This window comes from Dromaius novaehollandiae, chromosome 1 (assembly GCF_036370855.1).
Source record: "Dromaius novaehollandiae isolate bDroNov1 chromosome 1, bDroNov1.hap1, whole genome shotgun sequence".
NCBI classification, from domain to species: Eukaryota; Metazoa; Chordata; class Aves; order Casuariiformes; family Dromaiidae; genus Dromaius; species Dromaius novaehollandiae.
In genome coordinates, this window is record NC_088098.1 from 154,304,831 (window position 1) to 154,448,121 (window position 143,291).

General features: G+C 44.0%; 2 protein-coding genes and 1 long non-coding RNA gene across 6 annotated transcripts; 2 read left to right on the forward strand and 1 right to left on the reverse strand.

Annotated features, from left to right (window-relative positions):
- Positions 1 to 22,722: 22,722 nt before the first annotated feature.
- On the forward strand, positions 22,723 to 91,012 carry TUBGCP3 (tubulin gamma complex component 3). Of its 4 annotated transcripts, XM_064503866.1 has the most exons (23): positions 22,723 to 22,854; positions 23,018 to 23,094; positions 34,526 to 34,633; positions 36,489 to 36,556; positions 42,376 to 42,453; positions 43,091 to 43,308; positions 50,800 to 50,972; positions 53,432 to 53,550; positions 57,902 to 58,027; positions 61,560 to 61,628; positions 66,439 to 66,571; positions 67,900 to 68,066; positions 69,401 to 69,511; positions 69,907 to 70,015; positions 74,599 to 74,788; positions 76,085 to 76,220; positions 77,108 to 77,176; positions 80,418 to 80,553; positions 85,852 to 85,940; positions 86,075 to 86,206; positions 86,584 to 86,724; positions 87,383 to 87,499; positions 89,847 to 91,012. In XM_064503866.1, exons 2-23 carry the CDS (start codon positions 23,019 to 23,021, stop codon positions 90,003 to 90,005), a joined length of 2,724 nt encoding a protein of 907 aa, XP_064359936.1. In that variant the 5' UTR covers positions 22,723 to 22,854; position 23,018; the 3' UTR covers positions 90,006 to 91,012. The 4 variants fall into 4 exon arrangements, with proteins under 4 accessions (XP_064359936.1, XP_064359935.1, XP_064359938.1 ...); XM_064503865.1 differs by having other exon boundaries at positions 22,723 to 23,094; XM_064503868.1 differs by having other exon boundaries at positions 22,723 to 23,094; positions 74,617 to 74,788.
- A 3,909-nt stretch (positions 91,013 to 94,921) lies between these two features.
- Positions 94,922 to 99,953, reverse strand: LOC135327487 (uncharacterized). The gene is made up of 14 exons (XM_064506433.1): positions 99,545 to 99,953; positions 99,414 to 99,452; positions 99,141 to 99,212; positions 98,561 to 98,632; positions 98,038 to 98,109; positions 97,834 to 97,932; positions 97,481 to 97,552; positions 97,350 to 97,388; positions 97,074 to 97,133; positions 96,479 to 96,645; positions 96,311 to 96,368; positions 95,732 to 95,803; positions 95,196 to 95,267; positions 94,922 to 95,001 (listed from the first exon to the last, which is right to left on the reverse strand). The coding sequence occupies exons 1-14, from the start codon at positions 99,702 to 99,704 to the stop codon at positions 94,922 to 94,924; spliced, it is 1,134 nt and encodes a 377-aa protein (XP_064362503.1). The 5' UTR covers positions 99,705 to 99,953.
- Positions 99,954 to 110,680: 10,727 nt separating this feature from the next.
- On the forward strand, positions 110,681 to 111,316 carry LOC135329952 (uncharacterized). The gene is made up of 2 exons (XR_010391661.1): positions 110,681 to 110,740; positions 110,935 to 111,316. It is a non-coding gene; the product is annotated as an uncharacterized LOC135329952 (long non-coding RNA).
- Positions 111,317 to 143,291: the final 31,975 nt, after the last annotated feature.

Here is a 143,291-nt window from a genome sequence, read left to right on the forward strand (position 1 = left end):
GTACTTTTCTCCTTGCTTACCAAAGTAAATGAAGAACAAACATCCATGGCGTATTTCAAATATGGTTCCAAGTTTCAATTTTAGCCCAGACCACCATGTGTACACCATGGCATGAAATCTATGGGTTTAATCTAACTTTAGTGTCTACAGAGTAAGAATCTGCACCTGAACAAAGTGTCTGAACCCCTACAATAGTCAATGGAGAGCTAGTCAGTACAGACAGGGGACTCGGGGAGGCATTCAGTTGACCAAATGTGGGTGTTTTCTTTAGGATGAGATAAATTCACCTTTGCATGCATTTGGCTGTATCAGCTCTGTTGATTTAATGGAACTGTAGACACTTGGTCATATGCAGAAATTTCCACTGTAGACACTTAAAGTTAGATCAAGCTGAATCCTGCCCTAGATAAGCTGTAGGGCGCATTGGAGAATCACAATAGAACGAGGCTCGGCCTTAATGCAACCCCAAATGCACTTGGATATGCTGGCATTGCTGCATCTGGTTGAGTCCATCACCATGTTCTGCAGCAGCCCTTTTCAGTGAGTCGTGGCTGATAGAGGGTGGACACATCAGCCACTAAGTCTGTGGCTACCATGGTAGTTGCAGTGGCCCCCCATCACATGTGCCAAAGGCAGATGGATTTTGCAGGCAGCTGGAGCTCAGGCTTTCTCATCCTTTGAATAAGGTCATCACAGGCAAAGATAGATAGGCTGGATAGATAAAGGAATGAAGCTCTGTCAGGAAGTATTCTGGCCTTTAGCCCACTCTGTCCTGTGCTCCTGTGGGATATTGTAGATACAGACAGTGTGACTCAGACCAGATTCCATGGGAGGTAGGCCCCAAAATCTCTTTGGGATGTGGAGCTAAAAGACAATCAAGAGTAGAGACAAGACTAACTTCATTGTTTTACTAATTGCTATCTTAAGATAAAGCAGAGAAAGAAACCTTGAGCTTTATATGAAATCCTGAAAGTCCTGCCTGGCTTGCCAAGGACTCAAACTAGATAAAAGTTGCAGAGTTTGCTGGTGAAGAACTTCCATTCTCTTTGTTCTCTGCCTTGTATATATGTATGTACATATATGCATATGTATATATGTGTGTATATATGTATAGTATGTATATAGTAATATATAATCAAGAGAGTGTTAGATAGTAACCATACCAACCAAGAAATGTATATAAGTCGTTTACTTATGCTAATCAGGGAAGCCTCTGTCTAGTCTGTGCATCGGACATGCTTCCCCTGCAGCTTTGTGTGTGTGTGTGTGTGTGTGTGAGAATAAAGGCTCTCTCTGAACTAAACTACAAGTAGAGTTTTCTATGACAACGATTTTGTATCCATATGAATAATTACAGGTTATGTAGGAAGTCTTTGAAACAGAGTGTGAAAAAACCCTGGCATTTCAAATCTTAGGCCAATGTTTTGACACCTGAATGATCTAGGTTGAACTGTCTTATAAATAATTTTTATTTTTCTGAAGTACATTAATTTAATGTACTAACATGATATTAAGAAACAAAACTTGAAGCAGCTCTTAACTCTTTTCCCTTATTTTCACTGAACCAGGAATCATTTTGAATGCTGTCATTTTTTTGAGGAGCATCAATCTGTCACAAAAGGAAAGTACTGGGTGAGGGAGCTGGAAGAGAGATGATATGGTTGCCAGTTTCGATTTAATTTCTGCTGAAAAAATACCTTTTATATTGTGTCTAAACAGCAGTCTATTAGAATATATGTGAAACTTTAGAAGAGATTAAGAGAGGTGAGATTATTGATTTGTTCTACTGCAAAGTACTCAGAGATGCTTGTACCTTTTCCTACTTATCTGGTCAAATCAGGAGGAATTTAACAGTTTAAACATTAACATTTAGTCTGAATACTCCATGAATTTCTGATTCCCTCATCTCAAAAAGTTCTAGTGGAATTAGAAAGGCTGATCAAAGATATGGGAAACATTCTCTTGAAAACAGATTAGGAGACTTCACCTTGGACAACAGATGACTGGGTTGTAAGAATTTTTTAAAAATATGCATCACAGTAGTGATTTCTTATTCTCCTTCTCATGATACAAGAAGTAGGGGACAGCAAATGACAGAACTATAACGTTCAAAGTATGCCTTTTCACAAGGTGTATAATTTAACTGTGGAATTCATTATCACAGACTGATGTAGAAACCAAAAATTTAGATTCAAAAGGTGGTTCAAGAAGGATTTAAAAAGTGGATAGAAAAGTAATGGAAGGAAAATCCATTGAGATCTATTAGAAAAAAAAAAAGAGAAAATCTCTGGCTTAAGAGGTCCCTAAGACTCAGAGAAGAGGAAATATATGGGAAGAAGTGTTGCCGTATGTTTGCTCTATGTGAAATGTTGACATGATATTGCTTGAGTTTAAGTGGTGTACAAAATTGCATAGTTGTTTCGAGGTTTCTGGGAACATATAATTAGATGATGGACAAGTGTTAGATCTCCTAATATCAATACCTCAGAGGAAAGGTGCTAAGTTTGCTCAAGCTATGAAAAAAAGCTGTATGTTGTGGCTTCCTGATCATAGGATAGACAAGTAGAAAAAGAGTGTGCTTCTCGCTTAGGCAGGGCAGGGAGTGGAAAGATGACTGCATTTGGAACTTGTGAATTAAGTGCAGTAGAGGATGGCATTCATAGGTGGATATTGGTGGTTTATGAGGAACTCATATGCTGTATGTAATGTAAGACAGATATATGTAAAAAAGGTTTTTGTTCATAGCCTTAGAAAGTGCAGACACATGGAGAAAGACTTTGGAAGTGACTTGCATTATTTTACATAAACTGTGCTCCCGTGTGTTGTGCAGTGGCTTAAGTGCCTTGTTTATACTGCTAAGGATTCACTGTTGTGCAGCCTGCCTTTCTTTCCCAGCTCTGTACTCCTGCCCCCATGTCACCACAGAAGTTTTTCCCACAGCCTCTGGGGCAGTATTTTTCCCTTGGTGCCCTCACGCTGTCATTCTCATTTTGTTTTTCTCATGGCCTTGCCCTTGCTAACCCCACTGCTGCCCCACGGCAGGTCCTGCTGCACTGGAGAGGGAGCGTAAGGGAGGATGCTCATCTGTGGACCCACCAACACTTCTTTGCCCAGCTGTGCAATGGGGGCAGTTTTTTTCCCTCTCCCTCCCCATCCTCCTCCCCTGTCATCCCTTCCCCAAAACTAACTTTCAGCATTAGAGCTGATGTATGCCATCAGCTACAGCCCCCACTATTAAATCTTTTTGCACGTGAACCTGCCTCAGCACCTTTTACGCAGCAAACTGTTAATCTTTGTCAATTTAAGTGCATTTTAGGTCCACACTCTTACAGTTTTTAGCTTCATCTTTGGTAAAAACATTTAGTGCTGTATTGAAACCTTAACTATTAAGAGAGAAGAGTATTGCTTTTAAACAATCTATCATATTTAATATTTTTTCTTCTGTACCTTTACATGAATGTATCCCTACTCTCATAATGAAGTATAACAGACATCTGATTTTTGTACAGGAGGAAATATTTTCTTGACTTACCATTAGGAGCATCAAGTTTCCCATCTTCAACTATGGAAGAAGGAGAGAGGTAAAAGCTGTTATTTCCTCATTTGCTTGTCTGCCTGGGATTAGAAGACCAAGTCTTTCATATTTGCTCTGGCACTGCCTTGGAAGAAGTTAAATCCCGTAGAGGTATAAACCTACAGGGTACGTACAGGTTAAATCCTTTTTCACAGTTCATGCTGTCAGAACTGATTTTTCTATTTCGTTAAGAAGTAAATAGATATTAAGATCATTGGGGACTGATTTAAAATCAGTTTCACATGATAGAAGCTCTACAACGTGCATAAGAGGTTATTAGAATAATCTTGGTCCAAGGCATCTTGATTTTATTTGCTGTGTTTATTATAAATTTTTTTAAAGAAAGCACTTATATTATTGCTATAGAAAAGTGTAAATCAGTCAATAATTAGGGCTGAAGCCAGCCATATTTCAGATAGCTAAGTTACTTTCCTAATATTTCCAAAGAATTATACTTTAAAAGCTTTAATATTTGATAGAATAGGAAATGATTGTAACTATTGTTATGTATTGTGCAATTAGTTTTATATCAAATACTGAAGATAATTCTTCACTAATGACAGGTCAGTCCTGTACTATCAAATATAAGTTGACATTTGATAGAGTAGTGGTTTTTTAAGGACAAGTAGACATGGTTATTATGAATATTGCTTTTAACAGGCTAAAAATATTGAATTTCTCATCCATGAGAGAACGCTGATTTTATTTTTCCTTTATTACATATATTTAAAAAAACTAGTCATACTCATTAAAAAGACTTGTATCTTGAAATCCAATACAATGGCAAATGCAACAAAACAATTAATTCATTTTATTACTTTTATTTTAATATGGTCTAATTCTGTAAGTTATTTGTCCTGTACACTATGCAGCTGCCTAGCCTGAATAATATTCCATGGACATCTGTGGCAGTTAAAAAATCTAGGGACTGGGAAAGCTATGCCAAGATAGTGAAACTAATATAGCTTGCTAATTCATTTTATATAATAGCACAATGACAAGTGGCAATTTGACCGTGCATTTTAATTGAGTACTCATTTTTATTTGTAAGTTTATATGAATTTCCATTCAAGTGTTTAAAGAAGAGAACTATAATAGAGCTGTCTTTAAAATATTTGTTCTGTTGTAGCTATATTTTAAGGAGAAATTTTTATCTTGCATTTTACTTTATGCTAAATGTCAGTCTGTTTCACGAAGTTTTAGCTGATATTTGCAAGTTTAGCTTTTTTCCTAACACACAGCTTATTTTTCCTATTTATCATAAGGGTGTATTATATATATACATATATCACTGAGCTGATCATACAGATTTATGATGATCTATATATACCTGTATGTCACATACATAAAAGTCATTTTATAGTTCAAACAACTCCAAGTATACTGATTTCATCATCTTGATTTAAGACACTCCACTTATGACACAATCACTGTCTAAGTTACTGCTCCTCTCTGACATACCAGTGCAACTTTTATTTCTTGGCACTGGGAAACTCTTCAAATCCTGGTTAACACTAACACTAACCCAAGAAGAATTACTATAAATCCTTATAGCTCCTAGAAGTAAGACTGAGCCATCCTGGAATGCTAATAGCTGTGATAAAGTTATTGAAATTTTGATTAATGATAGAATATTAACAATGTTAGAGTTACAATAACGTATACATTTTATAGACAACATGTCAAAGAAGTATCTCAATTGACCCTTGCAATGCCTTTGTGTGGAGGAGGTTAGGGAATTATAAATGTAATACAGTAGAAAAAGTTACGTGTATGAAACAAAATACCTCTGCTTAGAAATATTTAATATGTACCACTAGTGATAGTCACCAATAACTTAAGAGGTGAATCTTAATATAATTTAATACTAACGTGATTTTGTTCTTTCTTCCCCTTCTCACATTTTCCCTGCTTTTATTTACAGCACATAACCACTGTTATCTTTTCTTAAGATAAGTCACAATTCCGCAAAGATTTATGCACGAGTTTAGTAGATGAATAGATCAAATTAATGTAATTTAAGAAGTCAGATAACACTTTGCAGGATCAGAAGCCCTTTGCAAATAGATTTTGACTTTCTATAGGTACAGGGCCAAAAAAGGGGTACTTGCCCTTGATAGAACCTTTAGGCACAGCAGTTAGGACAGTAACAATTATGGTCACTTTTTATTAATCATTAGACATCAATAAATTCAGTGACATATTCAGTTTACTGATACTGAACTATGGAACTATCAGGACTATAAAATAATCCCATATATTGAATGTGTGGATTTTCTTCTTTGAAATACAAATACTTTGTCACTGGTTTATTAGCAGTTAGATCTAGTATGAAGGACTGAATCCTAAGATAATGTCAACAGCTAACTGGCCAGGAATTATAGAATTGACTCAGTCTAGTTTTTCAAAGTCCAAATTAACAACTTGAAATAGTCTGCATTTGGGAAAAATACGTGTCATGGGAGTATGGTATTAAAGGAGAGAAAGAATGTTTCACCTTGTTCCTGGTACACAGTGAAGGATGGTCTAGAAAATTAGCATGTGCTACATTTGCTGCATTGTTTTTCCTTTGATACCTTTTTCATGCGGGGAACTCTTTAAAGGGAAGCAGTCATGCAGGTATCTGTAGTGGGCAGTTGGTACAGCTAGCTGTGTTCCTAGGAAGGAGTAGAAGAGCTATGTGTAGGCTTATACTTCTTATAAAAGAGCAGGGTCTCCATGGAATTTCCTCCTATGGAAACTGAGAGCTGTGAGCTACAGCCCTGTGTTCTTATCGACAGAGCTGCTCTTCCTTCATAAAAGATTGTAAAGTATTTCACCTGGGGGAACTCCTGTAGGTACTGCCTTCTATAACAGAATTTTTCTTTGAGTGGAAAAGAACAACATGGTCCTTCGGTGAATTTGCACTTTGTCTTGCATGTTATCTGTACTGAGTTACATCTAGTTTCACCACATTTACAGTGAAGTTAAATAAGGTCATTCAGAAAATATAATTGTGCTCGTATTAAGGGATGTTAATCCTGATGTATTACAATATTAAGGCATTCCAAATTTAAGAATTGTTGTACTTACATCTTTAAATTTAAGAACAGAAAACTAAACTCTACCAGATCCTCATACAGGAAAAACTGTGTAAGACATTTCATTTTTCTTCAAGATTTTAACCATAAAATACAATTACTCTAATCAATAGGTTTTGTTCTATGTATTTTCAGACACCAAGGGAAGTATCTCTGAGTAATGTCATTGACTTAGAACAGTGTGTATGGTGGGGGGGGAGAATATGTATTTCGAAAGAGCATTTATCATATGTTCTTCTAAAATATATAAAATAGATATATGTTCTTTTAAAATCCTATTGCCATAGTCATAGAAATATGTTCACAATTAATTTAAAGCAAAATCTTTCTTACTAGTTTCAGACTTCTAGCAGCTGGAGCAAGATATGTTCATTTTATATGAGCAGTTCTAATTCTAAATGAATGGAATGTGGATCAGTGTTTCCATATTAAGAGCTGGTTCTGCTACAGCTCATCTTTTCCATCAATAATAGATGGCTGTCACTCCTGGGAGGTAAGAAATCCTAGCTGTTACTGACTGTTTTCAGATGTGTTTCAGAATGAGATTTAAGCAAAGGTTCTTTGTTGGCAGTTTGAGTCACTATTTGACTTCACTTGCTCTCAAGATGCAAGCAGGGTATCATATAAACACACAAGCCATATTTACAATGTACCTTCTTGATTCTTTAAGTTAGAGACCAGATGTTCATCATCTGTCAGAGGCAGATTTGTTGGGATGTGCTAAACAAGTGGTAGGTCTTCTCTCCCCACAGCCTACCTTATTAGCATTATCAGCTTTCATCCTGATGGTGAAATATCTGTACAGCAATGCTTCCCCTGTATCCACATCATGGCTGTTGAAGACTATCAGTAAGAATGCCTTGATTTACTTAAAATGCTTCTGATTGTCTGTTAAAGCCCTACGATAACTCTCCCTGTCGTTTTTTAGCTCCTACAAGACACAGAGTATGACTATAACATAACTTTATCATCTGACTAGTTTATAGGACACCCAGTAATACACTGCCTTATATTTGGTTGACATTGTGTGATGCTGCTTTCATAACTCTTGGGGTGTCTTTCTGAATGCTTTGAGGTTGCTTGTTTTCTAAAGGATTTCCAGCAAATACAAGCATCCATATCATTCAGAATCAGTTTTGGAAGTATTTTTGCTGACCTGGAAGTAACCATGATGTTGTTCTACCAGGGACTGGTCTCTGTTCAGTGAGTCAGGGAGCAGTAAGGACAAGTTGCTCCCTGAGGGACAGGGAGCCAAGGGCAAAAACACGGCCCTCAGGGTAGGGCCCTTGCCAGCTAGAGCCCTATTGCACAATCCCTGAGCGAAATGAGCAAGCAGGCGTGGGGGTGGCATCCAGGGTCAGCCCAGAGTCCAGATGGTCAGACAAGTTTGTGGCAATGAGGCAAGTCTAAGGTCAAGCTGAGAAGTCAGTCTATAGTTCAGGGGCTGACTCAGGCTTGGTGAGGGTAACCAGGGTCAGACACAGCCCCATGATCGCTGGACAGGTCCATAGTGACAAGGCAGGTCCAATGTCAGGGCAGTAAGTCAGTCTGCAGGTCAGAGTCCAGACCAACAGGGACCATAGCCAGGTACAGGCATGGCTGAGACGGAGCTGGAAACTAGCACAGCTGCAACATACCTTCAGCCAAGACTGAAGGCCTCAGGCTTACAGGCCCATGGGTGGGGGGAGTGGGTGGAGGACCCAGGTGAGTCTGATCAGGGCCATTAAGGCCTATTTGTGCCCTGCTGGCCCTGGCATAATGTGCTGCAGAGGAGCAGCATCTATAAAGGCCAGAAAGGAAGTGGAGGTTTCAGCACATGTATATTTATTTCTTCAGAGGCATTTCTTAGGGGATGACTGGGTCACAGCACAATTTTAGTCAAACAGAATAAACCATATTCATCCTTTGCATGAGTGAGAAAAGTTAAACTGAAATCCATGGACTTGCATCAGGATGAAATGTAGACTATGAAACAAAATGAGGTAGATTCTCAGTGCAATAAAGAGTTAAAATAGAATTGTGTGGTACATACCTAGAGTCTTTATGACAATAGCTGTATACTCCCAGGAAAATGGCTGAGGATTTTATAAAGACAGCTTTTAGCTATGCAAAGTGGATGAGAACCTCATCTTAGCAGTAAATTTCATCTGTATCCAAGTCATCATCAAAATTTGTCTGTCAGTGACCTCAAGTTAAAGGTCTTTTAAATCTTTGCCCTTATTCTCCACTACTTTTCCTGTTTGTGAAGCCCACCATGTATATATAAATCATTAAAGTAATAAAATAATTCGTATCTAGAAAAACATGTACCTATTTTTGTAGGGCTGATCTGTCGAATACTTTCTGAGCTTTTATCTGCAATGATATTGTCAGCGTTTTGTCAGTCAGCCTTTTTGTTCTTTCTCATGTGTGCACACAGCTGCTCTTCACGGCACGATCATTTCAGATCTTAAAATAACATTTCACCTCTTTTGTTCAACACAGCAGTCTGAAAATTCACTTGATGAAGTACATTTCTAGTGATTTGAATGCTGACATCAGCATGAGATAAGCTATGGGTTAGTAGTCATGAAAAGAGAGGTTTGGAAAGATAGAAAGCTTCTGTTTTGCTTCTGAAATCCGATATTTAAAATTATTTCTGAAAATTTAAATTATTTTTAACCTATCCACCATTCTTATATATTGCTGTATGTAAAAGGATAACACTGTTTCAAGTGTAGAGAATAAGGGGAAAAGGGATGTATCTTGTGATGGAGAAACTGATGACAGTCTAAAAAGGACATATTTTCTAAAACCCCTGCAGATCTCAAAACTAACACATGGACATAATATGGTATTAAAAGGCACTAAAATGTTCCTCTTCTTCTTGCCTTCCTCTCCAATAAGAAGCCAGCTAGGTTTGTCAGCCAGATAGTTCTTGTCTTCAGGGGACTGTACCATTATGAATCTGTTTTGTCAAGAAAAGCCTATGGGAAAACATCTTCGCTAAAAGTTCTGAAAATGTGGGTAGTGGACTATCATAACTGTTTATTTAATTTTTTGTCCTGATCAGATATCATGAATACTATAATGTTGCAGCAGGAATCTATACATGATAGATTGTCCAGATATAAGGCAGTCTTACCGGATGTAAAGGAAGTTTGTTGTCAGAGTCTTAGACCATATTAACACAGTTTGGGGTGTCTATGACTACTGCTTAGCCTGTGTGAAGTGTCAGTGTTGCCCCTGAAGCTTGCTGTCTGTGATCATGCCTGTGCTGTCTAGATACAGAGCAGTTACATGTCTTTGTGATCTCTATGCATTAGCCAGATGTAGCTGTTCTCAAACATTTGGATAAAAGGAAGATATCCTCTGTAGACTCATTGCATTGAAGAGCAGTCAGTTTTATTCTTTGCTATCTTCACACACAGCATTAAAGCTGAAGAAAATGAAGGAATTGTTCTCTCTTTCTTTTTTGTATTTACAAATAGTTTTGTGTAATTTAGTGAGAAAGTTACTCGCAGCTTCCCAGTAACAGTGCATCCTGTCCCTTGCACAGTTCTTTTCTCACAGATCTCATCCTGGTGTGATTGCTATGGAGACTTCTCTGGCTAGGACTCCTGGCAAGAATTTTAAGGAAGGGTTTACTCACAATTAACTGACAGAAGGATATAATCAATTATTACTTGCAGCCAAGAGCACAGTAGTCCATTGTCAAATTGTTCTAACGGTGAAAAAGATGGTCTTTTTGAAGAGAAACTGTAAATATTATATTGTGGTTGTTCTTCAGTCACAAATGTTTATAACGTTTAGGTATCGTTGAACACAGGCAGATTATGGTAAAATGGCTAAATAGTTATCACCCCTACCTCTCTGTTCTACCTCTTTCCTAAAAGACTGTGCTTCCATTGTAAGGGGAGGTAAAGATCCTAAAAGTACCTTTAAAACTGCATGGGCTGAAGGTAGAGGAGAAGGCTAAGGTTTATAGAGTCTCCTTTGTGAACTGTGTCACTAGACTAAAGGGAGGAAGCAACTGAAAACCAAATGAAGTCTGAAGTTCTGCACATCCTTAGTTTTCCCTCTTGTACAGGCCAGATAGATCCTATTTCAGTTATTACTAAAACTCCTGCTGAACTTTTGGAAATTGATATCAGGGAAGAAGCTATTTTCTGTGGAAAAGTGCAGTAGATTACCAGTGAGGAGCATGTGGCTACAAATGATAGTGAGAGTGCTTTTATTCTGTCTAAGTTTGAAATAGGAGAACAGGATAGACTTGAAAGCAACTCTAGCAATGCAATATCCAGTATCGGGAGAACAAAATCCTTTTGTTTCCTGACCTCAGCCTCATCAAACAAACCAAGAGAAAAGTGTTATTGAGCTGGAGGAATTTGTTTACTGGAACAAATACTGAGGCTCTGCAATGGGATTTTACAAGACTAGAGATTTTAGAACAGAATAGACTTTATTCTGGATAAGAGAAGCAGCAATGATGCACAGATGACAGTGAGGTCAATGGAAAATGAACTTTTGTGAACTATAAAGTAAACATTGTCAATAATTTTGATTCCTTTATTTAGTTGACAGCTGTACCTAAAAGTGATCTCAATGATACTGATGTAAGGTGTTTGAAAGACCATTTAGTTAACACATGTATTTAATTCTATGTGAAATGAATGCTGCAGTTAAATACACTTAAGCCTTCAAAAATGCAATATGTGGCTTAGTGCAGAATGGTGAAAAATATCTATCCAAAATTAATCTCATTTTTCTGTATTGAAGGGTTAATTTCATTAACTGTTTCTGAGTTCTTTCCTGCAATGTGCCCTGGAAGCTGTTGCTCATCTTGCTGTAATACCAAAGAACTTCTTTAGTATTTGTGCCTTGTGTTTCCCATATCAAAAATTTCTGACCGAATGATGCAATTTCCATATAGGAAAAGTATAATGAACCATAAATAATTATTCCATATTAAGATCTTCTATAAATTTATCATTTGTATTATTAAGCCTTATGATTTTTTGGAATTTGTGACTATTTTTGAATACTTATAGATTACTGTAAATAACAGCAGCCAACTGAAGTCCCTGCTTTTATTCAAACTCACTTTTATTACTAACAAAAATATAAATATAGTAATTTAAGCATGTTCATACCAATTGTATTCCAATATATTATCAAAACTTTTCCACAACTTCATTCATGTTTCTAAGAAGCATGTATAAAAGACATATTTGTGAATAATAGCCCAAAAGTTTAAAAACAAAACCCAAAAAACTTCTGACTTACATCTTCAGGTTTAATAAATACAAATTGCTCTAAATTGCAAGATGGAACACATCATCTGAAAGAAATGATACATTTTGACTTTACGTAGATCCATTTCATCCTGGAGGTGAGCTACACACAACAACAACCAGCTTCAACAAAACACATGCAATAAATCCTAAGACCCTTCCTCACACCTGCAGAAAAGAGTTGGGTAAGCAGCTGAATCTTGCAGAATGTCCTGAAGGTCATCATCTCAACCTCAGGCTCTCATGCACAAAATCAATGAAAGCAGATGTCCTGCATACTTTGTCTTATTCACCCTAGTGTGATGTTTGTGCCTTTTTGATTTGATATATTTCCTTTGGTATGCATGACAGCATCATGTCCTCCTTTATGCACTGTGGGGAATTTGTTGATCTGGGGGAAAAAATGATCAATTACCTACCTGCAGATCCCCTGTAGATTCCTAAAGATCTGAGACATGATGCTTTGGCAGGCGTTAGGACTTAACCCAGTCTAAGAGGTGTGTCACTTTATCAGGCATCTGAGGAAATGGATGCTGAAGATGTACAGTTTAGTATTTTCTGTAGTCAGATCTGACTTCTGCAAACACTGGATTAGTATCTAAAACTGAACATCCTCTTGAAATTTAAATACTAAATGTCATCATCTCTCCTGACCAAGGCTTATGTCACAAGCTCATATCACAAGATATATGTCTCATATATCTACTGAAACAGCATGGGCAATCCATTTGATTCTGAACAAATCTTAATTCTTCAAAATTTTCTCTATGCTTACTCTCTGTCCACAGCCTGTTCTCCTCCCCCACTGCTACAGAGTCCTTTTATTGTGGATTATATATGTCAAAAGAACAGAATGACAGATGGGACTGCTCCATATTTAATGCCTTTGGGTGAGAAGAAGAATACAAGGGCATGCAAAGCACATATGTGATCCAGCAACAATCTGAGTCAAACCCTCATAAATGTGGGAAGCTAGTGCCCCAAGAATGAGAGCCACCTAAAACAAACAGCTCAAAGAGCCATACTTCTGATGTAAGAATATTCACTATTCTGTTACAAATTTAAAAGCCTTCAATCAAGAATATTTTGTAAATCAGTATTCACCATCAAAGATTTTGTTCTGAAGGCAGGGAAAGATTTGCAAAGGAAGGCATGTGGAGATAGCTACTCTCATCTCCTAATGCTTCTTGTTATGACCCCTCCCCCCCATGCTAGGGGTCATGCAGTGAGAGGGCACTAACAGTACATAAACTAAATCATGGATATATTGAATCTTAGAAGCTGCACTTTAATGTGGTTTATGTATTCATTTACACGGATTTACTGAGAGCAAGAGACATCATGTAATGATCTGCTTTTCAGTGTGTTCATGCATCCTTTGTCCCTGGGCATCATTGTATTGGTTTGTGATCAGTTACAAAATCTGTCTTTTGCCTTAAAAATGGTTATTTGGCTGTTAAGACATGGTATTGTGGAACCTAAACAAGCTATACAAATTTCCCTCCAGTACAGTCTCATTGGAGACAGAGCTCTTGGTCTTCAGTCCACTCTATTTGGCTGGCTTCACTTGTTGGGAGAAAAGAAAGGAACTTGTCTTTTGAGCCTGTTTTGAGGGGATGACACGTATTCCTCCCTTAGCTGAACAACAGTAGAAAGGAAAGAAATGCATCTGCAGCTGCCCCACCATTAACAATGGTGATGGTAATGTGTGAGTTTGGAGAGCTAAACTGCTGCTGGGTTGTTTGCCTGAGAAGAAGAGGAAAAACTTTGGGAAGACCCTTGCCCAGAGAGGGGGTGTCTGAAATGTCTCTGGGGTCTGCACAAACATCTCACATGGTGGGCAGAAATAGTGATCCAGGAATATGCGGTGGGAAGTTAATGGGTTCTGTAAACAGAAAAGCAGAACTGAGCAGCCCTATTCTTCCAAATGAGAGATGCAGTCTGGAAAAGAAAAGAGAAAAGAAAAGAAAAAAAAGAGAAAGAAAAGAGAAAAGAAAAGAAAGAGAAAAAGAAAAAAGAATAGAAGCCCTTTATTAGTAGATGGTATGTGCTCTTCTCTCCATCTTTTTAGACCCTGTTCTGCAGAAGCCACTTGAGATAAATGATAATATAATTGCGAACGTAACACCACCAACATCACAGTGCCCCTGAATTTGGCAGAGGGTCCCTGTGGTGCGGGCGCAGGTTGCCCGAGTGAGCACTATTTGCTGTTTTACAATGGCTACATTTTCTTTAGCTTCTGTACTGCCACCTGGCGTCGGTTCTTTGAATGGGGATGAATTTCATCCAGAGATTATGATTATTTTTAAAGGTCATCTGTAGCTTTCTGCCTGATGTGTGCAAGCATCTTTCCCCTCTGTTTTTGCAGACATACCACAAGTGGTCTCCAATGCTTGGGGGAAAAAACTTATGGGGAGCAAACTGAAGCTCCCCACCTTTCTACTCGCCGAATAGATTCAGCTGGAGATTTCCAAATAAACTTATGTTCTTACATACATTCTTCTTATTTATGTTCTTCTTATGGTCTTTATAACAATAATCCATCCTCTTTATAACAATATTAGTATTAACATAATCAATTTCAGAGTTTCATGCTGATAAGCAACAACAGGTTTGTAACAGCTTGCCAGTAAGTTGCCATAACAAACAGAATAATTTTCTGTGTGATCAAACATGAGGTTTTAGGGTTGTTCTGCTTTCTACAACAGGAGAATATTGGAGTCAGATCCTGGTGCTTGTTTTACCAAAAGTTATGTCTCAGAGTTTGTGTTTTACTTGTCCCACTTCTCCCACTGCTCTGGTACGCTTACGTTCTCATGTTCCATTAGTTCAGCTGCATCTTCTGAAGCTAGCCTGTATAGAAATGTAATCTGGTGAGTTTATCAGGCCAGCTCTTTCCCAATAGACTATAGTGTGTTCTTATCATTCAGCCAAATGGCCTCATGTTTTCATTAAATTACATTATAAAAGACCAACTCTGTTTTAGACATCAGAAATCCAGAGTTTGCTAAATGTTTGCTCCTTCCATCATTTCTAGCTGAGAATTTTGGTTTCAGAAATGTTTGCTTTCTCTGGAAAAATGTGGTCTGCTTCCTTTATTCCAAGCAATGATTAGTTTATTCTCAAAATGTAATAGGTGATTAAAATGAGAAAAAAATTATGATTAGCAGATGCCCACAATAGATTAGCTGAGTCAGTGCTTATTAACATACATTACTTCCTTATTAAATAAATTACCTCAAACAAGCCTCTCAGAACATCTTTCCTCTAGTATCTTCATGAATACATGTAGAAACTGTCATTTGAAATTATGGCTACATTTGTATATAAGACTCAGAGTCACTTCTCACTTCCCAGTTCAAGAGGTAAGAGGTAATAAGCATCTTAGTTCCCTACTCTATAGTAGAATAAGTCTCAGGTGTTCCATAGCCTCCTCCCTGCACCCTGGTTTCTGTGTAAATGTAGCCCAGGTTCATGGCCCAGATGTGAGCAATATCGCACTTCTAAATAACCAGCAGCAGCAGGTCTACTGGCAGTAGGCTCTGTGAGTGTGGTGCAGCACGCATTAATGGATAAGCACAGATAAGCTTGCAATGCTGTAGTATGTCATGTGGAAACACGCATTTCTTTTACCTACCTGACTTTTCACAGAGTCAACACGGGTGCAACATAGATACCAGGTACGGGCTAGATAAATGCAGTGGTGTATCATCTTTGTTGAAGAATTGCTATAACTCTCTGTAACAGTGCCCTACATTGTAACAGCAAATGAAAACTGAAAATTCTAAGCTGAGATTGAATGCATGGCATTACTCCTGCCTCACATATGCAGGGTAGTCTGTAATAACACAGCCACAGACTTTCTTAAATAGCATCGTTTCCTAGAACTGTAGATACTACAAAGTCCTCCCATCAAAAACATGACTCTTTGTCTTGGGCAAATGTAACTAGGCACCTAGAACTTGAAGGTGCCCATAACTGAATGTAGATACCTCATATTATATTAGTCAGTACAAGAAAAGTAGCCTGGTTTTCAAGTGTTAGCTCATACAAGGTTTGTTGTTGAAATTCTTCCTTCATTCAGTAAAGTAAACTATGAAGGTATTATTCTGTGTGATGTTTTCCATCTTAACTAATAAACAATTTTGTCCTGTTTTCTGTTCTGTTTCTGTCCAGCAGAGGAAACAACAGGGAAATGAAATGAAACTGCACAGTATCATGGACTGGACTCTGCTTTGTTTGACAATTTGATCACATATTTAATTGTGTCACAGTGTCTGTATAAGGTGGGATGATCATCCTTGCTATTCAGATTTGTAAGAAATATAAAACAACTGAGGGCAAAGCTAATTTATTCACATACCCGTAACTCATTTTGGAGAAAAGATATTCCAAAACAACATTACCAGAAGAGTTTTATACAAGGATAGATATCCATTATTATACTTTCTCCTCTATAAAGCAATAGTGGTAACTGTAATCATAGTTCAGTGAATTCCAATTAATGTGGAAAAACATCCCTTTTAAATTATTTGGAATATAGTGTTCAGTGTGCTTTCTTATGCTGAGAAGAAGAGGGTCTTCTGACTTTTGAAATGCTTTTGACATTAGTAAGAAAATAATTTCTTTCTTTCTTCAGGTTTAGGAAACCTGAACTGTTTATTATGAATGTATGCTGTCAGTGTGCCTTCTAGAGTACATATTCCTATCTTTAAAAAGAAAGCAGTAAAAGGATAATTGTAACATTTAAAAATACTGAAAGCATTCTAAATAGGAAGGAAAGATGGTTCTGTGGTTAATATATAAGAAAAAGAGAAGATCAGCATTATATTCTTGGGCTGACCAGATATTTCCTGTATAACCTTGGGTAAAATGTTTCATTTGTGCCTGACAATTTTTGCATATTTCATTCTCTGTAAAATGGAGATTCTAACACTTGTCTGCCACAAGGAATGCTAAAGATGTTTGTGTAGGGCCAGACATTTTGAGATGTAAGGTGTTATCTGGCTATTATCATAACTGGAGACATAGGATATGTCTATGTAGATCAGTTAAAAGCTGGTCTAATTACATAGAGGCATACAAACATAACTCCAAGAAATGGAGTTAACAAACCTCATTTTCAAAGGCTCCAGTTGCTATCTGAATGTATCTGCTCATGTGTATTTGTGTCTGTCTCTGACAGCCTGACTCCTTGGAATATGCTTTTAACTGCTTTATCCCCACTTCAGCCTCAGGTTTTCAGGAGGGAAGAAATATTGAGATTAGTTTCTAACCCACCAGCTATAAGTTCCTTTAACAAAACTTTGACTAGTATAACACAGCGAAAGTTACCTGCAGAAGAACTACCCTGCCACAGGAAAAGGACATGTCCCTGCACAATTAGGAACCAATTGTGGTTCTGCTGATCACACACTTAAGCATCACCAGGTCTTTGTAGCTCTGACACTGCTCTTCCTGACTACAGCCCCTGTATTGCTACAGGTTTAACAGTGGTGATAATAAGTAGTACTTTGAAATTCTATAGCATCATCCTTTAATCTGAGCATCTGAAAGCATGTAATTTTGGAGACTTTTACAAGCCTAAATCCCACTGCTGTTGTAACAGCAATGGGGACATGGATTCCTACATGCCTTTGTAAATTTTGGCCTTAAAAGACACTTTGTCAGACTAATATATTGCAAATATTAACTTGGTAGAATATGGAGTGTTTCTAACCAAGAAGCAGAGAAAAATACCCTAATTCACTAATTTAGATACACAGGATATTAATCATCAGGCTAAAATGTGGCAGGAACAATAGGAATTATTCTTGCTCTAGTAAGAAGGCTATGGATTGAAGTCTGTTCTTACCTTTCATTCCAAATATACAGCAATATATACAGACTCCTCCTAATACTGTGATTGAAGTCAGTAATCTTCAAGAATGGAAATGGAAAAAAGCTAAGATTGGTATGAGACAAGCGGCCACAAACAATTTTAATTGAAGTCATTCTATAATTCCTTTAAATATAAATAACTAACTTTTAAAATGGTCTGCTGATAAGCTTTACAAGCTTAAATGCAGTCTCATGCCATCCAGAGGTATGCACTAGACCCATTTTGCAGATGAGATGTCAAAGGTACTTTCCTAGCATCCCATAGAAATACACATCTCAGAAATCAAGGTTAGTTGGCTTTCTAAAGTAGAAGACCATGGTCAGCTTCATGAATACGAATAGTCTGCTAAGGTGTATAGTTGGTTTTTTTTTTTCCCCCCAACTTTTATAGGAAGATTAAGTTCAGGATGCATTCTGCAGGGGATATTGCTACCGTGACAATCATTTCTGTCTGGAAATATGGTACATATTATTACAAAGTGACTAATTGCTATACTAGAAATAAACCTGCAAGAAAAAAAAAAAGAAAATGGATTCCTCTATTTTTCAAACTGTTTGCCCTGTACTTTAATACAAGCATACCTATAGTCAGTTTCATCATTTTCCTGACTAATTAATTGCAAAGACAAAAAATGAGTAGCAGTAAAACCCTCCAAACACTGAAGAGAGAGCAGAAAAAACAATAAATATTTTTAAAATCATTACAGAGTGAAATTCCCAGACAGACTCCTTACAGAGTACACTATCAGAAAATGGCCTAAATAAAGCTAGTTCAGGTACAATCAGAAGACAGTTGCTTATCATTTTATAAATAATTTTGACATTTAAAACAAAAACACTGGAAGAATCTGTTCCTCCCCAGCAAACTAGTTGTTGTCTTTTCTCCTCTGTGACATGAGGAACACCCAAAACTTGAACTCGAGGCTTTCAGCTCTGACAGATATGAGAGTTGCTATTGACCTGAGAAATGTGTAAAATGTGACCAGGGAAATGTGTAAACAAAGTAAGGTTAATAAAATACAAAAACTATTTCTGACCCTGTTGCTTTACAGTAAAATTAACTATAAAAAATAGTTTGATCTTTAAAAAGTCCAATTGCCTTGTTATTCCTTCTTGTGAAGTACTGTAGTCCTTCATAGAGCTTTGTTACTGCCTTATGCTATATTTAATGAGTTATTTTTGCCTAGTGATACTATCACATTTATAGAAATATCTTATTGCAAATACACTATTACATATTTTATGATTGTTCTGCTACACAGCATTTTTGTATTCAGCATCTCTGAAACTTTGGAAGTTTCCTCCCTTTGTCTAGGGCTAAGAAAGATTGAAAGCTTTTGCTATAAAATATTGGAGCCAGGTATGTTCAGAATTCATATTGAATAGCTGATGTTTTAAACAAAATTAAATACATATTTGGAAATATTAACTCAGTCTTATTACAGAGCTTCATTCTCCAGGCTCCAAAACTATTTTTCTGCCTTTTTAAAAAATGAAATAGTGGTTGCAGAGTAGCTTTAACTTCTAAATATGAAATATTTCAATAACATTTTTTCAGATTCGGCAAAAACAGAAATGTTCTTGCAGAACATATTCACAGAATCACTTTATGATGGAAGATGATGTCATGCGAAATTTTTTCTGCAGCTCCATGAATGTAACATGACCATGGGCAGCACAGAAGAATGCCAGTGAGTAGTTTTACTGAGCTTGCTGGAATGTCTTTTTGCTGTTATACTATAGTTACACTATTCATTAGAATGATACATAATGTTGTTCACTTCTGTGTAATCAATAACACTTAATATTGAGTGGGCTTCAGTGTGTGTGTATGTGTGTGTGTCTATATAGCTTCATGTTGGAAGGGAATTCTGTTTATGGGTAAGTAGTCCTGGATATAGACAAACATGCAACTTATCAGATATTGGTGGCCACCAGAAGACACTCAACTGTGCCCAGAAGCAAAATATTAATACTACTTCTGGCTTATATAATAGCCAATAATAGTCATCTAACATTGTTATCTTACTATAAATACTGAAAAAAGGCGTTCCAAAAGAAAAGAAAAGAAAATATTGTCCTTAATTTTGTCCTTATATAGCTTACATCATAGTCTCTGGTATCTCTTAAGTATTTTAAAACACAGGTTTCATTCTGGGTGTATATGTGAATTCAGTGGATGTAGGTATATGGCATATATATATGTGTGTGTGTGTGTGTGTGTATATGTATATGGAACACATTTCAGGCTTCTCAATCAACTGAAGAACATGCTAAATGAAGAGTTTTGAAACTAGAGAGGTGGTAGTAATATTGCTGAAGTTACAACATGTAGGCTACAAGGCAAAGCTAATACTCAAGAGAGTTAAACTGTTTGGATCAAATTTTCTTTTAATCTGAGCCTTGCTTATGCACAGGGAGAGCATCCATCTGAAATCAAGTCACATCAATGGAGCTAAGGAAGCTTTGTTTCCTGTATTTCCTGGGAACTTGCATTCTTCCTGCCTCTTTCTAACTACTGCTAACATTATTTCCAGAGCTCTCTGTGCCTTATACTTTCAGCTCCTGAATCCTCTATCTGTCCGGATGGACAAGAAGCAGCTGGTGCTTTGGCTGGTTCAGAGATAGGTATGTGCTGTCCAGGATATGCATACCAATCAGCTGGTTTGATAATAGCAAACAGAAGAACTAACTTCTCCTTACCCTTTTTTTCATGAGGGCACTAACTTGGATATTGGTACTCTCTTAACCACTGGATTGTATAAAATATTTATTAATATCTTTAAGGACTCTATCCCTCTACTAAATTTGTTTGAAATTGGCAACAGACTCAACAGTTAGGAGAACATGCTGATGTACAGAACAACTGTATAAGCCTCATTACCTTAGCAAAAATGGGCTAGAAATGAAAGAATACATTCCCAATAATCTAACCGAACTGACTGCTATTACAGTATTTCAGAAGCATAATTTAGGGTGCGGATTTGATGAAGTTGAAAAACTTAAGTTAGTCATTGTGCTTTTGCTTGCAGACACACGAGTAAGCCTACTTTAATAGCATGCTCCGTATTGTGCTGTTCCATAATGTGTTCTGTTTTCAGAACTGACACAATTGCCATAGGTAAAATGACCAGCATGAACAGAAGTATTAGATTTAATAGATCCATTTAAAAGCAGTAACAGGATATTTGTCAATGACTGGATTTCCTTGGAATCTGAAGATTTTGTATAGCACCACCACTTCCTGGTATTACTGCCGAAACTTTTTTTTCTATGTGAGCATATATACTCCATATATACTGCTTGATAAATTAACACCTTCCATGATGAAAATAAAATGTTAAGTGACAGTCAGCAGTAATGAGTCACCTGCTCTTTATAGAACAACTGATGTGTTTCCTTTGGGTGGAGAAAGGAACAGAGATTATTCTGCTACTTGGTAGGGAAAAAAACCACAGTCTTTGAAGTCTTTCAGAATCAGCTTACAGCTTTACAGACCTCTTGTTCACACAGGGTCAAATTCTGATAACTTTATTAACGTTGAGTTGTCTGAACTTTAATTTGAGAGTCTAAACAAAGCATCGCTAGGATTGAAAGGGTCGCAATGTGAATGGTGAGATTATGATATTCCTACTACAATATCCCGAATAACAGAAAGCCAGATATCCTCAGCCAATTTCAGCTCTTGGCTTGCCATCAGGATTAGTTCCTACTAGTAATGCTAGTAATGAGGCAGGAAGGAGTCAAATTCATTGTTCCCATAAAGAAGCATGTGAAGTTATATGTCCATAAAAGGTATACACACAAAATCATGGCTACGGAGAGATGATGTAGCTGGGTGCCAACACAGACTGCCAGAAAGAAGTGTTGCATAGCAGGAGTTGTTCACAGCCAGCAGTGCACTAAGTCCACCTGGCTGCTGCAGCATTTCAAAGCACCTTTACTAGAGAAGCAGGAGCTGGGTTATACAGAGCTCCAGCAGCACAGGGAGAATAATTATTCCCCAGTTATAGTAGTGATAGAATTTGACCTGGACCTCATGTGAGTTGACTGAATAAGAAAGATGGGTGAGAGGCATCCTCAAAAGTCAGTATCTGTTTTAGAGGGGTGATAAATCTGAGGAGCAGGTTTGTCAAAGGCCTAGATCCCGGTTACGAGCATGTTGCCTGAAACAGCCTAAGAGCTGGCTTGATAAGGCAGTCTGCTGGCTGGAAAACACCCGAAGCACATTGATTTTAAAGTTATGTTATTGTTTGATGACAAACTCTGTATCCAAATGATAGTAACCAATTTGCAAAGCTGTAAGTCTTAGTAAAATAAAAACATTATACTATTTACAATGAGATTTCTTTAGTGATTTCAGGGTAGTTGGCAGATGACACCCCATCCTTCAGGAATGGCAAACAGCTTGGGGGTACGGCTTTACTCTACAATGCCAACCACAACAGGAGATCAGGGACCTCGATGGGAAACACAGGCTGCACATCCACAAGGCAGCGCAATATAGAGAAGATGAGGATTTGGAATAGTGATTATTTTCCAGATCTGCACTGATTTGTAACAATTTGATGTGGAAAGGTTATCAACATGCATTGATATTTTTCCAGGCATAAAAAATGTAAATTATAATTACACTTCACTGGCAATTATAGCGTTATATAATGACAGCAAGGCCGTGAGTGACTTGGTCTTCTGGGTGCAGAAACGAGAGCATTAGATCTCTTTCGGTTTGGCGGGGGGTGGTGGTGGTGAAAGGACACTTTCAACAAGTGGAAAGTTGCCGCAGGGTGGGAATATTCAGTGTTCGGGGCATCTTTGGCCGCGGCTGGCTTGCGCTGCAGGCCTCCGGAGGTGACTCGGGCCCGGCCCCAGGGAGGCGGGCCGCGGGCGAGTGCGCGCCCGGAACCTCGGCGCTGCGACTGCGGGAGACGCGGGGGAGCGTGTTCGGCGCGGCGCGCTCCGGCGCCGCCCGGCGCGCAGGGGCATTGTGGGCGCTCGGCTGCCGCCGCTGCGGCTTTCGGCGGGTTCTGTTAAAATGGCGCCTTAGGTAACGGGCGGGCGGCGGAGGAGGTAGTGGTCGGGATCACGCGCCGGTTGGAGGCGGGGAGTCGCTTTTCGCGTCCCTCTCCTGTCATCCCGCCGCGTCTCTCCTCGCTCCCGCCTCAGCCTCCTTCTCCTCCCCCCCCCGCTGCCTCCCTCCCCCGGACAAGGATGGCGAGTCCGGACCAGAAGTCCCCCAATGTCTTGCTGCAGAGCCTCTGCTGCCGCATCCTGGGCAAGAGCGAAGGTAACGGCTCCCCTCGGCGGCCGCTGGGGCGGCGGAGCGGCGCCCTCTCCCCCTCCCCGAGCGCGGAGCAGGGCGGGGGCGGTGCGGGCGCGGCGGTAACGGCCAGCGGAGGGGGGTCGGGCTCTCATCGCGGCGGTAACGGCGGGGGGGGGTGGGGTCGGGCTGTCATCGCGGCGGCGGGCGGGGGGGGCGGCGCTGGCCGGGCGGCCCCCTCGGCGGGGAGCGCCGCGGCCTCCCCGGCCCGGGCTGGGGGCCGCTTGGGCGCCGTGCGGCGGGGAGGCGGGCTCGCGGCGCCCCCGCGCCCTCCCCCGTCCCGGCTGCGGGCGGCGCCCGCCTCCCCCGTGGCGTGGGGCGCCGCTCCCTGGGCGGCGGGGGCAAGAGGCGGCTCGCGTGCGTGCTCGTGCACCTCCATCTTCCTGCGATACCTCCTCGAGTCAAGCAGTTGCTCTGGCAGTTGGGTGAAATCTCCCCGATCCTCTACATCTTGCTGCTGCTGTGCTGTTGCAGCAAGGGGTTGAGTCTCAGTGTTTGCTTAAGTTCTGTCTGTTGTGAGCGAGGCAAAGCTTCTGTTTTTAGCAGGCGGTTGGAGGGTGGGAAGGAGAAGGCGCATCTGCTATGACTGCTTTCTAAGTGCCATTGGAAAAAAAAGTAGCAATGTTGCTCTGTTTATAAGCATTGCTCATCAGAGAAATGTATGACCTAGCTTATGTTCTGTCCATTTTCTTATACGAAGGGTGGCTTTCTTCCACGTTCTTAGTAGCTGTGAAGTCTTCTATGTGCTTTCTCTTGCCATTCTTTTTCCGAAAAATCACTCTAGATTACCTTTACATATTTGATGACAGTAACCGTAGTAATTTTGAGTACTGACCTCTTGTGAAGATTTTAGTTCAACCTGACTAGAATATGGTCTATAAATGAATTACTGTGGTCTTTGAAGTCTGGAAAATGAGCAACAAGGTGCAGATAGATATATTTGTTGTCTTGTTCTTTCAAATTTTTTCACTCTACCTATTGGAGATCTGAGAAACTTGGCAGAGTTAGAAATCTCATTGCCTTTGCTGAAGTGAGAACAGGGACTCCTTCACAGAAACATCCTTTAACATGTTGATTGCTGTTTTTCTGTTTATTTGATTTTTTTTTTTCTTTTTCCCCCTAATTTTTTTTCTCACTCTGTTAATAATGTCTTTTGTAAAGCCTTAACTTTCCCGTTTCCAAAGTTGTCAATCTGGAATAATTCCGTGACAAGAATTTCTGGTGTAGGTGTTTTCTCAGAATGTGACAAGTTTCTATTCTTTTCCTCCCTCCCCCAAATTGAAAGACATTATTTAAAAAAAAAAAAGAAAAAGAAAAAGCAAGCAAGGATTTCTTTTTTTCAGTCTTCTGTGGGCTAAACCATACTTTGGAATTAGCCCTCTTCAAAAGGGTTTGAGAAGTTTCTTTAACTTCAGTGAAGAACTATTTATATCCTCTGGTAAGAGAGCAGATTCCAAAAAATCACTTTTACAAATTGATCATGAGTAAAATAAAATGATATTTCAGTTTCTAATGTTAGCTTTTGAGCTGTTTAATACCTCCTGTGGTTTTTATGCAACTATATGTTTATTTTAGTAACTGGTTTAATTGTATATTAAAGAGTATTTCACATCAGCATACAATTGTAAGGTGCTATTATAGCCTTACTTTTAAGGCTGCTTCTCATCTTTAAAATAACTTGGAAATATTTTTCTAGTACAGTTAGAATATGCTCATATTTAAGAACACTTTTACAAGAAGACTGAAATTATTGTGCTAATTCTGTTCCCTTCAAAAGGGAAAGGGAAATTGACTTGCATTATTGGAGCAGTGGAGACACTTGTGAGGCCATTGTTTTTATATTGCCAATGCTGAATTGCTGAATCTTGTTTTCTTGATGACTTTTTTTAGATATGTAGAGAACTACAATCTCAATATGTCTAAGATTGTGTGTTTGTAATGAGCATTTTGTTTAGATATGTGACACTTACGAAACTTAGAGAAGAAGAATAGAAATAGAAAACTGTCCTGCATTTATCAATTGTGGCATGAGTATTAAGGAGGGGTTGGCTGCTTCTGCTGACTTTGAATCTAGCCTTCCTTTTAAAGCTGTAGTTTCTATATGTTTTTCTCACTTCTGAATGGAGTAATAAGTTTATTTGCAAGCTGATATATGCTTGCATATACTAGCTTGAAAATAAAGGGGGGGAATGAAAACTTTTTTAAAAATAAGTGTTGAACTCATTCCTGTATGCTGGGCTTCCACTCATGTAACTATAAGTGTTCCCTCATTTCCCCCCCTCTATGTGTGTGAGACTCGTGAAAGAGGAAGCTTATAGGAAGTTACCTCTAATCACACTAAGTTGCTGCGCGCAGCCTGTAGTCTGTTGCCTCTGATCAGCTGTGGGTTATTTGAGGTCTTCTTTGAAGTAACAACTTGAAAAATAAGGTGGGTTATCTGCCATGTTTACTATCACTCATATCTTTATGCATGTGAGAGATTGGAGGCCCTTCCTTACCCTGTCCTTTATTCTCATATTAGGAGGGACCTTAGCACTGAAGACTCATTATTCTAACATAAGGCTTCTCTTGACACAGTAAACTCTAGTATGTATGTTAGTTAGTTATCAACTTGGCTATTGAAGGTAAGGTCATAGAGACTGATAAACCAGAAAGTCTCTGTGGAAGAAGTCCCAGTTGGGAAAGGTGTGTGTATGGGTGGGATTTGTTTCTTTTGTTTTGTTTTTCCTCTTTGGCTGTTATGTTACACCTCCAAGGAACAAACAGAGAGGGTAGGGGAATTGTTACTTCTAGCGATTCTCTGTGTTGAGGTATTAGGATGCATGTATCCATAGATGTTGGGGAAAGCACCAGACAAGTTATCTAGCACCGCACTGTTCTTCAGGCTTTTAACTCTTACTTCTTTTTAGCACAGGGAAAGCTTGAAGTATGGCATTTGTGTGATGTTAGTGGTCTACTTGGGGAGCTGTTCCCCCCCCCCCCCCCATGAAGTTAAGCTGCTTTGTATGTACATGCTCTCTTTTGTGAAGTAGACTTCACAAGTATCAGTTTTATCTTTGAGTGATCTATGATGTTTAATGATATCTGCAGTTAAAAAATATTAAAAAATGCTTAGCTCTGTAAGAGATATTTAAATGTATTAGAGAAATACCTAATGAAAATTAATAACAAGAAGCTGAAGCTAGATACAAACAGCAATTTTTAACCATTTGCACAGGTATCCTGCTGTGAGCTTATTAAAGTTCTGGCTTTGGATAATTTCTTGGAAAGTGCTCTAGTAAAACACAAGTTAAAATGTGATGGGTTCATGATAGAAAGGGGATCAGATTAGATGATCTAATGGTCCTTTCTGTTCATACTTTCCCTGAATTTGTCTGTAGTTAAAAAGGTTTGATGTGCTTGGCAACGTTCCTTCTCAGCACTTGTTTTTGCGATATTCCTGAAGAGGCTGTGGCTTCAGTAGGAGCCGAAGATCCAGTCTATATAAAGTCTATGTCTTAGTGATGCACTACAGGTAATATGGGATATGAGTGCTTTTACTACACATCCATGTGTACATTCTACAGCTCCATGTCTGAAGTGCTCATTAAATTTGATTGAACCTGTTTCTGCTGGGATTGTTTGACTTCTACCTGTCATACTCAGTACCCGTGGTGCCCTTAAAAGATCTGCTTCTTCCCTACTTCTTAAAAAGTTTATGTTGAAGTGAGTTTCTGTCATGCTGGAAGGAGACTGCAGAGGCTTTCAGTGGTGGAACTGTCCTTTTTCTCTTCTTTCCCTTTTTCTGACCATCCAGTAAATAGACTGAAGAATTAGTTTGCTGCATCAGTCAGCTGCGTAGGCCTAGTTCTGGTGAAGAGCTCTTTCTCTAAGAACTTCATTACAAGATCTGCTGAGTTATGTCAGAGGAGCTCTGTTTAAAAAAAAAAAAAAAAAGTTTGTTTATTTATTTTAGAACTAAGGATTGGCAGACCTCTGTTTCTATGCTTTGGACGGTTCTCAGGTAAAGCTGGCTTCCCTTGATGCTATACGTCTGCAGTCATCAGTTTAAGTTAGCTTGGGATCACTGCAGTTAGAGCTATTGCTGACCTTACTTTTCCTGCTTAGGTACTTGCAGTGTCTAAAGAGTTACTGTGTTAGTCTTGTATTATCGATCTTTCTGTGTTTATCCACATCCCTCTTACCTGAGCTTTCAGAGAACTCTTCTGTAGTATTTTTCATGACTTTTTTTATTTGTGGACTCCAGCAGTTATACAGGATTGTATGCCTCTCTTTAGACAATGAATTTAAGCCTCCTAACAAAAAGCTTCTTGTTCTTAGCTGCCTTTCACAAACCTCTTGAATCTCAGTTGAACTGAGACTTTATAGACTTCCGTACTAGCTTTTTAGTTTTAAGAACTCTTAGTACATCAAATGATATTGCTGCTAATATTCAAGGTTCATCTATTTGTTTTTGAATCCAAAAAAATGCTTTTGTATGCCAACCTCCTTCAGTGTTTTGGGAGATGCATGTGCTTTGGAAAGTAGTACTTTTTTCTTCATAGAACAGTTTGGTTCTTGAAGTCTATGCTACACCCTTAATTTATTTTCAGCAATTTTTTTAAGAGCTCTAAGCAATTGGAATAAATATTAGTTTTAATTTTCATGGCACAGGAAAGCATAGAGTCCTATAGCTGTTCGTTCAAAAGGTGAAATAAGAGTATTTCTTACATGTGATAAGGGAAGCAAATACAAGCTGACAAGTTAGGCAAAAATTCACAGCAAGGAAAACATTGTAAGAAGACTGTGTATTCAGGTTGCTGATAGTTCTGTGAGGCATTAGTCAAATTTGCTTACTCACAATGCAATAAGAACCAGCAATATTAAGACAATAAAAAAAAAAAAAAAGCTTTATTTCCTGTGCTGTGCCTCCAGTTTTGGAGCAGAAAGCACCTGGCTTTTAGGTAAGGAAAGACATAGGAGTTTGTGGGGGTTTTTTTTTCCCCCACTGGAAAATCTGAAAACTGGAAAGACTTAATTAAGAATAAACTTTAAAACTTGCCTGAAGAGAGTATTTTTACATTTTTACTTTATAATTTGTTTTTACTGTTATCATTCTGAAAGAAATGTCCTTACAGTTGACAAGTTTGATAATTCTATAGAATAGAAGACTGATGCAAAATTAAATTTTCATCAGGAATACTTAATAATTGAACTGCCCAAAAATCACACTACTTAAACATAACCTTTTGTACAGAAACAAATGTTCTGCTTATAATGCTTAAAAAAACAATTTACACACAAAGTAGTAACACTAACAGCATTCTATGCTAATAGATCTCTACTGTGAGGATGACAGAGCACTGGAACAGGTTGCTCAGAGAGGTTGTGGTGTCTCCATCCTTGGAGATGTTCAGAAGCCATCTGTATAGTGTCCTGGGCATTGTGCTCTACATGATCCTGCTTGAGCAGAGAGGTTGGACTAGATGATCTCTAGAGGTCCCGTCCAACCTCAACCATTCTGTGATTCTACTTTATCAGCATATAACATCATCCTATCAGTGTAATTGTTTTCTTTCATGGTGATAACAAGTTTTATGTCAGTATGAATTATGTGGGTAAAATACACAGAGGAGATATACCAGCATTACTGTATTGACGCACTCACAGTATATGTGAGAAAATTCTTCAGTTCTACAGCTCTACTTCCATGCTGGGTTTTGCAACTGTACATTTAAGTGTTTAACAAAGACATTCTTAATGATTCTTTTCTTCCCAACGTGTTTTAAATGTAACACAGTAACAGTGTTCAAGTAGTTTCCAGCAATATTTGATAGCTATTCAGTACCATGTATAGAATATTGCATGCTGTTTAAAAGGCAGCTGTTTTACAAGAATACATTTTGCAGCTGTGTTTGAATAAAATTGTGTTGTCTGGGGTTTTAAACTACCAAGAAGAAATAGTAGAGAGAGCTTGCTAATCTGTGAAAATAGTTTAAAGTAAGAAAGCCATTGCCATCTGGTTCAGGTAGACTTTTTTTTTTTTAGAATTGTCCTGTAGTTTGAAAGTTATGCTTGCAGACAAGTTAAAGTAACCAAGTGTCTATTTCTAGGAAACCAGGTTTCACACAATCAGGATATGTTAATGTTTTGAAAAAACCTTTCAATTACTGTTTCTGTTTCCAGGACTTTTTTTTCTTTAAAATTTTCTTTAAAGTTGTCTTTTTTTCTTTAAACTTCAAAAGACCTATCGGTAATGATGTTGAAAGAAATGTGCAATAATGTAAAGTAAATCTCAGTTTACTTTCTAAAATTATAGGTAATGTCAGAAGTTTCTTTTTTAGCAAAAGACTTGCCAAATGTCAGCATTTTCTGTGAAGCATGGCTTCTTGGAAATATGTTGGCCAAGTGGTTCTACTTTGTCTTTCTTGAACTTTTCCTTTTAAATTTCTGGTTTGCACTATTTCTCTTTGTTTTATCGCAGCCAAATTCTTCCTATGCCTTGCATCTCTGTTCTTTGCATGTGCTATGCTTATACCTTCTTTTATGTGTTTTTAAAATGCTGTTACCTGCCTTTGGAAACAGTTCACTTTTCATTCTGCACTGTTTGAAAGAGTGTGGATAGTTGGGCGAACTATAAATCTAGCTTGCTCTGCTCAAAGGAACAATTTTTTTAGCTGTTTGCAAATGCTGTTTCTTTGCTCAACGGAATGGCTGTTTACGAATATCATTAATTTTGTATGTGTGCGTACTTATGGTGGACTTTCAGTTTTACGGTTTGAGAGGGAACAGCTATCTTTTTCTACATTAGATGGTCTGATCAGACCTCTGAAAGCTAAGGCATGTTCCTGTATCATTCTCCCCTCCCCTTGCAAACAGCCGCAGCAATTTCATGTGTCAGGTATGTGACCTTGCTGTTGTGTAATAGATCCATGCTGTAATTGCTTATTGATGAAATAGTTGTATACCTGTGTATAGATACACCCTTTCTCTTTTAAGTCCATCTGATGTCTTCATGGCTATTCTTTGAGAAGGGGAAACAATTAAACATGTCAATTCACTATAAACTACATGAATCTTTATTTTGCTGATGACAGATGTCCTTATTAAATTATATGTAATCACTTCAGGTGCTGCAGTTATTTTACACACTCATAAGAAATAATCTGATGCTTGAAGAAACTGCTATAGCAAGGAGTTACTGCTTTTAAAGGAGAGGCTGGACTCTGCATAAGTAGAACATGAAAATCTGAATTAAACAATGTAAAAATAATCTTGCTACAATGTTACTGAACCACCAGTGCAAATCTGTATGTGTGGAGAGCAGGTAACTTTGGTCCCTTTAGTAGTTTAACAGGCTTAATCTTTATAATTCCATCAAGAAATTCCAATCTTTCTGCTAGAGATCTTTCCCTGATTGCCTTGTTGGGGCAGTATGGAAAAAATTATACCATGTTTCTATACTTTAACTAGTCTCACTATAGTTAATGTTGAAATAGAAGATTATTTAGGATCTTTCTTAAAACTTCTGTATTCTGGAAGAACCCTACTACTTACTATTAACTAAGTATCAGCTCTGTTGTTTTATTATTAGATTGAAGATTTATGTTTAAATTTTCAAAATTTCTGTCCAGAAACTTCCATATCTGCATTTCTGTGTCCCTCAATGTTGCCATCAAGATCTCATTGTACTACAAAACTAAAGCTTAGGTAGTCTTTTGTAAGTCTAGTGTGAAGCAGCTTGGAAAACACACAAATAGTAAAGTCCTTGCCCCCCCCCCCCCCCATTATTTTCATGGCAAACCCATGTTCAAACATCATCAACTTAAAGGAAACTTGCAGGAATATATAGCTGTTTTTCTCAGTCAGCTCTTCTGGAGAAATTAAATTCTAGGGAGTCTCTAGAAGCTTTTTTTCCTAGAAACTTCGTACATATCTATGCTGGATTTAATTACTTTGTCAGGTGACTGAAGATGGTAAACCCACCTGATTTCTCATTGTTTGAATCATAGTTCATTTGAATTTAATCTAAAGCCCCAACACTGAAGGGAACAACAGAGAGGAAATATAGCACCTCCAGATCTTTTTGAAACACTCACTTGAAACATTTTGGTTCAGAAACCAAAGAATTAAAACAAAAAAATAAACTTGGTATAATAGAGAACTGTTTACATGGAAAAATGTCCATTGTTGTTCAGTGAAAATTGGAGCATTATGTATAATTTATTTATACTTTTTTTGCTGAATTAAATATTAGGCTTACTGATAATCTCAGTATAAACCATAGCATAAACTGAAAAGGCAGCACAAGCAGCTGAATAAGTAATGCTCAATTGTCCAGACATAGCAGAATGTTGAATAATAAAATACATAATTGATAAAACTCCTTTTTAAAAAGATAAACGTACAGCACTATACCACAAGGTCATAAGTATGTAGGAGATAGGTTCATTAATTAAAGATATGAATCGTTCTTTATTTTCTAGGGGTTTGTATCCCAAGACTTCAGTCAGTTAAACTCACTGTTGCATCATTCAGCCTCCAGCCACGGTACTGTCAGCTGGTTCTTTTGTTCTTGGTAGCCCTCTTCAAAAATTGCTCTTCCTTCACCTTCTAGGTCTGTGTTCCTTCATGCCCACAAGCTACAGTCTGGGCAGGAGGCACCACATGGTACTGCTGATTCTGTGCTCGCAGGCTGACAGACCAAACCAAATACATAGCCACTGACATTAGGCTATAGTCTTTCCCTCAGAGAATGTTATTTGGATGTTTGTTCTCTCAGCTGCCAATTTCCATGAAACCTCTTTAATTTCTTCTCTGAGACTTCTGTCAAATTTCTTAAAATCAGTCAGTAGTTTAAAAGTTAATGGGGGGAACAGAGAGGATGGTGCAGGTGGATGGATTGGTTAATTTCAGAAGCCTCGTTTTCCTTAGAAAACCAGGCTAACACATCTCAAAAGTGACGAAAAACTGTAGGGGTGATTTTTTCCTCTGTGTGTTGTGTTGTTGTTCTTTTTTTCGTAAAGAAGATATACACTTATATTTTTGAATGGTTTCCTGTTTTTTTTATTTTTCTCTAACCTATGTTGAACTAGTTTGTTGATGATGATCCATGTTATCTTCTCTAATAGCTTAATCTAGATACATGTCATAACTGATACAGTTATGGAATCAACCCTTGATCATTTTCTGAACTTTAGTTCACCTTAGTTGTTTGACCTGGAGCTCTCTTAGCAATCTTGTTTGGGTTTTTTGTTTTTGTTTTTGTTTTTTTTTTTTTTTAATTGTAGCCTAAGTAAAGTGACAGTAAAAACACTTATGCCAAAAATAGGCAAGAGTGATTAGAGGAAACCTGGCTCTTGCCCAGTTGCTGCTAGGTGCACATTTGTGGAGTTGACAAAAGATAAAACAACTCTTCTTATTGTCTGAGATAACTTACTGCCAATGTTTTTACATTGATTAGCGTTGCTAAATTAAGTGTTCTGTTTTGGGGGACCTGTTTTTTTCCCTTCCCCTCCCCCCCCCCCCAATGCTATTTATAACTTTTGGAAACCTTGAGTTATTCCATAATGACATGCATTATACATAAGAATTATGCAGAAACACTTCCTCAGCCTCACTCTCTGCTCATAGTTCATCAGTTTAGTTTAAGCCATTCTATCAGTGATTTCAACTAGTGAATTATTTTTGTTTGGATTTTAAAGTGCTTGTTGTAGATGAAAGATTGCCTAGTCTAACAGTAGAACTGTTCTTTCTGGGAGGCATTTAGAGATGTGTGTGTGTGTGCGCGTGTGCACTCCCCTCCTTCCCCTCCCCCCCGAAAGTGGAATGATAGGCATGCTCCTTTAATAGTCTGATATATTAAAATACTAACAGATATTGATGGTTCTGTCTGAGCAGATTTTTTTTTCCGTGTAGTGAACTGTTGCTTTTTGTGAACTGGTTAATGTGTTTGCTGGTTTACAGTTGTGTTCTATTAGTTTGGGACCAGTGTGTGGAGTTTATATTGCAGGGTGGACAAAAATGGGCATTCAAAAAAAGTAGCACATTCTGATTTAAAATTTCTCCTTTCTATAAATATCTGGAGATCGCACAATATCTGGATTTTATTAATAATTGAGTTTTTCCCAGTTGATATTTTTTTCATTGTAAATGTTGATATTAATCAATTTAAATATCTCTGCTTCTAGTGGACCTTCGCCTTATTCCTCTTCCATGCTCATTTTGTTTGTGTTTGTCCAAGGCATCATCCCTTCTTATTCCCCCCCATATCATCCCTTCTTATTCCTTGGTGGAACCATTGCTGCATGATTCTACAGTTTTTCAGCTGAAAGTTGGCTGCTTAACTGATAAAGTAAAACACATGAGGAGTCTGATGCATTTGCATGCAAACTGTTATATTCAAAATAGACCTAAAAATCAGAAAGTGTAAAGCATTGAATGACTGAGACCATGCATTTGCACTTACTTTTTGTCTAGTAGTATTCCCACCATATTACTAGAGTTATTCATGTGTGAGAGAAATAGAAATTCATCCAACACTCTGCACATGTAATGACTGTAGGCATGACTGTAGTGTTATTGTTTGGTCAACTTTCAGATCAACTAACAGGAACATGACCATGTTGTAGAGGCACTAATACTGAACTAGCTCTATCTCAGCCTTATCTTAAGTCAGTGCTCATCTTCCTGCAAAGCAGAGAGATTTGCCCCAAAGCAATACTGTTTATTAACAGTATTAAAGATAGAATCAGTGCATGAATGATGGTGCAGTGGAAGGATATCCATACCCACTGGCTGTGGGTATGTCTGCATTATGCACTGGGAGACAATGCAGACATCTCCGAGCTAGCTTTGACCCTAACTTGTAAACCTATGTGTAGCAGATATCCGAGTTTAGCTCCGGAAGTAGGATAATCCAATTTGAGTACCTACCATTAGAGTATACTTGGTGAACATGGCTATATAATTCCTATGTGCGAGCTGAATCTCATGAATTTGTGTTAAGTCTTACAGGATTTCGGTTCCTGGATAACCGCAGAGCCAATTGAAGTGTGTAACATTCTAATAATTGCATAGTCCTAAAGGTGTCTTCCATCTGCACAGAGGTTTTAGTGCTGTTACAGGAGTATGTAGCTGGTACAACTTCTAGGCTTGTTTTTGTGGATAGGCTTGTTCACAAATGTAAGTGCAATCATTTTACAGTCTATACAGGTGAGTGTGTTCTTAAAGTGTAGCGTCATTAATCTGTCTGTGGTAAACTGTACTTGACTATCCTTAGGTTGGAAGTGTGTCTAAGGAGTACTGTATAATAATAGCTGGTCTAAGCCAGATACATTTATTCCAGATTTGCTTTTAATAGAACTTTAATAGAACTTTTAAGTCTGTCGACTGAGAGGGTTTTTCTTCTTTCTTTCAGCCGATGCAGCCCAACAGTTTCAATATGCAGTGAGAGTTATTGGAAGCAACTTTGCTCCTACTGTTGAACGGGATGAATTTCTTGTAGCTGAGAAAATCAAGAAAGAACGTATGTGCATCTTTATTTCTTTCCTAGAAATAGGGATGGAAGTGTCTCATTTTAATATTATTCAGACCTTACAAATTCACATTTCTTTTTAGGAGACTGATATTTGAGGTGCTATTTAAAAATATTGCACTTTGGCATGATTATTTTTATGAGTACCTGTGTGAAATTTGTTGAATGAGCATCTGGTAATGGAAGGAATCATTGTTCATGTGCCTTACCTGATATTTCTTGCCTTCACTTTCTCTACAAGTTTATCTGCAACCACCTCAAAACCAAAACATTAGACTCTGTCAGTGAAAATTATACTATATTTATATTCCATTGTGCTCTGTGCTGCTCTGAGTCAGCAGTGATGTGCTGTGTGAATCCAGCAGGGAGGTGTGATGCATTCTTGAAAAGCCAAATACTGCTTTCAGCAGATTCTCTGCTCTACTGTCCAAAAACAATTACTTGAAGTATGTTAATTTAATTTAAGCTGTCTATTTATGGTCAAAATTTGAATATTTTGTCAGTGAAATTGGCTTGTGATAACTGAAACGAGTGGTTGTAACCTTTTTAAAGAACTTTGTTATTCTTTGTTAACCCAGAGCTTCCGTTGCCTGCTCTAAATAAGCCCATTAGAATTTCTGTACATCTAACTTCAAAACACTGTATTCTACGGTGTACACTTTTACCAATACTAGGCACAGCATATGTGCTCATTAAGTTTGGGCCAATTGCCAGGAGTTTTGAAGCTGATGATCTCCCTTATCTTCTTCTGCACTACTTCAGCTTGTAGGTTGATGTTGGTGGTCATGGAACAAGTAACTGGATATATTCTCCTAATTTTACACTTATTTTGGAGCTGCCATTTGGGAGATCACTTATTTGGCAAACATACTTAGCAGTGGCCTTTAATATTAAATAGTATTTTTAACATGTAACAATAGCTGTTTTATTAAGGTTTTTTAGCTGTTTCTCTGTGTGAAGTTCTGTTTGTTTGTTTTTAATATGGTCCTATCTCTTTTTTAGTGGGGTTCTCTTTCTAATGTAATGTGGCTTTTCTGAAGACACCTTAAAGCTTGGAGACATTTCTCCTCTGAGCAAAGACTTATGTAACTGGCAGAGATCAAGACAATATATTTGTTTGTTTTTTCTTAATGCATAGGAGTTCTGTGACCTTCGAATTCTGCTTGACTGTGAGCAAGTGGCACTACTACTTTGCCTCCTGCCCCTATTGTGTAATAGGGGAACAATCATACTTTGTTTTGTAAAGTGCTTTATAGTATGCTGTAACCCATATCTGCTTTCAGTTGTGTAGGCTTAAGAAATTAAAACATAAGACTGGCTAGACTTTAAAAGAGCTCTTATTTAGAAGGTGTATATATATATATATATTTTTTTTAATTACCCAAAGAGAAACAGATACTTGCGTTAGGTGACTTTTGTTGCAAGAACTTTGGGCTGACAAATTTCTCCTTCAGTAGGCTGTCTGTATTAAAAGCTCTAGTTAAAGTTGATGACCACAGTATGTGTCTCTGAAATTTTTATACCTGAGAGTAGAAGCAAAAGTCATGGGTGCAAGATACTATTTAATGGCTGCTCTGTATCATCAAAAAGAAGTTACCTATGAGTTATGATTCTTTTCTGTTACTGTTTCACTTTTTGGAAATAACTATCAATCTCTTGGAATGGGTAGCTCTATCTGTTTTTCCTCCCTGCTTTTATCCACCTTGTGTGGGCAGGAATATAGGTAACATGAAAGCAGGCAAAACTGTATGAGTAAATTTCCGAAATTACCACGAAAACGTAACAGTCATGACTGAACTCATGCTCTTTATTGTTTTCAACTCTAATCTATATTCCCTTTTTACAGTTGTGAGGCAAAGAAGGGAAGCAGATGCTGCTTTGTTTTCAGAACTCTACAGAAAACTCAGTTCGCAGGTAGAGTAATAAATTTACCATCAGTAAAGCAACGGAAAGCATGCATACATACCCTTTTAATGTGATAGATTTATTTTGGGTGGTGCTAACTTTCAGATACAAACTTATTGCAAGCTCAAATGATAAACAAGTTTACAAGTGACACATTTATACCCTGAGCTGTTTGCCATTATTAAGAAATGAACTTGGATTAAATTTGAAGTCAGAAGAGAATAAAAGAAGCCTTTTTTCATGTAAAACTGAAAGATTTTCTGATTGTTTATTTTAGGGTAATGCGTTGCAAGTATGTTGATGTAGGAGTTAAATAGTCCTCTTGATTTTGAATTGCAATAAGTGATTGGATAAGTGATCTGAGCTTTTCATGTTGAATGTCAAAGGTTTGCTTTAACCTGGTGCCTACCTGGTAATGAGGGGCTTAAAATTAAGAATGACACCTAAAATTTCGTGGGAGAGAATGACCAGTAGTCAAATGAAAAAGCGGTGGATGGTTTGGCAACCAAAGGGTCTGGGGTGATGTAAGCAGAAGGCATCTCTTGATCAACAAAACGGGGCTGCAATGGAATCACTTCAAGCATATGCAAGAAAATAAGGAAGTGCCTTTGGGATTACATTATAGGGAATGCTCTTATGCCCTTCCTAGGAAGACAGCATGCTGGGGTGCCTCTCTGAAGTGCCTTAATGCACACAACACAGGGAACAAACAGGAGGAATTGGAAGTCTGTACAGTCTCATTGGGATCATAGTCATGGTGGGATACCTCACACAACTGGAGTGCTGCAATAGAGGAATACGGTCTCTTTGGAAAGGACAGAACAGGATGGCGAGGAGAGGGAGTTGCCTTTTATGTGAGAGAGCAACTGGAATGCATGGAGCCTTCCCTAGGGATGGAGGAGGCATTAGCTGAGAGTTAATGGGTTGGGGTTAGAGGGCAGACCAGCGCGGGTGATGTTGTGTTTGCCAAGTGTCTGCTACTGACTGCCTGACAGGAAAAAGTACAGGAGGCCTTCTTCAGACAACTGGAAGAAGCCTCACGTTCACAGGCCCTGGTCCTCCAGGGGACTTGAATCACCCTGATATGTGCTGGAGGGACAGCACAGCAGGGCCCAAGCAGTCCAGGAGGTTTCTGGAATGCGCTGATGACAGCTTCCCAACTCAAGTGATCAAGGAGCTGACAAGGAGAGGTGCTCTGCTGGACCTCCTGCTTACAGACAAGGAAGAACTGGTCAGAGGTGGGAAAGTTGGGGCCGCCTTGGCTGCAGTGACCATGACATGGTGGAGTTCAGGGTCCTGCAAGGAGGGGAGAAAAGCAAGAAGCGGGCTCACAGCGCTGGACTTCTGGAGAGCAAGCTTTGGCCTGTTCAGGGAGCTGCATGGAAGAATCCCATGGGATACGGCCCTGGAGGGAAGAGGGAGTCCAGGAGAGCTGGCTGATATTCAAGGGTTGCCTCCTCCAAGCTCAAGAACTTGGACAATCTCCATGCCAACCATCAGGGGATCAAGCAAAGGCCACAGGAGGCCCGTATGTGTGAGCAAGGAGGAGCTTTTAGCTAGACTTGGACATAAAAGGGAGATGTACAAGAGGGGGAAGTAGGGACAGGTGACACAGGAGGAATATAGAGACACTGTCCAAGTAACAGGGAGGTCTTCTGCAGGTACATAAGCAGCAAGAGGAAGGCTAGGGAAAACGTGGGTCTGCCGCTGAATGGGGCAGGGCACCTGGTGACAAAGGATATGGAAAAGGCAGAGGTAACTCGATGCTTTCTTCACTTTGGTCTTTGTTGACAAGACTGGCCTTTGGGAATCCCAGGCCCCTGAGACCTGAAATTGTGCTTTTAACCAACCATCTGTATAGCCTCCTATGATGAGCTGACTGGTGTGGTGGATGAGGGCAGTGGATGTTGCTTGCCTTGACTTTAGTAAGGCTTTTGACACTATCTCCCATAACATCCTCATAGACAAGCTGACCAAGTGAGGGCTAGGTGAGTAGACTGTGAGGTGGGTTGAAAACTGGCTGAATGGCAAAGCTCTGAGGGTTGTGATCAATGGCATGGTATTGAGCTGGCGACCAGTCTGATACTGTTTTAGCATGTTCGTTAGCGACCTAGATGATGGGGCAGGGCACACCCTCATTTTGCAGGTGATACGAGATAGGGAGGAGCATTTCGTAGAGTGGATGGTGTGCTGCCATTCAAAGGGACCTTGAGAGGCTGGAGAAATGGACCGACAGTAATCTGATGAAGTTTGACCAGGAGAATTGCCATGTCCTGCACCCGGAGAGGAGCAACCCCTTGCATCAGTCCTGCCTGAGGGCTCACTATCTGGAAAGCCGCTTTGCCGAAAGTGCCCTGGGGGTCCTGTTAGGCAACAGATTGAAGATGAGTCAGCAATGTGCTTGTGCGACAAGGAAGACCAACAGTACACTCTGTATTCAGTAGATTATTTTGTTGTTGTTCCGCTTTTTGTTCTTGAATTTACAGAGGGATTATGGCTGTTTTATAGGATAATATTAGGATCACAAAAATGATGATGTGGATGGCATTGACCACTGAGAACTTGATTTTCCCCCTTCATCCTCCTCCATCCTTACTTGCTCATTGGTTTGTTAGAGCCTGTAGCATGTTACTGGATAACTCTTTCCTTCTCCTGTGGGTTCCTGTACTATCTATGTTCATTTGTACAGTAAAGCAAATATCACTGGCTTGCAGCAGTCTATTCCAGTATTCTCAGCCATCAGTCTTAAATGCAAACTGTAATATGATGCTATAGTTTATGTAATATGTGGCCATACTGTTGCATTTACCAAGCAACATGGATGTAGAGCATAATGGCTTTAAACTTTAAAACAGTGTGTTCAACGCATTCATATTAGTTTGGTTATCCTTACGATTATCATTTATAAGCTTGCATTGTTCTATCCTCACGTTTTGCTGCTTGTCCTGGTGTTTGATGTTCTGGGGTGGGTTTTTTTTTTTTTTTTTTGGTTTTCTTTATTTTGTTCTGTCTTCTTGGTTACCCAAGATGCAGATAGAGTACGTTTTAAAGAAGGCAGTATTCAGACACTACCATTTCAGATGCCTATCGGTTATTACTCAATGTGCGTTAGGTATGTTACTAATGATGGATAGCAGTTGTTCCCCCCCCCCCCCAAAAAAAAAAAAAAAAAAGAGCATAGGGAAAGGCCTAGTAGGGATGTGTGTACTGAATTGATGAGCCTTTTTTTTCCCCCCCTTCTGCAATTCCCTTGGAAGCAACCAAAAGAAAGGAAAAATACATATATATATGCGAATCTCTTAACTTTAAGCCTTATCCCTTATTCTAAAGAGAACAGGAGATCAGTGTTCATTCTAATAGCAGCTCACCATTTGAGCAAGCCATGCTTTTTGAGATGCTTAGACTTTTTCTGTCTTGGCCAGTACAGCTAGCAGTGATGTTACTGCTCTTTCTCTGCTAGTTGTTAAGGGGTTACTGGATTAGTTATTCCCAACAGATGGAAAACCTCTGGTTTCTGTTTTGTTGTTGAGCTTAATGCAGAAAAGACTAGACTTCCACTGTATATAAGAATATAGAACTTTACATTCTACTCTTACATAATTACATAAGAGCTTCAATAGGTTTGGTTAGTGGGCTTTGTCCTGAAGAAGTGTTCCACAGGCAAAAATCTTCTACCATGTAACACACAGACACAAAAATGCATATTTTGTAGGGAAACAGGGGGAAAAAAAGAAAAAAGTGAAGGAAAATACATTTAAAAACAGACTTTCAAGTGACCTTGCTATCGTTTATCTTAAGACTGATGGCACGGATTTACGCTTTAGAGATAGAATCTCTTTTGAATCTCAGAATGAATCTCAGAATGACTAGAATTTCCTTTATACTTAGCATTCCTTAGTATTCTCTACTGTAGCTTGATTAAAAATTGTGAAGGAACTTGTATGAGTTTCTTTGACATACTCCACTATTTAATCCTCATTATAAAGTGTATGTCTTCAAAGAACTCGGGTTCAAAAGTTAGTATTATAGAACTGTGCATTAATCTATCTAGAAACTGTTAAATTCCCAATTCTGATGAGCTTTGGAGCCTCCCCCTCCTGCATCACTAGGTCTTCTGCAGCTGTCTCTAGGGCCAGGGTTCTGCCTGGCTTGGCTTAACCTGGCTAATAGTGACAGCCGCTGCAGCAGTTCCCTGGCTCTGCAGTTGTGAGGCTGAGCATGTATCCCAACAGGCAGTTCATGCTACTACACACAATAGATGCAGATATACAGACATGGCTGGCCCCACAGGTCAACACTGGCAGACACAGTCAGCACTCCTACAAATGCAAACAGCATCAACAGCCTCGCCCTGTTCCGCTCTCTGGCTCATCAGGAGGAAGCTCATTGGTGGGAAATATATTACATATGTACAGTGTGGATCCCTCCAGAAGCTGGGCTTAGACAATCAGTCCACCCAGTAGCTGGTCCCTGAATACTTGATCTCACCTATTGCTGGCACCTGGATGTATGAGCCCCCAAGTTGTACAGCCCTGCTTCCGTTGCTGGTACTCACCCCATCACACACGGACACAGACTGTAATATCTGGCTAGTAGCTGGCCTTGGCCGTGTAGACCATACAGTAGCTGGTCCTAGATCCTTGCTCTTTCTTGGTGCCAACCCCTTAAGCCACCCCTGTACACCCATGGTCCCCCTGGCAATTGGCTGGGACTCCTCTGATTCCTCTTGTGACCAATTCCCTGGTGGTTTTGCCCTCAGTCACACACCTACATTGATGGGTCTCCCAGTCAATGGAACCCCCCACCTGCTAAGGGACTCTTTGGCCCTTTAGCGGTTGGGCAGGACTCCCTTGGTTCCCCAGTAGCCAACTGCCCCAATGGGGGACCTTAAAGGCACGTGCGCACAAGCTGGTCTGTGCTTGTGGAGATGAGTTCTTGCTGTGATGGGCCTGGGAGTAACTGGAGTAGAGTATTATTCAGGTTCCCTCACCTGCCATTGTCCCTCTGTACTATTTTGTGTTTGTGGAGATGAGCTTTTATCACAGAAATATATATATGCTTATCTAAAATAAAGTATTTTAATATTTCCCTAACTCTTCTCTTTAAAGTGTTCTTTTCGTAGCTTGGGCTTTACTGTTATTCTGTCTTCTGCTGGTAAGCTTTCTGCTGAGATTTAAAGCTACTGAAAGCTTTATTCTAACATTCTATGTATATTTGTATTTATGTCTGCTTGGTAGAGAATATTGCATATACCTCAGGTTTTGTGTTAACAGTGTGTCTGTATCTTAAGCTATGAAACATTTGGTAGCTCTCTTAAATGGCATTTACAGTAATATAAATTTGAACCCTCTCTGATCCTTGAAGCCTCCCTGAAAAGGACAGGGAAGGGGAAAGTGGAAAAAAGACAGTTGTTTATTTAAAGTTCTCCCAAAAGTTTTCCTCCTTCACATTTAGAATAAAGTTGCATTTAAGCCCAAGATGCTTTAAATGAAGTGGAGCAGGAATGTTGATGAAAGTTCAACACTATATGAATTTCTTTGTTAGTAGCTATGAATTTTAAATTGAGTGTGCTTGTTGTTCTCAGATCAGGTGAGACTTCTTGACTTGAACATAATGGAAAAAGTTTGTAAAATTACTGATGAGGAGGCTGTGCTGCACATTCCCAGTTCACTCAGGAGTGTGGCTCGGAGTGGGTCTTATTTGTGTGGAAAACTGTAATTCATATGTTTAGCTTTTTAATAGGCTGGATAAACAAAATGAGTAAGTTGTAATTTTTGATGATAACAGATTTTTTTTTTTGTATTCTGCTTTTTATCTCTTTTAAAAAGGGTGTTTTGAAAAACAAATGGTCAATACTCTACCTCCTGCTTAACCTTAGTGAAGATCCACGTAAGCAGTCTAACAAGGTAGGTAAGAAGGCTTGTTGTTTCTAACTGAGAAATGGCAAATGTATGTTAATTTTAGATGCGAATAAGAATCGCTATGCAGACTTAACCAATGTTTCTGGAAACTTTTTTCCTTCAGAGTTCATGAAAACTGAGAGGAAGAAGGCATTTGATATAAGCTTTTGCAATTCTTTTCTTATGTACCTTTTTCTGTATTAAGTGAATGTAAAATTGAGCTGTCCAGCATTTGAGGCTTAAGCTGTGTCTTTGCTAGATGGATCTTTTTTTTTCTTGGTAGTGTAAAGTCTGCTAATGCACTAATGAGTTTGTTCTTCCTCCTCCATTTCAAAGTTTCTATTTCGGTTGCTGCTCTGCTAGCAAAAAAATTGCTTTTGCAACTATTCCTGATGACAATTCAGGAGACAAAAATAAGCTGTATTGCTAAAAGCACTCTTGCTGGCTGTAAAGGACTTGCTTTTTTGTCATTATAGTTGTATCAACAAATTTTTCCTTACATAAACGTGGTCTTCAGTTGTTTTTTACCTTCTTGAATATTTCATTGTGTTAACTAAGGACATGACTTAATGCAACTCACAATTTTTTTTGTTTTAATTTTATTTCTTTTTATTCCTCCTCTACCTTTTCCCCTCCTTCTCAGGTATCAAGTTATGCCACACTCTTTGCTCAGGCATTACCACGGGATGCTCATTCAACCCCTTATTACTATGCCAGGCCTCAAAGCCTTCCATTGAATTACCAAGACCGCAATGCTCAGTCTGCCCAGAGTTCTGGTAGTATGGGGAGCAGTGGGATCAGTAGCATCAGCCTGTATGCCTTGAATGGGCCAACACCAACTCCACAGTCACTCCTTCCAGGGTAAATTAAACCTTGTTACCTTACAAATAGGTTTGGGAAAGACCTGCTTAATAATACGTAGATGACTAGATAGGATCTGCTTGTTTTTTACTTGTATGCTGTTGTGGATCCCACTCTAGGTGCATAGAAACTGTTCTTTAGCTGAACAGTTCTGACTGTCAGGTGCTGTAATGTGCCTATCTGGAGCTATAAATGGCTGGACAAGCATAGCTAAGATTAAATTTAAAGAACTGATATCTGCTAAATAGCTGATACTTTATTGGATGTATTCTTTCAGATTCTAATATCAATAAATCCTTTTTCAAACTTCCCAATTTTCTGAAACTCTTCAAAATAGCCTTTATCTTTCTTCTGTAAACACCTTGGTTTTAGAATCTTCCTCAGTGAAGTTCTTTTTACAGTGTTCCTTAGCCAGTGTCAGAATAGTAGACTTACAGTTTTCAAATGTATGACTTTTCTTTGATGGTCTGATTTGCTTTTAAGCACACTAATAACAGGCTGGTTGTTTTACCTAGAGGAATCTTGCATTTTGAGTGGACAGATTTTGTCTGTTCTTGTCCACTTGCAAATGAAATTCAGACTTAAAATGTAGACATGCTTATTCTTCCTAACAGTCAAGTCTGCACCATCCAACATACCACTGAACAGCCCAGTGAGTTTAGTGGCTTCTTCGGGGAAAGTAGTACTGAGCAAAGAATTCATACTGAAAGGCTGTGGCAGCTTGTGTGTTAAAGCAGTGATCTAACACGTTAAACTGAAAGGTACATCTCTGAACCTCAGGGTGGGAATTCAAGAAGTAGTTTGTTGTCTTCTTGCATGCATGTGTGCGCACACACACAGACCAGAAAGTGTTGGAGGATGTTAAGGAGACAAAGCTTCTTTGAAGTTTTAATGCTAGAGACAGTGAGCCTTTCACTTTGGGTTTTGCTGTAATCCAGTATACCTTTTGAGTAGGTGTGTGTGTATATTATATGACAAATATAAATATATCTTTGTGACACTGGCATCTGCATGTCGATTTTTTTTCATTGGTCTTTTTTTATGGTTTGTCTCATTGATGTGTGGCTTTTCTCCCTCTCTCTCTCTCTCTTTTTTTTTTTTTTTTTTTTTTTTTTTTTTTAATTGAAGGCAGATAAAAAATTCTGGAAAATTTCCTCAGGCTGTACATTTCAGCTCTGAGTTGTCCTGTGCTAGCCAATTTTTCTTATCCCTTTTCAATGACTCCCATACACCTTGTTGAAGGAGATGTTGGAGACTGTTGAAATCTCTATCCCTCTGCATCATAAGGAAAAGCTTTTACTCCATGTACTTCCTTATTTCCAAGACAAAAGGAGAGTAGAAAGTCATATTCTACCTTGAGAAACTAAATATTTTTCTTAGTCTTGTGGTGATGATATGGCAATCCCACTGCTGTGTCAAATACAAGATGCTTCCTTGCATGTTCATTTAGTAAACAAAAGACTGCCAGTTCTTAGTTAGTAGAGATTGTTGCTAGTGCAGGGTATTACCCTATAGTAACAAGTAGTACTGCTTTTATGAAGGTCTTAAGGGTGATGGCCTATTTATATCAAAAAGAATAAAGATATGCCATATTTATGTCAATGGCAGCAGGGATCCTTTAACTGGGTTTAGCTTATGTTCAGCATCCATGGAGTTCTGATAAATTGTACAGTATGGGTTGTGTCAAAATTGATTGCCTTTGTGGGATGCTGTGGTTGAGAAATTCAACCTTTTTCCAAGATTTCCAGTGCTTTGCTCTTCCTATTAAATCAGCCAAGTCCTTAGACTACTTTTTTTTTTTTTTTTTTTTTTTTTTTTTTTTTTTTTTAAAACTGTATTTCCATTGTAGGTCCCATGGTTTCTTTTAGAGTTACCATACCCAAAACTGATTGTACTTACAAGCATGGTTCACATTCCAGCAGGGAGTGCCGCTAGCTTCTGATTAGCATACAAATGTTCACTGGGACAATTGTTGGGAGAACAGAAAGATACCCTGTGTCAAGGACTTCCCTTTTCCCATCCTGCTCTTTCATAAGAGGAGTGACAGATATATTGATGTTAGGATGAGGAGTTGACCTATGCAAAAGAATGAGATGACTCAAGAGGATTTGGTTTATCCTAGGTTTAAAATCAGTGTTTGAAGTCTGCAAGGTCTTCTGCTTGCTTATTTCAAATTAGTGTATAATTTGTCAGACATCTTGTGTATAAACACATAAGGGAGACCCTGATTCAGGCACACTCTAGACTCTGAAACTGGTGTGTTTATACTAGTCTAGTCCGTTATCAAGGTGTACTGGTAGAGTTTTACTATGTTGCATGACTTAGTGACACTGCTGACATTTAGGGGTCGGGAATCATCTATCAGAAGATCTAGTTGTGGCAAAACATGAACAAGAAATACCCGCAGATGTTCCAAAGGCAGTCCCCTTGGGCTAATGAGAGGTGCCTTTGTGGTCAGACTTCAATGTTTCCATTTCTGTACCTGTGCAAAACCAGACTTTACAGTACATAGTTCATTTTAACAACCATAGTCATAGCAGTTCTGGTTCCTTCACCTTCACTGGCTGTCAGTCTTTTTCCAAACTGGTGTCTTTAATTACAGCCTAAACTTTTACACAGCACTGATTCACTACAGTACCTGGCAGCTGAATAGTATGATCAAAATACTTTGGCGGGTGGTGTGTGGAAGGAAGGGAGATGTCAACATTTAAATATATGTTCCACTGGGCCCATAAAGAAAACACTGTAGGTTGAATCAAATGTAGTGTATTTTTTTTTTAGTATCCATGGATGGTTGGTTAGAGGGGCTTTAAGAAAGCAATTTATTTTATTTTTGAAATAAACTATACAACAATTAATAAAAAATCATTAAAAAATAGAAAACAAACTCTACTGTTCAGCAGTGATTTAGTCATCTGTTCATACCAAAATTAATCTCCATGTGCAACTGAAAAATTCAAATACTGAATAGTTCAGATTTTTCAATTATGAATACAGGTGGGCCATTGCAGGCTATAAGATGATCACCTGAATATTGACCTTGTTAAATAAGCTGAATACACACAGATTTTGAACACATGACTATGGGATATCATGTTGGATAATCACCACAGCTCTACAAAACCTGGCAGAGATAGACTACATGTAGTTTATGTTCTATGGAGGGAAAATAAATGTGTTCATTGTCAGTGAGAGGGAGTGGTTCAACAGTGATTCTGTAATACCTACTGGGAAATACATTGGTTTAAAGAAGTTGAGCTTGAAAAGGTGAACAGGATGTTATGAGGTTTGTAGAAGCGAGGACCTCAGCAGTCTTAATTTGCATAGCTGTTTTAACCTTGAACAAAGAAGTCTGGAAATATGGCCTTCATCCAAAAGTTATGAGGGCATCAGTTTTCAAGAAATTTGGTTCATGTCAGAAAGGCACGGAAGAATGTAATGAAAGGGAAAAAAAAATCTTTTTAAGGGATGCAGAAATGAATGGAGTCCTTCACTAGTTATGACTTGACCAAATTCTTAGTACATGGTTGATTTACTGAAAATTTTATTAGTTTCTTTCATAATCAAAAATGAGAAAGAAGCCATCTCTTCTTCCCTTAATTCTCTCTTTTTTTCCTCCCAGGCAGTCCTGAAACAAACACACAAAATCAGAATAGATGCATTTTCAAATAAAAATAAAGCTTTTACATTGTAATAAAAAAGTCTTCAAAAGGTGCATTTAGGGTGGTCTTTTAGAGTTTATATTCTGGAAATTATCAGTGCTGACACAAGTAGGTTTTACTGTTATTTCTATGCTTTATGATACAATTACTTGGCTGACTTTGACAGTACTAGGTTTGTGTGTTGTATCTAAGAAAAGCAACGGAGAGCTTTAAATTATGAATGATGGGGATTCATCACAATCAAGTGAGGAAGCAGTGGATGAAGTTGGTAAGCAAAAGCTATAGGGTGATGTGGACAAGAGAGACCTTGAAGCTGACAAAACAGGGCAAAAGGGGGCACACTGTAAGTGTACGCACACAAATGGGGAAGAGCTGATAGGATGGCCTTATGGGGGAAATTCTTGTAGCTTTTCTGGGAAATCAGCGCAACTGTGCTGAAGTGCCTCTACACTTAACGCACACAGCAGGGAGAGCAGACAGGAGGAATTAGAAGTCTGTGTGCAGTTACAGAGCTACAATCTCATTGGGATCATAGAGTCATGGTGGGATACCTCACACAACTGGAGTGCTGCAATAGAGGAATACGGTCTCTTTGGAAAGGACAGAACAGGATGGCGAGGAGAGGGAGTTGCCTTTTATGTGAGAGAGCAACTGGAATGCATGGAGCCTTCCCTAGGGATGGAGGAGGCATTAGCTGAGAGTTAATGGGTTGGGGTTAGAGGGCAGACCAGCGCGGGTGATGTTGTGTTTGCCAAGTGTCTGCTACTGACTGCCTGACAGGAAAAAGTACAGGAGGCCTTCTTCAGACAACTGGAAGAAGCCTCACGTTCACAGGCCCTGGTCCTCCAGGGGACTTGAATCACCCTGATATGTGCTGGAGGGACAGCACAGCAGGGCCCAAGCAGTCCAGGAGGTTTCTGGAATGCGCTGATGACAGCTTCCCAACTCAAGTGATCAAGGAGCTGACAAGGAGAGGTGCTCTGCTGGACCTCCTGCTTACAGACAAGGAAGAACTGGTCAGAGGTGGGAAAGTTGGGGCCGCCTTGGCTGCAGTGACCATGACATGGTGGAGTTCAGGGTCCTGCAAGGAGGGGAGAAAAGCAAGAAGCGGGCTCACAGCGCTGGACTTCTGGAGAGCAAGCTTTGGCCTGTTCAGGGAGCTGCATGGAAGAATCCCATGGGATACGGCCCTGGAGGGAAGAGGGAGTCCAGGAGAGCTGGCTGATATTCAAGGGTTGCCTCCTCCAAGCTCAAGAACTTGGACAATCTCCATGCCAACCATCAGGGGATCAAGCAAAGGCCACAGGAGGCCCGTATGTGTGAGCAAGGAGGAGCTTTTAGCTAGACTTGGACATAAAAGGGAGATGTACAAGAGGGGGAAGTAGGGACAGGTGACACAGGAGGAATATAGAGACACTGTCCAAGTAACAGGGAGGTCTTCTGCAGGTACATAAGCAGCAAGAGGAAGGCTAGGGAAAACGTGGGTCTGCCGCTGAATGGGGCAGGGCACCTGGTGACAAAGGATATGGAAAAGGCAGAGGTAACTCGATGCTTTCTTCACTTTGGTCTTTGTTGACAAGACTGGCCTTTGGGAATCCCAGGCCCCTGAGACCTGAAATTGTGCTTTTAACCAACCATCTGTATAGCCTCCTATGATGAGCTGACTGGTGTGGTGGATGAGGGCAGTGGATGTTGCTTGCCTTGACTTTAGTAAGGCTTTTGACACTATCTCCCATAACATCCTCATAGACAAGCTGACCAAGTGAGGGCTAGGTGAGTAGACTGTGAGGTGGGTTGAAAACTGGCTGAATGGCAAAGCTCTGAGGGTTGTGATCAATGGCATGGTATTGAGCTGGCGACCAGTCTGATACTGTTTTAGCATGTTCGTTAGCGACCTAGATGATGGGGCAGGGCACACCCTCATTTTGCAGGTGATACGAGATAGGGAGGAGCATTTCGTAGAGTGGATGGTGTGCTGCCATTCAAAGGGACCTTGAGAGGCTGGAGAAATGGACCGACAGTAATCTGATGAAGTTTGACCAGGAGAATTGCCATGTCCTGCACCCGGAGAGGAGCAACCCCTTGCATCAGTCCTGCCTGAGGGCTCACTATCTGGAAAGCCGCTTTGCCGAAAGTGCCCTGGGGGTCCTGTTAGGCAACAGATTGAAGATGAGTCAGCAATGTGCTTGTGCGACAAGGAAGACCAACAGTACACTCTGTATTCAGTAGATTATTTTGTTGTTGTTCCGCTTTTTGTTCTTGAATTTACAGAGGGATTATGGCTGTTTTATAGGATAATATTAGGATCACAAAAATGATGATGTGGATGGCATTGACCACTGAGAACTTGATTTTCCCCCTTCATCCTCCTCCATCTAAGTGTCACTGGCAGGGTGTTACTGCACTGGCACAGGTTGCTTAGAGAGGTTGTAGAGTTTCCGTCTTTGGAGACATTGAAAACCTGACTGGACGTGGTCCTGGGCAGTCTGCTTTAGGTGACCCTGCCTGAGCAGGGAATTGGACAAGATGACCTTCACAGGTTCCATCCATCCTCAGCCATTCTGTGATCCTGAAATAGTGGAGGAAGGTGTATCCGCCTGGTCATTGTGTCTATCTCTTTGCTTAATATATAAGCAGAACCTTTGCTCTTCCTGGCAAATTCTTGGTCTGATCTGATCAGGCTGTTCTTTTTTGTAGTAGTTTCCCTGCTCTCTTCTTAGTACTGTAGTCTGGGACTTGGGCTACTCAAATTCATCAAATCTTTCTGTGAGGATCGTTCCTCCTAAAATTCTTTTTATAGGTGTCACCCCCAAATAGCGTGTGTGGATTTTTTTGTTGTATGTTCTTCCTGAAATATAACAGCAAAAATTTGGCCTTGCACTCTTGAGGTATGACAGCCAAATTTCAGTTCTGAGGCATTACAAATGCTAAGCACAATGGAAGAGTCACTTCATGCCTTGCAGGCTATGCTCCTGTTCATTACTTAGAATCATACAAGTCTGATGCCTGGCCATTCAGTGTTTTATGGGGAGGAGGGTAAGGGGGAAAGGCATTGCTTGACTGTAGTTGTCTGACATTTGTGTTGCAACCTTATTCCCTATGTTCCTGCAACTGTATTTTCACATCTTTGTGGAGTTCATTTTTATAAATATGTGAATGTTTCCAGATGTTTACATTTAATTACTGGGAGGAACACTGTCAGCTACAAAAGTCAGAAGACCCTTGTAAATCTCTGCAGCTTTATTTTCATTATCATAATACAGAAATAATCAGAAAGCTAACTTCTAAACTTGTTTGCTCTTAAATTGACAAGTTTGAGAGGAAGGGAAGTCAAAACTTCTTATCTAGATACTCCTTTCCTAATCACATCCTCAGACACTTGATGCGAACTATTGTCAAGAGTGGAGTAGTAGGAAAGTGAACTTTCTCCTCTTTTTCTACTTTCCTTTAATTCTGTTTTGCTACAGATTCAAGGAATAACTAACCTTAAATATTTGTTGTTTATTTTTTATGATTTCAGATAGGAACAATTGACTTCACTTTTAGTCTTTCTGAGTATATCTACACGGTTCAGTATGAGCGCATTACCTCTTTATCTGATATGAGATCACATTTGTCCAAGTTCTTTGGCCCTTTCTTTTCTAGAATTTTATACATGAATTTATAGGCTTATATGAACCAATAACTTGCGTGTATATTCTGCACCATTTTTTAATGCCTTTAGAAAAGACACACCTAAGCTTAGGGAACTTTTCATAGTTTGCATATGCAAAACCAGGGTCTAGAGAGTTAAGGTTTTTAAAAATGTTTTTCGCTTTTGCCCTTTTAGACAATCCTATCAAGCTCCAGGCGTTGGAGATTGCCTCCGTCAGCAGTTGGGGTCACGTCTTGCATGGACTCTGACTGCAAGCCAGCCTTCCTTGCAAAGCACTACCTCAAAAGGCCTTCCCAATGCTCTCTCCCGCAGTGTGTCAAGGTCAAGGCGAGAAGGGGATACAAGTGGTAAGCAAAGATGCATTTGTTAGACATAACTTCCTACATCTAAAAACATTTTGTTGTCTAGATCCTCTATTACTTTAAGTGTTTTTGAAATAGTTTTATAGCATGTTGAAATTTTTCACGAGTGTTTTGCTACAGAATAGAAAGGAAATATATGTATAAAAATAAATATGTAAGATAGTAATGTATTTGGTTACAATCTCTTTGGTTGTTTGTTAGTTTCTTTTTTGCAATTATTAGTTTGATAATGTGTATTCTGGCTCTTAAAAGACTGAATCTATCGCTGTGTATGTCAGAATCAAGTGATTGTGGTTTGTGAGTAATCCTCACTCCTTTGATGATCAAAAGATGCTACTGCTTTGAGAAAGTCTGAAAGAGAGCTCAATGAATAGAACGTGCTAAAATATATTAATCTATCTGTGATTTTTCTTTAAAACTGGAAAATGCTTATTGGGATACAGAGTCCTTAAAGTTATTATTTTTTTCTTTAAATTATTACACAGTTTATGGTGGTGGTATTTAAAGCAGTTAGTGTACTAAATATTACCAATTTCTTCTTCTGATCAAGTGTCTGCAAACTTGAAAGTGATGTCTAGAGGATCTATTTGGAATTTACACAAGTGTAACTATGGAGAAGTTGCCCAACTTAGCAATTGGCAATTGTTGTGGAAGGTTCATCCCGCTCTTTTACCATAAAAGTGGGTGAGAATAAGAGAGTTAATGACAGATATTGTCATCCTACAGTGCAGTTGTTCTCTGGCAAAAAAGATGAAAGGTGGCCTTTTAAAACAACCTACATAAAGGAGTGTGGATAGTTAGAAGCTAAAATACAGTTCATCTGCCAGCCACTGCAGAACTTACTACATATTTTAAAATTGAGCTAGATTCTTTACTGGCAACAGTGCACAGAAAGCAACAGCTTAGAGGCCAAATGGAGTTGTGCTGGTGTACCTGAGGGCAGCATTTGCTATTACAATTAGAACCTAATTAGCAATACTGTTGATGTGCAAGAGAAAGAGTGTGTATATATACACCTCTTATTGCTGTACTACTAATTGAAGAGCAGTACAAACTTGTCTTAGTCAGCCAGCAGCTAGACTCTTGATTCTTATGTGGAAAGGTGTATAGACTGACTGAGTTTTCTTAAATGTGGTCACTTGATGAAGTAGAAGTAGAACTGTACTCAAAATATAAAAAAGCTATTGTCAAGAGAATGTATTTCTGTGAATATCAAATTCTTCTAACTGGTTAAAGAGCTTTTTTTAAAGCTGCTTGCTGTTAATTGGAGTTTTCATTGTTACACTTACACAGACTGCATAGTCAGGAGCATTGTTTCCTTGATCTTGATACCTGTTGTACTGTCTGCCAACTAAAGGAGAATGCACTTCAATCTTCTACCATTTCAGAAAGAGTTCTTAAAAGGGACTAACCACTCTTGTGTACATCTTGGACTTATGAGATGAATCTGACTTTTAAACAGATCATAAAGACATCATTTTTTGTTGTTGTTTTAATTCTGGAAAGGTGGATCTGTGGTGGAGTCAAACTGGTGAGAGTAAGAATGCTGTCAAATTTGGGAGCACCTGAGTAAAATTGAAAGAAGCAGCATGTTGTAGCATTTGAATTTATGAGTGGTCTGGACAGTTAAAATTGTTTCATTCTTCATATCTTAAATTAAGTTGTAAAAGCAAATGATGCTATTTAGCCTAGAAAAGTGTAGGAATAGTTGCAGTGGCCTGCACAGCAGCTTTTTCAATCCTGTATTTCCTTTAAATCAATAAATATCCCAAGGCTCAAACGTAACCTACCTCTAGTTAGAAATGTGAACCAGAAGGCAGACTGAATGCTGCAATAGCAAAAGCTTTACTAAATCAACAGGTATATCTTTTTTCAGAAACAGTATCTTGCCTTTTTCTGTTTGCCAGGCTGTGTAGCTGTTATGCAGCTGGCAGTCTAGTTTTGAATAATCTTTCCATACTCAACAGTGGTATAAGTGATGACAACATTGCAAGACATTTTTAAACAAGTAACTCTCATTCTGGATTAGCTCTCTTGTCCTAATTAAATGTAGAAGATATTATTCTGTAAGCCCTAGTTAACAGTTTCAACAGTTTGGTCAAAGGAAGGCAAAGTTACTCTGATGCTTGCCTCTGAACTTGCATGGGTGATTAACTCAGGAAAGATACAAGTTGAAGAACTGATTGCAACGTTGGTTAAAATATAAGGTGCCCTCTCTCATGCAATCTGACCTGCTCTGAGACAATCCGAGATATCAGCAGAGCCAGGCATGGGACATTCTTCTTGGCTTTCCTGTTAGTTTGTTGAAGAGGTCTTAAAATATTTCTTTAGGGGTTATACATATAGATTTGAGTTTTTTTCACTAGGCTTCTACATAGCTATTTCAAGTTGCAATCAAACTTAATTGTATCAGCAAATCTAAATACTTTTCTTTTTCTTTCTAGGCTCTGTTGAAATAAATGAAGCAAACCTTGTAAGAGATGTTTTATACGTCTTCCAGGGAATAGATGGCAAAAACATCAAAATGTGCAATTCTGAAAACTGCTATAAAGTAGAGGGAAAGGTACTGTATAGTGACTTGTATTTCATTTGTGAATGGAGATGGAACAGAGAGGAATGTAGGGGAGAAATAGCCACAAAAGAGTTATAGTTAAAAGTATTGATACAAGTCTTTACTTGCCTTTTTTAAATACAGCAAAGTAATTTCAACTATTTCTAAGTTATTTATTATTCAGCAATTTCCTGTTCTCAGTCAAACCCACTTCTTGTTTTGTGTCTTAAGAAAGATGGAGGAAAGTAGTCATCAGGCAAATGCAGGAGTAATGTGGAATGAAATGGCCATTATTTTTTAGGAGGAGGAAAGACAGATGGGTGAAGTTAGTATGTACTTTTGCCTACTCTCTGTTTAACTTCTGGAGACAAAAACATGGAATTCTAATATTCTGTATCATGAGTGAAGAGGTTATCAGGATTTGAGAAGTATGTGAGTGAAACGCCAGCAGCAACAGACTCAGAAATTCCAAACTATACACACACACACACACACACACACGTACGTTCTCACACACACAGTCTACTATTCAAAGAAAGGATAATTTAAAGTTCAGAAATGAAGGAATTCAGAATATAGTAAAATGAGGACCTCAGAAGTGGTTCTGGCTGTTTTATCTAGCATTACCTTAACTGCTATGAGCAAGATTTGGGCACAGCTTTCATAGCAAGGACTGAAAGTCTTTGTATATGTCTATATTGTAGAGCACCATATTAGTTTAAAATGCATTGGGTAATTTGGGTCCCAGATACAAACTGCAGCACTTCACAAGCTGCCTGGCAGTGGTATCCAGGCTGACATGTTCTAGATACCACGGTAGAATTCTAACTATTAAGCTAGCACAAAGGCTCCTGAGTTATGGGTTGATTTGGGGGTTTTTGTTATCATGCCCCTTCCCTCCCCAGTGTGTGAGAATGGAATGTGAAGGAGATGCAGGCTTTTGACTATGTTGTTATTGCTGGTGATTCTACATGGATTAAATTTAACAGACTGGGATGTGGAATTGAGTTGTCTGAAAAAGATCAGGAGTGTCCAGTTGTTGGCTCTGCGGTACAAGAGAGAGATAAAGCTACTGGAGCAAGTCCAGCAAAAGGCTACTAATACGATTAAGGGACTGGAGCATCTCTCATATGAGAAAAGGCTGAGAGAGCTGGGACTGTTTAGCCTGGAGAAGACTGTGGAGAGGTCTTATCAATGCATATAGACATCTGAAAGGAGGGCCATACTCTTCTCAGTGGTGCTCAGTGACAGGATGAGAGGCAATGGGCACAAACTGAAACATAGGAAGTTCTCTCTGAATCTAAGGAAAATCTTTCTTACCGTGAGGGTGACTGAGCACTGGAACAGGTTTTCCAGGGAGGTTGTAGAGTCTCCATCCTTGGAGATACTCAAAATTTGTCTGGACAGTCCCGGGCAGCCTGCTCTAGGTGACCCTGCTTGAGCAGGGGCATTGAACTTGATGATCTCTAAAGGTCACCTCCAACCTCAACCATTCTGTGATTCTATGAGTGGAAATTTATATTCCGATGGATGCTAGCCACTTGATGTCATGGACTTGGTTACAACATGTAAGTGATCAGATGAGATTATACAGATCACCCAGGAAAAGGCTGGTGATAGAGCTGAAGAGAGCACTATCAACTTCTGTTGTCAATAACAAATCCAGTTGATATGGATATGAAGGAAAGTGTTGAACAGGGGACAGAGGAATAAGCGAGAAGACTGAGAGAGGGAAGATCCGGCTTTTAAGGTGGTGAAGAGATGCTAAGCGTATTTGCAATGTGAAAAAGCCAAAGGAGAGATTGGGTGAGCTGATCAAAGAACTAAAAAAAAGGCGCTACTTGCTTCAGCTTCCTCTCCATATTCAATATTTAGAGGATACTGCCTCACAATTTGGTTTCAGCTCACTAATTGCTTTTCATGTGCTTGTTCAAATGGAAAGTCAGTGCTCCTGATGTTCACTTGAAATAACACTCTTTTATACCATGACAATATGACATAGCCCTTGAGCTTTGGGGAACTGATTTTGGGTCATTTCATGTGCAAAAGCACAACAGATTTAGTGTCTTAATGAGAACTGAACTGACTGACATATTTTTATAATAAGAGCAAAAAGTGAAATGCATAGTTTTTTCGTCCACGTAATTTACGTTAATAAACAGAGCTCTTAAAAATTTCTTCTTCTACTCTTGTAGATGTGCAAAGTTAGTAATTCTTCAACATCTGCGCTGTCTTAATTACTTTTGGTCTATAAATTAGATTATATATGGCAAAGAAATTGATTTTTTGCAATAGATTTTCTAGCAAAATGTGGAAAAAGTGTAATCAGTGCTAGTAAAATTGGCACTATGCATTTCATTGTTTTTCTGCATGTTTCATATCAAGTGGGCTAGTCTGAGGTGAAAAACTCCTTTGCTTTGAAAACTCATTTGTTTTGCTTTGAATTCCTAATTGTGTTAAGTTAGGAGGAGTTGGGTCTTTCAGATGAATTGTGGTCAATAATGCTTTTTCCTGAGACTTGGTGCCTACAATTATTTTTGTGAAGTCCGTTGTCTCACATCCTTTTTCCTTATTGGCACTTCTGTTGACCTACAGCACCCAGTGAAGCTGAAGTTATTTGACCAAGTAGCCCTGCAGCTGGAACTTTTTCTGATGAACAAGTTGGGCTAAGATCCTACTCCAGTTCCATGACAATGCTAGACAAAAAAATAGTTGAAGCATATAGTTTTACCTCAGCTGAGCAAAAGTTTGTAAAATACGTCATAGTACAAAGTCCTTTGCAGAAAGAAACCTTTCAAACTATTTACTCTTGCCCAAATGTTCTTGAATGTCTACCTTAATATTAGGCCAGTTGGTGATATTCAGCACTATGTAAACTAACAGCTTCTGATTTGGGCGAACAGATACAAATGTAATTACATTAAGCCAGTTTTGTTTGTTCCCATTTGATTCCAGAGAATGTGTGATTGTACTTAACGCTTGCTAAGCACTCTTAATTTTAGAATTCAAAATAACTCTTTTGTCATATGTTTGGTTAAATCTGTGGGCAAAGTTGCTAGCTGTGCATGATCATACTTGTTTAGGCTACAATTTAACCTAAAGAAGTTGTTCAGCACTTACAGCTGAACTTACAGCTATAGGTAAATAAGAGGCCCAAGGATGGAAATCCAGTCTTACAACCAAGAGGTGATGACTGATTGAAGTCCACACTACTGTGACTAGCCCACTCTATAGCTGGTCTTCTTCTCAGAGAATATGTCTGTACTGCTAACTAAGAAGCTTAGGGAGCGAGCTTGATCTCTAGTTCTTAGGCAATCTGTCTAGCTTCATCATTAGCTCAGGTTCTTGCTTTGGTTTGGACTGTTCCAGCTGGCTCTCCAAGACAAAATTGTCTGCAAAGATGGGCTTGGCCTAAGTACCGTGGGCAAATGTCAGTCTCTGACTCTTTGCCTAATGGATCAGTCATGCTCTTTGCTTTTGTTTGTCAAATAAAATTTGTAAAACCTGGTTGTGCGTATTTCTGGCTAATGCAATGAAACTGTGAAGAAGCACATCTCAAGCAGGAGCAGGAGGAGAAGCAATGTCTTGTGTGTTGGTAATTTAGAGGAAGAAATGTGCTGAATCAGATGAAGATAGAAATAGGGTGTTGGGACTAAGGCAGGCTTGTAGAGGAAATGAGGTGTCTAGTACAAATAAAGCAGAAACCAAAAGAGCTCAGAAGTGCCTGTGATTGAGTAGCACTAAAGAGCTATTACTTGTAGATCTGACATAAACTTGGAATTTGATTTGGATTCTCCAGGTTTTGATTCCTGATACCTAGCATGGCATGATGTCATTTTTCTTCTATTAAAAGTTTGTTTCACGTGTAGTAAGTAGTAACTAATAATTTTCTCTAGGTTTCTTCATTAATTTCAATCATGGTCTCATGTAGTGATCTGAAGTTTTCAATCTTATTATTATCAAGCTAAGATGAAGTGTGATTCTACATCATAAAATTTCTTCAGATTTCTTCTCCTTTTCTAAATACCTTTTTGTTATTGACAAAATTGCCTAATGTAAAAAGAATGTGTGAATACTGATACATCAAGATTTCCAGAAGGAAAGATATCAGAGTTGCCAGTAATTTATTTGTTGCTACTGTCTTTCCAAGACTATCTTTGTCTTTTCCATTATGCTGTTAGTAGCATAATGCTGATTACATGTTTGTATTCTTTTTTGGCAGCGTCTTTGCTGTAGAATGTAAAATGATTGTGTTTCCTGAACTGGCTTGTTTTATGAGAAACAAAGGCTTGGTGGAGAAACAAGGATCAGCATGGTAGATTTGACTCAGACTTATGAATTGTTGTTTCTGTTAACTTTGTAGGTAAGCTTATCTAAATCTCTCAGAGATACTACAAGTAGACTTGCAGAGTTGGGATGGCTACATAATAAAATAAGAAAATATACGGACCAGAGGAGTTTGGATCGTGCGTTCGGACTTGTGGGTCAGGTAAGTTGGCTAAAAAGTTGATTTTGCTGCAATATTTGGTCTTGTTCTCCTTAGGAACTACCAGGGAAAATGCAGCACTGGAATGATGGGTAGACTTGGAGAATTCATAGCTTGGATCATTCATCTTCTAATTTACTCCTTTTATGGACTGCAGCTATTAGTATGAGTCAAGGTCTGAAGGCAAAGGAAAGGCATTTATTTTTGCTGGTCCTAAGAAGAAGTTGTTCCCTATTACCAATAGCTGGAAATGTCTTCTGCATAGATTCCATTTTTTTGAAGCACTTAGGCATGTTCATAAACAAAAACATTGCTTAAATGAAATGGTGGCATTGCTGAGGTAATTAATCACCACTTCAGCTGTTAGAATGAACTGTGTAGGAGACACTCCTGCTTGTCATCTGATGTTGATGTTCATATGTTAATACTGCACTAACTTGTATGAAATGCAAATACCCAGTTGTCTGCTGCCCTTTTTTTGAATACAACATCAAAAGAATGTCAATCTTTGTTTTTATAGGTTCCATCATCACGATTTGTAGTCTACAGTAACTTCACAGCTGCTGTAATACCTAAAACCACATTTACTGCTAAGGCATTCTTGTTTCCTCTCACTTGCTCCCTCTGTAAAACTGGATATTATCCCTTCTGAGTCGACAGAAATGTTGTTGTCCTTGCCTCTAGCCATAACATCCTACCTAATCTGCAAAGAAATTGAAGTGCTTCTCCCTTCAATCTAATTTTTCTTAAGAGGTCAGTAGAGACACTGCAGTGCTTTCAACTTTTCTAATGTTTTATTCTGTTCCCTTCTTTCTCTTATTCTAAGTAACCTTTTTAGTTACATATAAATAATTATTTTTCTAGTGATCTAATACTGAATTCCATGTTTTATATACTAGTGTCACTCTATATGTATTTTCTTCAGACCCTCATATTTGGGTGAAGTTTCTTATTCTTTATCTAGTAACTTCATGCTTATGCTTATTTTTACTATCTCTGGCTTTAATCTTCAAGTTTACAGCAAGGGGGAGAACTTTAATTCTTCAGTGAATTTTACGTGTGCAGTAACTTAGCTATCAAGTGCATTTTTCAGATCCTGAGCAGAAGGTTTTGCAGGTAGTTAGCTGAATCTGCATAGCTCTGTTAATTTCCCTTAAGACAAGTCTAATTGTATTTCTAGGGCATAACTGTACAAATAAAAACATATATTCTACTCTTGTTTTCAATATTTGGGCAAAAAAGTATGCACCATTGCTCTTCATTGCTTTTATAGCTGACAATTTCAGGTGCTGCAAATTTGGCATTAAGAATTTAGGACAAGAATTGTGCATTCTAAAGTTTTTGTTTACTGTTTTCAAAGAATGCTATTCCCCCTTGTGTACACCACATGTAGGATATTAAGTCTGTCATCTCTCTTACGTGGTGCTGCTGACTTTTTTATCAGGCAAGGTGTCAGGTATTGACAATTATTAGAAGTAGAGATATACCAATATACTGCACTTTAACATTATAGTGTTCCACCTTTGCTGCTTAGTGTCTAAGCTTTACTCTGTCCTCAGGAAGTAAAAAGAATAATCAGCAATGAAATACAACTTGCCTTGACAGTTTCCTGATTTAAAAAAAAAAATCCAGTTGAGGTAGTGGGAATTTTCCTCTTTTCTCTTGAACAAGCATTCTGTTTCCTTTCTAAATTCTCTCTTACTGTATACCAAATCAGAATTCTAGGATAATGTCCAGTTTTCCATTACAGATTTTTGTTTCTCAAACTGTTGTCTGTGATGAAGGAATTGGCACCGAGTGCAAATTTTAACTTCTGAAGTTTCTTGGAGAAGTTGATGGCCAGTTAGATCCTAAATCCTTCTGACTGCTGCAGTCATTAATATTTTTTTCACATTTTGTGTTGATGTATAGTGCCTTTGAATGTTTTGGATCTCATCTGCCCTTGACAAGCACTACTTTAGTAGGCTCAAAACTGTACTGAAGAAGCAAGTGAGAAGAAATGGAAACTGGGGTTACAGATGACAGGATTTCTTTTTGCCCCTCAGTCTCCTCTGGAATAGAATGAATTTCATACATTTGTATTACTCTTTCTTACACATAAAGTCAAATTGAAGGAAGAAACACTTCTGTTTCCTTTTAAAGGATATAATGGCAAGATTAATGACTTTTTTTTTACTTAGACAGAAAGTCACTCCTGAAGGTAGAACCCTTAACAGGAAAAAGGATTTTTTTCTTCTTGTGCTTATAGTCATGATTTTTTCCTTGTACATGCCATAATTAATAAATATCTTACTTTAAGCTCTTGGGTTTTCTTTTTGTGAGCTTTTTTTTTCCAAATTGCTTTGACTGTGGTGGCTTTGAAAGTGGTTGAGAGGAAGGGCCTTAGGGAAATTCTTTACAAAAAGTGTGGGGATTGGCTCTAGGTACTCTTGACATTTTAAGTTTCCATGAATATGTCTCTGTTCTGCTTGTAGTTGTTTGGAATAGAAACCAAAATCACTAGCTGACAGTTGATTAAGAAATCAGTTCTGAAGCAGAATTTGTGTACACACAGAAGCACTCTTTAAAAAAGACTGTTTATGAGCTATCAGTCCAAAATTTTAAACTCAGTCCAAAATTAATGTCCAATATTTTTAATTCCATTTGAGAAAATGTCTTGCAGGGATTTTTTTTAGTCTGTATGCTAGATAAAAAAAACCCCAACAAACCAAAAAAACAAACCAACCCCCCAAACCATAGGAAGTTATCCATTACTAAACAAATATTCTTTCAGGAATTATTTTTAAAATCATTCCTTTTTTTTTTTTTTTACCCAAAATAATTATACTCAGAATAGTTTTACAAAGAGAAATCTTGTCTTCAGTTCAGGCCTGTTGAATTCTGCACATTTTATAATTTTTTTAGGATTATATCTTCCATGTCAAGTAAAGAATTGTGCATGACTAGCAACTGCTAAAAGGACAAGGATTTAAATAGCTTGATCAAGCAACACTTATAGAGGGAGTATTCTTTCACAAGCAATGTGTATTCTTGATCACGTCATACAGTCTATATTGTAAATACTATCATAGTTGCCTAACTTTTATGTTCTATTATTAGAGACCCTTATGAAATTGGAACTCTATTACATACCGTCTTTTACATAGTTATTAAAGAGAATATTTCTTTTGGGTCGTGTTTTGATTTAAGCTTCCCTATAGTAATTTTTACTGTCTTAATTGAAATGCTTTATTTTTGGAGAGTTATACTTATCATGGTTTAATCTGTTGATAGAATCAAGACAGAAGCAACAGAAATTCAGTTGTTAGTGTGTGTGTATTCTTGGAAAAGGACTGCGTTATCTCTTCAGAAAGCACTTACGTGTATGTTCCTATTACATGGGCCAATTTTTTAAGATTGGGCTTTTGTGGTGAAACTTGTAGGTTGATTCCTTTTAGAAAATTTCTAACTACTTTCACAATATGATGGTTTGATGAAAACTATTCTGGATTAAAGCAGAAAGAATTTTCCTGATAATTTTTTCTTCCTCTTACAGAGTTTTTGTGCAGCCTTACATCAGGAACTCAAAGAATACTACCGACTTCTCTCTGTTTTACACTCTCAGGTAAGTTAGGTAGTTCTTATTTAACTTTCTTATTCAGACAGTGTAAAGCAAAATAACTCCCAGATGGTATACCTAGGTGTCCCTTTAGAAAGGGAAGGATGTGCAACAGCTTCTACTGATAGTGTACAGGGCTTACTTTTTGGATATATGTACCAATGAGTATTTTCCTCTTAAAAATTCACCATACAATTTGATGTTTTATGTAAGTAAGGAATGGAATCCTTGTTTCTAAGCCTCTGTCCTTTCTTGCCTCATTTCTAGCAGTTTCATCTTGTGTGATATCTTTACTATCACTGAAATCCCAAATATTAGTTTGCCACATCTTTCTAAAGGGAGATTTTTTTCTTCCAGTATTTCAGGCAATGCATGGTTCAGCAACTAGGACAGTTTCACCTTTTTATTCTGTCTAGTGCAGTTTGTATGTTTTCCTTGCCCCTTCCACTGTATTGAGAGACTAAGATATTTCAATGTTGTATTATTTTTTGTGTGTTATAAACCAGGTTAGTGGTGACAATCTGCAGCTTATCTACAAATCTTTATAGGTATGTGAACTAGATCAACTTATAGCACTAAAATAAAAATAAAATCTTTTTTTGGTACCTACTTTGTTATAAAGGATTTTGAAGGAGGTAATTATTTTTAATTGAGAAAGGTCAATTCTTAGAATAATCTTAAAGTTAAGTAATTGCCCATTAAGAAACTCTATAGTTTTGACTCACTTAGAGTATGTCCTTTAACATTCCTGGCTAATGGAATGCTTATCATACTTGCTGTTTGTGTGTTTTTTTGTTTGTTTGTTTTTGCTCTGGCTGCCAGAGAAAATAGAACATGCATCTTCTTTGTCTTCAGCTTTTTGATCTATGGAATTATGATTTTCCTGGAAAAAACTTTTTGTAGATGACTTTCAACTAGTTGCCCTTAAATGTGATATCCATTTCACTAAGAAGTAGTATTTTCAGGAATTTGAGGAAATATTAGATTGTGCGATCTGCATCCTGGAGCTGTGGTTTCATGTAGCCTTGTAATTTAGTTACACTTTTCACTCTTGCAGTAAAAAACCTGTTCTTTCCCGCTCGTTTTAAATGGGATTTTCTGTGTTTTAATGTGTGCCTGTTGCCTCTAACCTTTTCCCTTGGCACCACTGGTAAGAGTCTGGCTCTGTCTTCTTTACTCCCCCCATCAGGTATTTATACACATTGATAAGATCCCCCCTTGCCTTCTCTTCTCCAGGCTGAACAGTCCCAGCTTTCTCAGCCTCTCCTTGTATGTCAGATGTTCCAACTCCTTAATCATCTGCCCTTTACTGGACACACTCCAGCGTGTCCATGTCTCTCTTGTACTGGGGAGCTCTGGGGGAGCTGGCTGTTGAGGCCATGGCAAGGAACTGCATGAAGCTGAGTGTGTGAGCAAACAGGTGTTGGGAAGCTCCAGTGTGGGAGATACGGGAGCATTTTGTCTGGAGGAAAGCTAATCTAGTGCACGCCTCCCCGATGCTGAACTTGGCACCATCAGGCCCAATTCAGGAATCACCTTGGTGTCCTCTCGGGCAGTTACCTGCACTGTGGGACTCAGCGTGCAGTGGCCTGAACAAGGTAGTGGATGTTAGCACGGCACTGTTGGAGACGTTGCTTTGCTCCCAGCTGGAGTGCTGTGTGTGCAGGGCTGATGTCTGCCTTGCAGGAAGTGTATTGGGGAGGTAGAGACTAAGCAGGGAGAAGGACAGCTAAAATCATTAGGAGTATGGGACAGCTGCCATATGGGGAAAGGGGAGACAGACTGAGTCTTGAGGCTGAAGAGAAAAAGGCTCAGGGAAGAGTGGCTTTGGTTTCTAAAATTATGAAGGATAAGCTGAATACAAAGTTGGCTATGAGAAGAAAGGGGTTACTTGGTTAAATGAGCAGGAGAGAAGAGTGGCCAACTTTTCATATTTGTTTCCTCAAAATATTGTGGCCATCAACAGATTGAAAAGAGAATTAGACAAATTCATGGAAGGCACATCTGCAAACAGGTACTGAAAGGGCTAAGAAAGGATGACATTCTGAACACAGTGACTGGGGCTCAGGGGGAACCCAAGGGCAATGGACTGCAGAAGAGGGATCAGCTTTGTGTGCTCTCTGTGCACAACGTTTCCTTTTGTCATTACTGGAGATAGAGCAGTAGTCCATCTAGCCGGTGTTCTGACACAGGCGGCCATTTCTTTTGTTCCTAATTGATGGGGCAGAAATCTTTAAGAAGGATTTCAGAATACTCAAGACTTGCTCCAGATTATCCCAGAGGTGAGCAACACTTATCAATTTTATTTTAAAAAGTGGTGGAAAATCTACTTTTTTGGAAGACTTTATTTACAAAATTGTACATTTTAATTGCTTGAAAATATGTAAAAGATTGGGTCATAGAAGTGAATGCATATTGCTTGCTTGTATTTATGAGGTTATACAGGGAGTCAGTTTAGGAGTTCAGTTAGCTGCAGTTCCATTTAGCTGCCATTCAGTTGTAGATAGTACACAACAAGAATCTCATCATAAGAGTTCTGTATTGTCTTCTCTATAGCTTTTTATTACTCATTCAGAAGTTCTCCCAAACATGTTTCTTCCCCTGTAAGTGTACTTTTCCATCAGCTTTTCTTTGCAGACTGTTTTTCAATTGTCAGCCTCTTTGAAAATGCACTTCCATGATGGTGTTAGCTTGTAATTCTTTTTCTAAAGAGAAAGGTGGTCTCTTAATTCTCTCTCCCGTATCTCTCTTAGATAATGCCAATTCCCATCTTCTTCCAAGATGAATTTAAAAAAAAAAAGATAATACGGACGCAGGACTATCAGATCGGTCCACTGCCATCCACATTAAGCTCAGTCTTAAAGCTAATTAAATTTATTAGCTTCTGAATTAGAATGCTTTTCTGGAATCTCATTGTTCAGACGGTAGTAGAAAACGTCTAACTTAGTTTGCTTTAATTTGTAGCTAGTCAGTCCTTGTGTCAACAGCTCACATTTCTTTCTTTTTCTGTGTTTACATTGTTGGATGTTTAGAGAGCTGGCAAAGTTCATCAGGAGAAGTAATATATTTTATTAACAGTCATGTACTTTTGTCTTGCTAGACTAAAGAGGTCCAACTCTTTTTAATCTTCCCTACTTTCTTTCTGCTTGCTTTTGACAGCATTCTCTGCACTTCAAGGCTGTGGACTTTCTTGAGCGTAGCCCACCAGAAACACGCTAGTCTTTTAAGTTTGAATACAAAATACAATGTATTTTTGGGAAAAAAAGTGCTAAATGTGGAAACAAAATCTGGGATATAGGTTGGTTGTTTGTAGCATACAGGAGGAAAGAAAATACCTTTCCCAAGAGTTTATCTGCTTGGACTGCCCCAGGAACTTGCTTCTGTGTTCTTAGGCTGTGCTCTTTTCCTGCCAGAGCTGAATCCTCTTAAGAAGGCACTTGTAGTGGTCCTAACCAGAAGACTATTGTACACTGAGGAATTAGTGATCCACATAACAGTTCACCTGAGCAGGCACAGGCTTGTGCTGTGCTATGCTGTGCTGTGCTGTGCATATCACTTGGCCACAGGATAAACTGAGCCAGCTTATGGTAACAGAGAAGCCTGTAGGCAGGTCCCACTTGGCAGCAGCAATTATGCCGCCAGTGTGTGTGTGTCTTTGTCTTCAAAAGAAGCAGCATGTTCCCATATGAACATCATTTTGCTTGACAGTAGAAATGATGAATAGAATTGTTTACCTCCAAAAACATTCTTTAAGAATTCTAAAGACCATAATGCCAGTGAACCGCAGTATGGATGGGATCTGTGCAGTGTGCCATGCCCTGACTAGAGGTCTGTCTGATGCTGGACAACACGAGGTTCCCAGCATCTGAAGGGCTATCTATGCTATCCCCTTTTTTCTTCTCATGTTATCTCCAGTAACTGTTGTTTTAACCAATACCTTATGAAGTCTGAGTGCGTTTCTTACTGAGATCTGTAACGAACATTTACATTGGTGTACTACATTCACTTCTTAGGAAGCAAAACAGCAGACTGTTCTTTGCCCATCTCTTGTCAATTGTTGGGAAATGGTTATGGAGATGTGAAGTGGCCTTGGCTAGTTATGGGGAATGTTCCATTTTTAGGAGTGAGGGGGATCCTAGATTACTTAACCCATCTGTACCTGTGACATCTCAAATGCAAATAGTTTTCATTCTCCATGGTGCTGGAAAACTTCATACATGTGGCAGTCACATTGTAACAGTTTTTTCCTATCATATCTTTTAATGTTTGGATTGATGGTAGCAATTACTTAATCTCATTGTATAGCTAACTTGAGTTCTGTTGGCTTCTGGAGGAAGGCATTAAACAGAATTTGTCCCATATTGAGCTAAAATAAGTTGACTGTGCAGTAATAGAAATTTTACCTCCTGCACTCTTCAGATTTTTCTTTATATGTTTTTTTTCTCTACTCTTCTCAGAGCATCTCTTTGGTCACCATTTGCTGTCTTTCAGGATCTCTGCTTTGTTTGCCTCTGCCCTTCTCTTCTTTTGTGACTGACTAGCCATCACCTTGGTTTCTTTAACTTTCTTAACCTCTTTATTCTATCTGACTCATTACACTTCTGCTTGTCTCTGTTCTTTCACCTTGATTCTCTATTTCCATTTGTGGGGCTCTCAAGTTTTAGGCCAATGATTTTATGAGAGGACATGTAATATTGGGTACTTTGAGTGTATTAGCAAAAGCTAACTTTAGAAGAAAAATTATGAAATACCACTTCTGCCTCAGTACCTGCTGGTTTTGTTCCTTGATGTGTCTGTCTGTTTCTAATTTGATCAGCTGCAATTGGAAGATGATCAGGGCGTGAATTTGGGACTTGAAAGCAGTTTAACACTTCGTCGTCTTCTAGTGTGGACATATGATCCTAAAATAAGGTTAAAGACTCTTGCAGCACTTGTTGATCACTGTCAAGGTCTGTTTAAAGTTCATTTAACATTTTTTGGGAAGTTTTATAACTTTGTAACTTAGCATGCCAAATGTAGATATCTGTAATATTACTATTATGTTTTTAGAAATTTTTGAGTAGCTAATCCACAGGAGTATCTCTCTTAGTTTAAGTAGAAAACTGAGGAATTATAATGCTGTTTTGATGTACTCCAACATCTTTTTTTTTTTTTTTTTTTTTTTTTTTTTTTTTTTACAAGGACATGCTTAGGAAATCTTTTAAATTTTAAGGACACACCTTTCACACTTTCTCAATTACTCAGTTTTATACGTCTTTCAGAGAGTATTTCACTGTGGAAAACCCCACTTACACACTGTGAAATGCTTGGCACTTTGCAGTCTCTTCGTTGTGTATGAATATTCCTCTGTCTTTCCTGATGGCATATAACAGTGATTTGCAACTCGTCTGCAGATTCATGTGAAACAACAAAACTTCACAAATTGCAAACAGTGTGTGGGTGTGTTGGTGACCCACAAGAAAGAGCTGAGGAATAGTGTTAGAGTTCACCAAAATTTTGGCCAGTGACCAGCATATAGGCTATGCTTATTCCTGAGGGAACTTCAGCTTTGCTGCCTTGGAAGGTATATGGAGACTGTGGCCATTTGGAAAGAACGTCTTAACTGAAAAATCTTAGGACTTCCATTTTACCTTAATTATTGGCATTGGTATGATTTGAGACAAGCAGGCTTCACTTCCAAGACATTCATGAAATTTTTGAATGCTGCAGCCTGTGCTGGAAAAAACTTTCAGCTGTGCAAGTTAACAGCAAAATAAGTACTAGATCTGCTGTTTTTGGCAGCCTCTTACCTAAAAGGCTCTGTGGGGGACTATAACTGAGAAGCAGAAAAGATGTGTCTGTGTGCATGTATGCACAGTGTCTGTGTGCATGTATGCACACAGAAGGTGTGAGAGACAAGCAAGGACAGGAGAGACAGAAACCAAATACTAAGGCTCCCTTCTGGTAGAGAAAAATCCACAAGTATAAAATTAATCCTCAATGAGTGATTTGATACCTTACAGTTTGCATTGCTCCATGCTAGCATTAAGCAGACAGAACACTGTGTCAGGGCACTTGGTTTACTACTGCTTTAGTGAGATTAATGATTCATGCTTTAAAATCTAAGCACTTCCTGTCAACATAAATAATGTATTTTTGCTCTATTTTAAAATTGCTGTTCAGCAAGCCCTCAGAGTGACACAGGACTAGCTTTAGTCAATGGCTGCAGAAATTTTTAACTGTGATGTATGTACTTTTCCTTCATATACTTCTGTTCTGCTCCCCTATGATCTTACAGGGAGAAAAGGTGGCGAACTGGCTTCAGCAGTTCATGCCTATACTAAAACAGGAGATCCCTACATGAGATCTCTGGTTCAGCACATTCTTGGCCTAGTATCTCATCCTGTACTGAATTTCCTTTATCGCTGGATTTATGATGGAGAGCTGGAGGATACATACCATGAGGTAATTTATATGTAACAGTACATACTTTGTTAATTTGCTTGGTGGGAGTGGGATTTATGGGAACCTTAGAGAAGAATTAGGAAAGTAAACTGGGACTGAATCATATAGAAAATAAGTAAGTCACATATACAGTAGTAACATGAAATGTAACTTCTTTTTCTCCATGCATTCAGTGCCTGTGGGATGTCTGGTGGCTGCAATGATGCAGTATGTTGCCTTTAATGAATCGTATCTTGGGTCCTCTTAGGAGAGGCATGATAGTAGACTAGTGATAGATGCTTGTTACTGAAAAAAGAGAAGGTCATCTCCTCTTTATCTCCCTCCCTCTTTCCTCTCTGTCTGTCTGAGTCTCTCCCCCCCCTTCTCTCTCTCCCCTCTCCCCTCCTTCACTCCTTCCCTGTTGCCCTCTCAATCTCCCCCCTCTTGCTCTCCTCCCTATTTGTTTCAAATAAGCTTCACTCGTCTGTCTTGGTACCTCTCAAACTTGTTTTTCTTTTCTTTTTCTTTAATCATCTATTAGCTTTCAACTCTGTGTTTAAAAATCTACTTGTGCACTTTAAGAATGTTCTTAATACTGAAATCACTGTGGTATACCAAGTTACAGTTTTCACACTTCGGACACAGTTTTCACACAAAGACAATTGGCCATTCTTGGTAGAAATGTTATTTAGAGGGGGTGAAAAAAGTTCTTGTCCAAAAATGGATGTCTTGCATGACAGGATGTCCTTCCACAACTTATTTTAATGAAACTAATCATGTAGATTGTTTGTTATAAAAAATGGTATCCTTCTATGTAGAGTTGAGAGACCTTGGCATTTGATCACCAGTTCAATTGCAGCAGGATTTCTCATTTTCTATAATTCCTTCTGCATCTGCTAAAATAGGAGAAAATCCAAAGGGCTTCAAGTGAAAAATAGAATCAGTAAAATAAAAGAGTATTAAAATTGTATTCTGACTTTGATCTCCTACCCTAGCTGTCTAACTAGCTGTCTGAATGCTGTCTGTAATGCGCTTCTGTATTTCTTAATGGATGTCTTCTAGATAATACATCTTACTGTTTCCTGAGGTAGTCAAGGTTTCATAACTTACAGAAGGAAATTAAATTGTGTGGGACTGTTCTTTAACATTTTTTCTTCAGAGTTCATATTGATCAAGATAAAATTTCCTATCAGTTACCAGGACAAATCTATATGTTATCCATAAAATTTTTTTTTTAGCTTTTCTAGTTAAAAAGACAACTCATAAATACTTCTCAGGTGTCTCAATATATAAGCGAAATACAAGGGGAAAGAGTCTGTTTCTTTTTTGTTCTTAATATTTTTATCAATCTACAGTTTTTTGTAGCTTCAGATCCTACAGTTAAAACTGATCGGTTGTGGCATGACAAATATACTTTGAGGAAATCAATGATCCCTTCTTTTATTACAATGGAGCAATCAAAAAAGGTATGAATAAAAAAAATCTTCTAAAGATTTTTTGGCCCTATGCTCTTATTTAGACTCATTAAGAGAATGCAGCTGAAGTTTAAATATTTGTCTTAAGAAGAGCTATATTAATTGGATTGTTTGTTGGCAGAGGAGAGCTGTAAGACTGTTTCTCCTTTACATTCTGTAACTGATTATCTTTGCTTAAAGGGAGTCTGGAGGGGGGGAAACAATTTTGCATTTAAAACCATTCTGTGTTAACAGTGAGGTTCTGGTTTGCTGTGGCTGGGATTGTGAAGCTAAAAGCCAATTGAAAGCTGACATAGTACCCTGTTATCCTTGAGGTTTTGGGGTCTTGTGTGTTTGTTTTCTCTTATACGCAAGTCATTTTTAAAAAATCGTCCTCTTGTGTTCAGGTCCTCCTAATAGGAAAATCCATAAACTTCTTGCATCAAGTTTGCCATGATCAGACTCCATCCACAAAAATGATTGCCGTTGCAAAGTCTGCAGAATCTCCAAAAGATGGTAGAGTATCAGAATTGGTCAACTTTTCTTTTAACTGAGCCCTGTACAATACATGGTTTAGACTACAGAGTGACATTTTGGATAGCATGGTAGGAGTACAAAAGTCCCACATGCCTTAAAATATAGGTATTTTAGTAGATACTTGCTTTTTACAAAAGCTGTATTGAGAAGCACATGTGCAATTTTCTTGTCTTTAATTTTATAGGTTTGTTAGATGGTTGTTAATGTACTGGAATTTTGAATGAAATCAGACATGATCAACCTTTCATCTGATATTTCTTTTTTGGCGTGTATTCTTGAATGCTGCCGTGAGAGTACTAGTGACTTCTCATCAAATATACTTTGTCATGTGATTCATAGTGATATTGAATTAATTCCGTGATTTTTAAAAATTATTGTATTAGTTGTAAGTAAAAGGAATGCACAATAAAAACAGAGTACAGAAGCCTTTCTATAATTGCACTCTATAATATATCTGAAGAAAATTGAGTATGTCGAATGGTAGTAAAATTATTTTTGAAGATTACTGAAAAGTGGGGTTGCCAGCTATTAAACATTAAGCCAAACAAAGTTTAACTTTCAGAATTCATTCAGATTACATCTTACTATGAAAGAAAGATTTCAATTTTCATGAACGAGAGATTAAATGCCATTTGCAGTTATTCTTTGGTGACATATTCTTTGCAATAAGGTTAGAGTTGTTATGATGAAAGATAGCAAATAGTAAACATTTAGAACACAGAAAATTGAGACTTCTTGTGCAAATACTTCGTAATGTTTTAGGGTGCTGCTACATCTGGGAAAAATGATGACTTGCTTTTTTCTGGTGAAATGATATTCAGCTTCTTTAACTTCTTCTTATAACTTGTTTAGTACACCAAAAAGAGTATTATTCATTGAGGTGTAGGTGACCAAGGTATTTTCTCTGATGCTGTTGTACATAGTTTATAGAAGTATAGTGAGGTCATGCTAGCATAACCAGCTTTTGTTAAGAGAATTATCTAGATGCTTGTCTTCTGCCAAGATCTTAACTTAATCTTCTAAGAACATCCTCTCTGCATGTTTTGACATCTTGTACAATATTTTTTCTGTTTTATCTATTCTCAAATACAATTTTACTTTTTCTCTTGCCTGTATCTAAATTTGAAACTTGATTTGGAAATTAATTTGGGGTTAGGTTTTATATTAACTCTTCACAGCATAGCTTTTTAGGATGAGTACTTCCATGAAAGGGGTTCTAATAATACAATCCAATTCCTGTCTGAAGGAAGGTTTTATCCAATAATGTGATTTTGTACCACGTGCAGTGCTTGCCTGGTCAAAGATGGCCTTAAAGTGCAAAGAGGGTCAGGGTTAGGTTAACAGGGGCTGTAGATGCATTTGAAATATAAGCTTGCCAGCTACTCAAAAAAGTCAAAATAAGTCTAAAATAGTCTTAGTTAGACTATAAATAATCTTTAGGTACACCACTCTCACCACTTGACACAGAGTTTATGACTGTGCTTTTCCTTTCTTTTTAGTTTGTATTTCTGTTTGCCTCTGCTTGGTTGAATGGAGGATCTGCACAAATATAGGTTCCTTATTATATAGGGGATGTGAGCTTCAGAGCATGCTCTTAAGCAAGCATGTGATCTTAAGCACTGAGAATACCAATTTCAGACAGAAGTGTAGTTTTAGAAATGATCATTATCTACTGTATTTGTAATGTGCTGCAGCTGTGCCAAGCTTATGGCTTGTAGCCTAAATACCTCACAGTATTGGACTACCTTAATTTTGTATGAGACTGCATTTGTATTCATGGGGTATTTTGCCCATTAATTCCAGAAAGAACATTCTGTGTCAATGATGTTGAAAATACATCCTGTCCTGCTTATATGTTGAGTCTTAGTTGTGTCATCTGGCAACATCCTGAGTGTCCCTTCAGATAATTACTCGTAATAAGATGACAGGGGGACAGAATGCCAGCTTGAATTCTGGATGCTTTTTCTCATTTTAAATCTGAACCTATCATGGTTTTTGGCTTTATATTTTTATTGCTTTAATTTGCTTTGAAACTAACTCTCATGTTTCCCCAGTTACTTTTGATGCTGTAGTGATAATTATGTAAAAAACTGCCTGAAGATATATAAAAATAGGATGTCAGAGATGCAGAAGAGTGTACAAGTCAGTCATTACCTGACAGGGCATTGTAGCAGGCACTTAGGGAAGAACAGTAGAAGGCTGCTAAAGTGATCCCAGCTCCAACCTCTAACTGTCAGCAGTTTGGGTACTTCTGAACTAGGAACTGTACAAGATCACTGAGTTCAGCAGCAAATTATGAGCTTGTCAGTGCTTCTGCCCAGTCCTTTCTTGACCCATTTCTGGCTTCCACAGTGTTCTGAGAGAGTTTTGCACAGCTTTAAAAACTTGTGCCTGAACCTTGATATAATTCAAGCAACCTTTCTGAGCAGTTATTCATGTCAAAAAGAGATGGTGCATTGCCTGTGCTGTCAGCTTGAATTTTGCTGTCTCAGAGAAGAAGGACTAGGGCCAGGCCACTTCTCTCAAGCCAAGGGGCAGTGCTAAGGAGAGGGGACAGGCCTGTTTCTGCTTGGGATATCAAGAAGTCGAGACTGGCCAGCGTGTCCTCAGCCATAGGCACTGCCTGATACATACTCACTCCTCCCTGAGTAGAGGCAGGAGCAGCAAGTGTGGCTCACTGGGCTTGTCATAGGCAAAGTAGACAATTGCCTGCTGTCCGTCAGCTTTGGCTGTGCCTCGAGTCAGCCCTGGGCCTGACCTCTGCATCAGGTAACTGAAGGTTTTAGCCCATAGCTCCTTTTGGGTTTGCTTGTTGCCTCTTTTGCTTTGTCTCTTAGGCTCACAGCATCTTCTGGAAAGAGGCTTGCAGGAACAGATCATCGGGCTGTTGCAGCTTCCTGTGAGCTCACTGTGAAACTCCTCTTTCAGCTTCTTACCCTTCAGGAAGTTCTTCCTTCCTACTCCAAAGCCGGCAGTGAAGCCCTGTAGCATTTCGATGGCTGATACCGCTACCTGTGCAAGCAGCCACACTTGAACTGCTCTTTTGGAGATGGAAATTAAGAGGCCAAGATCTTGGAGGGAGACTAGGAGAAAGCTGGAATTGATTGGGTGTTCTTACTGCGTTGTTACCATTGCCAACTAGATGAATCCGTTTGCACCGAATGAGGGTCTTCCCTTTCTCCCAGCAGTGGGTACAGTGCCGCTGCGTTCTGTGTTACCTGAGCAATGCAAGAATTGCTCTGTCAGATCAAACCAGATTTCTGTCTTGACTGGAGTGAGCTGCAGCAGAGACCTTGGTGAGATGCCTCCCTTGGTGTCAGTCAGCGAAGTCAGGAAAGGCTACTTTGAGGACTCTTTACCTAGTCAGTATTAATTCTGACATCTCATAAGCTTGATGTGTGTTACTTGAGCAATTAGCACTCTTCTAGTGTAGAGATTTTGAGCACAGGAATGTTTTACACAAGCGTCATTTTTCCTTGACATCTCGGTGCATGCTTGCACTCAGTGTCTCATGGCAGAGAGCTTTGCAGGTTACTGAATGAGAGTTTGGAAACCTCAGCATGTGTCGCTGAACCAGACCTTGCAAGGCTGCCCTCATTAAAGAGTGACTTCTTTGTTAGAGCTCCTCTTTGTTTTAAAGCAGGTTTATTAACTGGCCTTAAACTTAGCAAAAGAGCATGTGAAATTTAGTTCTGATTATTTCTGGCTAAAATACAATTTGAAACTTATCCTTGAGCAGGTAGTCCACTGACTTAGACTGATCTGGTAACTGGATCTTCAGTTTCTACCATTACCATAGAGTAATAGTTGTGGAATTGAAAACTGTTGAAAGTGTGAGTATATCCTTTCCTTAAAGCTGAGAAAGGCATGAATCTTATGGTAATTGGCAGTCCAGTTCTTAGAGATTACTCAAATTTGCCTGGAGAGGTTGCATTTGTTTTCCTGCTATCTCATAGTAGCCTTATTGCAGTTCCTTTCTTAAAAGGCTTGTAGTTGTAGAAGAGAATGAAATAGGCTGCCTGTAATATGGTAATGTTCTGCTTTCTCCCCCCAACTTGCTGTGATTAAAGGTGGAGAAGAAAGCACCAAGTTGCTGTCTTCCCCCAGAGAATGCAAGAATATTCCTTCCTCTCTCATTCTAACTTATAAGTAGGAAATCTTTTCTGTTGAACATTCCAATGGATTCTTTGATTTTTCACCCTTTGACATGAATTCTGATTTACATCCCCCTGAAAAAGAGCTTTCCCTAATTCTGTTCTTTTGGAGCTCTCCTGCAAATGGTTTGATTCTGCGTATTTCAGTATTTCAGCAAATTAAAATAAAATTCACTTTCTCTGTAAAAGTGATGAAATAATATAAGGTCCTACTGGAAGGTGAAGGCTGGGCACAGGTTAGAAGTAATATTGTTGAAGTATGGACTGCTTTAGACTTGCTTTCACTTTTGTATAGCTATGCTAAATGTAAAGTTAATAGAGTTAGTGGCAGCCTCTCTGCTTGTATGCTTCAACTTCAAACTTTCTTTGCCTCATTTTTGGAAAATACTTACTTAATTTGTTTTTTAGCTGCTGATTTGTTCACAGATCTGGAAAATGCATTTCAAGAAAAAATTGATGCAGCTTATTTTGAGACCAGCAAATACTTGCTTGATGTTCTCAATAAGAAATACAACTTACTGGAACACATGCAGGCCATGAGGCGCTATTTACTACTTGGCCAAGGAGACTTTATCAGACACTTAATGGACTTGCTCAAGTAAGAGAGCATGAAGGGTAATTTTGTTGAATTTCTGATGCTTACAGATGTGTATGATCCGCACAGAAAATACTTTTTTTTCAGAACTGGATGCTTTAAGTATCTTATTACTCAAAGGGTTTACTGAACATCTTTAAATTCCATTTTGGATTTGATTTCTCTGAGGCTGACATTTAGTTCTCTTTCTTGGGAGGAAGTGAGTACAGTACAATTACAGGATCCCCTGAAAAGCTGCACTGACATAGCTGTCTTTACTCTGACTCTAGGACAGTCTCTAGGATATTTGCATTTCTCCTGCTCCTGCCAGGAAGTTTAAGCACAAAACTTCAGTTTCTGGTGCTCTTAATGCCATTTGTGAGCATTGCCCTGAATGTTAGGCTTCTGTAATACTTCAAAAGTGTTTGGTCAAAAACATTGTGTCAAAACCCCTCTTTGCATCCTGAAAATTGTACTAATACCTCACCAGCCTCTTTTGTTTTAAGCACTGAGTTGCTCTCACAAGTATCAGTCTCACTTCTTAAAGTGTATTTGCAAGCTGGCTGGCTTTTACATCCTGTTCCTATTGCTGAAACTTAGCCTGCCAAGAATGTCCTTTACAAAGCTCTCCTTCGGTCTATGAGGCAGGCTTTGTATTAGAGCTTCTATTAACTTGTTTGTACACCAAACCAACTTTGGTGACCATTTGTATCGACGTACATGTCCGTGCTTTTTAAGCAAAAAATAGCATGAAGGTTGGTGCATGGAGTCAGTATTACGTTTGAGACAGAAGCAGTGAGGGGCTTTTCAGTCCTGCTAATGGGGGAGAGGAGTGCAAGACACTTGCCACTCACATGTCACAGCTATTCTGAAAGTTGCAGTTACGCAGAGGAGGTGGGCTTGTGTGCTTCCATCAGCATTTCTAAGCCCTCGGGATGACAATCAGTAAGTCTTTCAAAATTATGAAATATTATTAGTGGCTTGAATTATGAAATCTAATTAGTGGTTTTATATGTTAATGATGCAACTGTTGTTCATTTTAGATATATATGCAACTAAAGTTACAGAATAATTATCCTAGCAATCCTGATAACTTCAAATTACTGACATCAAATGAGAATGAATTTATTCCTAAATCCGCTGCTATTTAGATGTATAGCTGCACACAAATAGATAGTTTGAAACATGTTGCTCATTGATTTTCCCTGTGGTTAAGACAGGGATTTTTTCACTGTGTACTGCAGTTACTGCCAAATCACTATTTGCGAATAGCTCAGCGATGTGCCATAACTTTTTGTTTGTTTGTTTCATAACCTCCAGGCCAGAGCTTGCACGACCAGCTACAACTTTGTATCAGCATAATCTGACGGGAATTCTTGAAACAGCTGTAAGGGCAACTAACGCGCAGTTTGATAATCCTGAGATTCTTAAACGACTGGATGTTCGACTTCTGGAGGTCTGCTGCATCATGGTGGTTCTGACCTGAAATGATAAATGAGTAAAAATGCCTACTCTGTGTGCGTGTGTGTGTGTGTGCGCGCGTGTATTTATATATATTTATATATATATTTTTATATGTGTATGTATGTGTACATACAGACACATGTATGAAACAAAATTTTCATGTGCATATATAGTACATACAGTTTTTCCTTTTTTTTCCTCTGAAGCCTATTTTGAATTATGTAAGCCTCCTTCAAAAGTCTTCCCTTCTCCCATCTCCTGCCCACTGTCTATTTGTATTTTGATATGCAGGAGTGTGGTTATTTCGTTGACAATGCAAGGTCAAGTTTTTGAGTCTAACAGTAAGTGATGCTGGTGGTCCTGATTTGGAGTTCTGCAGGCAACTCCTACTGCTGCTGCTCTTACTAGAATCTGGGGTATGATTTCTTTGTGACTGGTAGTTACAAAGTGAAGAAAATGGAAGTGCATTTTGTGAAGGAGATCTTTGGTAAGAAACTTGTGTGGAAATGAGGAAATTTTCAGGCTCCAGCCCCAGAGGTGAGGGTTATCCAAATAAATATAGACATCTCTAGTAAGCCTATACTTTAGGCTGAGTCCTGTGTGAGAAGTCTCTCTTTCCCTACATTTCTTTTATTAGCTCCAGTGGAAAAAAAAAAGATGTTACAACACCTGGCAAGATAAATCCCACCCTTGTGTCAAACTTAAAATCATTTTTGCTTAATTTCCTGAGGGTACCTTTTGATAAGAAACTTCCATATTGACAGTGATGATGGCACTTGTTTTTTCATAAGCTTCGGGGAATGGAAGAGTAAATAAGACTTCTTCAGCACTAGTATGCTCTGGTTAAACACTAAAAGCAACATCTTTTTTTAAATACAGGTGTCTCCCGGGGACACTGGATGGGATGTCTTCAGCTTAGACTATCATGTTGATGGGCCAATAGCAACGGTAATGCCATATACTGCAGATTGTGAACATCTCTGATACCGGTTTGGATTGCTAAATAATTTGTTACTGAAATAACTTTTTATTCTGGAAAGTAAGATCAAAGAGACTTTTTTTTGGCATCCAGGACAAACTCACTGTATAAACAGTTGAGTTTTATAAACTAGCAGTGAGTGCTGAAAAACTACATTTAAAACATTCATTACTGAAAATCACTAATTCATCTGTTCCAGCAGAGATTTTAGCAAGTGCTTAATAAATGGAATGTTCTTTTTCTTCCATTATATCAAGGTTGTAGCAGCTAATTTGGGATAATTTGTAGAATGTATTTGGGGAGAACCTATTTCTACTATTTAAATAAAATTTGATAGGTAGTATTCATTAGAACTCCTGAGAAAATAGCTGCACTGTTGATTAGAATGCTTTTAGCCTCTATAATGACTTTTTTTTTAAACAAGACATCAGGTTGGAAGTCTGATCAGCAGAAAGAATCGTCCTTACATGTGTAGTTTGAGAAGAGTGAACTGTTTAGGCTTTGTCCCTTGTTCACTCTTTCTTATGCTTCCTCCCAGCTGGGACTGAAAGTGCTCAAAACCTCCCAAGAAACAGCTGACTCTTAACACATTGGTCCAAGTTCTTACAACTGGCATGTTGGTGGAACCTTAAATAGAGTCACTTTCTCATCCTGCAACAAATTGAAACTGGCAAAAGCATCAGAGCAGTACCGAGGACTTTTTAAACTTTTTATTTAATTTTATTTTGATACACCAAAGATGCCTATGTGGAAGACTCATTATAGAAAAGTAAATAACCTCTAGTGCATTTCTGCACCATTTTCTTCAGTCTTCTCAGGAATATAGTGTGGGCATAATGATGTGGGAATATTGTGCTGTGGGAATGCTTCCAGTGTTAAAATGAACAAATAAAATGGTGGCTGTAAGCAGGCACAGTTGAAGTGTGCTCCGGACCAGGGGAGATGCTACAGCTCTGCCCTCAGCAGTGCAGCTTGCAGCTGCTGTTGCAGTTAGTAAGAGGGGCAAAATCCTGAGTGTTGCTCTGCAATGTATTTTTAAATCTGCTTGTGCCATTTTTTTCACATACATGAGGCTCCTTTTTTTTTTTCTTTTTTTTTTTTTTTTTTTTTTTTTTTGATGAGCTGCTGTGCTGTTACAACTTTCAGCACTGTGTGTAAGAGATGTGCATTTGGGTACATAAAGGATAGTACGCTTGAGGGTGAGGTTTGAGAAACTGTTGAGAAATGGCAGCACTCCCATGTCTGAAGGCCTGCCCTGGCAGTTGACAGAGATTATACCATCTTATAGTGACTTCTACCCTCTCTTTTCCCCAGTGAGTTTTCTGGCCAGTTTCAATTGTTGTCCTGACTCCAGTGGTTTGGAGAGCCAAGGAAAAAAGCTAGCTTTAGTATTTTGGAGGCCCAAACTTGTTTTAGGTGGCATGTATAATTATGCATAGTTACACAGTCACACATACTTTTTTCTTTTTGTTCTGGTAAAGACATGCAAGAATTAGGCAAATATACTTGACAGTTTCCCTTTACACATTCTGATGCCTTTTGAAGTTGGACAGACTTGGTGCTTCAGAACTAGGGGGAGCTGGGAGAAGTATTTCCCTCCCAGCTTGCTAAGGAGCTCTGGAAATGACCCTCCGTTCTGCACAGACTGCTTCTTGTTTGAGGAAGAAGAAGATATCTTCCCCTGCACTGGAAATATCACCAGGACACATGGTATTGGTTTCAGGACAGTAGAAATGGGAAGGTTTGAGCACTTGCTTTCAAGTGACTGGGAACACATCCATATTTCTTGCTTGTCAGTTTTTGCAGTTGTCAAGTGCTTCTTTGCACAGCTCCTTGCAAGTGGTGGTGTGAATGAGGGCTCCCTTGCAGTTTGCCACACCTATTCTCAGTTGGGGATCTAGCTGCTCAGGCTCTCTGCAGTGCTGAGGATGCCCACCTCAGTGCTTGTAACAGAAGCTATCCATATCAGTGAGTGGGTGCTGAGTTTTCCTGATCAGCTACTGTGCTGCAAACTACTGCTACCCTTTGACTGTAGCTCCTGCTGAATGTGATGTTGGAATTGCCAGGCATTTCCTCCACAGATCAGGAAGAGCAGTGTGCAAGTGTTGGCGGAGAACACCACTGTCATTTTTTTCATAAAGCAAGGCAGCATCACATTTCCCAGCACCTCTCTCCTCATATTGCTCTTCAGGAATTTCACATCCTCCTGAAGCCTGAATGTACTTACAGAAATTGAGTGTTCCTCGGGTAGCACATCCCAAGAGCAAAATCAGGGAGTGCATAGGAAAGGCTTCTTTGTTTAGGCTACCAGAAGCTCTACATGCAGGACCTGCTCTGTCAGACAACCGAGAGCAGGACATGCTTTTCTTTAGAACTGGCTGATCCCTGGCAGACACATTCCTCCTCTCATGGCTGCCCCTCGTTATATGCCTTACCTGTGATATTCGCCTCCCTCAGAAGTATGAGAAGTGCCAGTGACCAACCTCTCAGGCCTGGGGCAGTTCTGCTTCAAAAAACAGGGAATCCTGATGCCTTAAGCATCAGTCTGTACCTCACCTTTTGGCCTGCTTTCACAGGGCTCAGGTTGGCAGCTCTGCCCTGCTCAAAATTGCCTGTATTTCATGCCTGCCTGCATACTTGGTAGCTCTTGAGGCTAGATCAAGTGACTGTAGTGTTTTAGATGTGGCATTTGGTAACTCTTTCAAGGTCTGCTGCTTCTGGTAGAGGAGGATTTTGCTTATTCTTACCCGCCCCGAGTTGGGTCCTTTGAGGAAAGCCTGTCATTGAAAGCATTGATCCAAAATCCCATTCCTCAGTGGAACCTTAACTTAGGGCTGACCTCTCTTATGAGGAAGAGCTTTGAGCTTATGCCTTTTGCTTTTGCAGTTTGTGATGAAGATAGTCTTTGGATAGCCATATCTTCTCATTCCACCTTACCACAAAATATTCAGCTGTTGCAATGCAGTACAAGGTTAATGTACAGCTTTTAAATGGTATTTTATTTATTAGTTGAATGTTTGGTAACTCAGCTAGTTAAACTGTTGAAGAAGCATCTTCCCAATAGCTGTGAGCTTTTCAGTGACTTGGTTCTGCCAATATTTACTCATACACTACATGAGTCATAACAGATGGTCTGTGAAGTGGTTCTCTGTCCCTCAGAACATGTGGTACATCTGTTAAATTTGTAGTGATCTTTTGTTGATTTTCTAGGTATTTACACGTGAGTGCATGAGCCACTATCTAAGAGTATTTAATTTCCTTTGGAGAGCAAAGCGGATGGAGTATATACTTACTGATATATGGAAAAGACACATGTGCAATGCAAAGCTTTTGAAAAGTATGCCAGGTAAGAGGGACCCAAATGGATAACATACTTGAAAACTGAATTTAGATGACTGCAAATTATTTTAAACTGTGTGTTATGAAAAAAAAAAAATCCACTGGGACAGGTTGATTTTATATTTTGTTGCTCCTCTTGACTAAAGGTTTTATGATAGATGATGAAGGTGAAACAGCATAATTGGTAATGGAAGTTTCCCCTGTTTATTGTTTTAATTAATCCTTAGTTGTGAATTTTGTAGCAGTGAGCAGATGAAATGTTCCATGTCTCTGGAAAGAAGAAACAAAGCAGTGAAGTGACTGTTTTAAAGGCAGGTGTTTTTGTGGAAGAGCCAAGCAGTAGGAATACTGTCATAATACAGCTAAAGTCATTTTACTTTTGTAGATTGCATTTTCTAATTTACATCTAACAAATTGCCACAGCGTGGTTTAAGGATTAGTAAGTTCAGTCATGTAGTGTAACAAAAGAAGCTGCCAGCCAAATCTGTAGATGTTTTGTCCTTTTATTGTTGACAGATACCAGTCATATGATGGAGATCATCTGGGTACTGGCTGAGCCCATGCGAAGCTTTGTGACTTCTTTGGCTTTCCAGCTGCTGCTTATACACATTACATGTTTTTCATCAAATGTGTTTTCGTCTAAAACGTATTGCTTTGTGGATGGTTAATAAACTAAGCTTCAGTATCTTTCTTGATTTGAAAAAAGAAGATAGATAAAAAAGGGAATCTAAGGCAATATAACATTTTAGTTACATTTGTAGCCTTTACTTTTCTGTAAAACAATCTCTTTTATGCCTAACTTGGTTCCATTACAGGGTTCTAGTTTTGAAGTCAGAGAAAACATCAAGTTTCCTAACTGCAAGTTCAGAATGGAGTAGGTAGAAGAGTTGAATAGATATTGTTTTCTGTATGTTTAAGATATAAACAAATAATCCACACAGTGGCAACTCTGCAAAACCTGAGCACTTTGAATATACATTCCTTTTGGTATAGAGCATTAAGGTACAGCACAGCGTAAAAGAAGTGCTCAGGTGTATTTTCCTTGTACGCATTTCACCTTCCCTCCACCAGTGTTTACTCCTTGTACTTACCATTACTTTTCTCAACAACCCTGTCTTAAGACTACACTAGGTAGCACACTCTAGCTCTTCTGTGTATAGCTTCATGCTACAGCCTGAAAGATGGACTCCTGGCGGGGGACTTCTTGCACAGATTTTATCCAAATACCAAGAAAATGTTGTCTCTTTCAATCATTCCTCTAGCGTGTATCTAGAAAACATGTTCTGGCTCTGGTTAGCATGTCAGCTACAGGCCTGTGGAGGTGTTATTTGGTTCTTTTTTCTTTTTGATGAAGGTGTCTGAGGACCTGCACAATGACAAGAAATATATGATTTTGACTCCTTGTCTCTTACTGGTGTCACTGAATGTTTAGATTTAGCTTAAGACAAAATGTTCTAGCCTCACTGAACCTTGTGCACAACCTGAACCAACCGGAGGTCTCATGTTCTTGTGCATTTCCCTTAGTGCTCCTGGTGGCTTTTGCGGCTCTCAGCAAGAAGGAGTTCATGACTTACTCACATATCCTGGCACCGAAGGCTGGACTTTGTGAGGATGGCATGTATGTCTTCCTATTATGCCCACCTCATGTTGAGAAGGAAATAGCAGGCAACTTGAGACTGTACTCCACGGACAATATTGCCATTGCCCTCCCCCATGAGAGACCCCAAACTGTGTCTCTGCATGTTTCAGTTATGGAGTCCATCAGACCTGTTTACCAGGTCACTTGTGGATTTCAGAAGCTCCAAGAGCTCACCACAAAAACTCTGTGGTTCTGGTGTGGCCTCTACTCAGCCTGGCTCGGAGGCAGGGAGAGCAGCTTTAAAAGAGACCCTTCTGGAGCTGCCTAGGAGAGGCAGCAGGAGCGAAAGGGAAGGTGCCTCCTGCTGCCTGATCCTTCTCCATTGCCTTGTGTTCAGCTTCCTCGAGGCCTTCCCACTGTCGCCTGCATTTCCCTTTTCCCTGTGCTGCAGGTAAGCAGCCTCAGCGAGGCAGCCTTCTGAGCTCCGGTGTTTTCCCCTCCTGCATTGCCTGGGCTCTGGCTGAGCTCGGACCAGAAGCGGCTCAGCTAGGAGGAGCTGATTTGGAGAGGGAAGTGGAAGGTGTGCAGGGTAGCGGCGCTGGTGTGCTGAGAAGGGATTGGGAGCTTCCGATGGCCCTTTGGAGCTGAGAAGATCCTAGTATCTCTGAGCATTTGTGCTGGCTCAGGCTTGACTTCTCTGCCCTAGCTGCATGTCTGTAAGGAACTCTAGCTCGGGAGGGATGCCCTTCTTTGTGACATGGTAATGTTTAGCAAGATGTATGTAGGTGTTTAGACTGAGGACCTTTTTGGCTGGTGGGAGTAGAGGGGTAAAGCGGGAATGCCAGCGTCCATGTTTAGTGTTGCTTGCATGAGTTTTGCAGAGCTTTGGTGTTACAGAAGCGCAGCTACTAGAGGCTGCATTGTGGGTGTTTTCACCCATGTGCCTCTTCAGAGAACTCCCCCAGCAGGAACTGCTAGCCTGGCTTGAGAGCTTCCCTTCTCCATCCCTTGCTCATCTGTTCCTGATGGGAATGGCTAACACCCCAGCTCTTTGCTTGCCTTTCCCTCGAGTGGTGTAAGCAAGTCTTTGACTTCTTCCTTAGTTGTTTGGGCTCCGAGCATGGGGGTGTCAAATGCTAGTGCAGGTGTAGCACTCCCCTTTGTGCTGTGTCCTTTGAAGAGCTTGGACAGTCGTGGTTTAGTCAACTGAAGGCTTGTAGTCTTGGCAAGAAGGTATTGGCCTGTATGTGTCTCTCTGATAGGGGGGTGAGTGTTGGCGGCCCTGGTGATCAGTACCTTTGGGACGGGCAGGAAAGAGAAAGGAAGGGCAGGGAGCTTCCTCCATTTTTCCTGTCTTCTGATAGGATTGGGATTTGTGGGCTGTGGTGGAGCAGCAGAGCCGAGTCTGCCCAGCTGACTCCCCCTGGGTTTCCCAGCAGAAGCACTGACCCTGTGTCTCAAGCACAAGTTCTTCTGTTCCAAGTCCATGAATTCCATTTCGTCTTGTCCATTCAAGGTGATGTCGAGTGATTTCCGAATTGCAAAATCTTGGGTGCAGGGGAGGCAGGAAAGGTCTGTGAGGAAAGAGTCGGTGGCCCAGAAGAACATGCACAGGCAGGGAGGCAGCTTTATGCAAACGGCATTTCTGTCTTTACTCATGTTTTGGCTTGTGTGTCCCCCGACTTCTATAATGACGTCATGGGAGTGTGAAGGGCTCAGTTGTGCAAGCCTGGCCGTAACTAGCACGCAGGGGGGTTCTGTCGGTTCCGAGACTCTGACGTGAATTGTCCTCCTGGACACGAGTTTAACATGCCCGAGGTGCAAGTACGTCTTTTCCTGCAGGACCAAAGTTTCCAATGGCAAGGAGGTGGCTTTGGAAGAAAGCCTGGACATGCAGGCACTGGCACAGTATTTGTTTCTTCTCAGAGCTTGTTGCTTCCTTCTTTGCAGAGTCCAAGGCTGCTCTTCAGCTCTGAGGTACTTTGCTGTCGGCTTTGTTAGACTTGAGGAGGCAAGGAACGCCTCTGCCTCTGGAGGGGGCTGGGAAAGAGGCTCTTGTGGAGTCTGCTGTGATTCACAGGGCTGGTCTGTGGGACCTCATGGCATGACTCCGTTTCTTCCTCTTCCTGGGAAATGCCATTTCCTTTCCTATCATTTCTCTGTCCCCAGTGAGCGCTTCTCTGACTCCAAGCCAGTGTTTATGGGTGTTCTGCCTTGCGGACTCCTTTGAGACGAGGGAGCAGGTAACCACTTTCATTTTCCTCGTCCCAGAGTTTTCAAGCAGGAACTATCTCCCATTGTTAGGGACTTGTTTTTGCTCAGAAGGCAGTTTGGTCTGTGTTCCTATTTCCCCCCTGCCAGGAGGCATTTCTTCTGCTTTGCCATGGAGCAGTTGTTTGCAGATAAAAGCTGCGTTGTCACCGACTTCTGTTTTGGCTGCACGTTCAGCAGCACAGGTGTTTAGGATGCTGGCCAGGCCCCTGTAGCTCTTGCTGGCTGAAGGAGGCCAGCATGGGCTTCTCTGGGTGTTTGCCTCTGAGAAAGGAGTGTGTGTTGACAAAGACATGGTCTGCCCTCTGGCTGGAGGGAGGAGAGGAGCAACTGGAGGGGCTTTGTCAACTCCCTAGAAGTAGTGTTCTCTTTCTAGGATAGCTTTATTGCCCATTCCCAAACCGTATGAACACCCGGGATTGTAGTGCTTTAAAGGAGTAATGGCAGGCAGTAAAGTCAAGCTTGCTCTGTTGCTATTAGTAATGTGAAGAAGGAATACCAGTGCATTCTCATCACCAATGTTAAGGAATTTCTACTGTTTTACCAGCCCGAGAGGTTATTTTCATTGACCCTATTTCAAGTTGATGCAGCCTAAAGTGTTGGAGACAGTCTTCCTGCAAATGTGTGAGGAATGAAGAACAGAGGAGCCGGCTGGTCTGTCATTCAGCGCAGTGAATGGCTCTGTAACATCCCAGCAGATGAAAAGGCAGCATTCCTTTTGTGGCAGTCTCAGTGCTTGTCTACAGCTGCATGATCACTTTGGCAGCTGTTGAGAGAGAGGACTTCCTCTCCCCAGACGTCTGCCTAGTTCCAAAACGTTGAATAGCTGCATACCAGAGAATTATGCCATTGACGGTTTTCTTGACACTGCCCTTCTGCAACAGAGATACCGTCTTCTGCAGGTGAGCAGCTGAGGCTGTAAGGATGACTTGCCTCTGGGTCTGTGTGGTGGCATGAGGAACCGAGCCTGGAACACCTGAGTCATGAACTCCGCAGTCCTGTCACAGCCATCCTCCATTTTGGTCTGAGTGTAATTAAGTAATGCAAATTCTGCTCTCTCTGTCTTTGAAGGCTAATTGCAAGACATCTGAGGAGACTGAAGAAGAAGCAACTGTGGATCTGTAGGCTTAGACTTTCAATCAAAGAGTGCATGGAACATTCACTGTATTTTGGTCTCTTGGGGGACTGCAAAGGTCTTTTTCTCTCATGATGCTCCGCAGGTTTTCAGCACTGTCTGATCACACAGTCAGCATGCTCTTTGGCTCTCTTTTCAAGGAGTTCATTGTGCAAAGTTCTTTGATCTTGCGTTACCAGCCAGTATCGCAGTTACCATCCAAGTTTCATGGCTGTTTTGTGGGGTACTCCGTTTGGCAGAATAAAAGGTTACCAAGCTGGTTTGATGGCTATTGCTGTCCTTTTGGTCTTTAACATACCATCTCTTTGAATTTTTTACAGAGCTTTCTGGGGTGCTGCATCAGTGTCACGTTCTGGCATCAGAAATGGTCCATTTCATTCATCAAATGCAGTATTACATTACATTTGAGGTACACTTTATTCGCCCAATTGGTTGCTTAAAAAAGAAGCACTTTTAATACCCTGTACGTGTTGTGTGTGTTAAATTTCAAAGAGCTTGTCCTCTAGCAAATCAAAATAGCCCAATCCTGAATCATTGCTCCAGGTACTCGAATGTTCGTGGGATGAACTCTGGAACAAGGTCCAACAAGCACAGGACTTGGATCACATCATTGCGGCTCATGAGGTTTTTCTGGACACAATCATTGCTCGGTGCTTGCTGGATAGTGACTCCAGGGTAAGTTGTTACCTTTGCATTAAGCTGTAGCTTTGTGCTCTTGGCTCATGGGTTAGCAACCCTCCTCTATTATGTTACAAGAACACTGGGAAAAGTCATTTTTCTCCCTCTGCTATAAGATTGGTGGTAGGCTTTGTACCTAGTCCGTGCACACACTGATGGGTGCTGATGATAGAACTTGCTACAATGTGAGCCAGTTGCTTTTGGTTCCAAGGAGCTGCATGCTCATGCAGCAACTGACTTGGGGCTTTGCAGAGCAATCTGTCTGGCTGTGTTTAAAAAGATTACATTTTTCCATGTTCCAAAGAGTGGTAGTAAGTTAAATCTCTTTCACTGTAGAACTGTCCTCAGTGTTTTGCTGTTGTACCATCTCACAGGGACTTCTCAACCAGCTTCGGGCTGTTTTTGATCAGATCATTGAGCTCCAGAATGCCCAAGATGCAATGTACAGAGCTGCTTTGGAAGAGTTGCAGCTGAGGTTGCAATTTGAGGAGAGAAAGAAACAGCGTGAGCTTGAGGTACAGTAATGTTATCACTAGAACATGGCAGTTAATTGAGGCATATATATATGTTTCTTGCTATATAATGCTCAGGGTTTTTTTGACAACATCTAGAGCTGAAACAAAAATTTAATGTTGGGACAAGTGTAGAAGTCATCAGTGGTAGGTAGTGAATTCAAATAAAAGCCCCTGAATGGCATTTTTCACGTCTGTCTTGCCCCAAAAGTCTAGGTGAATAGATTTTTTGGAGGACAAGAAGTTTAGGGCTGTTTCAGGTGAAGGGAATGGAAGCAGCTTGCGTATTCTAAAACTTTTCCCAGTGAATGCCATAGCTCCATGCCTGCCTCTGTACTGCGCGTCTGTGGGAAGTGTGGTGCTGGGATGAGACTTTGTTAACCTGAGATTTCCTTAATAGTCTCTGTCTTCCTACAAAGATTGTGAGAAGGACTTCTGTAACTTTTCCTTCTAAAGGAGCCAGGTCATTAATGCAGCTTGAATAGTCTCCTGTGCTGTACAGTTGCTGAGTGGACTGACAGTTTCAGTATCAGAGGCTATGTGTTTGTCTTGCTCTGGTGATGTTTAGTTGAACATGGTGGTTTAGCCAGGTAGAAGGTGGGCTTATGAGTCACTTCTGTCATGTGAAGCTTGGCCTATTCTTTCTTTGGTCTCTTTGTAGGGCGAATGGGGTGTAACTGCGTCAGAAGAGGAGGAAGAGAACAAGAGGATAAAAGAATTTCAAGAATCAATCCCCAAAATGTGCTCCCAGCTTCGAATACTTACTCATTTTTACCAGGTGCCCCTTAGTTATTTCTGTATATGGATTATGAGTTTTGATAAGTAGAAATCAATTTCAAATGCAGGTTAGGTGTTATTACTGCATTGATATGCGCCATTAGTGGATTTGGTATTCAGTTTTTGCTGCTCTGTTTAGAAGTCTGTATTCACCGTTCTTCAGCAGCTTTTTGTGATTATCTGTATTCCCCTGATAAAGAGGGCTAGTCTCTTCATTTAAGTCTCTTCCTTCTTTCAGGAGGGGAGGCAATAGGCATGTTTTGGTATAATCTGAAAAAATCAAATTCCTACTGCATTCCATTTGTTTTCTCAGCCTTTGCAAGTCATTGCTGTTAAAGACATGCAGAAACAGTCCTTTTTTCAGGACCTACTACTCAATTCTAAGGGTGCGAAAAGGGGCAATGGGTGAGCTGTTGGGGCAGTGTGCACAGAATACTTTCTTTGAGAGGCATTATTCTCCCATTGTCTTGCTTTCTTGCATCTGATTTGAAAGCTCCCATTCCTCAGCGAAACCAGGTGTTAGCTTGCAGGGAAAGCATGCCAGAAAGAAACAGAGGAGGGGGCACAGCCGCGTGTGCCGCAGCAGCCTTTTCAGGTTTGAACCCAGGTCCACTGGAAACCAAAACCCTACCTATAGCTCACCTCTTGACCTTCACACATGGGAAATTCTTTATTTCTTTTAGTATTCCTTTTACCTACTCTTATTTATCACCTTTGGCATATCTGAAGGTAGTTTTATTTAATGATGCTAATGCTGAGTTTGACCTAGAGCTGTTGGACCTGCTTTCTTCTTATTTTTTCTTGATATTTCTTATCTCTTCTTTCTTTTTACTTTTTACTTTCCATAAACATGCATTTAGACAAATATTAAACATGTAAACATGCATTGTTTCCCTAGGTAAATGAATGAAAGTGCTTTTTTGCTGAGATAACTCACCCACATTTTCCTTTTAGCTTGTAACAGTACAGTAGGTACAGGTTATGTACAGCAGTTATAATGGCGAATCCATACCTTTTCAGCATGTGCACAGCACTTCCCAACACTTCTCTCCAGCAATTTCCACCATAAGATCCATTTCTCTATTGCCTGTAGCTTCGCCAGGATTTAGCTACCCTGGATGAAGTGCTGCATTGCCCAAAGAGTTCAGTTCACATGCAGGTTTGAGGGAAAACAGGTCAGAAGGGCTAAGGTCAGAAAATGCTGGTGACTGTTGCTGGAGGCTGTACTGATCCCAGGCTATTGATGCAAGGACTTCCAAGTTTGGGAGCAATTTGCCTTCTGGGTCCAAATATGGCATTTTTCCTGCACGTGAAAAATTGTGCTAAATTCTTTAAGAATTGAAAGCCCGGAATAAATTGTCATTTGCATGCTCAGAAGAACTGCTAGAGGTTGGTGATAGAGCTTCTGTCTGCCTGGACTATATTCTGGCACAGCCCCACCATGGATTTCCCAAGCAGGACCTCCCTGGCCAGCCTTTGTCTGAAGGTCGTTGGGTGCTCTCCCTATGGATACGTCCACACTAGCATTTCAGCGAAGATCATGAGTGAGCTCTTGAAGGGAGTCTTCCCACACTCCCTACCTCCTGAGCTTTGCTCCGTCCTGTGCAGAGCTCCCATAACCCCTTGGCTGGAGCTGAAGGGGAAGGTGGGCTGCAGGTCCGTGCCTCCTGGGTCCTGACTGCTGCCAGGTGCACAGTGCTGGAGACCAGAGGAGAGCTAGCCCCAAATAATGCCCCCCTCCAAAGGCATACAGGCTAGTCACTGGGTATGCAGCACCCACTGCCCCACTCAGCAGATCCTCTGCGGTTCTGCGGTGCTATTTGCTGCTATAGGTGTCACCTACCACAAGTAGGTCCTTTGGAAGCAAGCAGTGGTTTCAGGCTGGTTTGGCCGGCCTTGTTCCTGCAACCTGGGACTATATTGAGGTGTCCTGCCTGTGTGGCATGGGTCCTGAGTGGTCTCCAAAGTCTTGTGGAGTTGGCCTGGGAGGTTTGGGGCAGTGGCGCAGGGGAAGTTGCCCTGCAGCCCCCATCCTGGGAGCCCTAAGACAGGCTGGGGAGTCCCAGCTAGGCAAGAGGGCTGCTCTGTTTGAAACGATGAGCCGGGCATGCTGAAGACACTGAACTGTGTATGGTAGTAGTTTAAAGACAAAATGAAGCTTCTGAGTTTTTGCAGAAAGTGTGAATACAATGTAACTCTGTTGCTAACATTTAGGTATAAATGCTTGTGTTTGCATTTTCCTGGATTCTCACTGCCTCTTTGCCAGGCTTATATACTACCTCGCATCCTTGTGTGAAACACATCTGACATGTTCTTACATGTCTCTTGGGTTTTTCTTTCTCATTCAGGGAATCGTCCAGCAGTTCTTGGTCTTGCTGACAACCAGTTCTGATGAAAGTCTTCGATTTCTTAGCTTTAGATTGGACTTCAATGAACATTATAAAGCAAGAGAGCCAAGGCTTCGTATTTCTTTGGGCACTAGAGGCAGACGGAGCTCACATATGTGAAACAGTTTCTAGTAGCTGCACCTCGGTATCCGAAGGATGTTGAACCTCTTGTTGGACAAGGCAATCAATGTGAACATAATTACACCAAGTGGCGTGCGATAAGTGTCCACCATTTCTGCAGGCAACATGTTTCCCGTCCTGTGATTGTGTGACACTATATAGCAGAAAGCAAAAAAGTATGTTTTTTTACACTGATGTTTATAAAACAGCCAGACTAAATGAGCTGATTGAACCTCTTGCAATCAACTTGTTAAATCATCCTTTTCCACAAATGCCACATTTAATTTGGAGCTTTGTAAGCTCCCTCCACTGTAACTTTGATCTGTGTCCAGGAAGTTGCATCTTTTGTTTTAGGAGGCACCATTTCCTTTTTTAACAAGAAAATAAGAAGGTTATTTTTTCTACATACTTGTTCTATTTGAAAATAGCTTTTGTTAAAGCTGACAGATTAGAACTCAGACCTAATGTCCATGTTAAGAAGCTATCAAAAGCATTTTATTATGCTCATTTTCAGTGTTGTGATGTATTGGACTGTGTGAGAAACTTTGTATCCTGGGACATAAACTTAACTTTATTTTTTCTTTGTTTTCAAAGTTAGCAGTTTCAAGTAGAAATGATTTAACAGGCAAATTCTACAGCTGCTGAAGAGGAGCAAACTGTAGAAGCAGAGCAGGAGTGAATTTATTTCACATATGATATCCTAAGAACTGAAGTTAAAGCCTCACTACTGTCAAAGGAAAGTGTCTGTAGGGATAGAAATGAATGAGGTAGTTTGTGTTGAGAATCTGAGATGTTAGAAAGAAAGGGACTTGGCTAAGGTTGACTACATTATTTCTCTTCCTTCCCTATTTTTTCATTGTAAATATTTATATATTGTTGTCCAGATGCTAGGGTGGGGCGGGACGGGCACGACACAACTCTTCTTTTGCAAAGATGCCATGATATCAGGTCATTTATTATGTTCCACGTACAAGCTTAGAAAAATAAAAACACAATTATCTTTCAAACAGTTGTTTTGCTTTTTGTAATGGAAAGGGAGACACTTGCAGTTAGGAGTGTAATTGGTTTACAGATCCCTACCCATTACAGGGTTTTGGTACAAGTATTAACAATAGTCGTGGTTCTGAGCAATTTATTGACTAGCAGTTTTTCTCAGGTACAGCAAGCCTGTGGGCTTTTCTGCCCTGCCTCTGCTCAAACTGCTGGAAAGTGTAGGCACTTGCAGATGGTTCAGGGGAGGCTGCTGTGAGCCACAAGGGAGGCGAACTCTCGTGGGGACGACACATCAAACCCGCAGCCATGGACTAACAGGTTTGTTCTCTGGGCACCAGAACTTGAAGGTTATCTGGCAGGATCTGGAGTCCTCTGTTTGGTTAAAGAAAACATGTAAGGGTTTGAACTCTGCACCCCTTACAGGACCTGCCAAGGCAGCTTCACAGGAGGGCTTGCAGGCACCATTTCAGCCAGAAGAAAACCTGGTCCCGAAGGCAAGGGCTGTTTGGTGTGCCAGGGGAGAGCTGTAGGCTTCAGAGCCTGGCCTCCTGACGTTGCAAGAATCACTTGACAGGTGGGACTACTCTGTGCACGTGGTGAGGGTATTTTGTTATTGTAAAGCCTGAAAGAAGCACAAAGCTTATGTGCTTGTGACTTTACCATCCCTCCCAAATTCTGTTTAGAAAAATACAGCTCCAAAGGGACCCTTTTGGCCTGTTGCCTGAGGAGGGTGTTACGTGATCCCGTGTCCCTAGAGAATCCACATGCCAGAAACGCTGCACAAATGTCACCCCGGTGGACAAGTTCATCACAGTTTGTTCTGTGCCTGAGTTCATTTGGGTCTCTGCAGTTTACAGGACTAGGTACTGTGTAAACCAATCTTATGTCATGAGCTTATTAGGTAGAAGTCAAACAAGGGCTTAATCCCTTTCCTATAGGTTAGCCTAATAATTCATGAATCCATTAATTCATTAATTTGCATCCTTAGGAACAAAATAGTTACTGAGCTGATGGCAAGGGTGCTCATCCTTCCTCCTTGGTCACGATGTGGGCATCCCCTGAATTACACAGGAAAGCACAAGAGTCTCAGCAGACCGGCTGCTGTTGGAGCTGCCTCAAAGGCTCTTTGGGTAAGCTCTAAAAATTTAAGGGGCTAGAGGTGGCTGAGGCCCTTAATCTGTGACATTCTCTGTGTTAGGTATAGCTTATCTACCTACTTGTGCTGCTAACCTACCTTCTCTTCTAGCTTAAATAATGCAAGATGCCTCTGCAACACCCCAGAAGTGAGGGAATCCAGTGTACTACTTGCTGTTTCCCAGGGGAGCACAAGGCTGGACCTGAGGCTTGCTTTTGCTGCTTGGTTTATGGCAGAGCAATAGTGCAGCTCCGAAGTCTGAAAAGCACGGACATTTGGATGTGCGAGGCGTTGCTAGTTGCCCTTCCTCTAGCCACACTCTCTCAGTTGCCTCGTGGTAGGACTTCCTGTGTTCAAGCCTCTGCTTTAGAAGTGGTGGCATCGGGGGCATTCCTCAGCCAGCCGCTGAGGAGGTGGGAGTTTCCCCTGCCTCTCCAGGAGCCTGTGGCAGAATTAGGCTTTGGCTTCTGTGTTCCTGGAGGCCTCCTGCAGTGGCGTAACCCTGAGCTCCTTCCTCCCCTTGCCTCTCGTTGTGCTGAGGAGCCACCGCAACCAGCTCTGCCTGCCAGCTCACACCCAGCGCGGGAAGGATTCCCTTGGTTTGGGCGGGTTGTGCTTTGAGACCCAGTGCCTGAACATCTTCCTGTGAGAAGTGCTGCTCTCGGGAGTGGTGTGTTCCTAGTGCTTACCGGGCTGAGCCTCGTGAGAGGAGGCTGCCGCTTGAATGCCTGTCCCGTAGTGCAGCGTGCCGAGCAAATCCTGCAGCACTTGATGAACATGCAGGGAAGAGGGAGGAGGAGCTGGTTCTTCTGATCCCAGAGGCAAAGGGTTGCTGGGCCACCTGAGAAACATCCTCAGATCTCACTGCTTGCCTTTCCTGTCCTATGCCCTTCCCTCACCAGGTTTCTCAGGGCTCTGTGAGCTTCCCCAGGGACACTGCAGGTGCTGGGGCTGCACCTTCCTGCCATGGCCTTCCTATTGGATCCTACGAGGACCTTTACTCCTTGCCCTCTCCTGCAAGCTAGCAATAGGGGTGACATATGTTTTCAGAGACAGCAACTGTTTGCCTGTGTTCCTCTGGAAAGCTAAGAGTCCACTTGGACCCCCTTGAAAGAGAGCACGTAGGATCCTGGGCTTTCCTCCAAATAGGACTGTATTCCCTTTTCTGCTTTACCTCTATTCCCTTTTCTGCTTTACCTCTACTATTCATGGCTTGAGTGTTTGGGAGCAGAGCAATGCCATTTCTGTGGGTCTTTGTGCCAGTTTTAAGGCTAGTAGTGTTCTTCCTATCACAGTGCTTTTTACTCTCTTGCCCAACCAGCCCCCTCTCACTTTTCTCTACTTGGAGATGTTCAGCTTCTGCGCACAGAAGACCATTGCACTAACCCCCAGCAGCCTCTGGTCTCACTTTAGCACTCCTCTAACTCATTGCTCAGAGCTGCACAGCCATCCTTCACAGCACCTCCTTCCCCTCTCAGTCCCCAAATCCACCAGGATCCAGTGCAGCAGTCCCAGTGAGTTCACGGATAACCATTTGCGTGCCATGTCTCATCCACACTCCCCCATTCGGATGAATGAAACCTTAATGACAGCCCAAGCTGGGAAACTACATTGATGATGGGACCGAGGGCAGCCCTTGAGGGAGGGCAACTCCCTGACACCTCCTCTCCCTCATCCAACCCTGCCGTAAGCGCTGTGCATTACACTCAGACACAGAGGACCAAAACAGCCATTTTAGCCCATCATTTTTATTATTCTATTCGGAATATGCATCTGAAGTACAATATCCCTGTTGGTAGCAAAAACACACACACTTGGAAAGATCCACTTGGGGTAAATCCCGGGGAATGCGGATATCTGAGGAAGAGTCATAACCACCATCCGAGCTGCTCTGGCATCTAGGCTGAAATGAACTTTCTGAATTCATGGCATGAAATAACTCGGCAAGCTCTGTTGCAAAGTTCACCGGAAGGCGACTGGAGCTGTTGTTGAAATTTTCATTTTCTAGAGTGAGCTCATCCTTTTTTCTCCCTCTTCCCAGTTTTCCTCTGCCTTCCTCTGTACTGGGGTCTTGTCTGTTGGAGGCAGCGGCAGCATTAGCTGGTACCGCTTCTCTGCAACAACGAGAATGGCTTTCAGGAAAGAGCACTCACTGCTAGGAAGGAAGAGTCTGCTTAGGAAAGCTAACAGCAGACGTCTCAACAGAGTCCTCTCAACAGCTCACCAGGCACTCCACCATACTATCCCTACACATGCTTTGTTGCTAAAACACAGAAAATAGAAAGAACGTCGGAAAAGAACAACTCACTGTTTTCTCTTCCTCAGCCGGGAAGTAACTATACAGCTCAGCACTATGACAAACAGCATGGAACCCAAGACTGCGGCAGGGAGGACCAAATAGTACATCTGTAGGGCTTTATGATCTGCGGCCTTTGCATCTTTGTCACCACCAAGACCTGGAGGAAAGGAGACAATCCCATACATTCCTGGCTTTTGCAGGACTGATAATCTCACTGTGTGTTTGGGACTCCCAGGCAATTTTACATGCCGTGGTGTTATATCGCTGATTCTGGTCTCTTGGCACCGGCAGACAAGAAAGCTGATTGACACTTCTCAGGGGCAAGAGCCCACTGGCCAGTGAAAGCCTGAACCAGCGCTACCCCTACCTGTGCCTCTGGGCTTCAGGGAGGTCGCATGCGTGCTGGGCACCCTGGATTCCCCAAGAGGGCAATAAAAGAGGAAAAAGGAGAAAATACTAATAGGAAAATCAAAAGGAAAGGAAGAGAGACTACTTATTTCCCCAAGGCTCAAGGAGGGGCTTCAGCCCCTGAGAACCTGGAGAAACACTGCCTTCAGGGACATCTGTCACTACACACGGAGGAGAAAAGGGTGAAATACCTGTTGCAATATACCTGTTTGTAAGGGAAGTGTAGTGAACTGACAGAGATCTTGTAATGACCTGGGACACGTGTAGGTCTAGATTCTCACAGCTCTGGAGAACCCTTCCTGACCTTTAGGTAGGGACATGGCACCCTCAAAATAAACCAAGAGTCACAACTCACCTCTGAGATTCCCCAGAGACTCAAAATCAGAGTCCAGATGAGAAGATAAATCTCCACCACCTATGGCCACATCTGTAACCAAACACATGAGAACAGCTCACATTACATATTTCCGTACACCTCTTCAGATTTCAATGGTAGTGAATGCAGTGGGAAAACATAATCCCACCAAGGAACTTGTCGGGCCCTTCCACTCCTAAGCATCTTGCAAACGCACACCAGGTGCACGCATGGGCATCGTACGGGTGTAAATCTGACAATGCACAGAACTGCCAGGGGAAAGCACACCCTGAAGTTCACAGAAGCTGCAAACACAAACCCCAACAAGCCTGCTGGTTTTGCTGTAGGCACTGGAAAAGCACAAGGCTGGAGAAGCCAGGCAAAGCACCCACCGCAGATCTCTGAAGCCCTCCCAAAGCCCACTCTGCTCTTTTGCAGGCATGAGCCTCAGCCAAGGACTGAAGCTACACGGCCCACGAATACAACTCTGAAACCAAAGGTTCCTCCCAGGAAGGGAGTACATCTCCACCACTTACTCCTGGCATGCTCCTGAGGCTCAGAAGTGGGATCCAGCAGAGAACCTGGGAGGCCCCTGCCTGCAGGAACACCTATGAGCAAACACAGACAAGACAAGTTTTCATTATGTGCTGCAACATACTTCTGTAGAAGTGACTTGCCGGGAATGGGGGACACACATGTAGTTTGAGAGTCTCCCAGCTGCAATAGGGCCAGGGGTACTTGTTGGCTGGGACCTGGCGCCTCTCCAAAATCCTCCGTCGAGGCACAACCCAGCAGCCCCCAAGCACCCCCAGGACAAACACACGGCCCCTTGGTGCTTTCAAAAGCGAAATGGAAGCGAATGGGGGGGGAGGGGCATGATGGGACATATATGTAGGTCGCGAGTCTCAAAGCTGTGGAGGGGCAGAGAGGACCTTTTGCCTGGCACCTGGCAGCTCTCAAAGGAAAGAAATGCTCACAACTTACCCCTGCGTCTCCCCTGCAGCTGTAAAGCCCTTGGACGACTTGCAGAGGAAGCAGGAAGTACAAGTTTATGGGAAGAAAACAGCACAAGGAAAGTTCTTGTTCTTTCACGGAAGTAAAAACTGACTACCTACCCCTGGGAAGACCTGGAGGCTCAGCAACAGCATCCAGCTGAGAAGCTGGATAAGCCCTCTGCAGGGGAACAGCTGTAATCCAAAACACATGATAAACACTTCCATTTGAGCTTGAGACACAGCTTTTCAAGTCAATGACAGCACATGGAAGGGGAAAAAGGGACACACATAGAGCTCTAGATACGTAAAGCTGACAAGGTATCTGGCTGATATTGTGTCCGTGACATGGAAGCTCTCAAAGAAGCTAAATATTCGTGACTTACGTGCACGGCCATCTTGCGGTTCAAAATGGGGATCCAGCTGAGAAGCTGCATGCCCATCAATGTCGGCCACATCTGTAACCAAACACAGATTTGAACGGTAGTGAATGAGGGCGAGGAACACAGAACTACACCAAGGCCCTTGTCATGCCCTTCCACTCACGAGCATCTTGCAAACGCTCACCGGGTGCATGCACAGGCACCGTATGGGTACCCATCTAAGCAGGCACAGAGCTGCTACGGGAAAGCACGCCCTGGAGTTCACGCAAGCTGTAAACTCAACCCCAGCAAGCCCGCTGGCTTTGCAGCAGGCTTTGGAAGCAGCACAAAGACTTTGCAAGGCAAAGCACCCCGGGGCACATCTCTCAAGGCCTCCTGAGTCCCACTCTGCTTTTCTGTGGCTCTGAGCATCAGCCAACGACTTACTCAGTTACACTCACCACCAGGAAAAGCTGGAAACGTAAAAGCTTCTTCTAGGAAGTGAATACATCTTGACTACTTACCCTGGGGATTGTCCTGAGGCTCAGGAACAGGAAACAGCCGAAATGCTGGATAACCATAGCCTACAGGCAGAGCAGAAACCCAGCACAGAGGTGGCAAGTTTTCCTTACAAGCTGCTACCAACTTCTTCACAAAGCAGGTGTAATGAATGGAAGGGGGGTCACATCATCACATGGGACATATATCTAGGTCAGTAGTCCCAAAGCTGTGGAGGGGCAGAGAGGACCTTTTGCCTGGCACCTGGCAGCTCTCAAAGGAAAGAAATGCTCACAACTTACCCCTGCGTCTCCCCTGCAGCTGTAAAGCCCTTGGACGACCTGCAGAGGAAGCAGGAAGTACAAGTTTATGGGAAGAAAACAGCACAAGGAAAGTTCTTGTTCTTTCACGGAAGTAAAAACTGACTACCTACCCCTGGGAAGACCTGGAGGCTCAGCAACAGCATCCAGCTGAGAAGCTGGATAGCCATCAACTTCAGCCACATCTGTAACCAAACACAGATGGGAGCAGTTCTCATCATGTATTTCCATAGACAGCCCCCAAGCACCCCCCAGACAAACACACGGCCCCTCGGCCCCTTCTTCCAGGGAGGTCTCTAACCTCCACCAAGGAAGCCAGGACTCTGCAAAGGTGTGACATGGTGCGTCACTGCAGCGAGGCTCTGATCGATCCCTTTCTCCTGTGTAAGCCACAGATTATCCATAGCTGTTTCTAAAACCTCACGTTTACAATGATTACCCTTAACACAGAGTGAAATCTACCCACCAGCTGCTCTTTCCAAGTCCTTCAAGATTTTCTGAAGGAGTTTAGAATATTTCTCAGCCAACTTTCCTCTCTGGGCCTCGTACTTCCTCTGCCGAGGACCTAAACAGAAAGTATTAAGTTAAATTGCACATGAACAAGATAGGCACAGGTAAATGCTCCTTCTTTCAAATAACCCAAAAGAGTAGGCAAATAGTCACAGCTCACCTGTACGATTCCCCACAGACTCTACATGGGCATCCAGCTGAGAAGCTGCATTGCCATCACCTGCGGCCACATCTGTACCCAAAGAGACAAGCAGAGCTCTCGTTACCTATTTCCATATGCTGCTTCAGATTTGAATGGTAGCGAATGAGCATGGAACCTCTCATTACAGCAAGGCACTCGTCTTGCCCTTCCGCTCCTGAGTCTTTGGCAAACACTTACTGGGTGCCTGCACAGGCACCACGTGGCTACAAATCCAAGCATGCTGGGAAAGGATGCCCTGGAGCTCACCTGAGCTCTAAGCTCAACCCCAACAAGCCTGCTGGCTTTGCTGTAGGCACTGGAAAAGCACAAGGCTGGAGAAGCCAGGCAAAGCACCCACCGCAGATCTCTGAAGCCCTCCCAAAGCCCACTCTGCTCTTTTGCGGGCATGAGCCTCAGCCAAGGACTGAAGCTACACGGCCCACGAATACAACTCTGAAACCAAAGGTTCCTCCCAGGAAGGGAGTACATCTCCACCACTTACTCCTGGCATGCTCCTGAGGCTCAGAAACAGGATCCAGCTGGGAAGCTGGAAGGCCACTGCCTGCAGGAATGCCTGTAAGCAAACACAGACAAGACAAGTTTTCATTACGTGCTGCAACATACTTCCACAGAAGTGACTTGCCATGAATGGGAGGGGAATGGGGGACACACATGTAGTTCGAGAGTCTCCCAGCTGCAGGAGGGCCAGGAGCACTTGGCTGAGCCCTGCCGCCTTTCCAAAATCCTCCGTCAAGGCGCTACCCAGCAGCCCCCAAGCACCCCCAGCCTAAACACATGAGGACCTTGGTGCTTTTTTCTGGGGAGGTGTCTAATGTACACCAAGGAAACCAGAACTCTAGCAACAGGCAACCTTCAGAACCGGAGGACAACAAGGATTGTTTACATTGCTCACGCACAGGAGCCCACTGGCCAGTTTAGGACTGAACCAGCGTTACCCCTAGTTGTTCTGCTGCCCTTTGGTCAGGGCATGTGTGCTGCAGACCTTGGCCTCCTCAGGAGTGCACTACAGAGGGAGAAAAGAAATGCTTATTTCTTCAACTGAGTATCTGCTGACTGCTCACCTCCAGGAAGTCTCTGAGCCTCATATCCAGGGTCCAGAGGAGAAGGAAAATCTTCATCACCCATGGCCACATCTGTAACCAAACACATGAGAATGGCTCCCATTACATTCTTCTTCCCATTACAGCTTCTTCACAAAGCAATGGTAGCGAATGGAAGGGGGGCCATGATGGGACATATATGTAGGTCGCAAGTCTCAAAGCTGTGGAGGAGCAGAGAGGATCTTTTGCCTGGCACCTGGCAGCTCTCAAAGGAAAGAAATGCTCACAACTTACCCTTGAGGACCCCCCGCGGCCCTAAAGCACTTGGACCACCTGCAGAGGAAGTATGAAGTACAAGTTAACGGGAACAAAATAGCACAAGGAACGTTCTTGTTCTTTCAGGGAAGTAAAAATTGACTACATACCCGTGGGAAGACCCAGAGGCTCAACAACAGGATGCAGTTGAGAAACTCGATAATCCTCAACTACAGCCACATCTGTAACCAAACACAGATGGGAGAAGTTCTCATGATGTATTTCCACAGACGACTTTGGATATGAAGGGTGGTGAATGACGGGCAACATATAATAACACCATACTTCAGCTCATGGGCACCTTGCAAACGCTTAGCGGGTGTCTGCAGTGGCACCCTATGGCCATAAATCTAAGCAGGCATGGAGCTGCTGGGGGAAAGGATGCCCCGGAGCTCACACAAGCTGTAAACTCAATCCGATCATGCCAGCCCAGTTGGCAGCAGGCACTGGAAGCAGCACAGGCTCAGGGGACTCGCCAACAGCGCTTTGCGAGCCAAAGCAGCCAGCGCAGATCTCCGAAGCCTTTCTGAGTTGCACTCGTGCTCTTTTCAGTGCCTTATCGTTGGCCAAGGACTTGTTCAGTTAAATGTCACATGCAGAAGAAATTGAAAAGGAATGCTCATCCCACACATGCAGTTGAAGAGTCTCCCAGCTACAGGAGGACCAGCGGCACTCGCTGGCTGGGACCTGGCGCCTCTCCAAGTCCTGCATCCAGCCGCTATACGACAGCCCCCAAGCACCCCCAAGACAAACACGTGGCCCCTCGGCCCCTTCTTCCAGGGAGGTCTCTAACCTCCACCAAGGAAGCCAGGACTCTGCAAAGGGGCAACCCTCAGCACCGGGGGACACGAAGCATCATTCACACTGCGTGGGCACAGGAGCTCCCCGGCCAGCACCAGGGCGACGCGGCGCCAGGAAAGGCATGCTTCTGGTCTTGCCAGGGAAGGTCAGGTCCCCCGAGGACTCACCTCCTGCATCTTCCCAAGCCTTCGGTCCCGCATCCAACCAAGCACCAGCATCGCCATCGCCGCCGGGCACCGCTGCAACCGCCCGCGGGGACAACAGCTCCCGTCACCCAGCGCCAGGCGCTGCTCCAGGCACAGCTCTCGCCCCCAGACCCCGGCGCCCCCCAGCGCACCCCCCTCCCCGCGGCCCCACAAGCCTCGCCGAGCCGCTCCCGGCTCCCGGCTCCTGGCCCCGGCCGCCGCCTCCCGCCGCCCCGGCCGCTCGCCAGCCGGCCCCGCGGCCCCCAGGCTGCCTCCGTCGCCGCCCGCCCGCCCGCCCGCCCTACCTGGGCCCGGCGCTGCCCGCGGAGCAGCCCGGCTGTCCCGGGCACGCAGGGCCGCCAGGAGGCCGAGCAGCAGCAGCAGGCGGCACCCGGGGCCGGACGCCCCCCGCGCTCGCACCATGCTGCCCGCCGCCAGCAGCCGCCCGCCGCCGGCGCCCTCGAGCAACGCGCGCGGAGCGGCGTCTGCGGAACGCGGCGCGGCACAACGCAGCGCAAAACACCGCCCCGCACCGCAGCACAACGCACTGCACCGCACCGCACCGCAGCGCAAAGCACCGTACTGCACCGCAGCACAACGCAACACCGCGCAGCACAACGCCTCGCGGGGCCCCTCTGTGAGCTCAGGGGCGCCCTCCGCGCGCCTCCGCGGGGGCGCAGGGGGCCGCGCACCCCCGCCGCGGCCCGCGCTCCCTCCGCGCGCCGCCGCCGCCCTGTGCGGGCAGCCCGGGCATGCTGGCGGCCGGGGGTGCTGCCGCCGCCCTCGAGGAGCCCCTCGGGGGCAGCCCGGCTCTCTGCCCACACGCTCGCGGCCCTGCGCTCGCCTCGCTGCTCGGCAGCTCCGCGCCAGCGCCTGCCGGATCCGGCCTCGCTCGCTGCTCTCCTTCCCGCCCCCGCTGCCGCCGCTCTGCTCCAGCCCCAGCCCCAGCCCCAGCCCCAGCCGCAGCCCCAGCCCCAGCCGCAGCGCCAGCTCTGCCCTTCTGGAGCTGGCCCAGGGGCAGCTGCTGACAGGCGGGGGGGCTCCAGTGCCAAGCCTGTGCCCCAGCTCTCCTCCCCCGCCCAGCTGGGATTCCGCCTCCCACTTCCTTGCTGGCACCACTCCCTCTGTCCCCTTTGCTTTGGGACCAACATTTCAGGCCTCCTTGGGCCTTGTGCAGCGCCCGAAGCAAGCAGAGCTCTCCTGGGCCTGGGCCTGGGCCTTGCCCCGAGTGCTCCTCTTACAAGACGACCCTGGGAGCTCAGGAAGACTGTTCCTGCTGTTGAAAGGAGGCAGATCAGGAGAAGCTCGCTCTCTGTTTTCGGAGAAGAAGCATTCTTCAACCCAGGACATCCTAGAGCTGCTAAAGCCCTAAAGAAACATTACATCAAAATGTTTTATTTCTAGCTATGTGTTGCCAGTTTGGCAAAAGAATTGGAGGTGCATGTGTCCCTAACTGAACTGTCCTCCATGTAACACAAAAAATCACACCCACAGGTCAAAAAGCCCCGCGCCTGGGCAAAGACCCCTCCCCGGAGCATGCGTAGTGGTAAAATGGTGTGTAAGCAGTATTATAATTGTCTGTAAATTACTACCCAGTCAGTGTAAAAGGGAAAGTTGCAAACCTTGCAGTGTGTTTGTATAAATGCTACTTGAAAAGGCAGGGGGGTGTGCTCCATTTGTGGGAAACTGTTACGAGACAACCCTGGGAAGCTCGGCAAGAATGTTTAAACTAGGTAGTTTCTAGCTATGTGTTGCCAGTTTGGCAAAAGAATTGGAGGTGCATGTATCCCTAACTGAACTGTCCTCCATATAATACCGAAAATCATGCCCACAGGTAAAAAAGCCCCGCGCCTGGGTGAAGACCCCTTCCCTGGGCATGTGTAGTAGTAACATGGTGTGTAAGGAATATTATAATTGTCTGTAAATTACTACCCAATTAGTGTAAAAGGCGAACCTTGCACTGTGTTTGTATCAATGCTACTTGAAAAGTTGGAGGGGTGTGCTTCATTTGTGGGAAACCACCGAGCACCCAGGCTTGCGCAGCTCTGAACTAGATAAGCGAATGTCTCTCCCGAGTGTGTAGTTATTGGCTTATTGCACACCGGGCAATGAATCTGCTTTTCGGACAACTGTAGCTCCGGAGGGATGCACTTCTTTGTGGCATGGTAATGTTTAGCAAGATGTATGTAGGTGTTTAGAGTGAGGACCTTTTTGGCTGGTGGGAGTAGAGAGGTAAGGCGCAAATGCCAGTGTCCATATGTACTGTTGCTTGTATGAGTTTTGCTTGCATGAGTTTTGCAGAGCTTTGGTGTTACAGGAGCGCAGCTACTAGAGGCTGCATTGTGGGTGTTTTCGCCCATGTGCCTCTTCAGAGAACTCCCCCAGCAGGAACTGCTAGCCTGGCTTGAGAGCTTCTCTTCTCCGTCCCTTGCTCATCTGTTCCTGATGGGATTGGCTAATACCCCAGCTCTTTGCTTGCCTTTCCCTCGAGTGGTGTAAGCAAGTCTTTGACTTCTTCCTTAGTTGTTTGGGCTCCGAGCATGGGGGTGTCAAACGCTAGTGCAGTGCTGTGTCCTTTGAAGAGCTTGGACAGTCGTGGTTTAGTCAACTGAAGGCTTGTAGTCTTGGCAAGAAGGTATTGGCCTGTAGATGTCTCTCTGAGAGAGGGGTGAGTGTTGGTGGCCCTGGTGATCAGGGCAACAGCACCTTTGGGATGGGCAGGAAAGAGAAAGGAAGGGCAGGGAGCTTCCTCCATTTTTCCTGTCTTCTAGTAGGTTTGGGATTCGTGGGCTGTGGTGGAGCAGCTGGAAGGGCTTTGTCAACTCCCTCGAGGTAGCGTTCTCTTTCTAGGATAGCTTTATTGCCTGTTCCCAAACCGTATGAACACTCGGGATTGTAGTGCTTTAAAGGAGTAATGGCAGGCAGTAAAGTCAAGCTTGCTCTTTTCCTATCAGTAACCTGAAGAAGGAATGCAAACGCTTCTTGGTCACCAATGTTAAGGAATTTCTGCTCTTTGGCAAACGCTGGTGCAGGCGAAACACTCCCCTTTGTGCTGTAGTTAAAGAATATTGAACTGAAAGTGTCTAGAGTAAACCACTTAACACAACTTACATAAACCTTGCTTAGCATGAGTAGCTGAATTTGCTGAGGTCTTAGGCCGATAACGCAGATAACGTGATGAACCACATTGGGCAGAATGTTTCACTGTAATTGACCTAACTGCCGCTTCCTTGAGTGGATACGAGTCCCGTCTCAATCCAGCCGGAACGGGGAGTGCGCAGCCGGATCAGCGTAAGGCGCACCGCCAGACTCTAGAAACAGAAATCTGGAGTCACTGTAACTGGTGTGAGTGTGAACAGTCCTGTGAGTGTGTGAGTGCGTATAACCTGGGAACCGAAGGGGGCACCCGTCAGCTGCTAAAGCTGCCCACTGCGACGGGACAGCAGTCCTAGCAGTCAAAGCCTCGGGTGGTGTGAGTGCGGTTCCCAGAGAGAGAGAGTGTGTGATCACAGCAGCTGCAGGCTGGTATTGCGGGGGAAAGAGGAAAGAAAGAAAAAAAAAGGCATACCTGATCACCATAGGATGCACTTTTCAGGAACTCAATGTGGGAAATAATTTTGGCCTAGAGAAGGGGTCACCCTTGGCAGAAATTTTGCAAAACTGGAGTAAGACTGATGGTAGTAAGAATCAAAGGAAAAAAGGGTTGATCCAAGTATGTCAGAAGGATTGTCCGTTCGTGACTAAGGAGGGTAACCCGGCAGAAGGATGGCCGCCGCAGGGAGCCTTTGATCATCAGGAGTGAACAGTGAATACTGTGGAAATTGGGGTAAATTCCTGGGATATAGATTTGGATGTCGGGGGCAGATAGTGGCAAGTATAGAAGGTCTAGAAGTGCCCTATCTAGTGGATACTGGAGCTACCCTTTCCCTTTTGAGTTTTGAGCCTAAAGGGTGCAAATCGTCAGATGAAATAATAGTACAAGGAGTGATGGGAAAAGGCAAATGAGCGTTAACTAAGCCCTTATTGCTCACTGTTGGAGGTAAAGGAGTGTGGGGACATTTCATGATTTCCACAGATTCACCCTCTTGCCTTTTAGGGAGAGATGTCCTGCAAGCCTTGGATACTCAGATCTGCTTACAGCCGGGAGGGATAAAATTAATACTAACGGGCTCATGCGTTGTGGCTGAGACACCAGAGCCAGAGTCAACTAATCTGCAAATTCCCATAGGTTTAGAATGAGTTCCTGGAAAGTTACGGAGCTCTTGAGGAATGGATGGTGGACTGTTGAAATCAGCTAGTTGAGTCTCGATAACAGCAAAGGGGGGATTCCCTCCTATGGTTAAACAATACCCTACCCCAAAAGAAGCTGAGAAGAGTATCTGAAAGCAAACTGATCACTATGTAAAACTGGGTCTCCTTAGAGTCTGTGAATCCCCATACAACACTCCGATTGTGCCACTTAAAAAGCATAGGCAGGATTCTGATGGCGATCCAGAATACCAGTTTGTACAAGATTTGCGAGCAATCAGTCAACGTGTGGTGACCCCTCCCCCAGTAGTGCCTGATCCTTCCACAGTGCTTTTACAAATGCCACGTTGGGCAAAATGTTTCCCTGTAATTGACCTAACTGCTGCTTTCTTGTGGGATGTTGCAGACCATGGATTCCTGGGTTGGGAGAATTAACAAAACCCCTGACAGAGGCCACTAGAAATGAAGAAGCAGAACCCATTGTGTGGGGCCCCGAAGGAGAGCAAGCTTTTAGAAGTATGAAAGGAGCTTTGGCATCCACGCCTGCTCTCAGGCTCCCAGAATACACAAAGCCCTTCAATTTGTAGGTGCATGAATGTAAGGGGATCACCAGCAGAGTAATGAGGCAAAAATTAGGACCCCACCAGAGACCAGTAGCATATTCTGCTCAGCTAGATTTGGTTGCAGCAGGAGTGCCATCCTGCATCAAATCGGTGACAGCGGCAGCGGCAATAGGGAGAGAGAAGCCACCCTCTCGTTCTGGGGCACCCTGTCACAGTTTATGTGCCGCACAAAGTGGAGATACTATTAAACAATATGCGACCCAGGCATTATGGCCACAACGGGCACACAGATACGAACTGATCCTCCTCATGGCAGATAGTGTAGTCCTAAAAAGATGCAATATCCTGAAACCAGCAACTCTAATACCTCTGCCTGATGATGGAGAAAAACATCACCAATGTGAGCAGGTAATGCACACTTCCAGGAAGCCGAGAACAGATTTAACTGATGTTCCTTTGCAAAAACCAGATCTACTTGTATTTGTAGACAGCTCATCCTGCTACCTGCATGGACAACATCAAACTGGGTATGCTGTAGTCAGCCAAAAATGAGTAATAGAGGCCGAACCGCTTCCCACATGAATGAGTGTGCAAGACACAGAACTAGTAGCCTTGACACATGCAGCGCTCAAAGGAAAAGGAAAGTGAGTCAACATCTACAGTGCCTCTCGATATGCCTTTGGGGTATGTGAGGCAACTGGGATGTTATGGAAAAAACAAGGATTTTTTTTTTTTTTTTACATGATCGGGAAAGAAAATAGCCAGTGCAGAAGAAATACATAGTTTGCTGGAAGCAATCCAAATGCCCAAAGAAATTGCTGTAATACACTGCCCAGTCCATACTAAAGACGCTACAGAAATTAGTAAAGGAAATGCTTTAGCTCACACCGCTGCGAAGGCTGCAGCCCGACAGCCTCTGAGAGGACGTATGGTGGCAGTTCCAATGATGAACCAAAGTGAATGGCCAAATTTAATAGACCCCAGAACCATGTGTGAAAAGCCCTGCTCAGTGGAAGAGAAGAAACAATAGGAATAGTGGGAAGCAAAGCAGAATGATGATGGAATATGGACAATTGGAGGAAAACCGATTCTACCAAAAAAAAGGAAAAGTAATTCCTATAGCTAGGTGGTTTCACAAGAAAGCTCATGGGGGAGCAGAGGCAGTAGCTAAGCAAGTACAGACAGTAAGGGCCAGTGCAGGAATTTACGCGGCTGCAAAAAGAAGCAGCAGTAGCTGCCCAACCTGCCAGAAGTTCTCAAGCAGCAAACCAAGCTCAGAGTTGGGGGGACGACCGTGGGCCTGCTTCCCTTTTCAAAGGCTACCAATAGATTACACGGCTATGCCATCCATGGATGGTACAAACACTTTGTAGTGATAGTAGATCAGTTATCAGGCTAGGCAGAAGCTTTCCCAACAAGAAAGGCCGACGCAGGGGAATGAGTAAAAGCCTCACTGAAAGAAATCATATACAGGTATGGGGTTCCAGAAGCCGTTGATTCAGACATGGGCGCTCATTTTACGGCAAGCATAATCACTCAGTTATGTAAGTCATTAGGAATAAAAAGAAACCTACATACCCCTTATCACCCACAATCTTCAGGACAAGTAGAAAGAATGAATAGAACACTAAAAGAAAAAGTAGCAAGAATATGCACACATGCTAGCCTAAAATGGCCAGAAGCATTAAACTTAGCTCTATGGCACGTTCGAAATGCCCCACGCCAACCCGTAGGACTACCACCAGCCGAAATTCTCTTTGGGAGACATTTAGCTGTACGAGGGACTTATTATTCCAGCTAAGAGAAGCCTATTAGACGGAGATGAACGACTAACCCAGTATGTTCTAAGTATGCAAAAAAGGATTTGAAAATCTTAAAAACATATATATATGTGTGTGTATATATATATATATATATATATATATATATATATGCTCAATGATATCAATCCCCACCACCTGAAATACAAGTGCCTGGTATACAGCCTGGGGATGAAGTTTTAGTTAAAGCATTTTTATGAAAATCCAAGTTAGAACCTAAATGGGACAGGCCATATACTGTCATACTATGTTCTTATTTTGCTGTTAAAGTTGAACTGTAGTTGTGCATATTGGGAAAGGCTGTGTATGTATGAGAACCCTTTGTAGTCTTATATTCATAGAGAACATTGTTGTAAATACAAGTAATCACTCAAATATTTGTATTTGTAACTTTACCCAAAATTATGGGATGCGACTTTATTTATTCAGCTCCTGTTACGTCTTATCAATTGTTACAATCTAATACACTGAGTCGAGATTGACTGCCTACCCCCATCGGAATGAATCTTACATTTGTGAAGAAACTACTGCAACGTGATGAGCTGCGTCAACTGCTAGAAGGCATCCAAAACAATGGGCAGAAAACTCTAATCACCGTTCATCATGATACGGAAGAGATACACAATGTCTTGGAAAGGGTGAGGCAAGACGGAGCACCTCATGGGTGGGAAACTCTTCTAGGATGGTCACCAACTGCAACAGGGATTTATAATCACGTGTTGCACCCAGTAGTAGTTGTGTTAAGTTTAACTTAACATAACTGTGTTATGCCTATTACTTATGATCATATTATACGTAAGATTATGGAAAGTGATGGTATGCCTCGAAAGACTTTGAGAACGCTGTTTAAAATATTAGCAGGGATGCTTAATAAACAAAGGGAGGACTGTTAAGGAAATTATCAAATTGAAGCTGTCTAGAGGTAGCTGCTTAGCACAACTTATATAAACCTTGCTTAGCATGAGTAGCCACATTTGCTGAAGCCTTAGGCCGCACTTGGATAACGTGAGGAACTTTTACCTAGTTCAGTAAGAAAAGGGCCTGAGAGCTGGTTCAAGCTGGGAAGATAAGGAAGCTACAAGCAGTCTGCATTCCTGCGTCTCACGCTCTGAAAGGGAGGGTGTCAAGACTTTGAAATAAGACCGGTGCAGGGCATCAGGACCTTGAGGGGCAAAGCCTCCCCTCACTGCTGGGGCAGTGTTAATTGTTATGGTTTGGAATCACCTCCTCCTCCTCAGGACCTTGAGAGACAATGGTAGGACCCAACAAGAAACAAAGGTACAGTCGTCAGCAGAAACCACAACGGTAAAGATAAGGAGGAAAAATAGCCTACCTAGGAGCAATGATGAGACCCAATAAGGAGCAGGAGACCCTAGACCTAAAATGACTATTGGTCTGAACTACCGCGTGAGGGGTGGGAAACTTAATTTGAAAAAGTTATAATTGCCCAGGGATTTCTTTGTTTGGGGTCGCTCTTTGGAGGCACCCAGCTCAAGCTGTAATTCCTGCACGCGTGTCATTAAAATTTATTTATTTAATTTGCTTTGATTTGGCTCTGAACTTTTCTGCGGGAACCTAGGGTCGGACCCTGTTATGGTGGCTGGCGAGCCTATTTTCCATAACAAAGGCATCCCCAATTTCTCCTGCATGAAGGTCCAGAGGTGAGCTCTGGGGAGGGTTTTGCTGTCCGGTGGACCTGGGCTCAACTCCCAAAAGGCTGCTGCGGCACATACGGCTGTGCCCCCTCCTCTGTTTCTTTCTGGCATGCTTTCCCTGCAAGCTAACACCTGGTTTCACTGGGGAGTGGGAACTTTGGAATGAGAGGTACAGGACAAGGGGACAAGAAGGCCCCTCAAAGAAGGCACTCCGTGCACGATGCCCCAACAGCTCCCCCATTGCCCCTTTCTGGGCCCTTTGAAATAAGCAGGAGGTCCTGAAAAACAGGGCTCTTTCTGCACGTCTTTAACAGCAATGACTTGCAAAGGCTAGGAAAACAAATGGAGTGCAGTCAGTGTGTGGTTTTTTTCTCTCCAGATTGCACCAAAACCTGCCTATTGCTTCCCCTCTGGGGAGAAGACGGACACTCGAAGGAAGAGACTGTGCCCCTCTGGCAGGGGAGCAAGCACTTGGTCTCACCTGGGGAGACTAAACAGCTGTCCGTAGTAGCCTCGCAGTAGTTCTTCTGTCCTGTGAACCAGCAGCTTTCCAGAGATGGGATGTGTAGCTCATCCATCCTCCACCCAGACACACCTAGCTAGACATGGTCACTAAACTTACTGCCTGTTGAGGACTAGTGCCTACAGAGCAGCAAAACAGAACAGCAAAACATGAAGCCCCAGAAGTTACACCTACTCATCAGCTATTTAAAAGAAAAAAAAATTCTGAGGGGCACCTGGCAGAAGTGAGCAAGTATTGGCAGCTGTGTGCACGTGCAGAGGATGGGTTCATGACGCTGCTAGATGCAAAAGAGCCAAGAGGGATTTGGGAGGGCTTCAGCGATGTGTCCCAGGGTGCTTGGTGTGGCAAAGTGGTTTTTGATCTTCTCATGGCACCCACTACTGCACATCGTGCCAGTGGGCAAATTTTAAAGTACTAGGGCATCGGAAGTGTTTTACAACAAGACGAGAGTGGCTTTCTGAAGATGACTTTTGTCTCTGGTGTGTGGAAGTTATTGCAATGAGTGTGTCAGAGATGTGCATATAAACCTTTGTGGATCCTGTGAGGTAGCCTCCCTTCCCACACCACGCAGCTCCCAGGGATTTTGGAGCTTTGCCACGTGGGGACTGAGGCGGTTTTAACCCCACTGAGCACATGTTAGCAAACACGACTCCTAATCCACTCAATCTCCTGCCGTGTCCGCATCTCAGACCTTGCAGGGAGTCCCTCGAGGCCCTAAGCACAAAAGGTGCACCGAGTGGGATCCCTGCTGTGAAAGGAGGCCCAAAGTGATGCCCTGATTCAGGGGTCGGGCAGGAGGGAAGCTTCTCCGTCCTTCTGCATGCTGTCTGCCCGAGCAGTGCTGAGGCTTTCCCTCTCTCTGATTCTTCATAGAGCTTCCAAGCGTGTCACAGCCTGGAGAAGCCCCCCACGGCAGGAAATACTCCTTTTTTCCAGTGCACCGAGGTACTGAGCAGTCTTGCGGGGATGCCTAAGTGAGAGATAAGTCCTGGAAACGTGGAGCATGCAAGTTGTGTTTGGAAGAGCAGAGGGCAGAGGAAGGGGAGGTGGTGCCTGTGTGGGAGAAAGGGCAAAGGGAGAGAGCCAGGTTCAGGTGTCTCCTTGGCCACAGGCAGACTCAGAGGAGCCCGCTCTGCCTGCTGGCCAGCACAGTTTGGGGTAGCACTGGTTCAGACTTTCACCGGCCAGTGGGCTCTTGCCCATGAGAAGTGTCGATGAACTTTCTTGTCCACCGGTGCCAAGAGGCCAGAATTAGTGACAGTAACAACACGGGATGTAAAATTGCCTGGGAATCCCAACCACACACTGAGATTATCAGTCCTGCAGAACCCAGGGATGTATGGGATTGTCTCCTTTCCTCCAGGTCTTGGTGGTGACAAAGATGCCGAGGCTGCAGCTCCTAAAGGCCGACAAAAGCAGCGTTTGGTCCTGAGTGCCGCAGTCTTGGGTTTCGTACTGTTTGTCGTCCTGCTGATGTGTATAGTTACTTTCTGGCTGAGGAAGAGAAAGCAGTGAGTTGTTCTTTTCCGACGTTCTTTCTATTTTCTGTGTTTTAGCAACAAAGCATGTGTAGGGATAGTGTTGTGGAGTGCCTGGTGAGCTGTTGAGAGGACTCTGTTGAGACGTCTGCTGTTAGCTTTCCTAAGCAGACTCTTCCTTCCTAGCAGTGAGTGCTCTTTCCTGAAAGCCATTCTCGTTGTTGCAGAGAAGCGGTACCAGCTAACCCTGCCGCTGCCTCCAACAGAGGGGAGTCAAGCACAGAGGAAGGCAGAGCAAAACCAGGGAGTGACAGAGAAAAGGATGAGCTCACCCTAGAAAATGAAAATCTGAACAACAGCTCCAGTCGCCTTCCGGTGAACTTTGCAACAGAGCTTTCCCAGTTATTTAATGCCACAAATTCAGAAAGTTCATTTCAGCCTACATGCCAGAACACCTCAGATGGTGATTATGACTCTTCCTCAGATATCTGCATTCCCCGGGATTTACCCCAAGCCGATCATTCCAAGTGCGTGTGCTTTCATTACCAACAGGGATATTGTACTTCAGATGCATATTCCGAATAGAATAATAAAAATGGTGGGCTAGAATGGTGCGAGTCCTTGGCTGTTTTGGTCCTCTGTGTCTGGGTGTAATGCGCAGCGCTTACGGCAGGGTTGGATGAGGGAGAGGAGCTGTCAGGGAGTTGCCCTCCCTCAGGGGCTGCCCTCGGTGCCATCATCAATGTAGTTTCCCAGCTTGGGCTGTCATTAAGGTTTCATTCATCCGAATGGGGGAGCGTGGATGAGACATGGCATGCAAATGGTTATCCGTGAACTCACTGGGAGTGCTGCACTGAATCCTGGTGGATTTGGGGACTGAGAGGGGAAGGAGGTGCTGTGAAGGATGGCTGTGCAGCTCTGAGCAATGAGTTAGAGGAGTGCTAAAGTGAGACCAGAGGCTGCTGGGGGTTCGCGCAATGGTCCTCTGTGCGCAGAAACTGAATGTCTTCAAGTAGAGAAAAGGGAGAGGGGGCTGGTTGGGCAAGAGAGCAAAAAGGACTGTGATAGGAAGAACAGTACTGGCCTTAAAAATGGCACAAAGACGCACAGAAATGGCATTGCTCTGCTCCCAAACACTCAAACCATGAATACGAGCGGTAAGGCAGAAAAGAGAATACAGCTGTATTTGGAGGAAAGCCCAGGATCCTATGTGCTCTCTCTGAACGGGGCCCAGGTAGACTCTTACCTTTCCAGAGGATCACAGGCAAACAGTTGCCACCTCTGAAAACATGTCACCCCTATTGCCAGCTTGCAGGAGAGGGCGAGGAGTAAAGGCCCTTGTAGGATCCAATAGGAAGGCCATGGCAGGAAGGTGCAGCCCCAGCACCTGCAGTGTCCCTGGGGAAGCTCACAGAGCCCTGAGAAACCTGGTGAGGGAAGGGCATAGGCGAGGAAAGGCAAGCAGTGAGATTTGCGCATGTTTCTTAGGGGGCCCAGCAACCCTTTGCCTCTGGGATCGGAAGAACCAGCTCCTCCCTCTTCCCTGCATGTTCATCAAGTGCTGCAGGATTTGCTCTGTGCGCTGCACTAAGGGACAGGCATTCAAGCGGCAGTTTCATTTTCCTCTCACGAGGCTCAGCCAAGCAAGGCCTAGGAACACACCACTCCCGAGAGCAGCAGGAGGCCTCCAGAAACACAGAAGCCAAAGCCTAATTCTGCCACAGGCTCCTGGAGAGGCGGGGGAAAATCCCACCTCCTCAGTGGCTGGTTGAGAAACACCCCTGATGCCAGAGAGAGAGACATGACAGAGGCTGCCCAGGGAGGGACTGGCCATTAATTTACAGGCAAGAAGCGGAGAAGCAGATCTGATGGTGCAAATGGCCTGACAGAAGTGCTGCAAAGTGCTGTGCGCATGCTGAGCAGGTGCTGAGTTGCCACTCTAATGCTCTGAGATCACTGTGCCCAGACAAGGTGCAATGCAAAGAGGGATGAGAAAGGGCTGAAAGCAGCCCCAAGAGCTCCAGGTCAAGCGCAGTATTAGTATCATTCAAAATGTCGCTGGCAGGATTTATTACTGCAGGCAACAGCTCCCAGAGAAGGTAAAAGGCCTGCTCTGTTGGGGGCATTGTGCAGGGAGGTTCTGAAGAAGGTTATGATTCACAAGGCACCCCCAATTTCTCCCGCATGAAGGTCCAGAGGTGAGCTCTGGGGAGGGTTTTGCTTTCCGGTGGACCTGGGCTCAACTCCCAAAAGGCTGCTGTGGCACATACGGCTGTGAGCCTCCTCTCTTTCTTTCTGGCATGCTAGGAGCTGATTGCACTGGGGAATGGGAACTTTGGAATGAGAGGTACAGGACAATGGGAGAAGAAGGCCCCTCAAAGAAGGCACTCTGTGCACGACACCCCAGCAGCTCCCCCATCGCCCCTTTCTGGGTCCTCCGAAATAAGCAGGAGGTCCTGAAAAAAAAGGAGTCTCTCTGCATGTCCTTAACAGCAATGACTTGCAAAGGCTAGGAAAACAAATGGAATGCAGTGGGAATGTGCTTTTTCTCACCAGATTACACCAAAACGTGCCTATTGCTTTCCCTGTGGGGAGAAGACGGACACTTGAATGAAGAGACTGTCCCCTCTGGCAGGGGAACAAGCGCTTGGTCTGCCATGGGAAGACTAAACAGCTGTCCGTAGCACTCTCGCAGTAGTTCTCCTCTACTGTGAACGAGCAGCTTTCCAGAGACGGGATGTGTAGCTCATCCATCCTCCACCCAGACACACCTAGCTAGACACGGTCACTAAACTTATTGCCTGTTGAGGACTAGTGCCTACAGACTACTGAACAGAGCAGCAAAACATGAAGCCCCAGAAGTTACACCTACTCATCAGCCATTTAGAAGGAAAAAAAAAATTCTGAGGGGCACCTGGCAGAAGTGAGCAAGTTTTGGCAGCTGTGTGCACATGCAGAGCATGGGTTCTTGACGTGCTTTCCTCCTCCTGCTCGCCTCTTCCTCTTGGGATGCACTTACACCCCTTAGCCCTACAGAGAGACCAAAGGAGGAAGAGCGGCATCATCATATGATGCAAGAGACTCGCTGGGCCCACAGAGGCCCCTGGCTAAACCACCATGTTCACACAAGCCAAGCATCGCCAGAGCGAGCCAAACACGAAGCCTCTGCTATTGCAGCTCTCAGTCCACGAAGCCTCTGCTACTGCAGCTCTCAGTCCACTCAGCACCTGTGCAGCACATGAGACTATTCAAGGTGTGTTAATGAGCTTTACAAAGCCTTTACAAGGGCAAGTTGCAGGACTTGTTTGCACATTCTTCATAGGAAGAGAGCAATCTGAGGGTAACCCAGCAGGTGAGTCTCACTCCAGCACCATACTTCCCACGGACAAGCAGTAGGGATACATAACACAGGACTGTTGAACTGAAATGGTTTTAGACGGAGTTTGAGCAGCTGTTCTGAGAAAGCCCCGAGGCGAAGTTGGAGGGCAAGTGTGACAGGACTGGGGCATTTGTGACTCCGTCTCTGCTGCTCACCTACAGAAGAGGATGTCTCTGTTGCAGAAGGGTAGTGCCAAGATAACCGTCAATGGCCTAACTCTCTGGTATGCAGATAGTAAATGTTCTGGAAGTAGGCAGATGTCTGGGGAGAGGAAGTCCTCTCTCTGGACAGCTGCCAAAGTGACTGCACCACTGTAGGCGAGCACTGAGACTGCTACAGAAGCAATTCTGTGCTTTCATGCAAGGCAGCACATGTCTTTGCCCACACACTCCCCTTTCTCGGGGGCACACACCCAGAGAAGCCACGCTGGCCTCCTTCAGCCAGCAAGAGCCACAAGGGCCTGGCCAGCATCCTAAACACCCGTGCTGTTGAACATGCAGCCAAAACAGAAGGTGGTGAACAACAGAGCTGTTATCTGCAAACAGCTGCTCCACGGCAAAGCAGAAGAAATGCCTCCCGGCATGGGGAAATAGGAACGCAGACCAAACTGCCTTCGAGGAAAAAACAAGTCCCTAACAATGGGAGATGGTTCCTGCTTGAAAACTCTGGGACGAGGAAAATTGGTTACCTGCTCCCTCGCCTCAAAGGAGTCCGCAAGGCAGAACACCCAAAAACACTGGCTTGGAGTCAGTGAAGCACTCATTGGGGACAGAGAAATGACAGGAGAGGAAATGGCATTTCCCAGGAAGAGGAAGGAAATGGAGTCATGCCATGAAGTCCCACAGACCAGCCCTGTGAATCACAGCAGACTCCACAAGAGCCTCTTTCCCAGCCCCCTCCAGAGGCAGAGGCGTTCTTTGCCTCCTCAGGTCTAACAAAGCCCACAGCAAAGTACCTCAGAGCTGAAGAGCAGCCTTGGACTCTGCAAAGAAGGAAGCAACAAGCTCTGAGAAGAAACAAATACTGTGCCAGTGCCTGCATGTCCAGGCTTTCTTCCAAAGCCACCTCCTTGCCATTGGAAACTTTGGTCCTGCAGGAAGAGACGTACTTGCACCTCGGGCATATTAAACTCGTGTCCAGGAGGACAATTCACATCAGAGCCTGGGAACCGACAGAACCCCCCTGCATGCTAGTTACATCCAGGCTTGCACAACGGAGCCCTTCATGCTCCTCTGATGTCACTGTAGGAGCCGGGGGACACACGAGCCAAAACATGAGTAAAGACAGAAATGCCGTTTGCAGAAAGCTGCCTCCCTGCCTGTGCACATTCTTCTGGGCCACTGACTCCTTCCTCGCGGACCTTCCCTGCCTCCCCTGCACCCAAGCTTTTGCAGCTCGGAAATCACTCGACATCACCTTGAATGGACAGGAGGAAATGGAATCCATGGACTTGGAACAGAGGAGCTTGTGCTTGAGACACAGGGTCAGTGCTTCTGCTGGGAAATGCAGGGGGAGGTGGCTGGGCAGACTCAGCTCTGCTGCTCCACCACAGCCCATGAATCCCAAACCTACCAGAAGACATGAAGAATGGAGGAAACTCCCTGCCCTTCCGTTCTCTTTCCTGCCCTTCCCAAAGGTGCTGTTGCCCTGATCACCCGGGCCGCCAACACTCACCTCTCTCTCAGAGAGACACGTCCAGGCCAATACCTTCTTGCTAAGACTACAAGCCATCACTTGACTAAACCGCAACTGTCCCAGCTCTTCAAAGCACACACTGCTATGAAAACTACGCTCGCCGGCCACCATAACAGGGTCCGACCATAGGTTGCCGCTGAGAAGTTCGGAGCCAAATCAAAGCAAATTCAATACAATTTAATGATGGACGTGCAGGAATTACAGCTCAAGCTGGCTGCCTCCCAAGAGGCACCCTGAACTAAGAAATCCCTGGGCAATTATACCCTCACAATCTAAGCTCCCCACCCCTCATGCAAAGCTTCAGACCAATCATCATATTTGGTTCTGGGGACTTCCTGTTCTTCAGTGGGTCCCACTGCTGTCTCTAGGCAGCCTGGCTTTCCTGATCTTTACTGTGGCAGCTTCTGCTGATGGACTTACCTTCCTCGTAAGCTTCCTTATCTTTCCACCTTGAACTGGTCCTGGGGCCCTTCCTTACTGGGCTAGATAAAAGTTCCTCATGTTATCTGAGAGCAGCCTAAGGCTTCAGCAAATTTAGCTACTCATGCTAAGCAAGGTTTATATAAGTTGTGCTAAGTGGTTACCTCTAGACAGTTCCAGCTCAATATTTTTTAACAGTCTTCCCTTTGTTTCTATTAAGCATCCCTGCTAATACTTTAGACAGAGTTCTCAAAGGCTTTCAAGGCATGCTGTCACTTTCCATAATCTAATGTACAATATGATCATAAGTAATAGGCATAACATGGTTAAACTTAACACAACTACTCCTGGGCGCAACAGGTGAGTATGAATCCCTGTTGCAGTTGGTGACATCCCAGAAGAGTTTCCCACCCATGATGTGCTCTGTCCTGCTTCACCCTTTCCAAGATGTCCTGTATCTCTTCCGTATCATGATGAGCGGTGACTAGAATTTTCTGTCCATTGTTTTGGATGCGTTCTGGCAGTTGACGCAGGTCATCATGTTGCAGCAGTTTCTCCACCAATGTAAGATTCATCCCGCTGGGGGTAGGCAGTCAATCTTACTTAACTCAATGTGCAATTAGATTGTAACAGTGGATAAGATGTACCAGGAGCTGTATAATTAAAGTCGCATCGCATAATTTTGGTAAAGTTACCAACACAAATATTTGAGTGATTACTTGTATTTACAGCAATGTTCTCTATGAATATAAGACTACAAAGGATTCTCATACATACACAGCCTTTCCCAATATATACAAGTACAGTTCATCACCAAAATAAGAACATAGTATGACAGTATAGGGCCTGTCCCATTTAGGTTCTAACTGGGATTTTCCTAAAAATACTTTAACTAAAACTTCATCCCCAGGCTGTATACTAGGCACTTGTATTTCAGGTGATGTGGATTGATACCACTGAGCGTATTTTTTAAGATTTTTCAAACCCCTTTTTGCATACTTAGAACACACTGGCTTAGTCGTTCCTCTCTGTCTAACAGGCTGCTCTTAGCTGGAATAGAAGTCCCTCGTGTAGCTAAAGGTCTCCCACAGAGAATTTCTGCTGGTGGTAGTCCTAGAGGTAGTTGTGGAGCATTTCATACGTCCCACAGAGCTAAGTTTAGGGCTTCTGGCCATTTTAGGCCACTGCGTGTGCATACCTTTGCGATTTTTTCTTGTAATGTCCTCTTCATTCTTTTGACCTCTCCTGAAGACTGTGGGTGGTAGGGAGTAGGTAGGTTTCTCTCTATTCCTAGGAATTTATATAACTGATTGACTATGTCTGCCGTAGAATGAGCGCCCCTGTCTGAATCAATGGCTTCTGGAACCCCATACCTGCGTATGATTTCTTTCAGTAAGGCTTTTACTCCTCCCCCTGCGTCGGCCTTTCTTGTTGGGAAAGCTTCTACCCAGCCTGATAACTGATCTACCATCACTAACAAGTGTTTGTACCCATCGGTGGAAGGCATAGCTGCGTAATCTATTGGTAGCCTTTGAAAAGGGAAGCAGGCCCACGGTCGTCCCCCTAACTCTGAGCTTGGTTTGTTGCTTGAGAACTTTTGGCAGGCTGGGCAGCTATTGCTTCTTCTTTTTGCAGCCACGTAAATTCCTGCACTGGCCAGGACCTTCTGTACTTGCTTAGCTACCGCCTCTGCTCCCCCATGAGCTTTCTTGTGAAACCACCTAGCTATAGGAATTACTTTTTTTCTTTTCTTTTTTTTGGTAGAATTGGTTTTCCTCCAATTGTCCATATTCCATCATCATTTTGCTCTGCTTCCCACTATTCCTATTGTTTCTTCTCTTCCACGGAGCAGGCCTTTTCATACATGGTTCTGGGGTATATTACATTTGGCCATTCACTTTGGTTCATCATTGGAACTGCCACCATACGTCCTCTCAGAGGTTGTTGGGCTGCAGCCTTCGCAGTGGCGTCAGCTAAAGCATTTCCTTTACTGATTTCTGTAGTGTCTTTAGGATGGGCTGGGCAGTGTATTACAGCAATTTCTTTGGGCCTTTGGACTGCTTCCAGCCAATTACATATTTCTTCTCCACTAGCTGTTTTCTTTCCTGATGACATTTAAAAAAATCCTCGTTCTTTTCAAAAGGCATATCGAGAGTTATCATTTTAAAGGATCCATACATCCTTTCTGGATTTTCTCGGTATGACCCAGCAGACTCCTTCCAATTCATTAAATCTGGAGTTGAAAAAGGCACCTTCACATCTACAGGCGGTCCCTCTGGTCCCACTGCTTGACGCAGCGGGGCCTGAATCACAGCGTTTTGCTGAGCCCGAGTAGCCCGAGTTCTGCCTGCAGTCGGGCTAAATGCCTCACTTCCCTCATCTCTGCCATCGACACTACCTTGATCTCTTTCCGGAGAGACCAATAGCTGTGCATCCTCTTCCTCATCGCCCACTTTTAAACAACTTTTCCCAATGCTACCAGCAGAGCAACACCGAGGCACTTACTCTTTGTCTTCCATCATCATTAACACATTTCAGTCAGAGACCAACAGCTTACATTTTTTTCTTGTTCCATGATCGCTTCTCAAAGAGAAAAACAAATCGACCTAGGGGACCTCATCGCATTTCTTCTGTCTTCTGCAAAACAACGTACGTTGCAAAATTGTATTATAGTTCAGCGTTCCCATTTCTGGCCATTTTTTCTCATCCTCCAGTTTCAGAGGTGCGCAAGCCTGGGGGCTCGGTGGTTTCCCACAAATCAAGCACACCCCCCTGCCTTTTCAAGTAGCATTTATACAAACACACTGCAAGGTTTGCAACTTTCCCTTTTACACTGATTGGGTAGTAATTTACAGACAATTATAATACTGCTTACACACCATTTTACCACTACGCATGCTCCGGGGAGGGGTCTTCACCCGGGTGGTGCAGGGCTTTTTGACCTGTGGGCGTGATTTTTTGTATTACATGGAGGACAGGTCAGTTAGGGATACATGAACTCTTTTGCCAAACTGGCAATACATAGCTAGAAATAAAACATTTTGATGTAATGTTTCTTTAGGGCTTTAGCAGTTCCAGGATGTCCTGGGTTAAAGAATGCTGCTTCTCCGAAAAGAGAGAGTGCGCTTCTCCTAATCTGCCTCCTTTAAAGAGCAGGAACCTTCTTCCTGAGCTTCCAGGGTTGTCTTGTAAGAGGAGCACTCGGGGCAAGGCCCAGGCCCAGGCCCAGGAGAGCTCTGCTTGCTTCGGGTGCTGCGCAAAGCCCAAGGAGGCCTGAAATGTTGGTCCCAAAGCAAAGGGGACAGAAGGAGTGGTGCCAGCAAGAATGGAGGACTCTGAATCCCAGCTGGACGGGGGCTGAGAGATGGGGCACAGGCTTGGCACTGGAGCCCCCCCACTTGTCAGCAGCTGCCCCTGGGCCAGCTCCAGAAGGGCAGAGCTGCAGCTGGGGCTGGGGCTGGAGCAGAGCGGCGGCAGCGGGGGCGGGAAGGAGAGCAGCGAGCGAGGCCGGATCCGGCAGGCGCTGGCGCGGAGCTGCCGAGCAGCGAGGCGAGCGCAGGGCCGCGAGCGTGTGGGCAGAGAGCCGGGCTGCCCCCGAGGGGCTCCTCGAGGGCGGCGGCAGCACCCCCGGCCGCCAGCATGCCCGGGCTGCCCGCACAGGGCGGCGGCGGCGCGCGGAGGGAGCGCGGGCCGCGGCGGGGGTGCGCGGCCCCCTGCGCCCCCGCGGAGGCGCGCGGAGGGCGCCCCTGAGCTCACAGAGGGGCCGCGCGCTGCGCTGCGCTGCGCGGTGTTGCGTTGTGCTGCGTTGTGCTGCGGGGCAGTGCGGTGTTTTGCGCTGCGCTGCGTTGGGCTGCGGGGCGGTGCAGTGCGTTGTGCCGCGCCGCGTTCCGCAGACGCCGCTCCGCGCGCGTTGCTCGAGGGCGCCGGCGGCGGGCGGCTGCTGGCGGCGGGCAGCATGGTGCGAGCGCGGGGGGCGTCCGGCCCCGGGTGCCGCCTGCTGCTGCTGCTCGGCCTCCTGGCGGCCCTGCGTGCCCGGGACAGCCGGGCTGCTCCGCGGGCAGCGCCGGGCCCAGGTAGGGCGGGCGGGCGGGCGGGCGGCGACGGAGGCAGCCTGGGGGCCGCGGGGCCGGCTGGCGAGCGGCCGGGGCGGCGGGAGGCGGCGGCCGGGGCCAGGAGCCGGGAGCCGGGAGCGGCTCGGCGAGGCTTGTGGGGCCGCGGGGAGGGGGGTGCGCTGGGGGGCGCCGGGGTCTGGGGGCGAGAGCTGTGCCTGGAGCAGCGCCTGGCGCTGGGTGACGGGAGCTGTTGTCCCCGCGGGTGGTTGCAGCGGTGGCTGCTGGTGATGCTGGTGCTTGGCCGGATGCAGGACCGAAGGCTTGGGAAGATGCTGGAGGTGAGTCCTCGGGGGACCTGACCTTCCCTTCCCTTCCCTGGCAAGACCAGAAGCATGCCTTTCCTGCCGCCGCTTTGGCCTTTCGGTGGCCGGGGAGCTCTTGTGCCCGCGCAGGGTAAACGATCTTTCGTGTCATCTGGTGCTGAGAGTTGCCCCTTTGCAGAGTGCTGTCCGTTAGAGAGCTCCCTGCAAGAAGGTGCTGAGGGCCTGTGTGTTTGTCCTGGGGGTGCTTGGGGCCTGTGGTATAGCGCCTGGATGCAGGATTGGGAGAGCTGCCAGATCCCAGCCAACAGGTCCCCCCCGGCTCCTCTGCACTTGTGAGGCTCTCGACCCACATGTGTGACCTGGGGAAGGCTTCCGAGATCTGCACTGGGAGCTTTGGCGCGCAAAGCACTTGCCGAGTCCCCCGAGCCTGTGCTGCTTCCAGTGCCTGCTGCAAAGCCAGGGGACATGATGGGGTTGAGCCTACAGCTTGTGTGAAGTCCAGGGCACCCTTTCCCCCAGCAGCTCCATGCCCGCTGAGATTTATGCCCCTATGGTGGCACTGCAGGCACCTGCTAAGTGCTCGCCAGATGCACCTGAGTGGAAGTGTGGTGTAATTTTATGCTCCCTGTCGTTCACCACCATTCGAATCAGAAGAAGAGTGTGGAAATATGTACTGAGAACTGCTATGTGAACCCATGTGTGTTTGGTTACAGATGAGGCTGTGGTTGAAGGTTATCCCAGTTCTCGCCTGGATCCCGTTGTTGAGGCTCGGGGTCTTCCCAGGCGTACGTAGTCACCTTTTCCTTACCTGCAAGAATAAGAACGTCCTTTGTAGTATGTAGTTCGTGTGCAACTGTACATGGTGCTTCCTCTTCAGGTGGTCCAAGAGTTGCTGAGCCTCGCAGGGGTGCCAGGGGTAAGTTGTGAGCATTCCTTTACTTTGAGAGCTGCCAGGTGCCAGGCAAAAGGTGACACCTGTCACCTTTGAGACTCTTGACCTGCAAATATGTCCCATGTCATTGCCTGGCCCCCCTTCCATTCAGTGCAACTGCTGTGTGGAGAAGGAAACCTTGTCACCAATGCGTTCGGTTTGTGCTCTGCCTATAGGCGATGGTTACCGAACTTTTCGGCAGTATCCAGTTCTCGTGCCTCGGGAGGATCCCTGGGGTAAGTAGTCAAGCTTTATTCACTTGACAGAATAAGCTTTTACCTTTGAAAATGTTCTTCATATGGCAGAGACCTGAGTAAGTCCTTGGCTGCTGCTCAGACACTCCCAAGAGTAGAGTGGGACTTGGGAGGCCGTCAGCTATCTGCCGCGGTGTGCTTTTCCTTGGGAAGGCTTTGTGCTGCTCGCAGTGCCTACTGCAAAGGCCACAGGCTTGTTGGGGTGGAGTTACAGCTTGCGTGAACTCCAGGGCATCCTTTCCCCCAGCAGCTCTGTGCAGGCTTCAGTTTGTACCCGTACAAATCTGCAGAAGTATATGGCAACATATATATATAACAGGAACTGTTCCCATGTGTTTGGTTGAAGCTGTGGCCGTAGCGGATGGAGATCCCTCTTCTGCTCTGGAGCCTGGACTGGTGACTCCGGGACATCGTGGAGGTGAGCAGTCAGCAGATATTCAGCTGAAAAAATAAGCATTTCTTTTCTCGCTTTGTTGTGCCCTCCGGATGATGCCAAGGTCTGCAACAGCCGTGCCCTGCTGGCAGGCCAGAGAAACAGTTAGGGGTAGCGCTGGTTGAGTCTTGCACTGGCCAGTGGGCTTCTGTGCATGAGGAATGTAAACAACCCTTGTTGTCCTCCGGTGCTAAAGGTTCCCAGTTTGTAGAGTTCTGGCTTCCTTGGTGTACGTTAGAGACCTCCCCAGAAGAAAGCACCAAGGGGCTGCGTGTTTGTCCTGGGGGTGCTTGCGGGGTGTTGGATAGTGCGTTGACGGAGGATTTGGAGAGGCGCCAGGTCCCAGGCAGCAAGTGTCCCTGGCCCTCCTGCAGCTGGGAGACTCTCAACCTGCGTGCGTGTCCCCATTCCCCTTCCCGTCACTGCAATTCACTTCTGCAGAAGAGTGTGGCAACCTGTAATGAAAACTTGTCTGTGTTTGCTTACAGGTGTTCCTGTAGGCAGTGGCCTCCCAGCTTCTCATCCGGATGCCATTGTTGTGCCTCAGGGGCATGCCAGGGGTAAGTGGTCAGGATTGATTCCCTTCCAGGAATGAGCAGGATTTTTCACTATTTGATTCGTGGGCCATGTAGCTTACGTCCTTGGCCGACGCTGCTAGATGCAAAAGAGCCAAGAGGGATTTGGGAGGGCTTCAGCAATGTGTCCCAGGGTGCTTGGTGTGGCAAAGTGGTTTTTGATCTTCTCTTGGCGCCCACTACTGCACATCGTGCCAGTGGGCAAATTTTAAAGTACTAGGGCATCGGAAGTGTTCTACAGCAAGGCGAGAGCGGCTTTCTGAAGATGACTTTTGTCTCTGGTGTGTGGAAGTTATTGCAATGAGTGTGTCAGAGGTGTGCATATAAACCTTTGTGGATCCTGTGAGGTAGCCTCCCTTCCCACACCACGCAGCTCCCAGGGATTTTGGAGCTTTGCCACGTGGGGACTGAGGCGGTTTTAACCCCACTGAGCACATGTTAGCAAACACGACTCCTAATCCACTCAATCTCCTGCCGTGTCCGCATCTCAGACCTTGCAGGGAGTCCCTCGAGGCCCTAAGCACAAAAGGTGCACCGAGTGGGATCCCTGCTGTGAAAGGAGGCCCAAAGTGATGCCCTGATTCAGGGGTCGGGCAGGAGGGAAGCTTCTCCGTCCTTCTGCATGCTGTCTGCCCGAGCAGTGCTGAGGCTTTCCCTCTCTCTGATTCTTCATAGAGCTTCCAAGCGTGTCACAGCCTGGAGAAGCCCCCCACGGCAGGAAATACTCCTTTTTTCCAGTGCACCGAGGTACTGAGCAGTCTTGCGGGGATGCCTAAGTGAGAGATAAGTCCTGGAAACGTGGAGCATGCGAGTTGTGTTTGGAAGAGCAGAGGGCAGAGGAAGGGGAGGTGGTGCCTGTGTGGGAGAAAGGGCAAAGGGAGAGAGCCAGGTTCAGGTGTCTCCTTGGCCACAGGCAGACTCAGAGGAGCCCGCTCTGCCTGCTGGCCAGCACAGTTTGGGGTAGCACTGGTTCAGACTTTCACCGGCCAGTGGGCTCTTGCCCATGAGAAGTGTCGATGAACTTTCTTGTCCACCGGTGCCAAGAGGCCAGAATTAGTGACAGTAACAACACGGGATGTAAAATTGCCTGGGAATCCCAACCACACACTGAGATTATCAGTCCTGCAGAACCCAGGGATGTATGGGATTGTCTCCTTTCCTCCAGGTCTTGGTGGTGGCAAAGATGCCGAGGCTGCAGCTCCTAAAGGCCGACAAAAGCAGCGTTTGGTCCTGAGTGCCGCAGTCTTGGGTTCCGTACTGTTTGTCGTCCTGCTGATGTGTATAGTTACTTTCTGGCTGAGGAAGAGAAAGCAGTGAGTTGTTCTTTTCCGACGTTCTTTCTATTTTCTGTGTTTTAGCAACAAAGCATGTGTAGGGATAGTGTTGTGGAGTGCCTGGTGAGCTGTTGAGAGGACTCTGTTGAGACGTCTGCTGTTAGCTTTCCTAAGCAGACTCTTCCTTCCTAGCAGTGAGTGCTCTTTCCTGAAAGCCATTCTCGTTGTTGCAGAGAAGCGGTACCAGCTAACCCTGCCGCTGCCTCCAACAGAGGGGAGTCAAGCACAGAGGAAGGCAGAGCAAAACCAGGGAGTGACAGAGAAAAGGATGAGCTCACCCTAGAAAATGAAAATCTGAACAACAGCTCCAGTCGCCTTCCGGTGAACTTTGCAACAGAGCTTTCCCAGTTATTTAATGCCACAAATTCAGAAAGTTCATTTCAGCCTACATGCCAGAACACCTCAGATGGTGATTATGACTCTTCCTCAGATATCTGCATTCCCCGGGATTTACCCCAAGCCGATCATTCCAAGTGCGTGTGCTTTCATTACCAACAGGGATATTGTACTTCAGATGCATATTCCGAATAGAATAATAAAAATGGTGGGCTAGAATGGTGCGAGTCCTTGGCTGTTTTGGTCCTCTGTGTCTGGGTGTAATGCGCAGCGCTTACGGCAGGGTTGGATGAGGGAGAGGAGCTGTCAGGGAGTTGCCCTCCCTCAGGGGCTGCCCTCGGTGCCATCATCAATGTAGTTTCCCAGCTTGGGCTGTCATTAAGGTTTCATTCATCCGAATGGGGGAGCGTGGATGAGACATGGCACGCAAATGGTTATCCGTGAACTCACTGGGAGTGCTGCACTGAATCCTGGTGGATTTGGGGACTGAGAGGGGAAGGAGGTGCTGTGAAGGATGGCTGTGCAGCTCTGAGCAATGAGTTAGAGGAGTGCTAAAGTGAGACCAGAGGCTGCTGGGGGTTCGCGCAATGGTCCTCTGTGCGCAGAAGCTGAATGTCTTCAAGTAGAGAAAAGGGAGAGGGGGCTGGTTGGGCAAGAGAGCAAAAAGGACTGTGATAGGAAGAACAGTACTGGCCTTAAAAATGGCACAAAGACGCACAGAAATGGCATTGCTCTGCTCCCAAACACTCAAACCATGAATACAAGCGGTAAGGCAGAAAAGAGAATACAGCTGTATTTGGAGGAAAGCCCAGGATCCTATGTGCTCTCTCTGAACGGGGCCCAGGTAGACTCTTACCTTTCCAGAGGATCACAGGCAAACAGTTGCCACCTCTGAAAACATGTCACCCCTATTGCCAGCTTGCAGGAGAGGGCGAGGAGTAAAGGCCCTTGTAGGATCCAATAGGAAGGCCATGGCAGGAAGGTGCAGCCCCAGCACCTGCAGTGTCCCTGAGAAACCTGGTGAGGGAAGGGCATAGGCGAGGAAAGGCAAGCAGTGAGATTTGCGCATGTTTCTTAGGGGGCCCAGCAACCCTTTGCCTCTGGGATCGGAAGAACCAGCTCCTCCCTCTTCCCTGCATGTTCATCAAGTGCTGCAGGATTTGCTCTGTGCGCTGCACTAAGGGACAGGCATTCAAGCGGCAGTTTCATTTTCCTCTCACGAGGCTCAGCCAAGCAAGGCCTAGGAACACACCACTCCCGAGAGCAGCAGGAGGCCTCCAGAAACACAGAAGCCAAAGCCTAATTCTGCCACAGGCTCCTGGAGAGGCGGGGGAAAATCCCACCTCCTCAGTGGCTGGTTGAGAAACACCCCTGATGCCAGAGAGAGAGACATGACAGAGGCTGCCCAGGGAGGGACTGGCCATTAATTTACAGGCAAGAAGCGGAGAAGCAGATCTGATGGTGCAAATGGCCTGACAGAAGTGCTGCAAAGTGCTGTGCGCATGCTGAGCAGGTGCTGAGTTGCCACTCTAATGCTCTGAGATCACTGTGCCCAGACAAGGTGCAATGCAAAGAGGGATGAGAAAGGGCTGAAAGCAGCCCCAAGAGCTCCAGGTCAAGCGCAGTATTAGTATCATTCAAAATGTCGCTGGCAGGATTTATTACTGCAGGCAACAGCTCCCAGAGAAGGTAAAAGGCCTGCTCTGTTGGGGGCATTGTGCAGGGAGGTTCTGAAGAAGGTTATGATTCACAAGGCACCCCCAATTTCTCCCGCATGAAGGTCCAGAGGTGAGCTCTGGGGAGGGTTTTGCTTTCCGGTGGACCTGGGCTCAACTCCCAAAAGGCTGCTGTGGCACATACGGCTGTGAGCCTCCTCTCTTTCTTTCTGGCATGCTAGGAGCTGATTGCACTGGGGAATGGGAACTTTGGAATGAGAGGTACAGGACAATGGGAGAAGAAGGCCCCTCAAAGAAGGCACTCTGTGCACGACACCCCAGCAGCTCCCCCATCGCCCCTTTCTGGGTCCTCCGAAATAAGCAGGAGGTCCTGAAAAAAAAGGAGTCTCTCTGCATGTCCTTAACAGCAATGACTTGCAAAGGCTAGGAAAACAAATGGAATGCAGTGGGAATGTGCTTTTTCTCACCAGATTACACCAAAACGTGCCTATTGCTTTCCCTGTGGGGAGAAGACGGACACTTGAATGAAGAGACTGTCCCCTCTGGCAGGGGAACAAGCGCTTGGTCTCCCATGGGAAGACTAAACAGCTGTCCGTAGCAGTCTCGCAGTAGTTCTCCTCTACTGTGAACGAGCAGCTTTCCAGAGACGGGATGTGTAGCTCATCCATCCTCCACCCAGACACACCTAGCTAGACACGGTCACTAAACTTATTGCCTGTTGAGGACTAGTGCCTACAGACTACTGAACAGAGCAGCAAAACATGAAGCCCCAGAAGTTACACCTACTCATCAGCCATTTAGAAGGAAAAAAAAAATTCTGAGGGGCACCTGGCAGAAGTGAGCAAGTTTTGGCAGCTGTGTGCACATGCAGAGCATGGGTTCTTGACGTGCTTTCCTCCTCCTGCTCGCCTCTTCCTCTTGGGATGCACTTACACCCCTTAGCCCTACAGAGAGACCAAAGGAGGAAGAGCGGCAGCATCATATGATGCAAGAGACTCGCTGGGCCCACAGAGGCCCCTGGCTAAACCACCATGTTCACACAAGCCAAGCATCGCCAGAGCGAGCCAAACACGAAGCCTCTGCTATTGCAGCTCTCAGTCCACGAAGCCTCTGCTACTGCAGCTCTCAGTCCACTCAGCACCTGTGCAGCACATGAGACTATTCAAGGTGTGTTAATGAGCTTTACAAAGCCTTTACAAGGGCAAGTTGCAGGACTTGTTTGCACATTCTTCATAGGAAGAGAGCAATCTGAGGGTAACCCAGCAGGTGAGTCTCACTCCAGCACCATACTTCCCACGGACAAGCAGTAGGGATACATAACACAGGACTGTTGAACTGAAATGGTTTTAGACGGAGTTTGAGCAGCTGTTCTGAGAAAGCCCCGAGGCGAAGTTGGAGGGCAAGTGTGACAGGACTGGGGCATTTGTGACTCCGTCTCTGCTGCTCACCTACAGAAGAGGATGTCTCTGTTGCAGAAGGGTAGTGCCAAGATAACCGTCAATGGCCTAACTCTCTGGTATGCAGATAGTAAATGTTCTGGAAGTAGGCAGATGTCTGGGGAGAGGAAGTCCTCTCTCTGGACAGCTGCCAAAGTGACTGCACCACTGTAGGCGAGCACTGAGACTGCTACAGAAGCAATTCTGTGCTTTCATGCAAGGCAGCACATGTCTTTGCCCACACACTCCCCTTTCTCGGGAGCACACACCCAGAGAAGCCACGCTGGCCTCCTTCAGCCAGCAAGAGCCACAAGGGCCTGGCCAGCATCCTAAACACCCGTGCTGTTGAACATGCAGCCAAAACAGAAGGTGGTGAACAACAGAGCTGTTATCTGCAAACAGCTGCTCCACGGCAAAGCAGAAGAAATGCCTCCCGGCATGGGGAAATAGGAACGCAGACCAAACTGCCTTCGAGGAAAAAACAAGTCCCTAACAATGGGAGATGGTTCCTGCTTGAAAACTCTGGGACGAGGAAAATTGGTTACCTGCTCCCTCGCCTCAAAGGAGTCCGCAAGGCAGAACACCCAAAAACACTGGCTTGGAGTCAGTGAAGCACTCATTGGGGACAGAGAAATGACAGGAGAGGAAATGGCATTTCCCAGGAAGAGGAAGGAAATGGAGTCATGCCATGAAGTCCCACAGACCAGCCCTGTGAATCACAGCAGACTCCACAAGAGCCTCTTTCCCAGCCCCCTCCAGAGGCAGAGGCGTTCTTTGCCTCCTCAGGTCTAACAAAGCCCACAGCAAAGTACCTCAGAGCTGAAGAGCAGCCTTGGACTCTGCAAAGAAGGAAGCAACAAGCTCTGAGAAGAAACAAATACTGTGCCAGTGCCTGCATGTCCAGGCTTTGTTCCAAAGCCACCTCCTTGCCATTGGAAACTTTGGTCCTGCAGGAAGAGACGTACTTGCACCTCGGGCATATTAAACTCGTGTCCAGGAGGACAATTCACATCAGAGCCTGGGAACCGACAGAACCCCCCTGCATGCTAGTTACATCCAGGCTTGCACAACGGAGCCCTTCATGCTCCTCTGATGTCACTGTAGGAGCCGGGGGACACACGAGCCAAAACATGAGTAAAGACAGAAATGCCGTTTGCAGAAAGCTGCCTCCCTGCCTGTGCACATTCTTCTGGGCCACTGACTCCTTCCTCGCGGACCTTCCCTGCCTCCCCTGCACCCAAGCTTTTGCAGCTCGGAAATCACTCGACATCACCTTGAATGGACAGGAGGAAATGGAATCCATGGACTTGGAACAGAGGAGCTTGTGCTTGAGACACAGGGTCAGTGCTCCTGCTGGGAAATGCAGGGGGAGGTGGCTGGGCAGACTCAGCTCTGCTGCTCCACCACAGCCCATGAATCCCAAACCTACCAGAAGACATGAAGAATGGAGGAAACTCCCTGCCCTTCCGTTCTCTTTCCTGCCCTTCCCAAAGGTGCTGTTGCCCTGATCACCCGGGCCGCCAACACTCACCTCTCTCTCAGAGAGACACGTCCAGGCCAATACCTTCTTGCTAAGACTACAAGCCATCACTTGACTAAACCGCAACTGTCCCAGCTCTTCAAAGCACACACTGCTATGAAAACTACGCTCGCCGGCCACCATAACAGGGTCCGACCATAGGTTGCCGCTGAGAAGTTCGGAGCCAAATCAAAGCAAATTCAATACAATTTAATGATGGACGTGCAGGAATTACAGCTCAAGCTGGCTGCCTCCCAAGAGGCACCCTGAACTAAGAAATCCCTGGGCAATTATACCCTCACAATCTAAGCTCCCCACCCCTCATGCAAAGCTTCAGACCAATCATCATATTTGGTTCTGGGGACTTCCTGTTCTTCAGTGGGTCCCACTGCTGTCTCTAGGCAGCCTGGCTTTCCTGATCTTTACTGTGGCAGCTTCTGCTGATGGACTTACCTTCCTCGTAAGCTTCCTTATCTTTCCACCTTGAACTGGTCCTGGGGCCCTTCCTTACTGGGCTAGATAAAAGTTCCTCATGTTATCTGAGAGCAGCCTAAGGCTTCAGCAAATTTAGCTACTCATGCTAAGCAAGGTTTATATAAGTTGTGCTAAGTGGTTACCTCTAGACAGTTCCAGCTCAATATTTTTTAACAGTCTTCCCTTTGTTTCTATTAAGCATCCCTGCTAATACTTTAGACAGAGTTCTCAAAGGCTTTCAAGGCATGCTGTCACTTTCCATAATCTAATGTACAATATGATCATAAGTAATAGGCATAACATGGTTAAACTTAACACAACTACTCCTGGGCGCAACAGGTGAGTATGAATCCCTGTTGCAGTTGGTGACATCCCAGAAGAGTTTCCCACCCATGATGTGCTCTGTCCTGCTTCACCCTTTCCAAGATGTCCTGTATCTCTTCCGTATCATGATGAGCGGTGACTAGAATTTTCTGTCCATTGTTTTGGATGCGTTCTGGCAGTTGACGCAGGTCATCATGTTGCAGCAGTTTCTCCACCAATGTAAGATTCATCCCGCTGGGGGTAGGCAGTCAATCTTACTTAACTCAATGTGCAATTAGATTGTAACAGTGGATAAGATGTACCAGGAGCTGTATAATTAAAGTCGCATCGCATAATTTTGGTAAAGTTACCAACACAAATATTTGAGTGATTACTTGTATTTACAGCAATGTTCTCTATGAATATAAGACTACAAAGGATTCTCATACATACACAGCCTTTCCCAATATATACAAGTACAGTTCATCACCAAAATAAGAACATAGTATGACAGTATAGGGCCTGTCCCATTTAGGTTCTAACTGGGATTTTCCTAAAAATACTTTAACTAAAACTTCATCCCCAGGCTGTATACTAGGCACTTGTATTTCAGGTGATGTGGATTGATACCACTGAGCGTATTTTTTAAGATTTTTCAAACCCCTTTTTGCATACTTAGAACACACTGGCTTAGTCGTTCCTCTCTGTCTAACAGGCTGCTCTTAGCTGGAATAGAAGTCCCTCGTGTAGCTAAAGGTCTCCCACAGAGAATTTCTGCTGGTGGTAGTCCTAGAGGTAGTTGTGGAGCATTTCATACGTCCCACAGAGCTAAGTTTAGGGCTTCTGGCCATTTTAGGCCACTGCGTGTGCATACCTTTGCGATTTTTTCTTGTAATGTCCTCTTCATTCTTTTGACCTCTCCTGAAGACTGTGGGTGGTAGGGAGTAGGTAGGTTTCTCTCTATTCCTAGGAATTTATATAACTGATTGACTATGTCTGCCGTAGAATGAGCGCCCCTGTCTGAATCAATGGCTTCTGGAACCCCATACCTGCGTATGATTTCTTTCAGTAAGGCTTTTACTCCTCCCCCTGCGTCGGCCTTTCTTGTTGGGAAAGCTTCTACCCAGCCTGATAACTGATCTACCATCACTAACAAGTGTTTGTACCCATCGGTGGAAGGCATAGCTGCGTAATCTATTGGTAGCCTTTGAAAAGGGAAGCAGGCCCACGGTCGTCCCCCTAACTCTGAGCTTGGTTTGTTGCTTGAGAACTTTTGGCAGGCTGGGCAGCTATTGCTTCTTCTTTTTGCAGCCACGTAAATTCCTGCACTGGCCAGGACCTTCTGTACTTGCTTAGCTACCGCCTCTGCTCCCCCATGAGCTTTCTTGTGAAACCACCTAGCTATAGGAATTACTTTTTTTCTTTTCTTTTTTTTGGTAGAATTGGTTTTCCTCCAATTGTCCATATTCCATCATCATTTTGCTCTGCTTCCCACTATTCCTATTGTTTCTTCTCTTCCACGGAGCAGGCCTTTTCATACATGGTTCTGGGGTATATTACATTTGGCCATTCACTTTGGTTCATCATTGGAACTGCCACCATACGTCCTCTCAGAGGTTGTTGGGCTGCAGCCTTCGCAGTGGCGTCAGCTAAAGCATTTCCTTTACTGATTTCTGTAGTGTCTTTAGGATGGGCTGGGCAGTGTATTACAGCAATTTCTTTGGGCCTTTGGACTGCTTCCAGCCAATTACATATTTCTTCTCCACTAGCTGTTTTCTTTCCTGATGACATTTAAAAAAATCCTCGTTCTTTTCAAAAGGCATATCGAGAGTTATCATTTTAAAGGATCCATACATCCTTTCTGGATTTTCTCGGTATGACCCAGCAGACTCCTTCCAATTCATTAAATCTGGAGTTGAAAAAGGCACCTTCACATCTACAGGCGGTCCCTCTGGTCCCACTGCTTGACGCAGCGGGGCCTGAATCACAGCGTTTTGCTGAGCCCGAGTAGCCCGAGTTCTGCCTGCAGTCGGGCTAAATGCCTCACTTCCCTCATCTCTGCCATCGACACTACCTTGATCTCTTTCCGGAGAGACCAATAGCTGTGCATCCTCTTCCTCATCGCCCACTTTTAAACAACTTTTCCCAATGCTACCAGCAGAGCAACACCGAGGCACTTACTCTTTGTCTTCCATCATCATTAACACATTTCAGTCAGAGACCAACAGCTTACATTTTTTTCTTGTTCCATGATCGCTTCTCAAAGAGAAAAACAAATCGACCTAGGGGACCTCATCGCATTTCTTCTGTCTTCTGCAAAACAACGTACGTTGCAAAATTGTATTATAGTTCAGCGTTCCCATTTCTGGCCATTTTTTCTCATCCTCCAGTTTCAGAGGTGCGCAAGCCTGGGGGCTCGGTGGTTTCCCACAAATCAAGCACACCCCCCTGCCTTTTCAAGTAGCATTTATACAAACACACTGCAAGGTTTGCAACTTTCCCTTTTACACTGATTGGGTAGTAATTTACAGACAATTATAATACTGCTTACACACCATTTTACCACTACGCATGCTCCGGGGAGGGGTCTTCACCCGGGTGGTGCAGGGCTTTTTGACCTGTGGGCGTGATTTTTTGTATTACATGGAGGACAGGTCAGTTAGGGATACATGAACTCTTTTGCCAAACTGGCAATACATAGCTAGAAATAAAACATTTTGATGTAATGTTTCTTTAGGGCTTTAGCAGTTCCAGGATGTCCTGGGTTAAAGAATGCTGCTTCTCCGAAAAGAGAGAGTGCGCTTCTCCTAATCTGCCTCCTTTAAAGAGCAGGAACCTTCTTCCTGAGCTTCCAGGGTTGTCTTGTAAGAGGAGCACTCGGGGCAAGGCCCAGGCCCAGGCCCAGGAGAGCTCTGCTTGCTTCGGGTGCTGCGCAAAGCCCAAGGAGGCCTGAAATGTTGGTCCCAAAGCAAAGGGGACAGAAGGAGTGGTGCCAGCAAGAATGGAGGACTCTGAATCCCAGCTGGACGGGGGCTGAGAGATGGGGCACAGGCTTGGCACTGGAGCCCCCCCACTTGTCAGCAGCTGCCCCTGGGCCAGCTCCAGAAGGGCAGAGCTGCAGCTGGGGCTGGGGCTGGAGCAGAGCGGCGGCAGCGGGGGCGGGAAGGAGAGCAGCGAGCGAGGCCGGATCCGGCAGGCGCTGGCGCGGAGCTGCCGAGCAGCGAGGCGAGCGCAGGGCCGCGAGCGTGTGGGCAGAGAGCCGGGCTGCCCCCGAGGGGCTCCTCGAGGGCGGCGGCAGCACCCCCGGCCGCCAGCATGCCCGGGCTGCCCGCACAGGGCGGCGGCGGCGCGCGGAGGGAGCGCGGGCCGCGGCGGGGGTGCGCGGCCCCCTGCGCCCCCGCGGAGGCGCGCGGAGGGCGCCCCTGAGCTCACAGAGGGGCCGCGCGCTGCGCTGCGCTGCGCGGTGTTGCGTTGTGCTGCGTTGTGCTGCGGGGCAGTGCGGTGTTTTGCGCTGCGCTGCGTTGGGCTGCGGGGCGGTGCAGTGCGTTGTGCCGCGCCGCGTTCCGCAGACGCCGCTCCGCGCGCGTTGCTCGAGGGCGCCGGCGGCGGGCGGCTGCTGGCGGCGGGCAGCATGGTGCGAGCGCGGGGGGCGTCCGGCCCCGGGTGCCGCCTGCTGCTGCTGCTCGGCCTCCTGGCGGCCCTGCGTGCCCGGGACAGCCGGGCTGCTCCGCGGGCAGCGCCGGGCCCAGGTAGGGCGGGCGGGCGGGCGGGCGGCGACGGAGGCAGCCTGGGGGCCGCGGGGCCGGCTGGCGAGCGGCCGGGGCGGCGGGAGGCGGCGGCCGGGGCCAGGAGCCGGGAGCCGGGAGCGGCTCGGCGAGGCTTGTGGGGCCGCGGGGAGGGGGGTGCGCTGGGGGGCGCCGGGGTCTGGGGGCGAGAGCTGTGCCTGGAGCAGCGCCTGGCGCTGGGTGACGGGAGCTGTTGTCCCCGCGGGTGGTTGCAGCGGTGGCTGCTGGTGATGCTGGTGCTTGGCCGGATGCAGGACCGAAGGCTTGGGAAGATGCTGGAGGTGAGTCCTCGGGGGACCTGACCTTCCCTTCCCTTCCCTGGCAAGACCAGAAGCATGCCTTTCCTGCCGCCGCTTTGGCCTTTCGGTGGCCGGGGAGCTCTTGTGCCCGCGCAGGGTAAACGATCTTTCGTGTCATCTGGTGCTGAGAGTTGCCCCTTTGCAGAGTGCTGTCCGTTAGAGAGCTCCCTGCAAGAAGGTGCTGAGGGCCTGTGTGTTTGTCCTGGGGGTGCTTGGGGCCTGTGGTATAGCGCCTGGATGCAGGATTGGGAGAGCTGCCAGATCCCAGCCAACAGGTCCCCCCCGGCTCCTCTGCACTTGTGAGGCTCTCGACCCACATGTGTGACCTGGGGAAGGCTTCCGAGATCTGCACTGGGAGCTTTGGCGCGCAAAGCACTTGCCGAGTCCCCCGAGCCTGTGCTGCTTCCAGTGCCTGCTGCAAAGCCAGGGGACATGATGGGGTTGAGCCTACAGCTTGTGTGAAGTCCAGGGCACCCTTTCCCCCAGCAGCTCCATGCCCGCTGAGATTTATGCCCCTATGGTGGCACTGCAGGCACCTGCTAAGTGCTCGCCAGATGCACCTGAGTGGAAGTGTGGTGTAATTTTATGCTCCCTGTCGTTCACCACCATTCGAATCAGAAGAAGAGTGTGGAAATATGTACTGAGAACTGCTATGTGAACCCATGTGTGTTTGGTTACAGATGAGGCTGTGGTTGAAGGTTATCCCAGTTCTCGCCTGGATCCCGTTGTTGAGGCTCGGGGTCTTCCCAGGCGTACGTAGTCACCTTTTCCTTACCTGCAAGAATAAGAACGTCCTTTGTAGTATGTAGTTCGTGTGCAACTGTACATGGTGCTTCCTCTTCAGGTGGTCCAAGAGTTGCTGAGCCTCGCAGGGGTGCCAGGGGTAAGTTGTGAGCATTCCTTTACTTTGAGAGCTGCCAGGTGCCAGGCAAAAGGTGACACCTGTCACCTTTGAGACTCTTGACCTGCAAATATGTCCCATGTCATTGCCTGGCCCCCCTTCCATTCAGTGCAACTGCTGTGTGGAGAAGGAAACCTTGTCACCAATGCGTTCGGTTTGTGCTCTGCCTATAGGCGATGGTTACCGAACTTTTCGGCAGTATCCAGTTCTCGTGCCTCGGGAGGATCCCTGGGGTAAGTAGTCAAGCTTTATTCACTTGACAGAATAAGCTTTTACCTTTGAAAATGTTCTTCATATGGCAGAGACCTGAGTAAGTCCTTGGCTGCTGCTCAGACACTCCCAAGAGTAGAGTGGGACTTGGGAGGCCGTCAGCTATCTGCCGCGGTGTGCTTTTCCTTGGGAAGGCTTTGTGCTGCTCGCAGTGCCTACTGCAAAGGCCACAGGCTTGTTGGGGTGGAGTTACAGCTTGCGTGAACTCCAGGGCATCCTTTCCCCCAGCAGCTCTGTGCAGGCTTCAGTTTGTACCCGTACAAATCTGCAGAAGTATATGGCAACATATATATATAACAGGAACTGTTCCCATGTGTTTGGTTGAAGCTGTGGCCGTAGCGGATGGAGATCCCTCTTCTGCTCTGGAGCCTGGACTGGTGACTCCGGGACATCGTGGAGGTGAGCAGTCAGCAGATATTCAGCTGAAAAAATAAGCATTTCTTTTCTCGCTTTGTTGTGCCCTCCGGATGATGCCAAGGTCTGCAACAGCCGTGCCCTGCTGGCAGGCCAGAGAAACAGTTAGGGGTAGCGCTGGTTGAGTCTTGCACTGGCCAGTGGGCTTCTGTGCATGAGGAATGTAAACAACCCTTGTTGTCCTCCGGTGCTAAAGGTTCCCAGTTTGTAGAGTTCTGGCTTCCTTGGTGTACGTTAGAGACCTCCCCAGAAGAAAGCACCAAGGGGCTGCGTGTTTGTCCTGGGGGTGCTTGCGGGGTGTTGGATAGTGCGTTGACGGAGGATTTGGAGAGGCGCCAGGTCCCAGGCAGCAAGTGTCCCTGGCCCTCCTGCAGCTGGGAGACTCTCAACCTGCGTGCGTGTCCCCATTCCCCTTCCCGTCACTGCAATTCACTTCTGCAGAAGAGTGTGGCAACCTGTAATGAAAACTTGTCTGTGTTTGCTTACAGGTGTTCCTGTAGGCAGTGGCCTCCCAGCTTCTCATCCGGATGCCATTGTTGTGCCTCAGGGGCATGCCAGGGGTAAGTGGTCAGGATTGATTCCCTTCCAGGAATGAGCAGGATTTTTCACTATTTGATTCGTGGGCCATGTAGCTTACGTCCTTGGCCGACGCTGCTAGATGCAAAAGAGCCAAGAGGGATTTGGGAGGGCTTCAGCAATGTGTCCCAGGGTGCTTGGTGTGGCAAAGTGGTTTTTGATCTTCTCTTGGCGCCCACTACTGCACATCGTGCCAGTGGGCAAATTTTAAAGTACTAGGGCATCGGAAGTGTTCTACAGCAAGGCGAGAGCGGCTTTCTGAAGATGACTTTTGTCTCTGGTGTGTGGAAGTTATTGCAATGAGTGTGTCAGAGGTGTGCATATAAACCTTTGTGGATCCTGTGAGGTAGCCTCCCTTCCCACACCACGCAGCTCCCAGGGATTTTGGAGCTTTGCCACGTGGGGACTGAGGCGGTTTTAACCCCACTGAGCACATGTTAGCAAACACGACTCCTAATCCACTCAATCTCCTGCCGTGTCCGCATCTCAGACCTTGCAGGGAGTCCCTCGAGGCCCTAAGCACAAAAGGTGCACCGAGTGGGATCCCTGCTGTGAAAGGAGGCCCAAAGTGATGCCCTGATTCAGGGGTCGGGCAGGAGGGAAGCTTCTCCGTCCTTCTGCATGCTGTCTGCCCGAGCAGTGCTGAGGCTTTCCCTCTCTCTGATTCTTCATAGAGCTTCCAAGCGTGTCACAGCCTGGAGAAGCCCCCCACGGCAGGAAATACTCCTTTTTTCCAGTGCACCGAGGTACTGAGCAGTCTTGCGGGGATGCCTAAGTGAGAGATAAGTCCTGGAAACGTGGAGCATGCGAGTTGTGTTTGGAAGAGCAGAGGGCAGAGGAAGGGGAGGTGGTGCCTGTGTGGGAGAAAGGGCAAAGGGAGAGAGCCAGGTTCAGGTGTCTCCTTGGCCACAGGCAGACTCAGAGGAGCCCGCTCTGCCTGCTGGCCAGCACAGTTTGGGGTAGCACTGGTTCAGACTTTCACCGGCCAGTGGGCTCTTGCCCATGAGAAGTGTCGATGAACTTTCTTGTCCACCGGTGCCAAGAGGCCAGAATTAGTGACAGTAACAACACGGGATGTAAAATTGCCTGGGAATCCCAACCACACACTGAGATTATCAGTCCTGCAGAACCCAGGGATGTATGGGATTGTCTCCTTTCCTCCAGGTCTTGGTGGTGGCAAAGATGCCGAGGCTGCAGCTCCTAAAGGCCGACAAAAGCAGCGTTTGGTCCTGAGTGCCGCAGTCTTGGGTTCCGTACTGTTTGTCGTCCTGCTGATGTGTATAGTTACTTTCTGGCTGAGGAAGAGAAAGCAGTGAGTTGTTCTTTTCCGACGTTCTTTCTATTTTCTGTGTTTTAGCAACAAAGCATGTGTAGGGATAGTGTTGTGGAGTGCCTGGTGAGCTGTTGAGAGGACTCTGTTGAGACGTCTGCTGTTAGCTTTCCTAAGCAGACTCTTCCTTCCTAGCAGTGAGTGCTCTTTCCTGAAAGCCATTCTCGTTGTTGCAGAGAAGCGGTACCAGCTAACCCTGCCGCTGCCTCCAACAGAGGGGAGTCAAGCACAGAGGAAGGCAGAGCAAAACCAGGGAGTGACAGAGAAAAGGATGAGCTCACCCTAGAAAATGAAAATCTGAACAACAGCTCCAGTCGCCTTCCGGTGAACTTTGCAACAGAGCTTTCCCAGTTATTTAATGCCACAAATTCAGAAAGTTCATTTCAGCCTACATGCCAGAACACCTCAGATGGTGATTATGACTCTTCCTCAGATATCTGCATTCCCCGGGATTTACCCCAAGCCGATCATTCCAAGTGCGTGTGCTTTCATTACCAACAGGGATATTGTACTTCAGATGCATATTCCGAATAGAATAATAAAAATGGTGGGCTAGAATGGTGCGAGTCCTTGGCTGTTTTGGTCCTCTGTGTCTGGGTGTAATGCGCAGCGCTTACGGCAGGGTTGGATGAGGGAGAGGAGCTGTCAGGGAGTTGCCCTCCCTCAGGGGCTGCCCTCGGTGCCATCATCAATGTAGTTTCCCAGCTTGGGCTGTCATTAAGGTTTCATTCATCCGAATGGGGGAGCGTGGATGAGACATGGCACGCAAATGGTTATCCGTGAACTCACTGGGAGTGCTGCACTGAATCCTGGTGGATTTGGGGACTGAGAGGGGAAGGAGGTGCTGTGAAGGATGGCTGTGCAGCTCTGAGCAATGAGTTAGAGGAGTGCTAAAGTGAGACCAGAGGCTGCTGGGGGTTCGCGCAATGGTCCTCTGTGCGCAGAAGCTGAATGTCTTCAAGTAGAGAAAAGGGAGAGGGGGCTGGTTGGGCAAGAGAGCAAAAAGGACTGTGATAGGAAGAACAGTACTGGCCTTAAAAATGGCACAAAGACGCACAGAAATGGCATTGCTCTGCTCCCAAACACTCAAACCATGAATACGAGCGGTAAGGCAGAAAAGAGAATACAGCTGTATTTGGAGGAAAGCCCAGGATCCTATGTGCTCTCTCTGAACGGGGCCCAGGTAGACTCTTACCTTTCCAGAGGATCACAGGCAAACAGTTGCCACCTCTGAAAACATGTCACCCCTATTGCCAGCTTGCAGGAGAGGGCGAGGAGTAAAGGCCCTTGTAGGATCCAATAGGAAGGCCATGGCAGGAAGGTGCAGCCCCAGCACCTGCAGTGTCCCTGGGGAAGCTCACAGAGCCCTGAGAAACCTGGTGAGGGAAGGGCATAGGCGAGGAAAGGCAAGCAGTGAGATTTGCGCATGTTTCTTAGGGGGCCCAGCAACCCTTTGCCTCTGGGATCGGAAGAACCAGCTCCTCCCTCTTCCCTGCATGTTCATCAAGTGCTGCAGGATTTGCTCTGTGCGCTGCACTAAGGGACAGGCATTCAAGCGGCAGTTTCATTTTCCTCTCACGAGGCTCAGCCAAGCAAGGCCTAGGAACACACCACTCCCGAGAGCAGCAGGAGGCCTCCAGAAACACAGAAGCCAAAGCCTAATTCTGCCACAGGCTCCTGGAGAGGCGGGGGAAAATCCCACCTCCTCAGTGGCTGGTTGAGAAACACCCCTGATGCCAGAGAGAGAGACATGACAGAGGCTGCCCAGGGAGGGACTGGCCATTAATTTACAGGCAAGAAGCGGAGAAGCAGATCTGATGGTGCAAATGGCCTGACAGAAGTGCTGCAAAGTGCTGTGCGCATGCTGAGCAGGTGCTGAGTTGCCACTCTAATGCTCTGAGATCACTGTGCCCAGACAAGGTGCAATGCAAAGAGGGATGAGAAAGGGCTGAAAGCAGCCCCAAGAGCTCCAGGTCAAGCGCAGTATTAGTATCATTCAAAATGTCGCTGGCAGGATTTATTACTGCAGGCAACAGCTCCCAGAGAAGGTAAAAGGCCTGCTCTGTTGGGGGCATTGTGCAGGGAGGTTCTGAAGAAGGTTATGATTCACAAGGCACCCCCAATTTCTCCCGCATGAAGGTCCAGAGGTGAGCTCTGGGGAGGGTTTTGCTTTCCGGTGGACCTGGGCTCAACTCCCAAAAGGCTGCTGTGGCACATACGGCTGTGAGCCTCCTCTCTTTCTTTCTGGCATGCTAGGAGCTGATTGCACTGGGGAATGGGAACTTTGGAATGAGAGGTACAGGACAATGGGAGAAGAAGGCCCCTCAAAGAAGGCACTCTGTGCACGACACCCCAGCAGCTCCCCCATCGCCCCTTTCTGGGTCCTCCGAAATAAGCAGGAGGTCCTGAAAAAAAAGGAGTCTCTCTGCATGTCCTTAACAGCAATGACTTGCAAAGGCTAGGAAAACAAATGGAATGCAGTGGGAATGTGCTTTTTCTCACCAGATTACACCAAAACGTGCCTATTGCTTTCCCTGTGGGGAGAAGACGGACACTTGAATGAAGAGACTGTCCCCTCTGGCAGGGGAACAAGCGCTTGGTCTCCCATGGGAAGACTAAACAGCTGTCTGTAGCACTCTCGCAGTAGTTCTCCTCTACTGTGAATGAGCAGCTTTCCAGAGACGGGATGTGTAGCTCATCCATCCTCCACCCAGACACACCTAGCTAGACACGGTCACTAAACTTATTGCCTGTTGAGGACTAGTGCCTACAGACTACTGAACAGAGCAGCAAAACATGAAGCCCCAGAAGTTACACCTACTCATCAGCCATTTAGAAGGAAAAAAAAAATTCTGAGGGGCACCTGGCAGAAGTGAGCAAGTTTTGGCAGCTGTGTGCACATGCAGAGCATGGGTTCTTGACGTGCTTTCCTCCTCCTGCTCGCCTCTTCCTCTTGGGATGCACTTACACCCCTTAGCCCTACAGAGAGACCAAAGGAGGAAGAGCGGCAGCATCATATGATGCAAGAGACTCGCTGGGCCCACAGAGGCCCCTGGCTAAACCACCATGTTCACACAAGCCAAGCATCGCCAGAGCGAGCCAAACACGAAGCCTCTGCTATTGCAGCTCTCAGTCCACGAAGCCTCTGCTACTGCAGCTCTCAGTCCACTCAGCACCTGTGCAGCACATGAGACTATTCAAGGTGTGTTAATGAGCTTTACAAAGCCTTTACAAGGGCAAGTTGCAGGACTTGTTTGCACATTCTTCATAGGAAGAGAGCAATCTGAGGGTAACCCAGCAGGTGAGTCTCACTCCAGCACCATACTTCCCACGGACAAGCAGTAGGGATACATAACACAGGACTGTTGAACTGAAATGGTTTTAGACGGAGTTTGAGCAGCTGTTCTGAGAAAGCCCCGAGGCGAAGTTGGAGGGCAAGTGTGACAGGACTGGGGCATTTGTGACTCCGTCTCTGCTGCTCACCTACAGAAGAGGATGTCTCTGTTGCAGAAGGGTAGTGCCAAGAAAACCGTCAATGGCCTAACTCTCTGGTATGCAGATAGTAAATGTTCTGGAAGTAGGCAGATGTCTGGGGAGAGGAAGTCCTCTCTCTGGACAGCTGCCAAAGTGACTGCACCACTGTAGGCGAGCACTGAGACTGCTACAGAAGCAATTCTGTGCTTTCATGCAAGGCAGCACATGTCTTTGCCCACACACTCCCCTTTCTCGGGGGCACACACCCAGAGAAGCCACGCTGGCCTCCTTCAGCCAGCAAGAGCCACAAGGGCCTGGCCAGCATCCTAAACACCCGTGCTGTTGAACATGCAGCCAAAACAGAAGGTGGTGAACAACAGAGCTGTTATCTGCAAACAGCTGCTCCACGGCAAAGCAGAAGAAATGCCTCCCGGCATGGGGAAATAGGAACGCAGACCAAACTGCCTTCGAGGAAAAAACAAGTCCCTAACAATGGGAGATGGTTCCTGCTTGAAAACTCTGGGACGAGGAAAATTGGTTACCTGCTCCCTCGCCTCAAAGGAGTCCGCAAGGCAGAACACCCAAAAACACTGGCTTGGAGTCAGTGAAGCACTCATTGGGGACAGAGAAATGACAGGAGAGGAAATGGCATTTCCCAGGAAGAGGAAGGAAATGGAGTCATGCCATGAAGTCCCACAGACCAGCCCTGTGAATCACAGCAGACTCCACAAGAGCCTCTTTCCCAGCCCCCTCCAGAGGCAGAGGCGTTCTTTGCCTCCTCAGGTCTAACAAAGCCCACAGCAAAGTACCTCAGAGCTGAAGAGCAGCCTTGGACTCTGCAAAGAAGGAAGCAACAAGCTCTGAGAAGAAACAAATACTGTGCCAGTGCCTGCATGTCCAGGCTTTCTTCCAAAGCCACCTCCTTGCCATTGGAAACTTTGGTCCTGCAGGAAGAGACGTACTTGCACCTCGGGCATATTAAACTCGTGTCCAGGAGGACAATTCACATCAGAGCCTGGGAACCGACAGAACCCCCCTGCATGCTAGTTACATCCAGGCTTGCACAATGGAGCCCTTCATGCTCCTCTGATGTCACTGTAGGAGCCGGGGGACACACGAGCCAAAACATGAGTAAAGACAGAAATGCCGTTTGCAGAAAGCTGCCTCCCTGCCTGTGCACATTCTTCTGGGCCACTGACTCCTTCCTCGCGGACCTTCCCTGCCTCCCCTGCACCCAAGCTTTTGCAGCTCGGAAATCACTCGACATCACCTTGAATGGACAGGAGGAAATGGAATCCATGGACTTGGAACAGAGGAGCTTGTGCTTGAGACACAGGGTCAGTGCTCCTGCTGGGAAATGCAGGGGGAGGTGGCTGGGCAGACTCAGCTCTGCTGCTCCACCACAGCCCATGAATCCCAAACCTACCAGAAGACATGAAGAATGGAGGAAACTCCCTGCCCTTCCGTTCTCTTTCCTGCCCTTCCCAAAGGTGCTGTTGCCCTGATCACCCGGGCCGCCAACACTCACCTCTCTCTCAGAGAGACACGTCCAGGCCAATACCTTCTTGCTAAGACTACAAGCCATCACTTGACTAAACCGCAACTGTCCCAGCTCTTCAAAGCACACACTGCTATGAAAACTACGCTCGCCGGCCACCATAACAGGGTCCGACCATAGGTTGCCGCTGAGAAGTTCGGAGCCAAATCAAAGCAAATTCAATACAATTTAATGATGGACGTGCAGGAATTACAGCTCAAGCTGGCTGCCTCCCAAGAGGCACCCTGAACTAAGAAATCCCTGGGCAATTATACCCTCACAATCTAAGCTCCCCACCCCTCATGCAAAGCTTCAGACCAATCATCATATTTGGTTCTGGGGACTTCCTGTTCTTCAGTGGGTCCCACTGCTGTCTCTAGGCAGCCTGGCTTTCCTGATCTTTACTGTGGCAGCTTCTGCTGATGGACTTACCTTCCTCGTAAGCTTCCTTATCTTTCCACCTTGAACTGGTCCTGGGGCCCTTCCTTACTGGGCTAGATAAAAGTTCCTCATGTTATCTGAGAGCAGCCTAAGGCTTCAGCAAATTTAGCTACTCATGCTAAGCAAGGTTTATATAAGTTGTGCTAAGTGGTTACCTCTAGACAGTTCCAGCTCAATATTTTTTAACAGTCTTCCCTTTGTTTCTATTAAGCATCCCTGCTAATACTTTAGACAGAGTTCTCAAAGGCTTTCAAGGCATGCTGTCACTTTCCATAATCTAATGTACAATATGATCATAAGTAATAGGCATAACATGGTTAAACTTAACACAACTACTCCTGGGCGCAACAGGTGAGTATGAATCCCTGTTGCAGTTGGTGACATCCCAGAAGAGTTTCCCACCCATGATGTGCTCTG

Excerpts from the sequence above, each read along its gene's own strand:
- TUBGCP3 (XM_064503865.1), top strand. The coding sequence starts at position 23,019 with ATGGCGAGTCCGGACCAGAAGTCCCCCAATGTCTTGCTGCAGAGCCTC. Across the intron at positions 50,973-53,431 it reads GCGAGAAGGGGATACAAGTG|GCTCTGTTGAAATAAATGAA; the intron begins GTAAGCAAAGAT and ends TTTTCTTTCTAG. Across the intron at positions 74,789-76,084 it reads CACTTAATGGACTTGCTCAA|GCCAGAGCTTGCACGACCAG; the intron begins GTAAGAGAGCAT and ends CATAACCTCCAG.
- LOC135327487 (XM_064506433.1), bottom strand. The coding sequence starts at position 99,704 with ATGTTGCCCGTCATTCACCACCCTTCATATCCAAAGTCGTCTGTGGAA. Across the intron at positions 99,213-99,413 it reads GCCGCGGGGGGTCCTCAAGG|ATGTGGCCATGGGTGATGAA; the intron begins GTAAGTTGTGAG and ends GTTTGGTTACAG. Across the intron at positions 97,553-97,833 it reads GGACTTGGAAAGAGCAGCTG|ATGTGGCTGAAGTTGATGGC; the intron begins GTGGGTAGATTT and ends GTTTGGTTACAG.